Here is a 144,179-nt window from a genome sequence, read left to right on the forward strand (position 1 = left end):
CTTCTGGGTGATGAATTGGCCCTTCATGAAGACGGTCTAGGACTTACAGAAGTTATTCACAGGGCTCTCAGGTGTGAGAACCAGGCCCTGAGAAGCCAGAAGGGAGTAGTTAGAATGATCCTTGCCCTGTCTTATTTTCTTCAGAAATTTTAGAATGAGAGCCAGCAGAGGAAATGCGTGCTATAGAATCCAATTCCATTTTGGGGATCAAGCATCTACAGCTATTGCATGACGCCCTGGGTTCAGGGAGTAAAACTTTAGAACTGGACGGTTTCCTCTTGTTGCAAAAACTACTACTATCTCTGGAATTACAGAATTGAGATCTTCCTGAATATGTCCACAATGAAACACCATTCAGTCCACCTCCGCAACGTGTCCGGAATGAAACAAATAGTGAATGGAGCCAGCACAGCACACAGCATAAAAGAACAGAGAAGGAGCTATTGATTTTTTTTAATGCCATGGACTAGAGCATTAGTTGGGAAAGTTAGAGCAGGAAAAATACAAATCTCATTGCTATGAAACTGTTTAAATTCTTTTGGACCACCAGATTTTCTAAGATGCTGGGGTGGTCCTCAGACAACATTTTAGAAGATCCTTGCAGGGCAGTCTACAGTTGTACACAGATAATGCATCTGCAGGAGCAAGAAGCCAGCTATTAAAGATATAAAATCAGCAGAGGGTCTCCTGACGCAAACTCAACAGCCTCATATATGCTTCCAAACCTGTTGAGTTTTGGTCAGGAGACGCATAGTCGTGCGGACAAAGGGTTTGTACATATTATCTTCTACAGATGTGTGAAACCAGCTTTATTTTTGTATTCCTGGAGCAAGATTAATGACTCGTATTTGCTCCAGCACTTAAATGCAGAAAAAAGTAGTGGACTGCATTTTTTACACTGCCCAAGTTCAACACAAGCCCTATAATATATTTTTAAATTCAGACATTTGTGGGAATCCAGACCCTCACATAACAAGATGTTGGCTGCTGTGTTAAATGTTGCCTGTTTGTTTCACAATTATTTGTATCATCTAGTCCATAAAAAAGTTGAAAGAATTTGTATATAGCAATTTTGCTACATCCATGTTTATGCCCAGAGTCATTGTAAATTGGTGAATCTAAGGGAAAAAAGGATGTGACATGCAAAAGCATCCAGCAACTATTAGAAGTAACACAAGCACAGGGGACAGGAAGTGTTGTGCTTCAGAAGCATCCAGCAACTAGAGGGGTTAACACAGTCACAGGAGACAGGGAGCGTTTTAGCAGAGCCCCAGGGGGATTGTGGGGAACTTGTTATTGTAGTCTGGCTGAAGTCGAAGAGAAAGGTAGTGTGTTATCTGTATCTGACAGAAGGCAACTGGATAGGATTCAGATCAGGAGAGAAACTAAACACAGGTCAGATAATACTCTGCAATGTTATTTCAGGGAGTTTATCGGGCAGGAAGATAAGGACTGGAATGAATTGTGTCACAGGGATCACCTCCCTCATCAAACCCTCCCCCCCTCCATCTCCATGCAGGATAAAGAATGCTGTGTACTAGTGATTCCTTGTGAAGGAAAAGCCTGCTGTATATGCATAGAAGTGTGCTCCTAAGAGATCTAATCTATGCTGAATTACGCTACTGAAGAGACTGTGATACTGTGCCTTGTGAAGAAACTACTGTATTGTCACTGGAGCCGGTTGCTCAAGAAACTCAGACTGTAATGTAATGAAGATCGTTGCTGTAATATCCCTGAATTGCACTGGCCGTGCTTCAGATTAAATTCCACCGTTACATTCTTGAAAAAGAATCTTGTCAGATGTGATTAATCAGCAATTGAATCTATCGTGTGCCTGAGAGAAGCTGCCACCTATGGTCGCCCTGAGTAACGATTCCAAAGAATTCATGAAACCCGTCTCGCCCTATCTGAACCTGGCGGCGTGCGTGTAGAGGCAAAAGTGGAAAAGTGTCTGGAAAAACACAGCAGCACAGCACCTCAATTCAACTCTGCTACACCAGTTAAAGGGGACCAGCCCTAAAGAAAACCCACTAGCAGCAATGGATGTGGAAATACAAATGGACAGAATTAGTGAGCTGCTTCTACAGTTAATTCTTCACAGGTTGAGAACAGTAGCAGAACATATAAAGATGTCAGAAGAACAGATTTCTAAAGCACACAACCGCAGGCGACTGTTAGCTGCCATTAATGCAAAAATGGATGAGCTGGGGGAGAAAGAAGCTGAACACGTCATGTGGACGTTCCTCCAGGAGCTAACACAGTTTCTAACCAGGTTGAAATTGGAGGATGGAGGGGCGGCACCAATTACCAAAAGCGGGAATCTCCGTCCGCAGACAGAACTACAGGAATTGAAAGAACAATTCAAAGCCCTAACAGCCCTGCAGGAATTGACCAAAACCTCTGAACGGGAGACAGACTCAGACAGAACCTTTACCCTGCTCGGGTTAGATAAATCAGAAAGACAGTCCTCTCTAACACCACAAATCACCATAAGGAAAGAATTCAAGATACTGGGACAGATTGGAGAGTGTGAACAGAAAGAGAAACTGTCTTATATGAACTTGTTGCACCAGATTGATGCAGGTTTACATGAAATGCTACCAGCCAGATGAGATGTCGAGGGGGTGGTGAAAGCGATCAGCCCAGGAATGAATCTCCATAGTATGCTAGAAATGAAGAGTCAATTGACCTTGCAACAGCTGAAGATGATTTTAAAAGGACACTATAAAGAAGAGGGTACTTCAGAATTGTTCCACCGACTCATTAACCTCTCACAGAAAAATAATGAATCACCCCAAAGTTTCTTGTTCAGAGCAATTGAACTGAAGGATAGAGTGTTGTTTGCATCCAGAGATGTAGAAGCGGAGAAGTTTGATGCTGGACTAGTCCAGAAGAAGTTCTTGAGATCATTGGGAACGGGGTTAATCAGCAAAGACATCAAGTTGCAGCTGAAACAGTACCTAGAAGATCCTGGCATTCTGGACGAAGTCCTAATTGAAAAAATGAATGAGGCAGCTAGTTTGGAGTCAGAGAGCGAACAGAAGTTAAAGAAAGACTCTGCTCCTAAAATCACCAAAATGAGTCAGCTGAAGTTGGAGACCCCCGGTGGCCAGTCCCGAGATCATCATGGTGACCCTCCAGTGCCACCTCCGAGAGGGAACCTTAAATCACCAACAAAAGAGAGGACCACCAGCACTGACTGGGAGGAAGTAATAGGAGAACTGCGAGCCGAGTTGATTATGAGTTGAAAAAGTTGATTCGTTCCAGGCCAGAACCTGTATCACTCAGACCCAGGAGTGGGTTCCAAAACAGAAGATACCCGGCTTGTGAAGCGTGCCGTTCATCAAATCAGAGTACGGTTTGTGTCCACTTTCTAATGCCAATTGTCACGGTCGTTTGGGTTAAAAGACAGGAGGTTGCCAGTGCAGGGCGACTGGTAACCGCGGCACGAAGTAGTCCCCAGAAGCAAATCCAACTCTCCCCAAACCCCAGAACGGCGCATGAGGTAAAACGGCTGCGTCAGTACTATCCCCAAATGTGTTTCCGTCTACAACAGCTGTAAGAGAGACAGGGGCATCAGTTACTTAATGCCCAGTGCAGAGGTCAAACGATGTACTCCTGAGAGAAGAATTCCTCAATCAGTAAAGATTGCCTCATCAGCCTAATCGGTGAAAGGTGCTTTATACAGTGCCAGCTAGATGGACTCCTGGTAAAAGCACTGTGGGACACAGGAGCCCAAGCGAGCCTTTTAAATGAAGAATGGAGAAGGCGCTACCTGCCACATATCGGCCTTCAGTCGCTAAAAGAACTCTTAGGACCAGTGGAACTCCACAGCAAAGCTGTCAACCAGACCGAAATCCCTTTCATAGGCTGGGTGGAATTGACTTTCCAACTTTTCTCCAACATGAAGAACAGCAACAACATTGAGCTTTTGGTATCTTTTCTCATGACCAGTGATCAGAACGTGGCAGAGGATCCTATCCTGGGTTATAATGTAATAAGTGACATTAAAGTCTGGGACGCTGGTGGTGGATGCAATTGCCACATCACTTGCCATACCCAACGCAAACGGCAGAAAATGTGATTCATAGAGTAAAGGAAGCACAGAATACAATGGACCTAAAAGAAGTCAAGGTAGGCTGGCGCCCAACCATCATTCCTACAAGCCAAATGGTGGGGGTGAGGTGTGGAGTCCAGGTAGAACTGGGAAGAAAAGTCCAGAAAAGACTGTTTGTGCCAAAAGACTCCTCAGAACTTCCGGTAGGCCTAGTTCAAGGTGAGACTGTGCTTATGATTCCTACTGGTGGGTTTGCTCGAGTGACAGTACCGGTGATGAATACTACGAAACACAAAATTAGACTGCATCCAAAGACTGTTAGGTCACATTGAAACCGTTAAAACGGTATATACAGCCAGTGTGAGACCCGCCCAGGGGCCTACCGTGAATTCAGTCTCTCCACCAAGGAACAGGAGTTGCCCAGGGGAGGAAATTGCATGACCCACCTCCGGGTCCTGGGATCCCCCAGTATCCCTGGAACACTTGTGTGCTGAAGATATAGCGATATCAAAACAGATGCTGAGAGAAGAGTGTCATGCATTCTCTAAAGATCACTCTGATATAGGCTGTATCCCGTCGTTGCAATTGAATATCAATTTGAAAGACACGACCCCAGTAACCAGAAGTTACTTGTCTGTGCCGAAACAATTACACCACGAAGTGAAAGAGTATTTACAAGATCTAATCAACAGAGGTTGGGTCCAGAAATCGAAGTCGTCTTATTTCTCTCTTATTGTTTGTGTTAGGAAGAAGGACGGTACGTTGAGACTCTACTGTGATTACCGGGAACTAAATAGAAAGTCAATACCTGATCAGCTCCCGATACCAAAGATTAAAGATATGCTGGATAGCCTATCAGGAAGTACATGGTTCTTTGTCCTTGATCAGGGTAAAGCATACCATCAAGGGTTTGTATAAGAGTCCAGTAGACCACCCTTGACTGCATATATCACACCGTGGGGGTTATATGAGTGGCTAAGTATACCGTTTGGGCTCAGTTCAGCTCCAGCAGAATTTCAGAGGCGTATGGAGACCAGTTTGGAAGGATTGAGGGACGATATCTGCCAGCCGTACTTGGATGACAATGTGATACACAGCAAAACCTTCCGGGAGCATGTTGAACACGTGAGGACCGTATTACAGCGGAATCAACAACACGGAGTTAACCCATTATCTACCAATGTCCTTTTTTTTGGGACGCCTAATTTTTTGCTTCTAGCAACTAAGATTTTCTAATTAGGTCCAAAAAAACAAAAAATGAAAATTGCTAATTTGGCAAGTAATGGGTTAAGTTGACCCCAAAGAAGTGTGAACTGTTCAAAAGGCAAGTCCAATTTCTAGGGAAAATTGTGTCCAGAGAAGGATATACCATGGACCCAGCAGAAATCGCTCCGGTACTGGCCTTAAAAGACAAGCGTCCCTCTACTGTCGGGGAGTTGAAGCAGATATTAGGATTCCTCTCCTAACGTACTTACGTTCGGAACTTCTCTAGGATTACCGCCCCGCTATACCTGCTCTTGGGGGGGGCGACAGAGTCAACAACACCCACAGAGAAAAAGAACGCGGGTAGGAGCGGGCTTAAAAGAAACAACGCTGTTTCGTCCCAACAGCCCATTCTCTGGACAGCAGACCACCAGGAGGTATTGGAAGAAATAGTAGACTACCTAGTAAAACCACTCATCTTGGGATGCCCTGATTTCAACTTACCATTTGTTCTTCATTGTGATGCTTCTCAAATTGGACTGGGAGCTGCCCTGTATCAGCATCAAGATGGAAAATTGAGAGTCATCGGTTACGGTTCTAGAACGTTGACAGATGCCGAGAAGAATTACCATCTACATTCTGGAAAATTGGAGTTAATGGCATTGAAATGGGTTATTATCTCTACTACAGCAAAGAGTTTGAGGTATACACTAACAACAACACTTTTGACTTATGTCCTCATTACAGCCAAACTGAATACAACGGGTCAGAGATGGGTCGCTGAACTAGCTGACTTCAATTTCAGCATTAAGTACAGGCCAGGAAAATGCAAGGCGGAAGCTGACTGATTGTCAAGAATGCCACTAGAGCCTGAGCAGTTCATGCAATAATGCTCGGAGGAAGTCAGTCTGGAAGCAATTGAGAGCACTACCCAAGCAGTGCAAGCTTATCAAGAGGAAGAGCACACCGTTGTATTTCTCAGACCGGCAAGGAGAGGGATGTACCATCCTCAAGAGAGTGAACTAAGTCCCGAGGCTCCAGAGTTTGTACCAAGGAATAGAGGATGAAGTCTGATTCAGTTCTGATGATCGAACACCGGTTCCTGAAGAGACCGATCGACACTCAGGAGGAGCGGAATTACCAGACCAGGTGGAAATGGACGATTCAAGAGAAGTACAGGAGCTTACAGAGGCAGCTCCAAGAGCATTTGAGGAAGCACGGGAAATGAGTGCGGCGGAAGAAACTCCTGTGACTGAAGAACCCGTGGTATCTGAGGAACAACCCACCAGAAGGATGTTGACTCGAGAAGTGAGGAGGCCCGTGATGTTGACATATGAGACACTTGGTGAACTAAGTCAAGTGCCAAGGACTGTCTATTGGAAACAGGTATCTCTGTCAACGCACCAGGTAAGCCCACTGGAGTGGTATTCACCACCGAGAGGCAGTATGGCAGATGTTGCCTTGTGGAAAGACTTGTTTTCATTGTTTCTACAAAGTATTTTAAGGAAAATCAAACAAAGAACTGTTAAAGCCTAGTGAGAGAGTTGGTTGAAGACGTACGAAAAGCTCCAGCTGAAGAGATGGTGATTGTTTTAATTGTTAATTGTTTATTTCTTACAGGCATCCTCCAAGAAAAAGGTCGTAAGAATAGGTTGCTATCAATGTTTATGAACGTTATACCAATTTGACAATGCTAATTTGTATATAAAGTTATTCAACTTTTACCACCGTCTCAGAATTGGTCAGATTGAACAATTAAGACGAATGTCGAGGACGACATTCAAAAAGGAGGGAAGAGTGTGACATGCAGAAGTAGTGCTGTTGCTTCAAAAGCATCCAGCAACTATTAAAAGTAACACAAGCACAGGGGACAGGAAGTGTTGTGCTTTAGAAGCATCCAGGAACTAGAGGGGTAAACACAGTCACAGGAAACAGGGAGTGTTTTAGCAGAGCTCCAGGGGGATTGTGGGGAACTTGTTATTGTAGTCTGGCTGAAGCCGAAGAGAAAGGTAGTGTGTTATCTGCATCTGACAGAAGGCAACTGGACAGGATTCAGATCAGGAGAGAAACTAAACACAGGTCAGATAAACTCCCTGAAATAACAGTGCAGAGTATTATCAGGCAGGGAGATAAGGACTGGAAGGAACCATGTCACAGGGATCATCTCATCAAACCCTCCCCCCCCTTCATCTCCATGCAGGATAAAGAACGCGGTGTACTAGTGAGTCCTTGTGAAGGAAAAGTATGCTGTGTATGTATAGAAGTGTGCTGCTAAGAGTTCTAATCTATGTTGAATTATGCTACTGAAAAGATTAATACTGTGCCTTGTGAAGAAACTACTGTATTGTTACTGCAGCCGGTTGCTCAAGAAACTCAGACTGTACTGTAATGAAGATTGTTGCTGTAATATCCCTGAATTGCACTGGCTGTGCTTCAGATTAAATTCCTCTGTTAAATGATTGAAAAAGACTCTTGTCAGATGTGTCTGGTCAGCAATTGAATCTATTGTCTGCCTGAGAGAAGCTGCCGCTATGATTGCCCTGAGTAACGATTCTCCCAGGATTCCAAAGAATTAATGAAACCAATCTCGCCCTATCTGAACCTAGCGGCGTGCGTGTAACAAAGATGTTGCAAGATCCAAAACAATATTTGACAGCACATATGCTACTTCCAGTATTTGCGCCTGCATCTTCAGCCACTGTGGCTTCCTCCATTGTATCATAAGTAGCACCTACAGTGTTGTTAATCTTTAACCCCTTAACAACCGCCGTAACGCATTTTACGGCTGTCATTAAGCGTACTTATGCCTCAGCGCCGTTAAAATGCTTCGCTGAAGCATAAGTGTATAGTGCCTCCCGGCGGCGGCGATTCCCGTGGGTGTCAGCTGTATATCACAGCTGACACCCCACAGTATCAGCCTCAGCAAGTTTCGATGCAATCGGGGCCGGTTAACCCCTTAAATGCCGCTGTCAATCATGACAGCACTATTTAAGTGGGTACAAGGGGGTCTTGCAACCCCCTTAGTAACCATCGGACCCCCGTAATGAGAATCGCAGGTCCCGATGATTACCATGGTACCCTGAGATCATGTGATGATCCCAGGGTACGGTGGCCTGTGAGATCCAGCAACAAGCTGGATCCCACAGGCAGAGTCAGGCTAAGTCAGTGACTCACTGACAGGTCTCACGCCCTGCAGTACAGGAATACTGCAGTGTATGAGATCAGTGATCAGAATAAAAAATACACATGTCCCAAAAAAAAAAAAAAGAAAAGTGAAATAAAATATGTAAAAATGTAAAAACAAAAAACACACAAAAAAGTGCACACAAATCACTAAAATCCATTTCACAGCTCAAAACGCGTTTGTGATAAAACAAAAAAACACACATAATTGGTATCGCCGTGTCTGAAACAACCTGCTCTATAAAATTGTGATGTTATTTAGTCCGTTTGGCGAACGCTGTGAAAAAAATAAACGCCAAAAATAACACTTTAGCATACTGAGTCGTATGTAAAAAAAAAAATAAAAAAAAAAAATGTATAAATAAAAAACGCCAAAACGTCCTGCAAAAAACAAGCCATAATATGGCTCATTCGGCAGAAGGTGACGATGCAAAATCAAATAATTTTTTGTAAAATACTGTTTTAAGTCGGTAAAAATAGCAAAGCAAAAAAAAAAAATTATATATATATATATATATATATATATATATATATATATATATATATATATATATATATATATATATATATATATATATATATATATATATATATACATATATACACACACATACATATACACACGTGGTATCGCTATAATCGTACCGACCCGACGAACAAATCGGTCTTATCACTCTTACCGCACGGTGAACGGCGCAAAAAAAATAACTGAATTGCTGTTTTTTGTTCATTCTGAGTCTGAAAAATCTGAATAATAAACAATTAAAAATTACTATGGGCCCCAAAATGGCACCAAAAAAATCTGCAACGCATCCTGAAAAAAAAAAAAAAAGCCATCATACAGCTGTGTTCACCAAAAAATAAAAAAGTTCCAGCTCTCAGAATATGAGGCCGAAAATAACTTTTTATAAAAAAAAATATTTTTACTGTGTGATAGCAGCTAAACCTAAAAAAAAAACCCATATAAATCTTGTATTGCTGTAATCGCACCGACCCGAAGAATAAATCCGCACGGTGAACTGCGCGAAAATAAAAATAAGGACTATTCTGGTACAGCTTTGTTCATTCTGCTTGCAAAAAAATCGGAATACGGCTCGGCTCACGTTTATCCTGCACTCTCCGCTGAGTGCTTACATTGGAGTGTCCGTGTAAATTCACCAAAACCGCGATTCAGACAAAAAAAAATGGATGGAGCCACTCACTTACGAGGTCGATGGAGTCACTTTGAACTGGTCTGTGTTCCAGATGCGTCCCATCATTTTAGGCTTTTTTTTTAGCGCATAAGTGTGGACGACCACAGATTTGTGCACGCCTTAAAAGATGGAGACCACCGGAGCAGATGTCAAAAGGACTCCAAAGTGTCTCCATCTGTCTCTTTGTGGTAGGTGGTTCCATTGGGGGTTTCGTCTGAATCGCATTTTTGTGGGATTTACACGGAAACTCCGACATAAGTGCTCAGCGTGGACTGGCGATCCAGTCTTATTCTGGAAGCAATCGAAAATTATGCACCCCCAAATGTTACCTATAAAACCCCTGATTTATCCCACACAAAATAAGCCCCCTCTCAGGTCTGTCACTGGAACTACGCGGAATCCCACGTTACTGGTAGAACAAGGACTCTAGAAAAGAGACAGCTCCCACCATCTCAAATAAAATCCAGTGAATTCTGCGCTCCCAAATCCAAATGCCCCACTGTGCCTAAACCGCAGTAAGCGGCCACATGTTTGGCATTATAACGGGGAGAGCACTTAATTTACGGGTGTGTGTCACCAGGAGAAATGTGTGGGGGCGCTACAATATATGGGGGCACAACATATGGGCACTAAACTGGCAAATTTGCAATTCTCCAGAATAAAGCCTGGCGTGGATGTTACATTGCAGCCATAGATTAATTCATTGAGATGTGTAATTTCTACAATGGGGTCACTTTTGGGGTCTTTCTGCTGTTCTGGCACCTTTGAAGCTCCGCAAATTTTGCCAACATAAACTATTCTACCAAAATCTATGCTCCAAAAGCCAAATAGTGTTCCTTCCTTCTCAGCCCTGACTTGTGGCCTAACCGTAATTTTTGATTACATATGGAGCATCATCACATTCGGGAAAAATAGAATAACAAATTATGGGGTTCGTTTCTCCTATTATCCATTGTAAAAATTACAAATTTGGGGCTGAAACTACATTTTTGTGAAAAAAAATGAAAATTTTCAGTATGACGACCTAAGGTTATCAAATTCTGTGTAGTACCTGTGGATTCAAAATGCTCTCTATACCCCTTGATAAAATCCTTGAGGGATGTAGTTTCCAAAATGGGGAAACTTGTCAGGGTTTTCCACTGTTTAGGCACATCAGGGGCTCTCCAAACGAGACATGACACCCGCAGACCATTCCATCACAGTCTGTGTTCCAAAAGTCACTCCTTTCTTTCTAAGCACTGCCGTGCGCCCAAACAAGTTATCCCCTACATATGGGGTATGTCCGTACTCAGGAGCAATTGTAGAACAAATTTTGGGACCCACTTTCTCCTGTTACCCTTGTGAAAATAAAAAAATTGGGGCTCAAAGTACATTTTTGTGGAACAAAAATGTGATTTCTTAATTTCTCGGCTCTACGTTATAAACTTCTGTGAAGCACCTGGTGGTTCAAGGTGCTCACCACACATCTAGATAAATTCCCCGAGAGGTCTAGTTTCCAAAATGGGATCACTTGTGGGGGGTTTCCACTGTTTAGGCACATCAGGGGCTCTCCAAACGCAACATGGCGTCTGCTCTCGATTCCAGACATTTTTGCATTCAAAAAGTCAAACGGTGCTCTTTCCCTTACGAACCCTGTGCGCCCAAATAGTTTTACCCCACATATGGGGTATCAACGTACTCAGGAGAAATTTCACAACAAATTTTAATAGACTAATGCACTACCCCAAACAATACGACTAATATCTAGTCCCCATGTTTTTTAACGTGCTTTAAAAACACATCTGTTTAGCTAAGCCTATCACCACAACTCACTAACCTAACTCTCCTCTGGTCCCTCAATGTTAATCTTAATCTGCTCCTGCGTATTCATCTGTCTCCACATCGTCCATGCAAACAATAGCACAAGGTAACTGCACTTAGATACCGGCTGATGACCATGTTCTACCTATTGTGTCCCCCTATTTCCATATTGATTATAAGCTTGCGAGCAGGGCCCTCACTCTTCCTGTAATTGTTGAAATTGATACATTGTATTGCATTTATTGTCTGAACATATCCCTACTAAATTGTAAATTGTTGTGGAATATGTTGGCGCTATATAAATAAAAATTATTACTACTTTTCCAGCCTTTTGTTACGCCTGTCCCAACTATTTGAGATGTGTTGCTGCCCTCATTTTCTAAGTGATTTTTTTCAAATGAAACTATTAAAGAAGGGGGGGGTCCAGCTCATAAAATGTATTTTCTAACTATATTTACACTCTAACCACTTGTAATGAGCTTTGTTACACAATACACTACCCTCCCCCCCCCCCCCCCCTATAAGTGTTTTTTTCTTTTTACTGTATTTCCTGTGACGTTTCGTTTAAGAGGCATCTCAAACGTGACATCACAGGAGGCTGGGACTGCACGCACTCTCTGCAGTGTCTATCACCCCTCCAGGAACAGGATGTCACAGGGGGCAGCCCTGCAGTTACTCACTAGTTTCTTGCATCGCTGCCCCCTTTGAAGATGTCCTGGATCCTAGGTAATGGATGCTGTGGGAGATGTGTGCAGCCCTTGCAATCTGCTTCCATCTCCGCAGTAGCTTCTGTGAAAGACGTCACGTCATCAGGGGGCATAGACAGAAGCAGTGAGCGACACCAGCACCACCCCACAGCTTCTAGCTCCGCCCTCAAACAAATAGTCATCAGGGGCTGATGCTGGTGTCACTCACTGCTTCTAGCACCGGCCCCCGATGACGACTAAGCATTTTTATAATTAACACTTGTATAACATTCCATACCACTGCCTTTTATTTTTTTGGATGCACAATAAAAATTATATAGTGGTACTGTGTTAGATTTTTCTGGCTATGTACGGTAAATACTTATGTCCAAAAAAGACAAAAGTATGCTAAGGGCTCGCTCACACGAGCGATGAATCTCTTTCGAGAGAGTCGGGCCGATTATGGTAATGACACTTGGCTCAAACTCTGATCAGTTTGAGCCAAGAGTGTCAGTTTACTGTGATCCAATTCTCTCTCATGAGAGAATCGTATCACAGATGCGGAGAACTTAATTTCTTTATTGTCTGTGTTCATGTAAATTGGCCTGCACTCGGATGACAACAGAGTACAGTCTGATGTATTACATGCACCCATAGACTTGAATGGGTGCACGTGATCAGATTTGTGGAGCCACTCGTAGCATGCTTAAAAAAAAAAAAAAAAATCACTGATCAGCACTGCCCCATAGTATAACATTGTTCCAAGTGCTGTCCGATAAGATATTGGATAGCACTTGTCCGAGTTATACGCTCGTGTGAGCGAGCCCTTAAAGTGATACATTTACTGGCTAACCAGAAAAATTACAAATGAATGGCTGAGAGTAAACATGTCTGATGAAGGAGTCTCTGTCCTCTGAAAACTTGGAGTGCAGGAGGAGCAGTACGGCGGCAGAGGTGACAGTGCTATGAGAGCCGATAGAAGGGTTTGTAATTTAACAGGTAAACGCAACTGTGCTGCCCCTTTCCCCACAGGGATCTAAGCAGCAAGGTGTTAGTCTGTGCTCTACTTCCAGCATGAATTATACAGATCAGAGCAAGTTGTGGTTGGGTGTGTTTTTTCTCCTGTGTGTTGCTAAAGGCATACGATTGGGCAACTCATACAGGGAGATGTACACATGCCCACTAAAAACTATCTGATAACACCCACTTGGATTTCACAAAAGTTAAATCTCAAGGCGCCAAATTCTTTAAATTGCTAATATCGCCACAAAAAAAAAAAAAAAGTTTTATTCTGATCTTCAGCCACTGTAACATCCTGTGTCCAGTTCAAGATGAAAAAAATTGGTCTGATGTCCTTTTTACACAGTAATCGTTTTAATTTTTATTTCATAAATAAATAGTACATATAAGATAGATTAAAGTTACTTACGGTATATTCATACAAGAAATCTGCTTCTTTCTCCTCCTGGACTGATCTTTCAAGCTCAATTCAAGGGTAATAGATGTAAAATCTTTATTTAGTAATTTTCCCTTACCAACATAAATGACAGTCATGGTCCATAAGATACTATGGAGAGGGAACGAGTAAGGAGCTAGACATGGACATTCTACTGCACTCCGTTACGCTTGAAAGGTAAGGTCACATTTAGAAACGCCATTACCTGCAGATATAGGGGTAATCTGGAGGTAAGGAGTGTTTTAATCCTGAGTGCCTTACTAGTGCTGCAACTACAGGGAGAAAAAGTTATATTATCCCTGCAGATCACTTCCTTCACGTTGATCACACTAATCTCTTCCCGACACTGCAGCATATGAGTGCAGAGAGTGTATAGTGAGGGGTGACTGCACTGGTAGCAGCGGCTGCATGGACGATACAGGTTCATTTTCTCCCTGTAGCAGCTGCTCCTTTATACCTGGCATACATGATATAAACGCCATGTATGTGGAGATTACCTCCTATATCAACAAGTAAACAGCATTTCTGGATGACAGGTTCCCTTTAACCCTGTGCCAGGCTCAGCTCTGGCACTCCCAAGTTCAGGTGCAGTGCGTCTGAGAGGCACAGGTTAGAAAACTGCCTATAATATCTAATCATTTCAATTTCTTGGCTCTAAAAGTAATCAGTGACCTTCATAGGAATGTATTAAGAGAGTGTACACAAAATCAGATGTAAAAAAGAACACCTTTTTAATAAAAATAAAAAACAAACAGTACCCAAATTTCACAACTACCGCCAAATAGCCTTCAGTTTTCAGGACATAACTATTACTAAACAATAAAATTAGGGAAAAAAAACGTAATTGCATGGCGCTTAGATGCTACTGGAGTCACTCAGATTCAGATGTTAAAACTTCAGCAGAAGAAACAGATTGGCAGAGAGAAAAGCAAGGTTGACAGATCATATTTGCATGGGACAGGCAGACTGTGTTGTGACATTTTTGGCATTCATAATTTGACAGCCTTCTGTGACCCATTTCCACATGGCAGGTGGTGCATCTACGTCTTTTGGGAGGTGGGAGAGGTGGTGATTTTTCGTGATCATTTTTGGGGAGAAATCTTTTCAGTCGGACTTGCAGGCTAGAGGGGATTCCAGTTGTCTTCAGACTTCTTCGGCGTAGCTCTCCAATCACCAGTTCATGAGCCAATGTTTTCAGGTACACTCTTCTACGCAGTGGTTCCAGTTGATTGCTGAGATAAATCACTTGAGAATTGATACCACCCACATTCAACATCGCAAAGAAGATGACCATTGGCCAGCGCTTGATGTTTCGGCTAACGCTGTACGCAGCACACATTTGATCTGCAGTATCAACACTGCTTTTGGTTAAGTTATAAAAAGTGATCACCTCTGGTTTCCTTTGCACTCCAGACCCAGGATCAATGGCGGTGTCATCATGAAGCGAAGAGACAAGAATCACATTTTTCTTCTCGCGCGGAATGTATGAAACCAAAACCTTCCCATCATTGAAGCCAAACATACTGCTGTATTGCTTTTTCTCTTTTACATTTACAAAATCTGGCGGCAACTGTTTTTTATTTTTTCTGACAGTTCCAACATACGACAGCTTCTGCGTTTTCAAATCATCGATGAGATCAAAATCAGAAAACCAATTATCAGCTGTAATATTGCGACCAGATCCAAACAGTGGCTCAGCTATTCTCTTAACCACTTCACTTGGCTTGTTGCTGACACTGAAAGGACCTGTTGGCTGTTTTCCAGCATAAATTTCCATGTTCACTGTATAAATCATCAAGGCGTCAACAAGGGCAAAAAGTTTTATACCGTATTTGTTTGGTTTTGATGGTATATATTGCCGAAAAGCACATCTACCACGAAAACCTGCAAGCATTTTGTCAATAGTGACATTCTCCCCAGGGCAATAGCTATTCTGACAATTTACAACAAATTTTTCAAACACGTCACGAATTGCAGCAAGCTGGTCAGATTTTTTTCGTTGGCTACGGGTAGTTCGGTCGTCAAAACGAAGGCAACGGATCAGGGTCTTAAATCGTTTGAGATTCATTACAAGGCTAAATTTTTCAATGCCATCACCATCTCTCTCCCAAAGTTCCTCCAAACTTTGACGATTCATTCTGTATGCTCCTGCTAGGTACAACAAGCCAATGAAAGCCCTGATTTCAATTTCATCTGTGGGTCTGATGTCTCTCTCTCTGGAGAATTTGTCCTTGATGGCGTCAATATATTGGTTTGTGCATCTAACAATAGTGTCCAGAATGTCACCCGTGAATAAATGATTCCAACATTCAACTGCAGTTCTAGCATTCTTAGCGCTTCCTATAACTGCAGGAAGGTGAGTGAGAATGTTGTGAGATTCCCTACAATTTTTCCTGGGCGGCTTCTTGTTCCACTTGGTCTTTTTATCTTTTCCCAAATAATAGGCGTTACCTGTATCTTGTTCATCTTCATCAGTCTCCTCACCATCTTGCTCCGTTCCTGAATCGCCGTGACATTCTTCCACCTCATCTTGAGATGCAATGTCACTCTCTTCCCCTAAATCTTCAGTCAGTGTGGGGTCTCCCTCGTCATCATTTAACAGCAGATTCTTCACTTCCTCACCGTGAATGGGGTTAGAGAATGCAAAGATTTTCCGGTCCATTTCAACAGAGAATCTGTAGCAAGAGAGAGTATGTGTTAGGGCACAATGTGCCTGAGAGGCCACCCTCTTATTTCGAAGAAAACCCTACTTCTATGAAATATCCACAAACTTTGCATTATTCCTTCATAAAACTAAGGCTATGTTCACCTGTCTTTGCAGCGTTTTTTTTTGTCCAGCTTTTTTTATGCAAATTTTCAGCTGAGTTTCACAGCACCAGCAAAGTCTGAGCTTTCCGAAATATCATGTACACACCTTTTGTGCTGACTGTTTTGTCAAAGAGCTGCATTTTTGCAAAATGCAGCATGTCACTTCTTTCAGCGTTTTTCACCCATTAAAAAGCAATGGGTAGTGCACAAATGAGGGCCATCAGGTTTTGTGGCATTTTTGGTGCCAAAACCTGATGAATTTGAATCAGATTTGTTTATGCACTAAACTTTATCAGCATGCACAAGAGACAAATGCACAGTAAAAAAAATGCAGCTAAAACTAAGCAAAACCTGCTTTTTGTAAGTAGCTTAAGGCTGTGTGCCCACGATGCGTTTTTTTAAGCGTTTCCGCAGCGGCAAAAACGCTGCAGAAACGCTTAAAAAACGCATGGTAGAAGGCCTGCCATGTTTCCCAATGATAATCCACATGTGCTGTGCACATGCTGCGGAAATTTCCGCTGCGGGTTATCATTGCTGAAAAAAACGCAGCACTACCAATTATTTTGCGGAAGCGCTGCATTTTCGCCGCCATTGACTTGCATTGGAACGCATGGAATCCGCATCACTGCATCTGTAGATGCGGAATCCATGTGTTCCAATGTGAGGATGGTACCCGGGTCTGGAGGACAGGAGACTCTCCTCCGGACCCAGGTACCATAGAACCTGTGAAAAAAAAAAATAACGGAATTAGTTTTACCGGTAATGATGTTTCCAGGAGTCCACATGACAGCACCATAGGAGGAGTAATTCCATATCCTGTGTAGGGACAGGAAGAACAAGGTTAAAAGCCCTCCCACCCCCAACCTCAGTGATTTTCCAAGAACCACATTGGCTGGGTACAACAAAATTTTATTTTAGACTGCTTAGACATATGTTAAGAGTCACATACAGTAGCAATATAGGGAGGGAAATAAGGGTGCTGTCATGTGGACTCCTGGAAACATCATTACCGGTAAGACTAATACCAGTTTTCCAGTACGTCCCCATGACAGCACCATAGGAGTATACCCAAGAACTCATAGCTTAGGGTGGGATAACTGCCTGAAGTACCTTCCTACCAAATGCAGATCTCTGCTGTGAGAGAACATCTAGCTTGTAGTGTTTGCATAAAGTAGTATGTCCTGACCATGTGGCTGCGGTACATATTTGTTCAATGGTAGCCCCCGCTCTAGTTGCCCATGAGGTGGAAATTGCTCTGGTGGAATGGGCTTTGATAATTTCAGGGGGAGGCTGTCCTTCTGAAAGATAAGCTAGATTAATCATGGATGTGACCCATCTAGCTAAGGATGGTTTTGAAGCCTTCCTGCCTCTATTTTTTTTCCCCCAAACTGTATAAAAAGGTTAGAGTCTAATCTCCAGTTCCGAGTGGCTTCCAAATAGGCCAACACTGCTCTGCGGACATCGAGATGGTGGAACTCTTCCTCCCTCTGATTCCTAGGGTTTTCGCAGAATGATGGAAGAACCACTGCTTGGTTTAAGGTCATCGATGACACCACCTTCGGGGAGAAACTTAGATCCAGCTTCAGAATGATGCAATCATCCCGAATCTGCATACAAGGCTAGACGACAGATAGAGCCTGGATTTCACCCAACCGTTTAGCCGTGGTGATTGCCAACAAGAAGACTGTTTTCAGACTCAAGTTCATTAATCCCAAATCATTAACTGGGCCGAAGGCAGGTTGCAAAGAACTCTCAGGACAAGATTCAGATCCCACGGAGGGGAAGAAATTCTCTGTGTAGGCCTAAGTCTCTGGATTGCCTTGACAAACCTGATTATCCAGGGATGTGAGGACAATGATGTGTCGAAGAAAGCACCTAGTGCCACAATCTGCACCTTCATGGTACTTGGTCTAAGACCTGCATCAAATCCTGCCTGCAAGAAATAAAGGATCGCAGGGATGTCTGGCTGAGAGGTGTCTACCGTTCTGTGGAAATGACAAAAGGTCCTCCAGACTTTTTTATATATGGTCTGGGTTACAGGTTTTCTACTAGCCTGCATAGTCTGGATCACTCTGGAGGATAAGCCCTTGTTCTTCAGGATCTCCCCTTCAGAAGCCAAGCTGAGAGCTGGAGCTGTTGAAGATTCTGATGCAACAGTGGACCCTGCGTCAGAAGATCTTCCTGAAATGGTAAAATGATTGGGTCTTCCAACGCTAGATGACGTAGAAGGGAGAACCAACTTCTCCTTGGCTAGAACGGGACAATGGCTATGACTGTCGCCCGATCTTCCTGAATTTTCCGCAGCATTCTCAGAATTAGAGGTGTAGGTGGGAAGGCATATGTGAGGCCCTCTCCCCAATATTGTGAGAGTGCATCCACTGCCAGAGGATGATCTCCTGGGTCGACAGAGAAGAAAGATGTAGTCTTTGCATTTGTTCTGGATGCAAAAAGGTCTAGGTGCGGCTGACCCCATCTGCAGGTTAATTGCTGGAACACCTCTTCCTTCAGTTCCCATTCTGAAGCCTTCATCTGACGCCTGCTGAGGTAATTTGCCTCCTGATTGTCGGATCCCCGAAGGTGAACTGCTGAAATGGAGCTCACCATCTTCTCTATACCTAAGAATATCCTGTTGGCCAGGGACTGGAGAAGTGGATGTCTTGGTCCACCCTGATGTCTGATGAAAGACTGCCGTGATGTTGTCTGACAAAATTTTTACATGTTTGTCTTTTAAGACCGCCCGGCTTCTCTGTAGGGTTTCCCAGATTGCCTGCAGTTCCCGAAAATTCGATGATCACGTCTGAATCTCTGTGGACCATGTTCCTTGGAGATAAGAATCTCCCACTCGAGCTCCCCATCCTAAGAGACTTGCGTCTGTGGTCACTAAAAGACAAGGTTAAAGAATCCACTGCACTCCTATCTGTAGATTCTTCTGGTCGAGCCACCAGTGTAGAGTCCTGGGCGTCTCTGGACAAAGACATCTTTCTGTCTAGGTAATTCTGATGTCCGTCTGTTACTTCCAGGATGCATTTCTGTAGGAGGCCTGGAATGGAACTGGCTCCATCTGACGCAGGTGATACATGACATCATGATTCCCAAAATACTCATTGCCTTCCGGATTGAAGGTTTTTTCTCTCTTGCAAAAGAACGAATCCTTTGAGGAATTGAGAGCATCTTGTCTTCCGGGAGACAAGACATTCATATTTGGGAGTCTAGATGGACTCCTGGGAAGATGTGCGATGTACTTGGGACAAGATTGGATTTTTCTTTGTTCACAATCAAACCAAGGCTGGTTAATGTCCGTAGGACAAATTCCAGATGTTGCGTCAAATTTAGAGGAGATCCTGCTACCAACAGGAAGTCGTCCAAGTACGGAATGATGGTAATATCCCCGAGTCGGATATAGGCCACCACCTCTGCCATTATCTTTGTAAAGATTCTGGGAGCAGATGACAGGCCAAAGGGAAGACATCGGAACTGGTAGTGTAGAATCTGACTGCCTGATTGGTAGTGCAAACCTCAGATATTGCTGACTTGAGGAATGTATTAGCAGGTGGTAGTATGTATCCCTGAGGTCCAGGGTGCACATTACCTCATCCATGTCTATTAGAGGGATGGCTGATCTTACTGATTCCATGCGGAATTTCTTATAGCGGACCCATCGGTTTAGGGGTTTCAGGTTGATAATCGCACGCAACTCCCCTGATGGTATCTTTATTGAAAACAGAGAGGAGTAATGGCCCTGATGTTGTTCGTGTTCTGGAACTGGCACAATAACCCTCTGATGTAGCAGCTTCTCTATGTCTGCCTGAAGACGGGAAAGAGAGGTAGGGGAACCTCTCATCAGGCGGAATTTTTGAGAGGGATTTTGAGAAAATTCTATCCTGTAACCCTGCGCTATAGTTGTTAGTATCCAGGGATTTTGAGTTACCCGATGCCAACTGTTTCTGAAAAACTTTAATCGCCCCCCTACTCTGACAGTCATTGTCGTTTTTGATGGGAACTAGTACTGGGCTGGTATCTTTTATCTTTGTTCCCCTTATTAAAACTCCAGCTTGTGGACCCCCCTTTTTTCTGCGTGTTATATTTACGGGAGGGGAACGGTTTACGAAAGGGCTGCTCCTTTTTCTCCTTAGGGAAGTCCTTCTTTTTATCGGACGCTTTTTCTAGAATGTCATCAAGTACAGGGCCGAATAATCTGAGCCCTGAATATGGAATGGAGCACAGCTTGTTCTTAGTAGCTTTATCTCCAGACCATGTTTTTAACCAAACAGCTCTACGGCCTGAGTTCGAAAGCGCATTATTTCTGGCCGCAAATCTGACCGATTCCGCTGAAGCGTCGTCCAGAAAATTTGTTGCCATTTTTAATAGGGGCAATGATTGAAGGAGAGATTCCCTCGGGGTGCCATCTCGTAGGTGACTCTCTAGCTCTTCTAGCCAGACTCTCATGGATCTGGCAATAGATGTAGCAGCGACATTAGATTTAATAATTGCCACTGAAGCTTTCCAGGCTTTTTTCAAAAGTCCATCTGCCTTCCTATCCATAGGATCTTTAAGTCCTGACGAGTCTTCAAAGGGGATAGAGGTTTTCTTGACCACCTTAGCCACCGGGACGTCCATTTTAGGAATAGTGTCCCACACATTGGTGTCTTCTGGGTCAAAAGATAGTCGGGCGCGGAAGTCTCGTGGTATAGAGAGTCTCTTCTCCGCATCCTCCCATTCCTCTAGCATCATGTCATTCACAGGAAAAACCATGGATCTCTGGGTTTTAAGACCACCAAACATCTCATCCTGAATGTTTCTGCTCAGTTTCCTCTACCTGCATCGTGTTTCGGACTGCTCGTAGAAGAATATTCATACCATCTGAGTGGAACATGTATCTTTTCCGTTCCCTACCCTGAGGTGGACTAATGGTCTCACTGTCAGAGTCGCCAGATTGGTCGATTTCACCCTCAAAAGATGGTGCTATATCTTCTCTGGGTCTTTTGGGGCCCTGGACATCCTGAACCTGGGGGCTGCAGAGACGTGATAGAAGCCTGAACTTCTTTAATTATACTGCACATCTCATTTAATAAAGCCCCGTGCTCCTCCTTTAGCATGGAGGCTCTACATTCAGCACATAGACATTTTGTATAAGTCGGGAAGTCTGATGTTACAATCCAGGCACCTCTTGGATTTTACTGTGGCCTTTTTCCCTGTATTCTTTTTCTCAGAAGGAGGTGGTAATTGCCCAGAGACATCCTATAAAAAATAAGGAGGGCCTGGTAAGCGTAAGCCCCAATAGCCATATAAAAAGGGGTAATGGTACACTTACATGACTGCGGGGCGATCCAGGGAGGGTATCAGGGTGTGACATATCTGCCATTGTACTGCCAGGGGTGCCAAAGCTGTAAGAGTGCCTTTGCTGCTCCCCAGCCCCCCTTCTTATACCTTACCTGGTCGTCCTGTCATTTTCTCCTGCTCCCTGGCGTCTGGTCTAACCACGGTTTGAATTTCCCCCGCGAGCGCCACCGGAAGTCGTCATCTCCGGACTTCCGGTTTCGACGCCGGGCGGTCCTGGAGCCGGGAGAAGCCGGACCCACCCAGAGCCGGACGCCGAGAGCCCCGCGATGGGGAAGCGGAACCCGGAGGCTCCAGCCCACCGGAGGGCTGAGGGACTCCCGACAGGGAGTGTTGGCCCAGGACCTGCTTGACGGCGGGAAGGAGAGAGCCACGGCCCCTCCGATCCCCCGGGGTCCCTTGAGGTAAACTTTCTCTAGTGCTCCTGCACCAGTGCTCCTCCTGTACTCCCTGTCCTGTGTAGGGACAGGAAAAACACTGAGGTTGGGGGTGGGAGGGCTTTTAACCTCTTGTGCTTCCTGTCCCTACATAGGATATGGGATTACTCCTCCTATGGTGCTGTCATGGGGACGTACTGGAAATAAATGTTATATTTACCTTCTGATAGCCCCCGCTCTCCTTGTCTTTACTTGCCGGCAACTCGCGGTGGACTGAAGGCCCTGCTCTGACGTCATAGTCATGTGACGGCAGGTCCTTCAGTGTAGTGCACCGCGAGCTGCCGGCAAGCCAGGACGGAGCGAAGCAGGACTGCGGGGGCCATCAGAAGGTAAGTATAGATTTATTTTATACCATTCTTTAAGGTCACAGTATATAAATCCATGCCTTTTGCATGGATTTATATAGTGTGACCAAGTTGTCAAGCACTTTCCAAGTGATGCTAAAATCGCTTGGAAAGCGCTTGTCAACCCGCATGCGGAAATGCATGTGAAGAACGCTTCACATCCGCATGTCCCTGGCAGGAAAAACGCATGTACAATCCGCATGCGTTTTTTCTGCCAGGAAGATGCAGAAACGCTCAGGAAAAAATCCTGAGCATTTCTGCATCGTGGGCACATAGCCTAAAGGGTATACCCAGGACTTTAGGGATGAACAAAAAATCTGGCTAAGTACTAACAGGCTGGCAATTGCAACTTACCTGCCTGTTGTGAACGGCGCCGTTCTTCCTCGGCACAGATCGGTCACAGACGGCTCCTGCCGTGGATTCAGCAGCATCTGCGATGTGACTTCCAACGTCATTCTGATTGACTGCCGGCTCCCCCAGTTAGGCAGCGGGGAACCGGCAGTCAAACGTCAGAAGTCCCACCCAGTCGACAAAGCGAAGCGGAAAAGAAGCCTCTGCTGTGTAGACCTGAAGTCAGCAGAGGTTTCAGAATCCCGGAAGGAGTGGTCTGTGACTGCTCTATGCTGGGGAAGAACGGCACCGGGAACAATAGGCGGGTAAGTTGCAATTACCTGCCTGTTAGTGCTTAAGCATTTTTTTTATATAAAGTCCCGGATATCCCCTTTAAACGCAGCTTAAAATTTGCATTAAACAAAACTCTGCAAAAACACAACAAGTGAACATAGACTTAATGAGCTGTGCCTGTTCGTTGCGCCTGATGCAAGGTTAAAAGGAATCTGTCCCCACATTTGACCTATCTAAACTAGTAATATGGGCACACAGGTTATAGACTGCAGAAAAAAGTCCTACCTGTCTGCCTCATATCCGGTGCCTTGTTGTTGAGAAATCAACTTTATATAAATGACCTCTTCCCGGAAATGGGGAGGATGTTGTCTGGAAGATAACTCTGGACCCAGAGCTTGTTTTAAATAAAAGGAGGAGATACCAGTGTGAGACAAGTAACTAATACAGAAGAGGAGAACTGAAATTTGTCTTCTTGCAAACACATTGTTTATTTCTCTCTAAGCTCTGCTGATCTGCATCAATATCGCAGCCCTGGCTGCTTGTGAGATGGAAGCTGAGAGGAACCTGCAGCCCCAGAGCCTGGAAGAACTAATTAACATAAAAGATTAAAACTCTATTTCTTAGCAACAAGGCAGCAGCTATGAGGCATACAGGTGGGACTATTTTAACAATTCTATCACCTGTATGCCCATAGTAATAGCTTAAAGGGGCCCTGTCATCAGAAATGACACTATTACCCTGCAGAAATGCGGTTAATCTGCAGGTTAACAGCATTATTATGCTGCCCGGCGCCTGCATGCAGCTGAATGCAGTGGGGAGAAAATTAACTTTAATTTTCCCTGCCGGTGTTCGGTCACGGATACAGAGTGGCCGCTGTAACTGCGCCCCCGGCCCTGACCGACACTCCCTCTGCATTGTGGCTGGCTGTCAGTCAGGGCCGGGGGCGCAGTTACAGCCGCCGCCCTGTAGTCTGTATCCGTGACCGAACACCGAATGCTGGCAGGGAGAATAAAGTTCATTTCCTCCCCACTGCATTCAGGTGCGTGCAGGCGCCGGCCAGCATAATAATTTACAGATTAACCCCATATCTGCAGGTTAATAGCATCACTTCTGGTGACATTTTCCCTTTAAGCCCACTGACTGAATAGAGCAAAAATTCGCACGACGTGGAAACTTTTGTTCCATTATAAAGAAAAATAAGACAAAGCAGAACTCAGACGGCCGCCATTAGTGTCAAGGGTCCATTCCATACCAGTTTGCATCTATTTAGCAACAGGTCTGTTTTCTACATTGCACCTTTTACTCCTAAAATGGGCCAGAAACCGCGGATTGTGTGCGGTGTCGCTCCATATAAAGGGTCAGATAAGATGGGAGTACGATATCCAGTGGTGCTGGTGGCCTCACACCCCACAGCCTTGGAGTACCAGGTCCACTAACAAGCCATGAGGCGATGCTGTTACCTCAGCCATGTGTACCCGGAGGCTCCTGGGATACGTGACACTAAAGGCTATTTAGGGCCCGGGAGGCAGCAGCTATATTTAGGCAGTCACACTTGCAGGACTCTGTGGCACAGGGTTCCCGCCTCCATAGTCCATGTTGGGCAGGAAACACCAGCCCTCCTCCTCCATCATCCCGGGCCTCTGGTGGTGTCACCACCTCATGGACGCGCAGACACCTCACTAGTTCCCGCCATAATAATAACGCGCACCTCTCCGACCTACCCGCTCCTCAGCACACAGCCCAACACTACTGTCTCCCTGTACTGACTACGGGGTCTCCTCCCCTTCCTCTCCCCTCCCCCAGAATCTCTCCCTCCCTCCTTGGGTGACGCAGAAACTTTCTAGAAATCCTTCCCATCGCCCTTTGCGTTTCCAACATGGAGGACCTGACGGTGGAAGTGCGCGGCTCTAACGGAGCTTTCTACAAGGTAACGGGAATACATAGGCCGGTGACTGGAATGGCGCGGGCAGCGGGCGGGCACAGGCCGGGCACACCGCAGCACAGGACGGAGCCGGCGGCCGTGGGCGAGCTGGGATCTGTGGGCTCTGCGGGCGGCAGGAGGAGGCCGCGGCGGCTGCTCTGCGGTGTGGAGGGGGCATTGTGATGCGGAGGTCGGGGCTGATCTCCGGGCTGGCGGGGGGCACTATGTCCCTTGTAGATCGGGATTGGGCCTGGTGAGCGGCAGATGATGAGCGATATGTTGGGATATCGGCCGACAAGTGAGGAAGCATCATGGGTACCACTGCCTGCGCCGGAGTTGTGTGCAGGGACCTTCGCCATGTCCAACTCGTCCACTACATTTGTGCTGGATGCAGAGACCGGTGCTGGGCTGCATTTACTGGGGACAACAATCAAAGCCTGTGTAGTTTGGATGGAGTCTAATGGGATCTTACTACGTATCCGTTATCCTGCGGGATCTGACCTGCGCGGGCCCCCCCCCCCTGTCCGGTGCGGGATCTGACCTGCGTGGGCCCCCCCCCCCTCCCCTGTGTCCGGTGCGGGATCTGACCTGCGCGGGCCTCCCCTGTGTCCGGTGCGGGATCTGACCTGCGCGGGCCCCCCCCCCCTGTCCGGTGCGGGATCTGACCTACGCGGCCCCCCCCCCCCTGTCCGGTGCGGGATCTGACCTGCGCGGGCCCCCCCCCGTCCGGTGCGGGATCTGACCTGCGCGGGCCCCCCCCCTGTCCGGTGCGGGATCTGACCTGCGCGGGCCCCCCCCCCTGTCCGGTGCGGGATCTGACCTGCGCGGGCCCCCCCCCTGTCCGGTGCGGGATCTGACCTGCGCGGGCCCCCCCCCTGTCCGGTGCGGGATCTGACCTGCGCGGGCCCCCCCCCTGTCCGGTGCGGGATCTGACCTGCGCGGGCCCCCCCCCCTGTCCGGTGCGGGATCTGACCTGCGCGGGCCCCCCCCCCTGTCCGGTGCGGGATCTGACCTGCGCGGGCCCCCCCCCCTGTCCGGTGCGGGATCTGACCTGCGCGGGCCCCCCCCTGTCCGGTGCGGGATCTGACCTGCGCGCTCCCCCCCGTCCGGTGCGGGATCTGACCTGCGCGCTCCCCCCCCCCCCCTGTCTGGTGCGGGATCTGACCTGCGCGCTCCCCCCCCCCCCCCTGTCCGGTATCTGACCTGCGCTCCCCCCCCCCCCCCCCCCCTGTCCGGTGCGGGATCTGACCTGCGCTCCCCCCCCCCCCCCTGTCCGGTGCGGGATCTGACCTGCGCGCTCCCCCCGTCCCGTCCCGTCCTGTCCTGTGCGGGATCTGACCTGCGCGCTCCCCCCCCCCCCTGTCCTGTCCTGTGCGGGATCTGTCCTGCGCCCCCCCCCCCATGTCCTGTGCGGGATCTGTCCTGCGCCCCCCCCCCCCCTGTCCTGTGCGGGATCTGTCCTGCGCGCCCCCCCCCCCTACCCCCCTGTCCTGCGCGGGGCCCCCTCCTACACCCACTATGATTAACCTACACCCACTATGATTAATCCCTGCTCCTGGTAATGCTTGTAGTGGCTAGGCACTGCTGACATGGTGTTGCCAAGAGTCTGTGCATACAGTAACAGAAGAGGTCGTCGTCCGCCTCCTCATTCATTCTCATGCCGGGTAACCTGGCTTTCACTTTTCAAATCCTCACCCTTTGTGCACTTTTTGTCAGGGTTTGTTAGTTGATACAGCTTTTGCTAGGAAACCATAAGGTGTTTGTAAGCATCAACTTTTACCCATTTCCTTTCACAACACCAATTACTAATGGAGTAGCACTACTAGGAGTAACGCATCGGCTGTTCTCCAGTTACACAAGCTTCGTGATCAGTATTTGGTCAGTATTTTTACATCAGTATTAGTATGCCAAAACCAGGAATGTGTGAGAAATGCAGAAGTGATTCTATTATACTTTTCTTCTGATCATTCCACTTCTGGTTTGGGCTAACAAATACTGATGTAAAATGCTGAACGTGTGAATGTGGCTTTACTGTGAGTGACCTCACTGAGACATTGGTATACTGTATCATAGTATCAAAATGTTTTTTTTTTATCCCCTGTGGTCAGCACCAGCAGACGTTTTCACTTGAAGAGCCCTACATACTAGCCCTCCTGTACGACAGCAGATAACACCGCAAATAACACCAGCGTTCCTGTGTTTTTGACTCTTGGCAGCTGGACCTGTTTAAATCACAGTTCACACTGCGGCTGATAACCACAGTGGCCCAATACCTCCGTCTTCCCACTGTTTCCATATTCAGTCGTTTTGTCTTCCAAGGAAACGGTTGTTTACCTATAAGATTAAATGATTGTACAGGAAAGCTGTAAAAAGGCCACAGCCACACAGAACTGCTATGCTTTTCGTCACATTGTGACTGCTGCATGTGAACACGGCCTAACATAATTATTTCTTACTGATGTCTTTGAAAGTTTCTTCGATGGCTCTTAGTGTTCATTTCTACCCCAAGGAATAGTTTTTATCCGTCTACTCAGCTCCTCCTGTTCTATAACATCCTGCCTTCAGATCAGATATCATTTTCAACATGACAGGTTCCCTTCAAGAATTCTGCAGGCTTCAGTGTAGAAATCTCCCAGCATTCTTTGCTATGTAATTGTACTTTGCTTTCAGGGAAGTGTAGTTATTACACCAGGTAGTGCACTGTAATTTTATGTAGGGGAAAATGTCTTTTTTATTGTAACTTTTATAGGTGTCTGGTAATAATCCTGTGTCACTTGTTTCTAGTAACAAACAGCAAATTGGTGCAGATCTGGAATCTGTGTAAATACCAAACTTATCGCACATCGCCGTTGAACCGTGGCTTTCATATTTAAAGATCATTGTGGGGTTTTGTTTTTACTTTTTATACTCCCGATTAACCCTCAGTTTCCTTCATGACCTTTTCAGTATACACCATTGAAGCCCTTCACCCCATACATTGAAGGGGTTATCATACAAACAATATGTATCACCTTTCTACAGGTAATAATGTGTGGGCATCCGACCACTGCGACCCTCACAAATCCGGAGAACTATGCTCCTTGCCCTCCCCTGGATGGAGGTGTGGTTGCGCATACTGTCTACCACTTCCCTCACACTGGCATAAGGACCACTCTCTTTTTATGGGACCCAGCGCTAGAATCCCCAGTGATCGTACACTTGCCACCAGGACTGTGGAGTCAGTAAGCCAAACCACCGACTGAGACTCCTCAATATCCCTGACTCCATAGCCCGGCCTCACCACTGAGCGTGTACATAAAGTGCAGCACAGATTCATCTCAACTGAAAGCAGAGATCCTTAGATCAGGAATAGAACAGGCAAATAGGACATTTCAGAACTTTCCCAAATTCTTGTGAAAATGTATTCAGCACATACTCCATTGAACTACTGTACCCAATTTATTATATATTTTAGGAGTCAGTCGGTTCATTTTATACCGACTTTGACACCACCAAAATAGACACCGACTCCACAGCACTGCTTGCCACCTTTCATGTAGATAGGTGATTAAATGTTGGTTGTGATATTATCCCTTCATTTTGTGGTAAAGCATAAACTATTTGTGCTTATGGACCTTGGAGGAGTACAAAATACATGTGTCTACAGTTGTTTTTGCTGTCTGTTTACATTTTGTTTTATCACATTTGGTGAACATGAAAGAAAGGCTCCTCATACCAAATGCATAAGGTCCCATGCGCACATTGTACTCCGAGTCTCTTTCTGGCCTACAGTGTGCCAGTATGTCATATTTTACTTTGTAGGACAGTATGTTCTGCTACACTTTTCTACATGGGGAAAAAAAAGAACATTTTTTACAATAAGATTTAACAATCAAGATATGAAAGATATACCTATGGTGACATACTTTTGGAGGTATAGGTCAAGGAATATGCTCATTGTATCCCACACATGTGGAGGTAGGGGGGCCGGAGTTAGTGATATGTGAACAGGGCCTTACTTTAATATATTGCTCGGTGATAATAATCCTTTAACTCAGCACAGATATGGATCTGTACAATAATTTGTAACACGTCACTGCTTCTATGGAACAAGACAGGAGCCTAAAGTATGTTACCACAGGGAGGTGAGAGTTTCAGTACAAAGTATTTCAGCTGTTCCCGTCGCTCTCCCATCCTGAGGCACATTGTCAGCTCTTTGAAATGTGTTGGCTTTTCTATTTATAAGCCGGCTTCCCTCAGTGTGTGGTTTTACATTATTGGATGTGTTTCTGACATTTCTGTTGACTTAAATAGTATTTTATTATTTTCTGTTATTTCATTAAAAATGATTTCTGCAATGGGCAGCACCATTTATATTCCTCACTGGAGCACAGCGTTTGGTCCGCTGTCCAGGACACCCCTCTATTGGCCATTGCAGAAATCCGCTATGGACAGTGGCAGTGTCAGTGTAGTACACAAGTGAACACTGACCTCTGGATGTGTTATGCCCATATTGGAAACAAATTTGAGCCATTTGCCTGCTCTATAAATGGTGAAAAACACATTACTAACCATTCTTTATAAGGAGCACATACTTCTGGCATGTGCCTGACAGCTTTGTCTGGAGTAGGCTGGTATACTATTTGGTGCAAAAAATAAACATTTTGCTCTAACAATAGAAATCAAGGAATCGAAAAATACAAATCTATGGCATATAGTTGATCCATCTTATCTGGCCCCTGGATCTGTCCTAGTTAATTTCTTGATTGCAGCAAAGTGAGGATCCAATAGCTTGCACTAGCTAACGCAGCTTCAGGGAAGTTATAGGACCACAAGCAAACACTGCTAACAGAAGATGAGACTTCATTATCTTGGTCCATGTTGATTGAACAGTGACAGTGCGGCTCAGGTCTATTTCCGTGTATTTAGATGTGGAGAACACCCACTTGTAAATATATTCATTAAAGGGTTTTCCCATCTTGTATGTTGACTTTAAAGGGGTTGTCATGTCTAAAACTACAGGTCTACAGTCAATCTGTATTTGATATTTTTATTTTCAGTCCACAGTAAAAGACGTTTCAGTCGACAGGACCTTCATCAGTGTACAAATTACTGGGAGGAGGATAAGGTTACCAGCGGTGGATACCGCGGTTTATGCAGCACCATCCACGAATTTGAAGGCACCTAAGGAATCCCTGCACTGGGACACATCTCCCTCCTTATCCTCCTCCCAGTAATTTGTACACTGATGAAGGTCCTGTCGACCGAAACGTCTTTTACTGTGGACTGCAAATAAAAATATCAAATATACCATTTGGTGTGCTGAGGTTATCGCGATATCTCAAGGCTTTGGACCCAACTCATGCACCCAGGTCCAGTAGTGCTGCGTTTTCTTTAATTACAGTCATTCTGTAACTGCAAACTTGTGAATCCTCACAGTACGCATACGTCGCACACCGGGAACGGTGATCATATGACTGCAAGTATTCGATTATGAATATTCCCGGCCACAATCCGACTAGATGGGTGTGGAGGCCAGAAACAGACTAGTTGGATTGTGGCCAGGAGTATGCATATTGCATGCTTGCGGTCATATGACCGCAAATCCCGATGCTGGCACCGGAAAATCCTGACAGTACTCGATGTGATTCACAAGTCTGCAGTCACATAGAGTAGTTTTAGACCAGACAACCCATTTAATGTTGGTCTGTTCTCTTGGACCCCACAATTTTGAGAAACAACGAGACATGTTTGTTCACCTGCTGCTACTGTTCCGTGTAGCAAGTGGCTGGAAGCACCATTGCCCAGGAAAGAGAACAAACCAGCTAGGCCTCGTCTTTATGATCAGGAAGAACAGTGAATTAACAATAAAACTCTTAGCTAGTCAGAAGACCTTAACGATTTCCATACGGGCACCCATGGGTGCGGCAACAATGTGTAAGCCAAGCCTCATAACATTCTAAAAATGATAGAATTTTCCAATGAGTTTGAGTGGTGTCTTAGCTGATTTAGCGCCCCTCCTTTCCCATATATGTGTCCCCTTCAATCTCAGGAACACTGGGCATCATAGATGTAGTGCTCTCACTAATCATAAAGTCATCAATTTGATTAGTGATGGTACTACATATCCTAACAATATACTATTGTATGATTGGAAAACCCCTTTTACTTATTGGGTAGCAAAAACCGCAATGATGGTAGCAGATGCAGACATAAAAAATTGGGAAGCAATTAAGGTATGCTAGCAGTTTGTTTTGTTTTTTATGTTTGGTAATGTGACAGATTCTTTTTTTACCGTTTTGCCCATACATTATATGAACAACATCTTAAATGTTACTCCATGGGAAATTACATAGGTTGTTACTTGTCACTGTGTTAAAGGGGTTGTTTAGTCTTAAGTTACAAGTCTACAGTTTCTGTGTGACTGCAGACTTATGATTCCTCACATTATACGCACTGTAAGGCTATGTTCACGCATGTTGGGGTTTTTTTACGCAACAAATCTGAAGCAAAACTTCGGATAATTTACATCTTGTGGTTATTTTTGCACACCCAAAAAAATTATATTGTATGGCCAAATAGAAATTGTCATCAGATGTCAATTTAAAAGCCATAAAAATAGCCTAAAAGTGAATTCAAACTCACATCTTGTACATGTACATTTTTAATTGGAGTTTGTGGCTGAGCTTTTAAGGTATTATCCTTGACTATGATGTTTAACTACAAGTGCTTCTCACTAAATTAGAATATCATCAATAAGTTTATTTATTTCAGTTCTTCAATACAAAAAGTGAAACTCATTACATAGTCATTACAAACAGTGATCTATTTCAAGTATTCATTTATTTCTGTTAATGTTGATTATTGCTTACAGCCAATGAAAACACAAAAGTCATCTCAGTAAATTGAAATAATTAACAAAAAACACCTGCAAAGGCTTCCTACGCATTTAAAAAGGTCCCTTAGTCTGTTTCAGTAGGCTCCACAATCATGGGGAAGGCTGCTGACTTGACAGATGTCCAGAAGGCAGTCATTGACACACTCCACAAGGTCCCAGAGTTCCAATTTTCATTTGGAAATCAAGGTCCCAGAGTCTGGAGGAAGAGTGGAGAGGCCACAATCCAAGCTGCTTGAGGTCTAGTGTGAAGTTTCCACAATCAGTGATGGTTTGGGGAGCCATGTCATCTGCTGGTGTAGGTCCACTGTGTTTTATCAAGACCAAAGTCGGCGAAGCCGTCTATAAGGAAGTTTTAGAGCACTTCATGCTTCCCTCTGCCGACAAGAATTTAAAAAGGTCCCTTATTCTGTTTGAGTAGACTCCACAATCATGGGGAAGACTGCTGAAATAAACACTTGAAATAGATCACTCTGTTTGTAATGACTCTATATAATATAATGAGTTTCACTTTTTGTATTGAAGAACTGAAATAAACTTTTTGATGATATTCTAATGTAATGAGAAGCACTTGTACTTGCCTGTTCTGTCTTGTGACAATGTGTTCCAGATCAGGCAACGATTTTCTGGCTTCATTTGACTTCTCGTGAACAGAGCAGCTCTCACTTCTACTCTGCTGTCGATGGGGCTGTCACTGCTGGCGTCATGCTGAATGACCGAAAGCTCCCCTCAATTATGCAGTGGAGAGCTTGCGGTCAGCCTGCATGACATCAGCAGAGATGCCCTGTGGACGTGATGGCACATGAAGCAGAATCGCAGGTAGGAATTGTCCGTGACTGCTCGGTGCAGGGCAGTTCTTTTTTTAATGGATACATTGTTGAGTTTGGTCCAATACTTCTGTCAAGTCTGAGATTTTTGCAGGGCCCGAGGAAAATAATCGGACATGTGAACTAGCCTATAGACTATCAAAGGTACAAGTGCTACCTGTGAAAAATACAGATGGCGATCACATGAGAAAAATTGACATCTGAATGAGGCCTTTCACAGAACCATGTCCCTATTCGAATCTATTGAGGAATTCACATGTCCGTGTATTTTCTAAGGCAGTGTGTCCTGTTTTGATGGATTCATGAATCAAAAATCACAAATACAAGTCTATGGGTCTGTTAAAATCTCAAACTGCACACAGATACTATCCATGTGCTCTCTTTTTAGCATTGAAATGGCTAAAGGAAGCTTTCCATTTTTTTTTTTTTTTTTTTTAATTTGAGAAAATTGCTGATGCATCTTGGAGTATTTAAAAGCATAATTTAAAATATATTTGCTTCTTTTTTATCTAAAACAGTTTTCAACTCTTAAGCCTGATTCAGATGTTTGATTTTCATATACAAGTGCTATCGCTGGTTTTCACGGATAGCACTTTTATACCTGTGGTAGCCTATGGGACCGTTCACATGTCCGTGATTTTTTGCGGTCCACGCAAAATTATGCAGACATGTCTGATTTTGATCCAAGAGTTGGATCAAAATTGGCAATGCAAAGTCTATGGGTCTGTGAGAAAATCTGTTTGTTTTTCTCGTGCATGAGAAAAACTGACGTCTGATTGAGGCCTTATAGTTGGGTTTCTCTGACTATCTTAAGGATGTGACTGGATGTAAACAGATCTTGTAACTAAGCAGGAAGTCAGAGCATAAGTGGTATATATATGGCATAGGATAGTCTGCCCTGGATGAACAGTCACAGGTGCAGGCACACTTGACCAGATATTTAGCTACAGCTGTTAAAACAGGCGTTTTCTGGAATGTCTAGATAATTCATCCAACGAATAGTGCATCTGATATGTGTTCTGTCAAGACCCTTTATTAGACTATTGCTTCTTTCTGCATTTTACAAGCAGAATATTTTGACATGTAAGGGTCTGTAATGGCCAGATTAGCATGGCCTCCTGCGTTATTCGTTTTTTTTTTCTGCTTGTACTTATTATATATATTGAGAGCGAGAAAAATAAATGTGTATTTGTGTATAAATATATCATTTTATTAGTTTTAGAAAAGGGACTTTTCCTTCCATTGCATGACAAATTTACTATAATGTGGCTTTCAGCTAAAGTGTACTCCAATGTACATGTTCTTTTGCCACACAGAGCCGAAAAGATAAGCCTTTTAATTAATTTATTACACCTTAATCCAATAGGCTATAGCTTCAATGTCGCAAAACGTTATTCTTGATCAATTTTCCCCTTAGGCCTCATTTAGTCATCAGTGATTGTTCTCTTATTCACAAAAATAAAAACAATTTTCATCAAGTGTATCAGAAATTAGCAGAAAGGTTCTAACTCCCTTGCTCCGGCATCCAGTTTGCTCATCTGTGGCAGCCTGGCCCCAGGGCACTGTTCACTCCTGCCCCGGCAATCTTCTGGCTAGCATTCTGGGCACCTTTGCTATTTACTGGGCCTCTGTAGTGTTGAGCGAGTATGTTCTGTCCGAGTATGCTCGGGCCGAGTATTTATAGCTGCTCGGTGATGAGGTTAAATCGCTCCCGTGTGCATGATTTGCAACTGTTTGACAGCTTTATTACATGGGAGGAATGTGTAAGAAATAGACAGAGCAACTATAAATACTCGGAGCTCGGCCCGAGCATACTCGGCGAAAGGGTTAATAGAACATACTCGCTCAACACTAGGCCTCTGTGACATCTTTACGTTGCAGCACAACCCTCTAGTTGAACTCTGTGGTGGTCTAGTAAGCAGTACGGGCGCTTTGTTTGCCAGCGCAGACATGACCACTGCCCAGGTATGGCTTCCAGTGAGGCTTGAACTGGATACTGGACCAGGGTAGTTTGACTTTTCTTTTGCTCATCTTCCAGTTTTTACAATCCTTATTCAACAAAAAACTGGAGATAGGAAAAACTTTAGCTATCAAAAAAAAACAGACCGCACTCGGTAGCATCTGAGTGCTGTACGAGTTTTCATGGATCCACACACCTGAATGAGCTAGGATCGAAGATGAGATGTCTTTTTTTTGTGTGTTTTTTTTTGAGATTCAAAAACCACAGACCTGAACTGCCACGTTACACTATATTGGGTAACACTAGTGCAATTTGCAGTTTCCTATAGCCACCAATCAAAAAACGTCTTCCATTTTAACATGCTTTTCTTGTACACATAAGGTAACAAGTACAACCAGTAAATTGTGGAAAACCGGTGATACCCAATACTAGATCTGTCCTTGCTTGTGTGTTTAAAAAGAAAACAAACCTTTCACATTTGGTAGAATTGCTCAATTTGTGCTGGAGAGTATGTACCGGTAATTCTTGTTCTTGATAACCATTCTTTGGAGACTAATTATATGGCAATGTGTTTACATATGATGATTTGTGGTGTTTCTCTTTTTTTTTTTTTTTTTGTTTCCTGCTCCGGGAATGGTCTTGGGTCAGATACAAAGGGTGATTTAATGTGGCACGATTTAGCCACAATTGAGACAAATATCACTATAATTCTTTTTTTTTAATACTTTTTTTTTCTTTTTATTCAGTCAATAGTAATGTGGCAATATTACGCCTAAAAGCTCTTGCTTTATCGAGGGTCTTCTAACCCGAACTAACAGCATCATGAGGTTCGATTAATTCAACTAGTTTCAGTGACTAGATTCACGCTTCGGCCTAAAGAATAAGGCTACGTTCATGCATCATAGGTTTTTTCAGTGTTTTTTGCTGCAGATTTGTATGCAAATTTTTGGCTGCCTTTTGCAGTACCAGCAAAGTCTGAGAAACCAGAATTTTCCGTTCATACCATGTTTTTTTTTTTGTTGTTGCGTATTTTGTGCCTTGCAGCCTTTTTTGGAAAATAGAGCATGTCACTTTGTTTTTTTTCAGCGTTTTTTCACCCATAGGAAGTAATGGGTAGTCAAAAACGCTGAAAAAAACATGTGTGAACATAGCTATCAGGTTTTTCTGCATATTTAGAGAAAATAAGCAAGTACAACAGTATGTGAAACTCATTTATTTTTGTGATTTTTACCATTTTGTCTTGGTCACTGAGATGGTAGTTTTTATAAGGAGTGTTTAATTAAATTAGTGAAGTGTACAGTGAAAACATTAGCTGAGCTAGGTGTAAGATTGAACAATGCCTGGGCAACTGAATGGCAGACCCCATAGTGTGAAAGTAAATAGTGTCATACACACTGGCAGTGCATTGAGTTTGTTAAACTATTCCTGAACAATTCACCTCCCCAACCAGACCAGAATGAGATTTTTTTTTTCGCTGAACTTTATGTACATGCATAAGAGACAAAGCATGAACAAGAGGCACAATTCTGCAAAAAATAAAACGCAGCAAAACCCGTGTTTTTAACGCAGCTTCTTTCCTGACACAGATCAGGTTTTGCTGCAGATTTGTGACGCAAAAAAAAAGCATGATGTGTGAACATAACCTTAATCTTCAGGGTTTATTCTCAGGAATCCCAGGCTTTTGCATCAGTCTAAAAAGCAGCTAATTATAAAAGGTTTCACTACAATTGACCAGTCCCCTTGAAATATGTATTTGTGTCAGGGAATATGTGGCATCTTAAAACCATTGAAAAGATAAGTTTTTTGCAAAACACAATAAATGACCTCCAAAAAAGTAAGATGCAAACTTGTGCAGGCATGCACTTTTATCTTGTATAAGTGTATTTTGTGGTTCCTCTATTATGTCTCCTAAAATAAATCCTACAATGGTAGACTGTGTAGGGACTCCCACCCTCAACTTATATTTATTTGCTTAACTGGATCCCCGTGCAATAATCTTTAGGAATTTGGGAGGGCTTTCCCTATTCCTAGACTTAGGCTGCGTGCCCACTATGAGTTTTTCAAGAGTTTTTGCTGCAGAATTTCCGCAGCGAAAACGCTTAAAAAACGCTTGGTAATACGTGCCCCATGGTCCCCAATGATAATCCGCATGTGCTGTGCACATGCTGCAGAAATTTCCGCTGCGGATTATCATTGTGGAAAAATATGCAGCATGTCCATCAATTTTGCGGACACGCAGCGCAATCGCCGCCATTGACTTGCATTGGACCGCGTGACATCCGCATCACTGCATCTGCACATGCGGTTATCACACGGTTCAAAGTGCGGATGGTAGAAGAAGAGACTCTCATCCAGACCTGAGTACCATAGAAAACTGTAAAAAAAAAAAAAAATTTAAAATAAAGATTATACTTACCTTCCGATGTTCCCCGGCCTCTTTAGTGATGCGTCCAGTCTCTTGTACGGCTCACGGTCGGTGGTGTGAAGAACCTGCCATGAGTCATGTGACAGACAGGTCACGCGACCGCTGACGTCGGCGGTCACGTGACCTGTCACATGACTCAATGACGTCACGACAGGTCATTAAACACCTCCGCGACCCATACAAGAGACCAGACGGAGCGGAGATAATACCGGGGGCCATCGGAAGGTAAGTATAATCTTTATTTTTTACCATTCTTATTCTTTTTTTTAAACTATTTCTTGGTCACACTATATAAATTCATGCCGGTTGCATGGATTTATATAGTGCGACAAAGTTGTCAAGCACTTTCCAAGTGATTCTAAAATCGCTTGGAAAAGCGATTGATAACCCGCATGTGAAGAACGCTTGACAAACGCTTCTACCTGGCGGGAAAAACGCATGTAAAATCCACATGCGTTTTTCCTGCCAGGGAGAAGCGGAAAAAATATGCAGCATTTCTGCATCGTGGGCACATAGACTTATTTTTCCGTAGGCAGAGTTGTGACTTTCTAACCAGTTTTTGTTTGTTTGTTTGTTTTTTGTTGTTGTAAGAATAGTTTAACAAACACTAGCAGTTCTCACTTGCTTTTATTTTTTTTTCTTTCTTACAGCTTTCACCGGCTGGTATAAATAGTTTTGTTTTATAGTATTGATCAATACTATTACAGTGATACCCAATTAATATCTTCTCCAGTATCCAGCACCATTCTGTTTCTTTAAGTGTCTTCACCGCTCTTCTGACTATCCGGATCGCTCTGTGTGAGCCAGAAGTTTATTACAAAGCAAGCTTCGTTGTGACGCTCCATAGACTTACATTGTAAAAGCCACTTGTGGGTCACACAGAGCGCAGTGTGACCCGGAGAGTCTGAAGAGTGGTGATGTTACTCAGAAGAGGAGCAGAATGAAGCTGGACACCAGAGAGAGCAGCGGTAGGTGAGTAGAGTGGGTACGGAAAGTATTCAGACCCCTTTACATTTTTCACTCTTTGTTTCATTGCAGCCATTTGGTAAATTCTAAAAAGTTCATTTTTTTCTCATTAAAGTACATTCTGCACCCCATCTTGAGTGAAAAAAACAGAAATGTAGAAATTTTTGCAAATTTATTAAAAAAGAAAAACTGAAATACCACATGGTCATAAGTATTCAGACCCTTTGCTCAGACACTCATATTTAAGTCACATGCTGTCCATTTCCTTGTGATCCTCCTTGAGATGGTTCTACTCCTTCATTGGAGTCCAGCTGTGTTTAATTAAACTGATAGGACTTGATTTGGAAAGGCACACACCTGTCTATATAAGACCTCACAGCTCACAGTGCATGTCAGACCAAATGAGAATCATGAGCTCCAAAGGGTGGTGCTACTCAATACTGAGCAAAGGGTCTGAATACTTATGACCATGTGATATTTCAGTTTTCTCTATTTAAAATAAAATAAGAAGGGGATCTTCCTGTGAAAGCAAGCATTGAGTCGGCGTTCATAGGAGATAGTGATTTTTGCTATACATAGCAATTCTGAAGCACTAGTTGTGGACAATCCCTTTAACATACTGACACTACATTACATACACTTCATGGGAGATCTTCTTCACCCCATCACGCCGCTGCTAAGTTTAGTTTTTTTATTTTCATTTTTTTTCTCCCCTTCCAAGAGCCATAACTTTTTATTTTTCCATCCATACGACCGTATGTGGGCTTGTTTTTTTTTTGGGACGAAATGTACTTTTCAATGGCACCATTCATTTTATCATGTAATGCACTAGAAAACGGGTAAAAAAATTGAAGTGTGTTGAAACTGAAAAAAATATTCAATACCACAATTTTTTTTTTTATTCTGTCTTCACTATATGGCAATACTGACCTGGTAATATGATTCTCCAGGTTAGTAAGATTATGCCGATACCAAACGTATGTATTGCTTGCTTTCAGAGGAGGATCGTCATGACCAGCACAGGGATCTTCAACAGATTTATATTTTTAAAATATTTAGAAAAACATGTATCGTTTCCTTTACACTTCACAAATACTCGCTGCGTAGTGTTTTGGTATGTTACATGCAATCCCAATAAAATACAATTAAGTTTGTGGATGTAGCATGAAAAAATGTGGGAAGGTTCACGGGTTATGAATACTTTTTCAAGGCACTGTATATGATAAATACATGATAGCTAGGTGATTAGCACTGTAGCTTTGCAGCACGGGGGTCCTGAGTTTTAAGTCCCACCAAGGACAGCATAAGGCAGGAGTTTCCTCCTACACTTCAAAGACATACTGATATGGATTTTAGATTCTTAGCCTCCATGGTAACAGTGATAACAATGTAAAGTGCTGTGGCGTTAACAGCACTATCTGAGTAAAATATTAATATTTTTTTCCCATCACAGCTTTTATTCATACGATTTTTGGGACGCATGCAACGTTTAGATCACTTTTTATTTAATTATTTTGGCAGGTGGGATGACCATTAAAGCAATTCTGGCACTTTTTTTTTTTTTGTTATGCTAGGTTCACACGTTGCGTTTTTGCTGCAATTTTTTTTTTTTTGCGTTTTTTGTTATGCAAATTAAAAGCTTCTTTTCACAATGTCATCAAAAATAATCAGAAGTCTCATGCGCACGCTTTTTTTTTTCTTCCCTGATTTAATGGGAAAACTGCAGCATTTCAATTCTTTCAGCGTTTTTGCAACATTTCACCCATAGGAAGCAATAGGTACAGTGGGTACGGAAAGTATTCAGCCCCCTTTAAATGTTTCACTCTGTTTCATTGCAGCCATTTGGTAAATTCTAAAAAAGTTCATTTTTTTTCTCATTAAAGTACACTCTGCACCCCATCTTGACAAAAAAAACAACTGAAATTTCGAAATTTTTGCAAATTTATTAAAGAAAAGCTGAAATACCACATGGTCATAAGTATTCAGACCCTTTGCTCAGTTGAGCTAGTATAGTCATGAGTGTTCTTGGGAATGATGCAACAAGTTTTTCACACTATTCTTCCTTGCAGATCCTCTCCAGTTCCGTTAGGTTGGATGATGAAGAATAATAATAATAATAATCTTTATTTTTATATAGCTAACATATTCCGCAGCGCTTTACATACATTATCGTTGCTGTCCCCATCGGGGCTCACAATCTAGATTCCCTATCAGTATGTCTTTGGAGTGTGGGGAGAACCTGGAGGAAACCCACGCAAACACAGGGAGAACATACAAACTCCTTGCAGATGTTGTCCTTGGTGGGATTTGAACCCAGGACCCCAGCGCTGCAAGGCTGCAGTGCTAACCATTGTGCCACCGTGCCGCCCCGCGACAGTGAACATTGGTGGACAGCCATTTTCAGGTCTCTCCAGAGATTTTCAATTGGGTTTAGGTCGGGGCTCTGGCTAGGCCAGTCAAGAATGGTCACAGAGTTGTTCTGAAGCCACTCCTTTGTTATTTTAACTGTGTGCTTAGGGTCATTGTCTTGTTGGAAGGTTAACTTTTGGCCAAGTCTGAGGTCCAGAGCACTCTGGAAGAGGTTTTCATCCAGGATATCTCTGTACTTGGCCGCATTCATGTTTCCTTCAATTGCAACTGTCCCTGCAGCTGAAAAACACCCCCATAGCATGATGCTGCCACCACCATGTTTCACTGTTGGGATTGTATTGGGCAGGTGATGAGCAGTACCTGTGTTTCTCCACACATACCACTTAGAATTATCATCAAAAAGTTCTGTCTTCATCTCATCAGACCAGAGAATCTTATTTCTCGTAGTCTGGGAGTCTTTCATGTGTTTTTGAGCAAACTATGCCGGCTTTCACATGTCTTGCACTGAGGAGAGGCTTCCATCGGGCCACTCTGCCATAAATGCTCCACTGGTGGAGGGCTGCAGTGATAGCTGACTTTGTGGAACTTTCTCCCATCTCCCTACTGCATCTCTGGAGCTCAGCCACAGTGATCTTGGGGTTCTTCTTTACCTCTCTCACCAAGGCTCTTCTCCCACGATTGCTCAGTTTGGCTGGATATCCAGGTCTAGGAAGACTTCTGGTGGTCCCAAACTTCTTCCATTTAAAGATTATGGAGACCACTGTGCTCTTAGGAACCTTGAGTAATGCAGAAATTCTTTTGTAACCATGGCCAGATCTGTGCCTTGCCACAATTGTCAGAGCTCCTTTGAGATCATGATTTTCATTTGGTCTGACATGCACTGTGAGCTGTGAGGTCTTTTATAGACAGGTGTCTGCTTTTGCAAATCAAGTCCTATTAGTTCAATTAAACACAGCTGGGCTCCAATGAAGGTGTAGAACCATCTCAAGGAGGATCACAAGGAAATGGACAGCATGTGACTTAAATATGAGTGGGCAAAGGGTCTGAATACTTATGACCATGTGATATTTCAGTTTTTCTTTTTTAATAAATTTGCAAACATTTCTACATTTGTTTTTTTCAGTCAAGATGGGGTGCAGAGTGTACTTTAATGAGAAAAAAATGAACTTTTTAGTATTTACCAAATGGTTGCAATGTAAGTGCAAAAAAAAGCAGCAAAATACATTACCATCAGTTTTTGCTGCGGTTTTAGTGAAAAAAAAACAATTACAGAAGGATGTGAAAACAATTTACCGTATTTTTCGGACTATAAGACGCACCTAGGTTTTAGAGGAGGCAAATAGAAAAAAAATGTAACCAAAAAATGTAGTCATGATGCCCTGTTAAGAGGGAAGGGGTCTGCTGCTGACCCTGTTATAGGGGTAATTTCCCCCAATTCTGTTAATATCCCCCATCCTGGTGTGTGTGGCCCTCATCCCCATCCCGGTATGCATGGCACCCCAGTCCACCATCCCGGTATGCATGGCACCCCCTGATCCCAGTTATGCTGCACAGAAGAAAAAAAAGCAAAAAAAACTTTCATACTCGCCCCCTCTCTCCTCCAGCTCTGCGTCTCGGTCTGTGCTGGAATAGTCACTGCTCTGCACGCTGGGACTGCGTGCGTGGGGAGCAGTGACCATTCATTCTCTCTAATAGCGCGCACGCTGTAGCTGCAGCGTGGCTCCTGCTGTGCTCTGCTGTCAGCGTGCCCGCTATTAAAGGCCACGAATATTCACCACACCCTTGGGACTGGTGAATATTCATTTTCTTTAGTATTGGGCACAGTGTAGGCTGCAGCAGGCGGCTGCTGCCTCCTGTGCACAGCTACTCCGCCACTGTCGCTTTCCCCACATCCCCCACCACACACAGCCACAGTATTTATGTATATAAGACGCACCCCCCACTTTCCTCCAAAATTTTGGAGGAAAAAAGTGCGTCTTCTAGTCCGAAAAACACGGTATTTTTGTGATTTATTTATTTTTTTTTTTTTCTCAAGTTCAAACCAAACTGTTTTGGTATGCTCACCTGAGCATGGTAGTTAGTATTAGTACAGTTTAATTAAATTGGTGATATCTGTGAAAGAAGTTGTGATTGTGTCAGAACTTCTGCACCAGGTTAACGAAGTGATACATCCTTGGAATCAGGGTCTCTTTTACTACATTATACTGCTCTCAGATGAGGTAGCAAAAACTTGGTGCCACATGGATGTTCAGTGTGTGATCCGATTCTATTTATTTTTTTGCTCACCCATAAACTCGAATGGGCTAGTCTCAACTGAAACTGAAAAGAATAGAGCATGCCGCAGTTTTTATTTATTTTTTGGTCACATGGATAATCAGTCTTTGTGAAAAAACGGTAATCTGAACAGCCCTATTGGTCAGTGCTGTCCGATGTTTTACTCACAGTACATGTCTGTATTATACACTTGTCTGTATGAGCCCTTGCACTACAAGACCCAGACTGGCGAGAACTAGTAGGCAGGGGTACATGGCAAACCCAGAGGCCATCGTTGGGATTCTTTTGAAGTTAATTTATATATTTGTAGAAATTATATGAGGAACAGCACAACCCTAGTTTTACAAAAAGATCATCGAAAGTTACTTTTGCTTATCAGGAAAGAACGAGGTTCTTGTTGCATCAAAATGGAAAGCTAATGTTTAGCGTTATAGCGTTCTCAAAATTCAATGCACATGGCTGTATTTAGCTTCCATAGCGCTCTGATCTTAAATACCATTGTAATATGTTCTGAAGGAATGCATATAAAAAGAAAAATCCTGCAATCTCCATTAGAACTTTTTTTTTTTTTTTTACAATTAGAAAAATGTGCTTGTAGCGTAATGTTTGTGCTGAGATACAGGGCCTATATGAAAGTATGTAGATCAGCATATGGTTTCCACATTGAGCACATTGCAATACTATGCATGGTGCTTTAAGTTCAGTAGAACGGCTTGTGTCTGTGTATTGCAGAATGTCCAGAATATGGACAGATAAATGGGATTTTCCAGTCCAGGTATGTTCTGCAATCAGTCTAAGGGCGCAGTCAGACGGCCGTATAAATCAGAACGCAGTGCACAGACTGGCTGGCGTCTCACCTGAGCGTGACAGTTACATAGAAATATAAGAAGCTGTCACACTTGGGTCAGGGGAGCCAACGGTCAGTCCATGCACTGCTTTCCGATCTCGTTCCAGTTTATACAGCTAACTGCACTCAAACCGGTTCTGTTTGCCTGGTAAAATGGTCGTCGTGTGACCACTTATATCTTGTTTGCTTCCTTGTGGTCACATGCCGATTAGCTGCTCTTCCTGCATCATCCAATGGAAAAATGAGAAAAGCTTTAAAAGGTAGTCAGCACGTGACCACAAGTATGCAAAGGACATATGACTGTTCAAGTGGAGCAGGCAAAAAGGATTGTGACAGTGTGCATATTGCGCACTGTTAGAATTCGAGAAAAAAATTGAACTGGGATATAAATTGGTGTGCTTGCAGCATGTAAGTGCATGTTCACACCTGGCCACTAAACAGAAGAAAACAAAGACAGAAACAATAAGAAAATGACCTCCAATAAATAAACAACAATAGTGCATGAAAATAATTTAGGATACTTTTAGTAAACATAATTTTGATCAAAATAATGCAAAAGCTATCCCACCACATCACGGTGACCCTATTTGGGACAGTCCTAACTCTCTAATATTTAAAACCTTACCATTTGTCAAGTGACATACATATGGATAAGGGCTGAGAAAGACTCAGCCCAGCTAGTAGACAAACAGGCATGGGGAACAAGATGAATAGAATTACCAGATCAAGGAAAAAGACAGGCCATACCTTTTATATTCATGGGGTGCACACTAATTGTAAAAAAACAACTTAACATTTTTGCATTATTTTGATCAAAATTATGGTAAGTACCCTATATTTTCTTTCACTATTATTTATTTATTTATTGGAGGGTATTTGCTTATTATGTTTCTATCTTTTTGTTTGGGTGATGTGGGTAGGGTTATACACAGCTCAGCATTCAGAGAGCTGGTAGACCTGAAGCAGATAAAACACATATTTAGTGCTACTTTTTATTTTCTTTACCATTGCATTGCTCACAGCATCGTCTGGGGGATCTCCTTAGGGTGCTCTGCATAATTGCCCTGTGAGGACCACCCCTTTGATAAAGACAATAAGAATTCTCACCAGATATGGGTGCAGTTGGGAAGCCCCATATACATAAACTGTCAGCCAACTCTACTGAATTGAGTTGAATGGGCCATCTTTACTCAAATGTGTATGGGCGCATTTTGACATGGACTGGGTTTGAGTCATCCTTTCTCAGGTGTCGATTTGAAAATGGACATTATTAACTTAAGTGGCAGAAGAGTGATACGATCTGTCTGGAAAGTCTATTCTATAAACGTGAAGATTGTTCTGCAACATGTGTATGAATTTCTGGTATGTGGTACAGCCACATACAGGTGCATCTCACAAAATTAGAATATCATCAAAGTTAATTTATTTCCGTTCTTCAATACAAAAAGTGAAACTCCTATTATATAGTCATTACAAACAGAGTGATCTATTTCAAGTGTTTATTTCTGTTAACCTTGATGATTATGGCTTACAGCCAATGAAAACACAAGTCATTATCTCAGAAAATTAGAATACTTTATAACAGCTTGAAAAATGTTTTTAAAATCTGAAATGTTGGCCTACTGAAATGTATGTTCAGTAAATGCCCTCAATACTTGGTCGGGGCTCCTTTTGCATCAATTACTGCATCAATGCGGCGTGGCATGGAGGCGATCAGCCTGTGGCACTGCTGAGGTGTTATGGAAGCCCAGGTTGCTTTGATAGCAGCCTTCAGCTCGTCTGCATTGTTGGATCTGGTGTCTCTCATCTTCCTCTTGACAATACCCCACAGATTCTCTATGGGGTTAAGGTCAGGCGGGTTTGCTGGCCAATCAAGCACAGTGATGCTGTTGTTTTTAAACCAGGTATTGGTACCTTTGGCAGTGTGGACAGGTGTCAAGTCCTGCTGGAGAATGAAATTTCCATCTCCAAAAAGCTTATCGGCAGAGGGAAGCATGAAATGCTCTAAAATGTCCTGGTAGACGACTGCGCTGACTTTGGTCTTGATAAAACACAGTGGACCTACACCTGCAGATGACATGGCTCCCCAAACCATCACTGATTGTGGAAACTTCACACTAGACCTCAAGCAGCTTGGATTGTGTGCCTCTCCACTCTTCCTCCGGACTCTGGGACCTTGATTTCCAAATAAAATGCAAAATTTACTTTCATCTGAAAACCACACCTTGGACCACTGAGCAACAGTCCAGATCTTTTTCTCCTTGGCCCAGGTAAGACGCTTCTGGCGTTGTCAAGCCACTCATAACCAACAGACAAGGAATGCGACACTTGTAGCCCATGTCCTGGATATTTCTGTGTGGTGGCTCTTCAAGCATTGACTCCAGCAGCAGTCCACTCCTTGTGAATCTCCCCCAAATGGTTGAATGGCCTTTTCTTAACAATTCTTTCAAGGCTGCAGTTATCCCGGTTGCTTGTGCATCTTTTTCTACCACACTTTTTCCTTCCACTCAACTTTCCATTAATATGCTTGAATACAGCACTCTTTGAACAGCCAGCTTCTTTAGGAATGACCTTCTGTGGCTTACCTTCCTTGTGGAGTGTTTCAATGACTGCCTTCTGGACATCTGTCAAGTCAGCAGTCTTCCCCATGATTGTGGAGCCTACTGAAACCGACTAAGGGACCTTTTTAAATGCGTAGGAAGACTTTGCAGGCTTTTTTTGGTTACTTATTCTAATGTACTGAGATATTGACTTTTGCGTTTTCATTGGCTGTAAGCCATAATCATCAACGTTAACAGGGATAAACACTTGAAATAGATCACTCTGTTTGTAATGACTCTATATAATGAGTTGCATTTTTTGTATTGAAGAACTGAAATTAACTTTTTGATGATATTCTAATTTTGTGAGAAGCACCTGTACATTTCAACAAAAATATTTCTGCATGTGAATGTATGCATGATTTAATGTGATATGTTAAATATTGATCCATAAAAAAGTGAGAGTTAGACCAGAGGCTTGCATGTGTAATATCTGTGAATTCACATGGTAATTTGCACCTTAAATTAGTGTATGTTTGGGATCCAGATTTGTCTTTGAGCCCTAAAATGCTATGTAGCTTCTGCAGACAGGAGCAGAGTGTGAAGAAAGATGGGCAATGCAGGCTTTGAAAAATCAATGTTATAGATGCATATTTTATTCAGAGGCTTCCAGTAAGGTATTACAGCAACTCATTACACAAATTTCTGCAAATACGTCTATTATGTATTATGAGTGATGCTCTTATTAGAAATGTAGGCTTACTCAAGTGCAGATCCACTATCACTTACATTATTAACCCTGCTTTTACCTGACCCGGCCAAATTTTTCAAATCCTGACGTAATAACACTGGAATGCTTCTATACATCCCAGTGATTCTAAGATTTGTTTTCTTTCGTGACACGTTTTACTTTGTTAGTGGTATATTTCAGTCAATATGATTTGTGTTTATGAAAATAGCTAAAATTAGTTAATTTCAGAAAATTCTCACTTTTCAAACTTTGTTTTTAAGAACATGGCATACAAATTGAGTCATACCTTACCATCAGTTATCTGTAACTTGCCATGTGTCAATTTTACATCAGCATCATTTTTTAAACCGCTTTTTTTTTTTTTTTTTTTTTTTAGGAAGTTAGAAGGGTTTTTCATTTTGTCAATGAAATTTACAATAACTTTTTTTTTTTTTAAGGAACCACTTCACTTTGTTTTCTGTTTCTCGCATATATGCCCTCCAAGTCACTTCAAACAAGTCCCTGTTTGACCCCTTGCCTACATAGTTATGTCAGATGCCAGTTCCCTGACTTTGCCGGCTCAGGAATCGAGTCCGCATTTTTCCCTTCAGATGATGATTGTCATAGTCAGCCATCAACTACCTCTAACAGCTGCGTATGGAGCGTAGCGCCACCTGTGGTTGGTAACCTGTTATATGCAGCTGTCAATCTGAAAGCTGCATTTACAGCATCCCGGCGGGGGAAGGAGGGGAGGCTTTATTCTATGCGCCCCCTTGAAATGATCGTGGGAGTCTGCTAAAGACCCCTGTGCCTGTGATGTCGGTGCTCCTGTGAATAACAGCTTCTGGGTGGTGTTCATAGGAGACAGTATTTTTTGCTGTGTACTGCAGTACTGTATATACATCAGTATTGTGCTATATACATCAGTATTTCTGTACATAGCACAAGCAATTGGATGATCGCTGGTTCAAGAAACCTAGGGAGTTTCAACCATAGTGAAAACTAAAAAATGTGTGTATATATGTGTGTATGTATATGTGTGTGTATATGTATAATATATATATATATATATATATATGTATGTATGTATGTATGTATATATATATATATATATATATATATATATATATATATATATATATATATATATATATATATATATATATGTGTGTGTATATATAGATAGAGAGATTATACAGTGCCTACAAGTAGTATTCAACCACCTGCAGATTTAGCTGGTTTGATAAGATGCAAATAAGTTAGAGCCTTCAAACTGCAAACGAGAGTAGGTTTTATGAACAGAAGCATAAATCTTACAAACCAAAAAGTTATGTTGCTCAGTTGAATTTTATTAAATTTTAAACATAAAAGTGTGGGTCAATTATTATACAACCCCTATGTTTAATATTTTGTGGAATAACCCTTGTTTGCAATTACAGCTAATAATCGTCTTTTATAAGACGTGATCAGGCCGGCACAGGTCTGTGGAGTTATCTTGGCCCACTCCTCCATGCAAATCTTCTCCAAATTATCTAGGTTCTTTCGGTGTCTCATGTGGACTTTATTCTTGAGCTCCTTCCACAAGTTTTCAATTGGGTTAAGGTCAGGAGACTGACTAGGCCACTCCAACACCTTGACTTTTTCCCTCTTGAACCAGGCCTTGGTTTTCTTGGCTGTGTGCTTTGGGTCGTTGTCTTGTTGGAAGATGAAATTACGACTCATCTTAAGATCCTTGATGGAGGAGCGGAGGTTCTTGGCCAAAATCTCCAGGTAGGCCGTGCTATCCATCTTCCCATGGATGCGGACCAGATGGCCAGGCCCCTTGGCTTAGAAACAGCCCCACAGCATGATGCTGCCACCACCATGCTTGACTGTAGGGATGGTATTCTTGGGGTCGTATGCAGTGCCATCCAGTCTCCAAACGTCACGTGTGTGGTTGGCACCAAAGATCTCGATCTTGGTCTCATCAGACCATAGAACCTTGAACCAGTCTGTCTCAGAGTCCTCCAAGTGATCATGAGCAAACTGTAGACAAGCCTTGACATGACGCTTTGAAAGTAAAGGTACCTTACGGGCTCGTCTGGAACGGAGACCATTGCGGTGGAGTACGTTACTTATGGTATTGACTGAAACCAATGTCCCCACTGCCATGAGATCTTCCCGGAGCTCCTTCCTTGTTGTCCTTGGGTTAGCCTTGACTCTTCGGACAAGCCTGGCCTCGGCACGGGAGGACACTTTCAAAGGCTGTCCTGGCCGTGGAAGGCTAACAGTAGTTCCATAAGCCTTCCACTTATGGATGATGCTCCCAACAGTGGAGACAGGTAGGCCCAACTCCTTGGAAAGGGTTTTGTACCCGTTGCCAGCCTTGTGACCCTCCACGATCTTGTCTCTGATGGTCTTGGAATGCTCCTTTTGTGTTTCCCATGTTGACCATGTCTGAGTGCTGTTCACAAGTTTGGGGAGGGTCTTAAATAGTCAGAAAAGGCTGGCAAAAGAGATCTTTAATCCACACATGTGAAGCTCATTATTCTTGGTGCCTGAACTACTTCTTAATACTTTAGGGGGACGAAACAGAATTCTTGTGGTTTGAGGGGTTGAATAATAAATGACACTCTGAATTAACTTTTAACGTTTTTAAAAAAATAAATAAATAAACAAAAACAAAATTTGCTGCAGGGCATTGTGACATTTGTACTGTAGATCAACCTGGAAGTGGGAAATGCAAAGTTAATTCCGCATGTGTCAACCAGCTAAATCTGCAGGGGGTTGAATACTACTTGTAGGCACTATATATATATATATATATATATATATATATATATATATATATATATATATATATATATATATATATATATATATATATATATATATATATATATATATATATATATATATATATATATAAATATTAGTACAGACCAAAAGTTTGGACACACCTCATTTAAAGATTTTTCTGTATTTTCATGACTATGAAAATTGTACATTCACACTGAAGGCATCAAAACTATGAATTAACACATGTAGAATTATATACTTAACAAAAAAGTGTGAAACAACTGAAAATATGTCTTATATTCTAGGTTCTTCAAAGTAGCCACCTTTTGCTTTGATGACTGCTTTGCACACTCTTGGCATTCTCTTGATGAGCTTCAAGAGGTAGTCACCGGAAATGGTCTTCACTTCACAGGTGTGCCCTGTCAGGTTTAATAAGTGGGATTTCTTGCTTTATAAATGTGGTTGGGACCATCAGTTGTGTTGTGCAGAAGTCAGGTGGATACACAGCTGATAGTCCTACTGAATAGACTGTTAGAATGTGTATTATGGCAAGAAAAAAGCAGCTAAGTAAAGAAAAACGAGTGGCCATCATTACTTTAACAAATGAAGGTCAGTCAGTCTGAAATATTGGGCAAACTTTGAAAGTGTCTCCAAGTGCAGTTGCAAAAACCATCAAGCGCTACAAAGAAACTGGCTCACATGAGGACCGCCCCAGGAAAGGAAGACCAAGAGTCACCTCTGCTTCTGAGGATAAGTTTATCCGAGTCACCAGCTTCAGAAATTGCAGGTTAACAGCAGCTCAGATTAGAGACCAGGTCAATGCCACACAGAGTTCTAGCAGCAGACACATCTCTTCAACAACTGTTAAGAGGAGACTTTGTGCAGCAGGCCTTCATGGCAAAATAGCTGCTAGGAAACCACTGCTAAGGACAGGCAACAAGCAGAAGAGACTTGTTTGGGCTAAAGAACACAAGGAAATGGACATTAGACCAGTGGAAATCTGTGCTTTGGTCTGATGAGTCCAAATTTGAGATCTTTGGTTCCAACCACCGTGTCTTTGTGCGACGCAGAAAAGGTGAACAGATGGAGGAGGAGGTGTGATGGTGTGGGGGTGCTTTGCAGGTGACACTGTTGGGGATTTATTCAAAATTGAAGGCATACTGAATCGGCATGGCTACCGCAGTATCTTGCAGCGACATGCTACTCCATCCGGTTTGCGTTTAGTTGGACCATCATTTATTTTTCAACAGGACAATGACCCCAAACACACCTCCAAGCTTTGTAAGGGCTATTTGACCAAGAAGGAGAGTGATGGGGTGCTACGCCAGATGACCTGGCCTCCACAGTCACCAGACCTGAACCCAATTGAGATGGTTTGGGGTGAGCTGGACCGCAGAGTGAAGGCAAAAGGGCCAACAAGTGCTAAGCATCTCTGGGAACTCCTTCAAGATTGTTGGAAGACCATTTCCGGTGACTACCTCTTGAAGCTCATCAAGAGAATGCCAAGAGTGTGCAAAACAGTCATCAAAGCAAAAGGTGGCTACTTTGAAGAACCTAGAATATCAGACATATTTTCAGTTGTTTCACACTTTTTTGTTAAGTATATAATTCCACATGTGTTAATTCATAGTTTTGATGCCTTCAGTGTGAATGTACAATTTTCATAGTCATGATAATACAGAAAAATCTTTAAATGAGAAGGTGTGTCCAAACTTTTGGTCTGTACTGTGTATATGTGTATGTATATACTCGTGGTATTGTTACGTACGTACTAATTCGATCCATCAAAATATCAAATAAATTAACCTGATCAGTAAACTTTGGGATAAGAAAAAAAAAACGAAGCACTAGAATTCTTTTTTTTTTTTTTTTTTTTTTTCGTCCTGTTCAACACAAAGAAAAATGCAATAAGAGAAGTTCAAAGCAAGGTATCAATAAAAACGGCAGCCCAGGGCGCAAAAAATAATCCCTTACACAATCCCATAGATTAAAAAGTTACTGGTCTCTGAAAAGAACAACAATTTTTAGTTTTTACAAACTTTCAAATTTTTTCTCGCTAAGGGGAAAAAAAAAAAAAAAACATGTTTGGTATCTCCGCAATCGTACTGATCTGGAGAATCCTATTGCAAGTTCATTTTTACCATATAGTGAACATGGTAAATAAAAACCCTAAAAAACAATTGTAGAGCAATTTCACCACACTTGCAATTTTTTTTCCTGCTTTCCATCACATAATAATATGAATGGCGTCTTTCAAAAGTACAACTCATCTCACAAAAAAACAAGTTCTCATGGCTATGTGGACAGAAAAATATCAGTAAGGAGTTAAAAACTGCACCTCTCATGGTATTCAAAACTGCATTCAGAAAATTTGCTAACCCATCCGGTGTTTCACAGAAATTAACGCAATCTGGAAGGAAATATTGAAAAATTACTGTTATTTTTACTTACATGTTGCTTTAGCCCCAAATTTTTCAGTTTCACAAGGGTAACAGGAGAAAATCATCCCACAATTTGCTCTGCATTTTCTCCAGAGTACAGGCACACTCCATATGTGGTCAGAAACTATTTGGACACATGGCAGAAGGGTCAGAGTGAAAATTTGGCTGCAACAGACTGGGGACATCATGCTGGATTTGCACAGTTCCCGAGGTGCCGAAACTGCAAAAGAAACCCACTATTGACTCCATGTTGTAAACTATATTCCTCAAAGAATTCATCCAGGGGTGTGTTGAGCAACTTGAATCTACAGGTGCATTACAGAATTTTAGGACATTAAGCTGTGCAAATGAAAAGTGTTTTTTTTTTTTTTTTCACCAGAGGTAATAGAAGAAATTGCACAACAAATTGTGGGTTCATTTTCTCTTGAGTACACATATGCGATCAGAAGCTTTGGTCACATGGCAGGGCTCTGAAGGGAGGAGGGAGCGCGATTTGATTTTTGAAGCGTAATTTTTGCTAAAATAGATTGCGGACTTCATGACAGTAAACTTCACATGTGACCCTTGGTTTAAACTATAGCCTTTGAGGAATTTATATAGCCGTGTAGTGAGCATTTTTAAACCTAGAGGTGATTCATGGAATATTATAAGTGGGCCATGGAAAAGTAAAATGTTTTTTTTTTTTTTTACTAAAATGTTGCTTTACCCCTAAATTCTTCATTTTTACAAGGGGCAATAGGAAACAAACGCACCATCTAGTTTGTTTTTCCTGTATATGCCAGTAAACCATGCATGTTTGGAAAATACTGTACCAACACATAAAATTTAGAAAAGGAGCGCAATTTCGGATGCAGATTTTGCTAGAATAGTAAGTACTAATGAGATTGTTAATGTCACATGACACTCAAAGTCTCTGAGATTCCCAAACAGCCGATCCCTAACCTCCCAGAAGTGACCCCATTTTACAAACTACACCCCTCGATAGATCGATCTAGAGGTGTAGAGAGCATGTTGACACCTTATGTGTTTCATAAAATTTTAGACCATTTGGTTTGTCTGTTTTAGCCTCAAATGTTACATTTTCACAAGGTGGAATAGGTGAGAATGGCCCCATAATTTTAACATTACACAATTTCTCATGGGTATGGCAATACCCCATATGTTGCTGTACAGTATTGTTTGGCCACATGACAGAGCTCAGTAGGGAGAAGCATTAGGCTGTGTGCCCACAATGCGTTTTTTAAGCGTTTCCGCAGCAGCAATTCCGCTGCAGAAACGCTTGGTAGAAGGTTTTCCATGTTCCCCAATGATAATCCGCATGTGCTGTGCACATGCTGTGGAAATTTCCGCTGCGGATTTTCATTGCGGAAAAATCTGCAGCACTACCAATTATTTTGCGGAATCGCGGCGTTTTCACTGCCATTGACTTGCATTGGACCGCATGACATCCTCATCACTACACGTGCACATGCGGATATCATGCAGTTCAATGTGCGGATGGTACCCGGGTTTGGAGAAGAGGATACTCTCCTCCAGACCCGGGTACCATAGTACCTGTAAAAAAAATAAAATAAAATAAAATGGGTCACGCTAAATGACGTCATAGCTGGTCCTTTTAGACCACCGCGAGCTGCCGGCAAGCCAGGACGGATCGGATAAGGACACCGGGGGCCATCAGAAGGCAAGTATAATGTATATTTTTTTATTTTTTACCATTCTTTTACGGTCACACTATATAAATCCATGCCGTTTGCATGGATTTATATAGTGTAACCAAGTTGTCAAGCTCTTTCCAAGTGATGCAAAAATCGCTTGTAAAGTGCTTAACAACCCGCATGCGGAAATGCATGTGGAAAACGCTTCACTTCCGCTTGTCCCTGGCAGGAAAAACGCATGTAAAATCCGCATGTACAATCCACATGCGTTTTTTTCTGCCAGGGAGATGCAGAAACGCTCATGAAAAATCCGGAGCATTTCTGCATCGTGGGCACATAGCCTTATTTGACTTCTGGAGCGCAGATTTTCCTAGAATACTTTTCAGGCACCACTTGCAGAGCCCTTAAATGCCAGCGCGACAGAAATCCCTCTTGGGTGTGCCCATTTTGAAAATTTCCTCTGGGAATCCATCTATGGGTTTAGTCACCATTTTGAGTCCACTGGTGTTTTTCTAGCTTATATTTCTGGACTCACCCACTTCATAAATTAAGTTGTCTTTCACCACTACAGTAATGCCAAAAATTGCATAGTGCTAGGGCATTTGGATTTAGAATTGCAGATTTCACTGGAATATTTTGTGGAGCCATGTTTCTTTTCCTTTTTTAGCAACATGGAAACTCCCAATTTTGCAATTCACAGATGACTGACCATAATGTGGGCCTGTTTTTGGTGGGTTGAGTTGAAGTATTTATTGGTAGCATATTGGGGTATGTAACATTTTAGCTCACTTTTAAAGGTAAGTTATTATTTATTATAGCGCCATCCATTCTTCACATTTATCCTGTGCTCTATACTGAGCACTTGCGTCAAGGTTTCCCTCTAAATCTATGAACTAGATAATTCAGACGGAACACCGAACACATCCATTTGCTATAATGAGGCAGACAGTTATTCTGGACTCTCTGACCTTGCAGGTAGGACAAATGCTCTGGAAAAGCGACATGTGCCCAACCTCCTCTCCCTATCTTTTGAGCCCCACAGAGTGCTTATACTGTGTTTAATGGCCACATGTTTGGCGGTACTGTAGCAAGGAGAGCCCACAAACAATGTTTGGGCTGCACATCTTCAGAAGTACAATGCTAAACTGGGCATATTTGCAATTCTCCATAAAAAAAGCATGGAGTGGATGTTGCAGAGTGAAAACACCTGTAGGGCCAAAATAGTCTTTGCAGCTGTAGATGAAATCATTGATGGGTGTAATTTTTAAAATGGGGTATTTTGGGGGGTAGTACTGCTGTTATGGCACTTAGGGGTTCAGCAAATTTTGCCCGCAAAATCTGCACTCCAAAAGTCAGACAGCACTCCTACCTTCTAAGCCGTGCCATGTTCTGAATTCCTTGAGCAGTGAAATTTCCAAAATAGGGTCTTGTGGTGTTTCTTGCTTTTCATACAAAATCTACATGCCAAAAGCCAAGTAGGGCTCCTTTCCTTTTGAACTCTGCTGTGTGCTCAAACAGTAGTGTACAAGCACTTATGGGGTATTGCAAGGTTCGGTAAAAGCTGCATTACAAATTGAAGTGTCCATGTTCTCCAATTACACCTTGTGAAAATTACAAATTTAATGCTAAAACATGCATTTGTGGAGTCCTTGATATGCCAAAAACAATATAAAGTCCGTAGTCTGTTCCAGCAAACTTTGCCCTAAAAAAAAAAATCAAATATCGCGGTTTCCTTTCCGCTCCCTGCCATGTGCCCAAACATTAGTTTTTAATCACATGTATGGTATCGCCATGTTCAGGAGAAATTGCATAGCAGATTATGGGGTCCATTTTCTCTTATAACCCATTGTGAAAATTGGAAACTTAGGGTTAACCCCTTTACCCCCCAAAGGTGGTTTGCACGTTAATGACCAGGCCAATTTTTAAAATTCTGACCACTGTCACTTTGAGGTAATAACTCTGGAACGCTTCAACGAATCCCCCCTCATTCTGACATTTTTTCGTGACTTATTGCACTTCATGATAGTGGTAAAAATTTCTTCAATATGACTTGCGTTACTTTGTGAGAAAATCAGAAATTTGGTGACACTTTTTTTTAAAAAAAATTAATTTTCAAATTTGATTTTTTATGCCCTTAAATCAGAGAGATATGTCACACGAAATAGTTAATAAATTACATTTCCCTCATGTCTACTTTACATCAGCACAGTTTTGGAATCAATATTTTCTTTGGTTAGGAACTTAAAGGGTTAAAAGTTGACCAGCGATTTTCTAATTTTTCCAACAAAATTTACAACACCATTTTTTTAAGGAACCACATCACATTTGAAGTAACTTTGAGGGGCCTTTATGACAGAAAATACCCAAAAGTGACACCGTTCTAAAAACTGCACCCCTCAAGGTACTCAAAATTCAATACGTTTATTAACCCTTCAGGTGCTTCACAGGAATTTTTGGAATGTGGAAGAAAACGATGAACATTTAGCTTTTCACAAAAATGTTACTTTAGACCGCAATTTTTTTTATTTTCGCAGGGTTAACCGGAAAAAATGGACCACAAAATTTGTTTTGCAATTTCTCTTGAGCGCACAATACCCCATATGTGGGGGAAAACCACTGTTTGGGCGCACGGCAGGGTTCGGAAAGGAAGGAGCGCCATTTGACTTTTTGAATGTAAGATTTGCTTGAATAATTAGCGTACACCATGTCGTGTTTGGAAACCCCCAAAAGTGACACCATTTTGGAAACTAGACTCCTCAAGGAACTTCTAGATGTGTGGTAAGCACCCTAAACCTCCAGGTGCTTGACAGAAGTTTATAACGTAGAGCCATGAAAATAAAAAAATCAAACTTTTTCCACAAAAATGATCTTTTAGCCCCAAATTTTTTATTTTCACAATCTTAAGAGAAGAGAATGGACCCCAAAAACTGTTGTGCAATTTCTCCTGACTACGCGGATACCCCATATGTAGGGAAAATACAGTGTTTGGGCGCACGGCAGAGTTCAGAAGGGAAGGAGCATTGTGTGACTTTTTGAACGCAAAATTGGCTGGAATCGAGAACGGACGCCATGCCACTTTTGGAGAGCCCCTGATGTGCCAAAATAGTGAAAACCCCCACAAGTGACCTCATTTTGGAAACTAGACCCCTCAAGGATTTTATCAAGGGGTATAGTGAACATTTTGAACCCAGAGGTACAACACAGCATTTGATAACATTAGGTCATCATATTGAATAAGTTGTCATTAATCTTGAGCGAAAGTGCTCGCTACTTGAGTTTGCATCCGGTACTCGGATATGCACCATGTATCGCGGGTGCTCGAGTGACATGCGGGGATCGTTCGTTCATGTCAGGCAGTCCCCCAAGGTTTTTTTGTCTAACAGCCGCGAAACATATGGGGCAGAGACTCGAGCATCCGCGATGCTCAGTGCATACCCGAGTACCCGATGCAAACTCAAGTAGCGAGCACTTGCGCTCAACACTAGTCGCCATATCGTCATTTTTTTTCTTTACTTTTGAAAAAACCCTAGCACAACCCTAAGCCTAGAGTTTATTTTTTACGCCGTTCCTCGTGTGGTATAAGTGATTAGACGACTTTATTCTTTGGATCGATGCGATTACAGCGATATCAGATTCATATCGGGTTTTTATGTCTGGCAGCTGTCACACACTAAAAGACACTTTTTTTTACAAAGACTAGTTTTTGCAATCATTTTTCCATATTTCGGCTAACAGTCATGTAAGGGCTTGTTTTTTTGCACAAGTTGACGCTTTTCTTGGTACCATTTTCTAGCACATGATATTTTTTTTGATCACTTTCTATTCCGATTTTTGGGAGACAGAATAAACAAAAACCAACAATTCAGGAATTTTTTTTTTTTTTTATGCTGTTTCGCGTGTGGTAAAATTGATAAAGCAGCTTTATTCTTCGGGTCAGTACTTTTACAGCGGACCACATCTATATAGTTTTTTTTATGTTTTGGCGCTTTTACACAATGAATATTTTATGTAAAAAATAATTTTTTTGTATCGCTTTATTCTGAGAGCTATAACTTTTTTTATTTTTCGGCTGATGGAGCTGAATGGCGGCTTGTTTTTTGCGGGACAAGATGACTTTTTCAGCAGTACCATTTTTAATTATATTCATCTTTTTGATCGCTTTTTATTCCATTTTTTGTTTGGCGGTATGATAAAACATCGCTTTTTGCTTCGCTTTTTATTTATTTATATATTTTTTTTTTACTGTGTTCACTAAAGGGGTTAACTAGTGGGACACTTTTATAGTTCAGGTCGTTCCGGACGCGGCGATACCAAATATGTGTACTTTTATTGTTTGTGTTTTGTCATAATATGTATGGGTACAGTATATTTTTTTGATTATTTTTACTTTTTCTTTTTTTTTTTTTAATTTTCTGACACTGTTTTTCTCTTTTCCACTTTGTCCCACTATCGGACTCTCATTTTTTGCAGGCTGATCGCTTGTGTAGCATAGGGATGCAGCAGCATCCCCTATGCTATGCCGGCTGTCAGCCCTGCAGACACAAGTTAGATCGTGCACTTTCCAGGGTTAATGTGCCAGGAGCAGTGCGGGACCGCTCCTGGCATAGTACCGTGCGGGCGCGATCACATTGTGTGTAATAGTACGTACCTGGTCCATAAGGCCCAGGGCACAGGGATGTACTATTACTGACAATGTCAGTAAGGAGTTAAAACCAGGGCTGTGGATTCGGTATAAAATGGACCGACTCCTAAAATATATAATAAATTGGATTCCGTAGTTCAATGCAGTTTGTTGGGAATTTTTTTTCATAAGAATTTTGGAAAGTTATGAAATGTCCTATAAATGTCTGTCCTATTCCTGATCTAAGGGTCTAGACTTTTAGCTGAGATGAATCTGTGCTGCAGTAAATTTATCACTTAAACATGAGCCATGTTGGAGTCTGTGTCATGGAAATTGAGGAGTCGGAGGTTTGGCTTACAAACTCCACAGCCCTGGTTAAAACCAACATTTTACTGGAAGAAATGCACTTTTTGTTTTCACACCTAGTTGTTTCAAAGTTCTTTGAAGCATCTATTGGTACAATGTGCTTAACACATCCATAGATTTATTTCTTGAGGGGTCTAGTTTTGGTATTTTAGGGGCTCTGCAAATGTGACATGGTGGCCACAGCCAAATTTGCTCTCCAAAGATGAAATGCTGCTCCTTACTTTCTGAGCCCTGTTGTGTGCCCAAACATTATTTTTTGACCATATATGGGGTATCGTCATTCTAGAGAAATTGTGTAACAAGCTATGGGACCCATTTTTCTCCTTTTTACCACTTGTGACAATTGCAAACTTGGGGCTAAAACAACACTTCATTAAAACCCTTAATATTTCATGTTCAAATGCTATAATGTTCTGTGAAGCACCAAAGGATAAAAAATGGTCAATACACCTCTAGATGAATCCCTTGAGGGGTCTAGTTTCCATAATGTGGTTACTTGTTGGTATTCCAGGGGCTATGCAAATGTGACATGGTGTCCACTATCTATTCCTGCCAAATTTACACTCCGAATGCCACTTCTTCCCTTCCGAGCCCTGCCGTGTGTCCAAACAGCAGTATTTGATATTGCCACGTTTGCGAGAAATTGCGTAATATTTGGGTCCATTTTCTCCTATTACCTCTTTGGAAAATTAGAAATTTGCAGTTAAAGCAATATTTTAGTGAAACATTTTTTTTTCATTCCACTTGGCTGTAATTCCTGTCTTGCACATGAAAGGTTAACAATTGTCTTGATGGCTGTTTAGAATAATTTGAGGGATGCAGTTTTTAAAATATCACTTTTGAGGGTTTTCCAATATATAGGACCCTCAGTCATGTCCTGAATGGGTCTGTAAAACTTAGGATTTTTAAATTTGCTTGAAAAAGAGAAATTGCTGCAAAATTGTAATTCTTTTAACATCCTAACAATATAACAGGATGCATGAAAAATGATGCAGCTGTAAAGTAGATATATGGGAAATAGTATTAAATATTTTGTGTGGTATGACAATCCCTGGTTTAAGGATATACACGTTCCAAGTTTGAACATTGCTAATTTTTCTCAATTTTCATCAAATTTTAGACATTTTCACACTTAAATCAATAATTTTTTTTTTTAAACTGTACAGCTCCGACTCCACAGCACTGCCTCACTTCTGAGTGTGTGCATAAAGTACAGCACTGCCTCACTACTGAGCGTGTGCATAAAGTGCAGCACTGCCTCACTGCTGAGCGTGTGCATAAAGTACAGCACTGCCTCACTACTGAGCGTGTGCATAAAGTGCAGCACTGCCTCACTGCTGAGCGTGTGCATAAAGTGCAGCACTGCCTCACTGCTGAGCGTGTGCATAAAGTGCAGCACTGCCTCACTGCTGAGCGTGTGCATAAAGTGCAGCACTGCCTCACTGCTGAGCGTGTGCATAAAGTGCAGCACTGCCTCACTGCTGAGCGTGTGCATAAAGTGCAGCACTGCCTCACTGCTGAGCGTGTGCATAAAGTGCAGCACTGCCTCACTGCTGAGCGTGTGCATAAAGTGCAGCACTGCCTCACTGCTGAGCGTGTGCATAAAGTGCAGCACTGCCTCACTGCTGAGCGTGTGCATAAAGTGCAGCACTGCCTCACTGCTGAGCGTGTGCATAAAGTGCAGCACTGCCTCACTGCTGAGCGTGTGCATAAAGTGCAGCACTGCCTCACTGCTGAGCGTGTGCATAAAGTGCAGCACTGCCTCACTGCTGAGCGTGTGCATAAAGTGCAGCACTGCCTCACTGCTGAGCGTGTGCATAAAGTGCAGCACTGCCTCACTGCTGAGCGTGTGCATAAAGTGCAGCACTGCCTCACTGCTGAGCGTGTGCATAAAGTGCAGCACTGCCTCACTGCTGAGCGTGTGCATAAAGTGCAGCACTGCCTCACTGCTGAGCGTGTGCATAAAGTGCAGCACTGCCTCACTGCTGAGCGTGTGCATAAAGTGCAGCACTGCCTCACTGCTGAGCGTGTGCATAAAGTGCAGCACTGCCTCACTGCTGAGCGTGTGCATAAAGTGCAGCACTGCCTCACTGCTGAGCGTGTGCATAAAGTGCAGCACTGCCTCACTGCTGAGCGTGTGCATAAAGTGCAGCACTGCCTCACTGCTGAGCGTGTGCATAAAGTGCAGCACAGATTCATCTCAACTGAAAGCCGATATCCTTAGATCAGGAGCAGAACAGACATTTATAGGACATTTCATAACTTTCCCAAATTCTTATGAAAACATTTACAGCACATCCTGCATTGTACTACTGTACCCAGTTTATTGTATATTTTAGGAATCTTAGTCGGTCAACCAAAATGGACATTGACTCCACAGCCTTGCTTTTTTTCTGCTCTGAGAGTATCTGGCCGATTATGCTAATAACACTTTGACAGAATGGAGAAAATAGGATTACAGAGTGATCAAACTCTGATCAGTCTGAAAATAGCACTTTACTCAGATGTCATCCGAGTGCAGTCCAATGTTTTCCACGGACTCATTCACTTGTATGGCTGTGTGCAATATTTTGTGTGTGTGTGTGTGTGTGTAAAATATATATAAAGTTAATTTATTTCAGTTCTTCAATACAAAAAGTGAAACTCGTATATTATATAGAGTCATTATAAACAGTGATCTATTTCAAGTGTTTTTCTGTTAATGTTGATGATTATGGCTTGGAGTCCAATGAAAACACAAAAGTCAGTAAATTAGAATATTTTATAACAGCTTGAAAAAAAATGATTTTAAAATCCGAAATATATGTTCAGTAAATGCACTCAATACTTGGTCGGGGCTCCTTTTGCATCAGTTACTGCATCAATGCGGCGTGGCATGGAGGCAATCAGCCTGTGGCACTGCTGAGGTGTTATGAAAGCCCAGGTTGCTTTGATAGCAGCCTTCAGTTCGCTTGTATTGTTGGGCCTGGTGTCTCTCATCTTCCTCTTGACAATACCCCATAGATTCTCTATGGGTTTAAGGTCAGGTGAGTTTTCTGACCAATCAAGCACAGTGATACTGTTTATAAACCAGGTATTGGTACTTTTGGCAGTGTGGACAGGTGCCAAGTCCTGCTGGAGAATGAAATTTCCATCTCCAAAAACCTTATCGGCAGAGGGAAGCATGAAGTGCTCTAAAATTTCCTGGTAGACGACTGCGCTGACTTTGGTCTTGATAAAACACAGTGGACCTACACCAGCAGATGACATGGCTCCCCAAACCATCACTGATTGTGGAAACTTCACACTAGACCTCAAGCAGCTTGGATTGTGGCCTCTCCACTCTTCCTCCAGACTCTGGGACCTTGATTTCCAAATGAAAATTGGAACTCTGGGACCTTGTGGAGTGTGTCAATGACTGCCTTCTGGACATCTGTCAAGTCAGCAGCCTTCCCCATGATTGTGGAGCCTACTGAAACAGACTAAGGGACCTTTTTAAATGCGTAGGAAGCCTTTGCAGGTGTTTTTTGTTAATTATTTTAATTTACTGAGATGACTTTTGTGTTTTCATTGGCTGTAAGCCATAATCATTAACAGAAATAAACACTTGAAATAGATCACTCTGGGTAGTGACTCTATATAATGAATTTCACTTTTTGTATTGAAGAACTGAAATAAATTAACTTTCTGATGATATTCTAACTTAGTGAGATGCACCTGTATGGTGCATCTAATTTCTGTTTGGGTCACACTTTTTAGTTTCTGCAGTTTTTTTTTTTTTTTCAATAAAAATTTACTTTGGCACAACATTTCCAAAGGTTCCTGCTTGTATAAAGTGCCGAGTGGTATTCTGACAAATGTGCCAGGTGTTTACTTTTAGAAATTATATAGATATTAGGTTAAGTATCGCTTTATTATTTTTAAATTTGGGTTTAATTTTTACCCATCAAAAGTGCAAAAATTGTCTTTGCTCCCAGAAGCGTAAAATATCCAGAGAGCCTGGAAGCAAAAAGGGTAAAATTCAGCATCTAATAAAACACCAAGTAAAAGCCATGGACTCGTAAGGAAAACCAGCAGTTCGAAAGTCATTCTTTTCTACGTAGAGCCGAGTAAATTGATCGACTGAGATTGAATTAAACACCGCATATGATGATGATACATTACAAAGTAATTTTTTTTTTCTTTTCACTTTTCTGTGCATTTTGAAACCATTTTTTTCTGCTTTCAGGGATTCATCAAAGATGTCCATGAAGATTCGCTCACAGTTGTTTTTGAAAACAAGTAACTATGCCGTTTTCATACTTTACATGTGGCAATTGCCGGTTTGCGCGCTTGCTCTGTTCCAATGTGCTGTTGCCTCCTTATTCTCAGCTGGCAGCCGGAACGTCAGGTTCCATTCCATGAAGTTCGGATGCCACCCCTTCCTGACATCAAGAAGGAAATAACTGAAGGGGATGAGGTTGAAGTAAGTATCACATTTCTTGTTTGAGGTTTTCCATCAAACATTCATGTTAAGTGTATTTTACATTACCTACAGTCAGGTACATATACGCTTAGGCCACGTTGATTTGTGTCAGAATTGTTGCTGAATTTCTGTGGGAAATTTGAAGGAGAATACATGTGAATGGATTGATTGTATGAAAAGGCAGTCGCTTCAGTGATTTTCAAAGCATGTACCATTTGAAGTCCGAGACTAAAATTCTTCACTACTGACGCGGTTGTGCCATCGGATTTGCGTATGGATTAGCCTTGCTGTAGTTCAGTTGGGCTAATAGGTGGCTTTTCCAGGAGTAATCCTTGGCAATATTGAACATTGTGTTCTATATTCCTTGTTGTGTTTTTTTGTTCCCTTCAATATATATAAATTGAGGACATGTCTGCAGAACATTAAGATTCACCTGCTAAATCCGCTTTTAAATTCTGGAACATGGTCTCTCAGAATCACCAATGGCGCTGAGAATAAACAAGCTGCTTATTTTTTTGTGTGTATTTTATGTATGTTCTGCTGTGTCCTCAAATCTTGTAGATTAGACTCTCGATTTTGCATGTTACTTTGTACATGCTGCAGCCTGCTTTAAAATCCCTTAGTGTGTCAGCATGAACTGCTGGGGGCTGTAGACAGAAGAGATTATAGCAGACACCAAAATATCTTTTTTACTAACAATTAGCCCAGGCCACATTTCCAACAAGTGGTGGCTATGAACCAACCGATACTATTCTACTATACATGCTGCTATGGGAGTCGGATCTGGACTTCAATATGTCACTTGAGCGTTGGCAGCATTGTTGTTTCACAATTGCCAAAGGCGGTCACCTTTTTTGAATATTCCATTAAAGAAGTTATCCACTACTTTCACATTGATGCCCTATCCATAGGATAGGACATCAGTGTATGATCGGCCCGGGTCCCGCAGGCGGCACCCCCCGCCGATCAGCTGTTATCGGTGAGGAAAAAATCTTTACTCTCTAGATCTGATATTTTTGAAGCCACCCTGCTTGTATAGCTAAATGTGGAATGATTTATTGTTTGCTTCGCATTGTAATCCATGTCTTTCATACTTATTTGTAGGTTTACTCAAGAGCAAATGACCAAGAGCCATGTGGATGGTGGCTTGCGAAAGTTCGAATGATGAAAGGAGATGTAGGTTTCTATCCCTGCATGTGTATTGGGTTGTTTTTCCTTTTACAGTCATTCATGTTGAATAACTTATTAACCCGTTCACGCCTGGGCCTGTTTTCACCTGGGCCAATTTTTTTTTAATTCTGACCAGTGTCCCTTTATGTGGTGATAACTCTAGAACGCTTCAACCTATCCCAGTGATCCTGAGGATGTTTTTTCAGGACATATTTTACTTCATTTGAGTGGTAAATTTGGGTAGATATTTTTTGCGTTTATTTGTGAAAATATCAGAATTTTGCGCTATTTAACTCTTGGAGAACAAATTTCAGTAGAATAGTTTGTGGTCTCTATATACAGAGCCTCTAAATGCTAAAAGAGCAGAATTCCCCCTCAAGTGACCCCATTTTGAAAATTACATCCCTCTGGTAATTTATCTACAGGTGTAGTGACGATTTTGACTTCATTGGTGTTTTCCAGAAACTAGCAGTATTGGCTGTTGCTGAGTGAAAATGGTAAATTTGCCGTTGTAGTGCCCAGCTCTTGCTTCTGGTGACATGCACCCTGTAAATTATAAGTGGGCTCTCATCGCTACAGAAGTGGCAAACATGTGGACGCTAAATGTGTTTAGGCATACTGTGGGGCTATTAGTATTTGTAAGCGCAGCATTTGCTGGATTTTCTTCTTTTTTTTTTTTTTTTTTTTGTTGTGGGGGGGATGGAGAGAGCCATAGCGCCTTCCAGGGACTTTGTGCTACCAGTAACATGGAAGCCCCCTATATTTCCTTTAACAGATGATGAAACTGAGTGGGGTCTTGCTTTTGTGTGTATTGATTTGAAGCTTTTATTGGGAACATTTTACCTAACATTAAGATTACATTTATCCTCCACTCTACACTGAGGCACTTACATTGGGGTTTCCATCTAAAACTCCCAATGACGTGATTGATTCAGATCAAACCCCCAAAGGAATCCATTCACTATAATAAGGTAGCAGAGTTACCATATTTTTCGGACCATAAGACAAACTTTCCCCCCCCTAAATTTGGGAGAAGAATGGGAGAGGGGATGCGTCTTATGGTCCACACGTAGCTTATCGGAGAGTTGCGGTGGTGGTGGAGCGGGATCGCAGGAAGCAGGGACCCCCCTCTGGAACCCGGCGACAGAAGTGGTGAAATGTTGTGGGACCGGTGTCGGCGGTCAGGCAGAGCGGAGTGCATTGCTTTTCCGGCGGCCGCGGCCATCTTCCTGAAGCCATGATCTACAGGGTAATGCCCGCCCGAGACGGCCCATATGCAGACTGGGAACTCGGTGGCCATATTCCTGAAGCCGTGGGCCTAGTATGCATATGCGCCGGCTCGGGTGACCGTTGCCCTGTAGATCACAGCTTCAGGAAGATGGCCGCCGGAAAAGCAATGCACTCCGCTCTGTCTGACCGCCGACACCGGCCCAGCAGCATCTCACTGCTTCTGCCACCGCCAGGTTCCTAAGGGAGGGACCCTGCTTCCTGTGATCCTGCTCAACCACCACCGCATGCTGGGGCATCCCCTTCTTCCACCCAGGGCCTGCAGCATTGCTCCACTTCTGCCGCCCCCAGCTTCCTGTGGGACCATGCCTCCTGTCACACCCCCCCCCCCCCACTGCTCCCCAGGTAAGATACCAATTCGGACTATAAGACAGACCCCCATCTTAACATAGATGTTTTCTTCGTCCTATTTTCCACCCCAAAATTTGGCACGTCTTATAGTCCTAAAAATACGGTACTTTGCACGCCATCTGGCCTCTGTTCAGCGTTGTCCTTCTTTTCAGAGGTGCGCAAAACTGTGGCGGACCGTGCATTTATGCATGCCTAAAAAGATGGATCATAGGCCAGACAGCGTCCACAATGCCACCATCTGCCTCATTATAGGGAATCTTCCCTCGATGTTTTTGTCTGAATCACATATTTCAGAGATTTACACAGAATCCCTGGAGTAAGCGCTCAGCGTAGAGTGCAGGGTAAATGTGAGCCAAGCCATACTGTGATCTTTGGAGGCAGAATGAACAAATCAACAGCAGGTGAAAAATTTGTTTTATTTATTTTTTATGCCGTTTCTTATGCGGTATAAGTGATTAGACTGCTTTATTCTTCTGGTCGGTGCGATTACAGTGATACCAGATTTATCTGAGTTTTATGTTTGGCTGCTGTCCACAGTAAAAACACTTTTTTAATAAAATTTTTTTAAATATTTCTGCGGACAGTAATGTAATGGCTTGTTTTTTTGCGAGACCAGTTGACGTTTTTATTGGTACCATATTCGGGCACATGACATTTTTGGATTGCTTTCTATTTCAACTTTTGGGAGGCAGAATGAACGAAAACCAGCAATTCAGGAACTGGCGTGGTTGTTTTTTGTTTTTTTTTTATAATGCTTGCCATGTGGTATAAGTGATAAGACAACTTTATTCTTTGGGTCAGTATGATTACAGCGACGCCACATTTATATATTTTTTTTAATGTTTTGCTGCTTTTGCACGATAAGTACTTCATAAAAAAAAAAAAAAATAGTTTTTGCAATGCTATATTCTGAGGGAAACGTTTTTTATTTCTCTGCTGACAGAGCTGTATGCCAGCTTGTTTTTTGCAGGACAAGATGACATTTTTAGCAACACCAGCGATAGTTTTTATTTAGATTTGTCTTTTTGATCTCGTTTTATTCCACTTTTTGTTCAGCGGTATGATGAAAAAGCAAAGTTTTTGTTGCCACTTTTTTTGTTACGGTATTTACTTTCTTGCTAGTTTTTCTCAGATCACTGGCCTCATCCTCATGCATTGCAATACATATGTATTGCAATGCATGAGAACTGTCAGTGTTACACTGACAGATCGCCTGTTAGACCCTGCTGCTGTCTAACAGGCCATTGCAGTAGGCAGACCAAGAAGTCAAAATTTGACCTTCGGCTGCATTACAACCCTTGACTCCCCCGTGGTCACGTCACGGGGTGCCGGAGAAGTGAGAGAAGGAGCCCCCTTCCTTTCACAAACTTCCAAATGCCGCGGTATGTATAAGATAACACATGGACTCTGGGAGTCCTGAGCACTGCGCAAAGCCCAGCAAGCGATGTTTATTTACAGTCAGCGGTCATGAAGGGGTTAAATCTACATTAAAGTACAGCCTAGCTGTAAAGGTGCCCATATAACATTAGATGAATGTCATCCGAACCTGGAGATTTTATTGCTACTCCATAATGTGCATGGAGCACTTTGACCAATTCATATTTCAATATATCCACAAACTATTTGCAATCCTGGAAGGCAGTAATAATTTTATAGAATCTAAAATTTTGATTTCTCTTGTTTTCCAGTTCTACGTTATTGAATATGCTGCTTGCGATGCTACCTACAATGAAATTGTGACATTTGAGCGGCTTCGACCTGTCAATCAGAACAAACCTGTGACAAAGAACTCTTTCTTTAAATGCATGGTGGATGTTCCAGAAGACTTGCGAGAAGCGTAAGTTGCCTTAATGGAGTGTAAAATAAGCTTGTACTTTCTGGGGTTAGCATTTATAATACTTGTTTTAAAATCTAAAATGTAGTTTATGGTTGAAATTGGTTAGTAGCAATGAGACCCTTTACCAGAAAAGTATATGGACTTCCTTTTAATGTGATTGGATGTAAACCACCATCATTATCAACATTATTTAAATTGATGTGGATTTTTCGGATAAGCCAAAAACATGGGTAATTCTGGGGAGCAGAAATGGTTGTGCTCTGAATCTATTTGCTTTTTAATACCTTGCTTAAGGACAGCGAGACTATTGCTGTCCTATTCTGCTGTATCAGGCTTTGTTCAGATACAGCAATTTTAAAAAATGCATTGACAACTTTTTCAATTCATTTATAAAGGAAGTGTACATACAGTATGAGGAATCTTTTGATGTATTTTTTTAAGACTATTTGAAAAATGCCACCTGGACAAAAAAAAAAAAAAAATAGCTTGTTACTTCTTTGAAGTGGATCCTAATAGAATCTGCTCCAAACTGGGATTGTCAAATCAAAAGGCTGCAAAATATGCTTCAGGGAAAGAACTCTTAAACAAAAAAAAAATTCCTGATATCAGTTTGCGCTTGAAAAACTGCAGAGGGTTGTCCACTTCAAAATGCTCCATGTGAACACAGGCTTTTTAGGATTTTAAAATAATTAAATGCTAGAGTAAGGTTCTGTATAATCCATGTAAAAGAAAAAAAAACGGCACCACTGCACTTAAACACTCTCTGGCATGCAGGACTGACACCTCTCCCACATAAACCGGGTGCTTATCTTTGAAAAAACAGTCCAATGTCATGTGTAGAAGAGGAAAATAGAAAGCAGTCACCGGTATGTAAAATATCATTTATTGCATCACATTAAAAGCAGCAAGCAAGGGAGTCTATGGTACACCTGTCGGACGACGGCTGTTTCGCGCCTGTTTGTGCTACTATGGGTCACTGAAATCAGTGCCTGTGCTGCACTCCATACATGGTTATATAACCCCTCGACTCCCCCAGTATACCACCCAAAAACCCTTTGAAGTTCTCCTGCGTTGTGTCAATTCAATCACTTCAGTTTGATGCGTGCCTTTTCTATACTCTCTATCCCAGCCCCCCCGGCTGCTGCTTGCTGTCCTCCTGACTTGATTGATGTGGATGACTTCTCCTACGTCATCCACATTGCCGGGTTTAAATCTCGCGCCTGCGCAGAGAAATCGTGGCTCGCGCCTGCGTATTATGTTTTGCCCTAATGCGCACGTGCGGACTTATGTTTTTGGCGCTGCCCTCAGTAGGGCAAAGCATAGTGCGCAGACGCAATCTGCGGTTTCTCTGCACAGGCGCGAGATTTCGCCCGGCAATGTGGATGACGCAGGATTTCACCCGATGAACAAGCATTTTGCTTGTTCGTCAGGTGATCAGTAGCTAGTTTAAACGGCAAGATAATTGTGAAGTGAGTGTTCTATAATCTCAGTGTAAATGCCCTTTTAAGTGTAGGTCCACACGAGACTAAATTGTGTAAGTAGAATCTGAAGCAGATTAGAGCTCTGGGCAATGGGATGAAATTTTGCAAATCTAATCCACACTCTGCCAACTCTTTTCTAGAAATTATTGACCTGCAGTGTAGATGTTAAAATTCACAACAGTAGTATAGTGTACCTATACGATGCTGTTTGTGGGAAAATTTGCTCAGAACAAATGCTTATCCTCTGTGCTGTGACCACATTAATTGCACAATTCTTTAGCAGCTCTATTAGTTTTCAGTTTGGCTTTTGGTAAGTACCAGGATTTTTTCAGAATGTCAGCCTTGTAAAGCACTTTACGATTTTCAACGATTACCACTGTATGGTCATGAAGGGGCATTTTTATTAATACAGCTGTTGTGTTTTCTGTAGGTGTGCTAGTGAAGCTGTGCATAAAGAATTCAAGAAAGCCGTAGGAGCCTGTAGAGTGTACTTTTCCTCAGAGACTAATCAATTAATTATTCTGGTAAGCATGTACTGATGAAAGTTAGTCAGAGGCATAAAATGAGATTTTTTTATTTTTTTTTAACTTGGTACTCAAATTATTGGCTTAAAACAGCAATCAGGTTGATTTTGTTTCTAAAAATCAGATGTGCTAGAAGAAAACATTAAAATCCTGCTTGCTGTGCATAAAGTGTGAAGTTTTTGATATGAATATGAATCAATATAAGTGTATGTAGTGAAGCCATGCCCACTGGCATGTATAACCCCTACATACCATCCGTTCCCGGGTCTGAAACCGGCAAACCCCGCAGCATACAGTACACGCGCTGGGGTATTCATAAGTCTGCAGTCACACGCAGTGACTGCAGACTTACCAGTTTTGACCGGACAAACTCCTAAGACTGATGTACCTTGGGAAGTTCAGATAGCTTTGTGGGAATAATTTTGCTTTCATAGTTGGTCTGTGGAGGTCTTTGGATTAAAACAGCAATCTGGGCAACAAAACCAATTGATCTCTGTGAATGTGTATTATAGGCATCCATTGGTGATACGCCGATCTATCTTTTGGTATAAATAACTTTTCGTTTACAGCCCCTGAGAACTGCTAAAATCATCCAGTGTGACAGAGCAACTTAAAAGATAATGGTTGATGTCTCTTGTGAAAAGGTGCTGATGATCTAAAAGGCTAGTTTTGGGCAGATCTCTAATAGAGAGCCAGCTTTAGACCTTTTAAACTGTTATACTCTTTTTAACTGTCACACTAATAAAAATAAAAGAAATACCTAAAGGCTGAGGCTTACTGTATCTGTAAAGTTTTACCAAGTGGTGTACATTCAGAAACTTGTTTGTTTTCTGTAATTGGATTTTTTGTTGCTACAACCTCTGTTTCCTATTTGTAGTCTGCAAGTGAATCAACAGTGAAGCGGGTAAATATCCTGAGTGACATGCACTTACGAAGTATTCGCACAAAGCTGATGCTCATGTCAAGGAATGAAGAAGCCACCAAACATTTAGAAGTATGTTCTTAGGGTTTTTCACATAAACCATGCCTTTTCTGTATTAGTTACAATTAGTGATGTGCGAGCGTGCTCGCAACTCGAGTGAGTATCAGGTGCTCAGGTATGCATCCAGTACTGCGGGAGCTTGAGCATCATGCTCTCATGTTTTGTGTCTGTTGGACATAAACAAAAACATGCAGGGATTGCCTGCCATACACAGGCAATTCCTACATGTTTATTGGCTGTCTTAACAGCCATAAAACATGCAGAACGGGAACTCGAGCATGGCGCTAAAGCACCCGCGATAATCGATGCATGCTCACTCATCACTAGTTACAATCACTTGTATGTTCCATCCCTGGCTTGCTTTCAGTTGCTTTTTGAGATACAAAAACTTTAATTGCAAATTCAACTAGAAACCTCCCTTATCATCCAAGATTGCCTACTTATTGTCCCTAGTCCTGACCAGGAAGCTGCTATTGGTAAAATACACCAAACTTGAAACTTAAATAATCTGTGTAGAAGTTATAAAGGTACACGTGGTTACAAGGAAGAATGTAGCACTTTGAATATTTACTTTTTTATACTGTTCTGGATATGTTGGAAAAATTGACAACTATGTGCTGCTATTTCCTTCGTCATTGATGTGCCTTTACAGTTTGACACTTGGTACCTATGAAAAGGGGAATGGTTACACCCATTCACGAATATATCCTTTATCTCCCACAGTGAAAATGTCATAGACAGAATTGTTTAAAAATTAAAATTTTACTTTTATGGGGAGTTAAACTGTTTGGTTAGGCGCTCCTCACAGTTTTTTGAGTTTGTGCCTTACAGACTTGCACTGGGGACTGTCAGGTTCCTTCCACTTGTCCTTTATTTTAACAAGATATGCACCGCTGCTTGCAGTCAAATAAGGCAAATCTAGACTTGGTATTAACGGTATAGGGGCTTCAATAAAGCAATAAGACTATTCCATTTGCAAATATTTTTTTTTTCTAGTGTACAAAGCAGCTTGCGGCAGCTTTTCATGAAGAGTTTGTCGTTCGAGAAGATCTAATGGGGCTCGCAATAGGTACACATGGAAATAACATCCAGCAAGCCAGGAAAGTTCCGGGTATTACAGCTATCGAATTGGAAGAAGACAGTGGAACATTTCGAATTTATGGAGAGGTTTGTCGCATGTTTCTGTTTTGCGAATGATCTATCCAGGTATACACTGCTCAAAAAAATAAAGGGAACACTTAAACGGAATATAACTTAAAATAAATCAAACTTCTGTGAAATCAAACTGTCCACTTAGGAAGCAACACTGATTGACAATCAATTTCATATGCTGTTGTGCAAATGGAATAGACAATAGATGTAAATTATTGACAATTATCAAAACATCGTCAATAAAGGAGTGGTTCTGCAGGTGGGGACCACAGACCACATCTCGGTACCAATGCTTTCTGGCTGATGTTTTGGTCACTTTTGAATGTTGGTTGTGCTTTCACACTTGTGGTAGCATGAGACGGACTCTACAACCCACAGAAGTTGCTCAGGTAGCGCAGCTCATCCAGGATGGCACATCAATGCGAGCTGTGGCAAGAAGGTTTGCTGTGTCTGTCAGCGCCTCCAGCCTCTGAACACTATGCTATCAGGAGACGTGGAGGGGGCCGTAGGAGGGCAACAGCCCAGCAGCAGGACCGCTAGCTCCGCCTTTGTGTAAGGAGGAGCACTACCAGAGCCCTGCAAAATGACCTCCAGCAGGCCACAAATGTGCATGTGTCTGCACAAACGATTAGAAACCAACTCCATGAGGGTGGTATGAGGGCCCGACGTCCACAGATGGGGGTTGTGCTCACAGCCCAACACCGTGCAGGACGCTTGGCATTTGCCACAGAACACCAGGATTGGCAAAGTCGCCACTGGCTCCCTGTGCTCTTCACAGATGAAAGCAGGTTCACACTGAGCACATGTGACAGAGTCTGGAGACTCAGTGGAGAGCGATCTGCTGCCTGAAACATCCTTCAGCATGACCGGCTGGGCAGTGGGTCAGTAATGGTGTGGGGTGGCATTTCTTTGGAGCGCCGCACAGCCCTCCATGTGCTCACCAGAGGTAGCGTGACTGCCATTAGGTACTGAGATGAGATCCTCAGACCCCTTGTGAGACCATATGCTGGTGCAGTTGGCCCTGGGTTCCTCCTAATGCAGGACAATGCCAGACCTCATGTGGCTGGAGTGTGTCAGCAGTTCCTGCAAGAAGAAGGCATTGAAGCTATGGACTGGCCCGCCCGTTCTCCAGACCTGAATCCGATTGAGCACATCTGGTACATCATGTCTCACTCCATCCACCAACGTCACGTTGCACCATAGACTGTCCAGGAGTTGGCGGATGCTTTAGTCCAGGTCTGGGAGGAGATCCCACAGGAGACCATCCGCAACCTTATCAGGAGCATGCCCAGGCGTTGTAGGGAGGTCATACAGGCACGTGGAGGCCACACACAATACTGAGCCTCATTTTGACTTGTTTTAAGGACATTACATCAAAGTTGGATCAGCCTGTTGTGTGTTTTTCCACTTTAATTTTGGGGGTGACTCCAAATCCAGGCCTCCATTGGTTAATAAATTTGTTTTTCATTGATTTATTTTTGTGTGATTTTGTTAGCACATTCAACTTTGTACAGAACAAAGTATTCAATGAGAATGTTTCATTCATTCAGATCTAGGATGTGTTATTTGAGTGTTCCCCTTATTTTTTTGAGCAGTGTATTTTAGTAGTTGCTAATTCCATGTTCACATCACATCTTTGTCCCCATTCATGGATCTATTGGAGTATTCAGCATTATCTCCTTCGAAATTGGACTCTGATTAGCTCCTAAGAAGAGGAAAACTATAAGAGTTGGAATTGTTTGGCCTCCGTTTTGTTGGTGATTATCTGTTCAGCTGGACCCAATAGTGTGTTTTTTTTTTTTTCCTCCCCTCCCTCTGGAACTGAGATGAAAGATCCCGAAGCAATGCTAAATGAACAACATAAAATGTGTCTAGTAGATTAATTTATTAAATCTGAAATACCACTCCCTAATTACAGACAACACCTTTTAATGTGAAAGCCGCAGCAGAGATTTGCAGATAATTTCTCAAAACATCTGGCAGATGGATGATTTTGCTTGGGATCTTTTCTCTGCTTTTTTTTTTTTTTTTCTTGTGCGTCATGCCCCAAGTTCTGTAGATTTGCCGTAGCCTGATCTACATAGTGCGTGATACATCATTAAAGAAAGATTCTGGATCTTATGAAAAATACTTTCTGTTTTTATGCTAGAATTTTTACTGTTTTTCTTTATGACCTTTTAAAACTAGAATCAGACGTTTAAAATTGTGATCTGTTTTTTTAGAGTGCAGAAGCAGTCAAGAAAGCTCGAAGTTTCTTGGAATTTGTGGAAGATTTCATCCAGGTTCCCAGAAATCTTGTTGGTAAGATTTACTCACTAAACTTTTTTTTTTTTTTTAGCTCAAAATTTTGAATTGATAGCATCTAACAAATGAATACAGTTTAGATTTTTAAGACGACCTGTCACTTGCTTAAAAAAAATGGAGTTTAATAGCTTGTAAAAATCTTTGAGCTCACTTGATTCTTTTTCCGTTTGACGCTGCGTCGCTCCATTCCAGAGATATGCACATTTATTGCTTTTGGAGCACAAAATATGAAATCTCTGGTTACTGGGCCTTTCTTCAGAGTCTTCTCTAGGGGTGCACACTTTTACCACTTCCTTCCTCATGCTGCCAATCGCAGTTTGGCAGTATCTGAGATTGCTAGATTATTAGATCAGCTGCTGAGCTGTTATTGGTAGCATCTAGGCGAATGGGGTGAAAATACACGCACCATAGAAAGCTGAAGTAAAGCTCAGTTGAACCGCAACCAGAGAGTTCACATATTTCACTCAAGAAACATTAGTCGTGAATATTTCTGCAATGGACCGACGCAGCGCGAAACGTAAAAGAATCAAGTGAGCTTAAGGATTTTTACAAGGTATTAAGCTCTATTTTCTTGGGCTAGTGATCTATAAAGTTCTTGACTTATTTGTTTTCAGGGAAAGTTATTGGGAAAAATGGAAAAGTCATTCAAGAGATTGTGGATAAATCTGGAGTTGTAAGAGTGAGAATTGAAGGAGATAATGAAACAAAGTTACCCCGTGAAGATGTAAGTTGACACACTGTTGCATAATTAGTGTCACTTTATTTTTTGCTTTTTGCCCCTTTCCTTTTTTTTTTCTATGATGTGCTTGGTATTTTTTTTTTTTTATATACATGAAAGTGTCCGTCTCATTTTGTGCAGGGTATGGTTCCATTTGTTTTTGTTGGAACGAAGGAAAGCATTGGAAATGTGCAGGTTCTTCTAGAATATCATATTGCGTACCTAAAAGTAAGTTTCAATTATTTGTAAACTTTTTATAAAGCACTGTGGTAGGCTCTTGGGGTGACCAGTTACAACCTTGTCTAAATTTTTAGGAGGTAGAGCAGCTAAGGCTCGAAAGACTTCAAATCGATGAACAACTTCGTCAAATTGGTATGGGTTTCCGACCATCTTCAAACCGAGGCACAGAGAAAGAAAAGGGTTATGCAACTGATGAAAGTACTGCCTCATCTGTCCGTGGAAGCAGGTCCTACAGTGGAAGGGGCCGAGGCCGTAGAGGACCCAATTACACATCTGGTTATGGTATGTGGGTGCTAACCCGTTCAGTCTTTTTACAGTTTTGTATTTAAAAAAAAAAAAATCTGGCCAAACATTTTCCTCCATTTTAGCCATACCCATTGGTTAAGGATTGCCTGCCTGCAGCCATACAAGCATTAGTAATGAAACTCGCAACAAACCATTCCCAATAAAACTGCATCTGATGCATCTTTGGCTCATGATCTTGGTCATGTATAAGATAGATATGTATAAGTTAGTGACGGTCATCTAATGTGCTGCAGTGATGTCTAGTCATTGCAGCATTAGAAACAGCTTTTCTGTAATAATCATGTTCCATCATTTTGCAGTTTGGGTATATTGAAAGGATTAAGTGTGAGTAAGGTCAGGCCTAGTTCACAGGCGCTTATTAAAAAAAAAACAAAAAAAAACCCCTCCCCACCATCTGCAATTGTCATACATATGCCATCCATATGGCGTCCGTTTTTATACAACAGCAGTCATCAAAATTTCCAAAAACAAATAGTTTCCTATGTTAAAGAATTGCAAAGTATCAGTAAAACTCAGATGCTATGCAGTTGATCCATAAAGGATCAGATATTTTTAATATTTATTTTGCATACTTATGGATTGAATAGGTGAGTCTCCTCTAAAATATAGACGAGTAGTTCATGCTACAAATGTATTTTATTTTTTAATGTTTAGTCCGAGGGCAGAAAAAAGCTTTCGTCTGAACAGCCCTATTTGGTCTGAGTGCTGTCTGTTTTGTTTTTCCTAACGGGAGCACTCAAACCAAAAATGCGCTTGTGTGAAGTTAATCTTGGGCTGCATTTGGTCAATATGGCAAAGCCATCTCATTAGTTTGTAACAAATTATCTAAAAGTGTCCTCTGCTGTGTTCTAAGATATGCAAGTTGATGTAGCATCTAATAATGCAAAATTATTCAGTTTGGAATAATAGTTAGAAAACATTTTTTCTTTCTTATCTTACCTTCTTACCCTTTTGATTTAAAGGGAATCTGTCACCCCCTAGGAGATATCAGACCTCTACTATGGGCATACATGTTTTTCACAGGCCGCAGGAATCTATTTTGCAGGCGCCGGGAAGTGACAGTGACTCCCCAGCGCCTGCACAATAGAACCCTGCGGCGCAGTGCACATAGAGACGGGGCCGGGATGAAGCAAAGAGCGCTCTATGTGAGCGGCGCTTTGCTTATGCCTGGGAAGTCAGGGAGCACAGTGCACGTCACAGTGTAGGTGGGGATTTTGGGTAATGATAAACAGTTAGGTGGGGATTTCTTGGCGTCCCCTGAAAATCCTGTGGAAAACAGAGGTGATAAAAACCCTTTTCTCTGCAATCAAACCTCTACTATGGGCCATACAGGTACAGTTATATGAAAAAGTTTTGGCACCCCTATTAATCTTAAGCTTAATGTTTTCTTAAAATTGGTGTTTTTGCAACAGCTATTTCAGTTTGATATATGTAATAACTGTTGGACACAGTACAATAAACCTCATTTCAAGGCAGAAACATTACTAACAGAAAATGTGCAATCTGCATTCAAACAAAATTTGACAGGTGCATAAGTATGGGCACCCTTATCATTTTCTTGTTTTAAATACTCCTACCTACTTTTTACTGAGTTACTAAAGCACTTTTTTGGGTTTTGTAACCTCATTAAGCTTTGAACTTCATAGCCAGGTGTATGCAATCATGAGAAAAGCTACTTAAAGCTTGCCACTTGCAAGTTGTTCTCCTGTTTGAATCTCCTCTGAAGAGTGGCATCATGGGCTCCTCAAAACAACTGTCAAATGATCTGAAAACAAAGATTATTCAACATAGTTGTTTAGGGGAAGGATACAAAAAGCTGTCTCAGAGATTTAACCTGTCAGTTTCCACTGTGAGGAACATAGTAAGGAAATGGAAGAACACAGGGACAGTTCTTGTTAAGGCCAGAAGTGGCAGGCCAAGAAAAACATCAGAAAGGCAGAGAAGAAGAATGGTGAGATCAGTCAAGGGGAATCCTCAGACCACCTCCAGAGAGCTGCAGCATCAACTTGCTGCAGATGGTGTCACTGTGCATCGGTCAACTATACAACGCACTTTGCACAAGGAGAAGCTGTATGGAAGAGTGATGCGAAAGAAGCCGTTTCTGCAAGCACGCCACAAACCGAGTCGGCTGAGGTATGCAAAAGCACATTTGGAGAAGCCAATTTCTTTTTGGAAGAAGGTCTTGTGGACTGATGAAGCCAAGATTGAGTTGTTTGGTCATACAAAAAGGCGTTATGCATGGCGGCAAAAAAACACAGCATTCCAAGAAAAACACTTCCTACCCACAGTAAAATTTGGAGGTTCCATCATGCTTTGGGGCTGTGTGGCCAATGCCGGCACCGGGAATCTTGTTAAACTTGAGGGACGCATGGATTCCACTCAGTATCAGCAGATTCTTGACAATAATGTTCAAGAATCAGTGATAAAGTTGAAGTTACGCAGGGGATGGATCTTTCAGCAAGACAATGATCCAAAACACCGCTCCAAATCTACTCAAGCATTCATGCAGAGGAACAATTACAATGTTCTGGAATGGTCATCCCAGTCCCCAGACCTGAATATCATTGAACATCTGTGGGATCATTTGAAGAGGGCTGTCCATGCTCGGCGACCATCAAACTTAACTGAACTGGAATTGTTTTGTAAAGAGGAATGGTCAAAAATACCTTCATCCTGGATCCAGGAAATCATTAAAAGCTACAGGAAGCGACTAGAGGCTGTTATTTTTGCAAAAGGAGGATCTACTAAATATTAATGTCACTTTTCTGGTGAGGTGCCCATACTTATGCACCTGTCAAATTTTGTTTGATTGCAGATTGCACATTTTCTGTTAGTACAATAAACCTCATTTCAAGGCAGAAACATTACTGTGTCCAACAGTTATTACATATATGAAACTGAAATAGCTGTTGCAAAAACACCAATTTTAAGAAACCATTAAGCTTAAGATTAATAGGGGTGCCCAAACTTTTTCATATAACTGTATGTATAGATTTACTTTTCTATACTCTCTATGCCCATAGTAGAGGTCTGATATCTCCCAGGGGGTAACAGATTCCCTTTAATATCTGAATTAAGTGGTAATTAGCAAGCCCAAGATACACATACACCGTATAGTCTGCTGAAAAAAGTTGGTATGTAGTAAAGACAATACAGGATTTCTTCATTTCTAAAAAAAAAAAAAAAAAAAAAAAAAAGCTAAACAAAATACCCAGACATTTCTAGCAATTCACCTCTGTTAGTCCTTTCCTTTTTTATCTGTTTTGTTGTATAAACATTTAACTATACTTTTAAAAAATACTTTTCTGTGCTTCTGTTCCTTTCCATTTATGCTCCTCTGACTGGCTGCAGCAGGAGCCTTTCCCCTCTGCACTGACAGCAGTAGGACACAATAACGATTATAAGAAATCCGTCATGTCATTTTGCCCTGCTGAATGTTCCTAATGCTAGTGCAGGTCATTTAATGTGCATCCATTACATGTCTGTAAAGCTTTATAAGTAAAAAAAATAAAACAGAAAAATCCTTTTAATCTACAGTTGCGTTTCATGTAAATCCCTGGCTTCCAGAAATGTGACTTGCACTCTATATCATTCATTCGTGCTCTCCCAGCCGGTAGTCGTGCCCATCGCAGTTTGACTGATAGACTCAATTGCCCTTAACCACTTCGCGCCAGAGCCTGTTTTTGCCTTCGTGACCAGGCCAATTTTTTCAATTTTGACCACTGTAACTTTATGAAGTAATTACTCTGGAATGCTTCAACGCATTCCCCTGATTCTGAGATTGTTTTTTCGTGACATATTGTACTTCATGTTGGTGGTAAAATTTCTTCGATATCACTTGCGTTTATTTGTGAAAAAATCGGAAATTTGGTGAAAATTTGGAAAATTTTGCAATTTTCAAACTTTGAATTTTCATGCCCTTAAATCAGAGAGATATGTCACACAAAATAGTTAATAAATAACATTTCCCACTTGTCTACTTTACATCAGCACAAGTTTGGAACCAAAATTTCTTTTTGTTAGGAAGCTATAAGGGTTAAAAGTTGACCAGCGATTTCTCATTTTTCCAACAAAATTTACAAAAACATTTTTTTAGGGACCACATCTTATTTGAAGTGACTTTGAGGGACCTTTATGACAGAAAATACCCAAAAGTGACACCATTCTAAAAACTGCACCCCTCAAGGTGCTCAAAACCACATTCAAGAAGTTTATTAACCCTTCAGGTGTTTCACGGGAATTTTTGGAATGTGGAAGAAAAACAATGAACATTTAACTTTTTTTCACAAAAATGTTACTTTAGACCCAATTTTTTTATTTTCACAAGGGTAACAGGAAAAAATGGACTACACAATTTGTAGTGCAATTTCTCATGAGCGCGCTGATACCCCATATGTGAGGGAAAACCACTGTTTGGGCGCACTGTAGGGTTCGGAAGGGAAGGAGCGCCATTAGATTTTTTGAATGTAAAATTTGTTTGAATAATTAGCTGACGCCATGTTGCATTTGGGGAGCTCCTGATGTGCCTAAACAGTGGAAACCCCCCACAAGTGACACCATTTTGGAAACTAGACCCCTTAGGGAACTTATCTAGATGTGTGGTGAGCACCTTGAACCCCAAGGTGCTTCACAGAAGTTTATAATATTGAGCTGTAAAAATAAAATTTTCACATTTTTCCCACAAAAACGTTTTTCATCCCTTAGTTTTAAGTTATCATAAGGGTAATAGGATAAATTGCACCATGAAATTTGTTGTGCAATTTCTCCTGAGTACGCCGATACCCCATATGTGGAGGAAAAACACTGTTTGGGCGCACGGCAGTGTTCGGAAGAGAAAGGAGCGCTATGTTGGCTGGGATAGGTTGCAGACACCATGTCACATTGGAAGAGTCGCTGACCTGCTGAAACAGCAGAAACCCCCACAAGTGACCTCATTTTGTAAACTACACCTCTCAAGGAATTCATCTAGGGAAGTAGTGAGTATTTTTAAATTTATACCATTGGGCAGTGATTTTTGCCACAAAAAAACGTTTTACCCTCAGATTTTACATTTTCACACAGGGCAATGGGTAAAAATGGTGCCGAAATGTGTCACAGAATTTCTTCTCAACGTCGCAATACCCCATATGTGGCTGTATCGTATTTCTTAGCCATACAGCGAAATCTGGGAGGGACGGAGCGCTATTTGACAATTGGAGAACAAATTATTGTAGATTAGGCATTTGGATTTGGGAGCACAAAATTTTCTGAATTTCTTTTGGGGGTCGAGGGCCATTTCGCTTTTCCAGAGCCTTTCTGCTACCAGTAACTTGGAAGTCCCTTATATTTTCAACAGATGACGGACCTGAGTGGGGACTAGCTTTTTTTGAGGACTGAGTTGAAGCTTTTATTGGTAACATATTACATATTGTTTATCCGGCGCTCTATGCTGAGCACTTACATCGGGGTTTCCATCTAAATTTCCAAGTGATGTAAGTCAGATGAAACTCCTGCGGGATCCATTCACTGTAATGAGGCAGCAGAGTTACTCTGGACTCCGTCTGTCCACTGTTTAGCGGTGTCCTTTTTTTCAGAAGTGCATAAAATTGTGGCCAACCGCACTTTTATGCACGCCTAAAAAAACTGACACCGTTGGATCACAGGCCAGACGGCATCCACAGTGGCCTATATCTGCCTCATCACATGGAATCTTCTGCCGTCTGTTCCGTCTGAATCATGTATTTCAGAGATTTACACGGAAACTCTGGTGTAAGTGCTCAGCGCAGAGCGCAGGATAAATGTGAGCAGAGCCTTACTGCGATCTCTGGGAGACATAATAAAATCAGTAGCAGGTGAAGAATTGGTTTTATTTATTTTTTTACGCCGTTCCTCGTGCGGTATAAGTGATGAGATTACTTTATTCTTCGGGTCAGTGCGATTACAGAGATACCAGATTTATATCGGGTTTTTATGACTGATAGCTGTCACACACTAAAAGACACCTTTTTTTTTGCAAAATCTAGTTTTTGCATCGCCGTATTTTGAGAGCTATAATTTTTCCATATTTCGGCGGACAGTCATGTGACGTCTTATTTTTTGCGGGACGAGTTGACATTTTTATTGGTACCATTTTTGGGTACGTGACATTTTTTGATCGCTTTCTATTCCATTTTTTGGGAGGTAAAATTAACAAAAACCAGCAATTCTCGAATTGTTTTTTGAGTTTTTTTTTTTTATGCCATTCTGCGTGTGGTAAAAGTGATAAGGCAGCATTATTCTTTGGGTCAGTACGTTTACAATTATACTACACTTACCGTATATTTTTTTTTTTATGTTTTGGCGCTTTTACACAATAAAACCATTTTATAGAAAAAATATTTTTTTGCATCGAGTTGTTTCGGACGCGGCGATACCAAATATGTGTACTTTTTTTGTTTTTGCATAAATATACGGATTTATTGGTTTAATATTTTATTTATATTTATTTTGTGATTTATTTTTTATTTATTTATTTTTTTAACAGTTTGAAAACCTTTTTCAGACTTTTTTTTTTTACATTTTTACTTAGTCCTGTATGGGACATTAATTTTTATTTTTCTAATCACTGTTCTCATGCAATGCAATAGACATGTATTGCATTGCATGAGAGCTTTGCTGACAGTTTCACAGCCAGTGTCTCCTGCTAGACTTCAGCTGCAGGCTGAGTCTAGCAGGACACCGTACATGGCAGACTGAGGCGGTCATGTGACCTCCGGCTGCCATGACAACGGCAGGTCCTGTCAGACATCAGGGGGCCGTTGGAGAGGTAAGTGGACGACCCCCTCTCCTCTCACTGTCTTCTAAATGCCGCGATCGCTATAGATCGCGGCATATAGAAGATAACAAAGGGTTAACATCATTGGGACCTGATCCAATCAAGTCCCGATGTCCTCTGTCAGAGCTGTCGCTCTACACCGCACCCGCAGCACTTGCAGGATGCAAGCGCTGCGGTCCTGAGGGCTGCGGGACCACCGACCATTAGTAAACGTCGGCGCTGCACAGAGCCCAGGCAGCGCCGACGTTTATGTACAGTGGGCGGTCGGTAAGCGGTTAAGTCATGGCCCACCCTAGGGAAATCCCAAGCCCATGTGTTGACAGCCTGCTCTCTTCAGGCATGTGCATGGTAGCTAGGTGTACTTCTACAGCTTAATTTTTGGCGTGGGATTTCCTCAGCAAGGACTTTTACATAAGCCCATTATTTAGGCTACCGTGGGTGTGACTACAGGCTGGTGGAGTGTGAATTAACCCAATATCCAGCACCAACCACAGAGATTTACATAGAAGGTAACTAAAAATATGTTTTTTACTTGTATACAGGGGCATTTAGCTTTACAGACATATGTTATGGATGTACATTACACGAACTCTAGGGCATTGGAAATAGTTTTTTGTGGGACGAGTTGTACTTCTTAACACCATTATTAGTGTTACCATATCGTGTACTGGAAAACGGTAAAAAAAATCCAAGTGCGGTGAGATTGCAAGAAAAATGTAATTCCAGTTTTTGTTTTTTTTTTCTTTCCACATTCACTGGATGCTAACACCAACCTGCCATTATTGTTCTCCGGGTCATTACGAGTTTGTAGATACCAAACATGTATAGGTTCTTTTTTATATAAGTAGTGAAAATAAAATAAAAAATTTGCTAAAAAAAAAAAAAAAAAAAAAAAAAAAAAGGTGCCATTTTCTGAGACCCGTAGCGTCTCCATTTTTCGGGATCTGGGGCCGGGTAAGGGCTTATTTTTTTATACCATTTTGGGGTAGATCCGTTGTTTTGATCACCCGTTATTGCATTTTATTGCAATGTTGCGGCGACCAAAAAAACCTTAATCTGGCTTTTTGGAATTATTTTCTCTTTACACCGTTTACCGATTGGATTAATTATTTTTTTTATATTGATCGGGGTATTCTGAACGCGGCGGTACCAAACGTGTATGTGGGGTTTATTTTTTATTTTATTTTGAAGGGGGGTGATTTAAACTTTTTATATTTTTAAAAACATTTTTTTTTTTACTTTTTGCATGCTTCTATAGTCTCCATAGGAGACTAGAAGCAGCACTTGTCTGATCGCCTCTGCTACATAGAGGTGATGAGCAGATCATCTCTATGTAGCAGAAATGCTCCTGTGCTATGAGCGCCGACCACTAGGTGGCGCTCATAGTGAGCTTTACATGACAACCACTGGGGGTCTGCTGCAGACCCAGGGTTGTCATGCCCACCCATCGGTGACCCGCGATCACGTGACGGGGTCACCGATGGGCTGGGTAAGTGATGCGCTTCCGGCGCTCCGATGGTAAATGCCGCTGTCCGAGATTGACAATGGCATTTAACATGTTAACAGCCGCGAGTGGATCGCGATTCCACCTGCGGCTGTTGCGGGTAAATGTCAGCGGTAATAGTCAGCTGACATGTGCCCGGTTCAGTGCGGGCCCCAGGCCAGAAAGGGGTTAGAGCTTTTCTGTTCTTCAGCTATTCTTTCAGATCTCGAACTGCATAAAACATGGAACAGCTTTAGTATTGCAGACTTTTAGCTTTACTGTATATTCATTTTTTTTATGAAGGTACAAATTCAGAACTGTCCAATCCCTCTGAAACTGAATCGGAAAGAAAAGATGAATTGAGTGACTGGTCCCTAGCTGGTGAGGATGATAGAGAAAATCGCCAACAGAGAGACAGCCGCAGACGCCCTGGAGGAAGAGGCCGTAGTGGATCTGCAGGACGAGGACGCGGAGGATCTAGGGGTGGCAAATCTTCAATCAGTTCTGGTATGTTTATTTCATACCTTGTTTTATGATTCACTGGTGTTAAGCTTTACCATATGTGCATAGAAAATATATTTGGCTACATTTCAGACATATTTAGTATGTAAGCAAAGTGCTGTTTAATGGCGCACAGAATGTCTGTATGGCATGTGCTGGGTGATTATGCCACTTAAGTCATCACTGTTGTATATTTGTATTTGGCTTGAGAACTGAAAACATTAAAACATGGATGCTGTAATAACGTTTGTAGTTCTGAAGACTGACGTTGTGTTAGTGTTGGCTAACATGGCAGATCGTGTTGGAGATATTCCAGCTTATAAAAGTATTAGTGCTCATCTTCTGTTGGCAACCAGAGGGCACATAATCATGCAATTGATTGTTTAAACCCTCTCTATTCTCAAGCATGTAGGGACTGTCATCACTACTGCGGCATATCGCTAAATAAATGGTCACAATGCAACGCTCTTCATATTTGGATTTATATTCCCAGTGCTGAAGGATCCAGACAGTAACCCCTACAGCTTACTTGATAACACGGAATCAGACCAGACAGTCGATACAGATGCAAGTGAATCTCACCACAGCACTAACCGGCGAAGGCGATCACGGAGGAGGAGGACTGATGAAGATGCTTCTCTAATGGATGGAATGACCGAATCCGATAATGCATCGGTCAATGAAAATGGCTTGGGTATGTTTTTATAGGCATGATACTGAGAAATTACATTATATAGACATATAGGATTATAGACACCATCTCTTGTAAATTAAATGTTAGAAAGGATTCAGTAGTAGGGCCTTTCAGAAGTACTACTTTGGTAAGTGTTCTTATAATATATTATGAGGTTTTCACTGTGCTATTGGCTCTTCGTGTATTGTAGTCAATACCAGTGTTTTTAGAAGCCTGCACTAGGAAATGTACAGCGATATATCTGATATTTTACATCATAGGTTCCTTAAAATGCCAAGTTTTACATTTTCTTTTGAAAGTGCCATTCCAGCATTTTTTTTATGTAACCACCGGTATTGTATCCTTAACGTATTTTCCCTGCGTGTTGTCGAATACTTATCAGCTGACGACATCTGCTATTCTCAGCGCCACTACGGTCCTGTTTTGCTAGTTTTGAATAGCTGAATTCGTTGCTTGGTTGACCAGAAGTCCCTTCTCCATGTAAGTCTGAGACCTAGAAAGAGGCTCTTGTAAAACTAAAGGCTCATTCAGACATCCGTGCACATCAGTCTGAGATCAGACCACTAATGCACAGTCGCTGCGTGTCTCCCAACCTGAGCGTGATCGCATCATTATAATTCTATGAAGCTGTCACGCTCTGGTCGGGAGACTCTATGCCAGTCCGTGCATTGTGGTCTGATCTCGGACCGAGTTTCACAAACTTCTTTCCAATGAGAGCTTTTGTGACCATTTGCTCTGACTTCCAGTCAGTCAGAAGCTACGGTCACAAGATGGTGGAATGGAATCAGACGGGCGCTGGGAAGCAGAGAAGGAGGTGACTGGTAATTTTTTTTACTAAGGGCATGGAGCAGACATTAGTGATATCATTCCAGTGGTGAAATAAAGCACCACTCCGGCTATGTTGTATGTGAGGTTGTTGTGTTTTTTGTTTTTTTGGTACTGCTTATTTTGCATTTATTAGAGAATTGTTCCAGTGTGCTTAATACTTGGTCAATGACATGGGTGTGCTTCATCTCACAGAGTAGTTAAGATTTTAATGCACTTTACTGTTACAGATGATAGTGAACAAAAACCCCAGCGACGCAATCGTAGCCGCAGGCGTCGCTTCAGGGGTCAGGCAGAAGATAGACAGCCAGGTAACTGATGTGGGTTGAGTTATTGAGAACTAACCTGCATGGGATTTGCACTGCTTCTATTTCCAGGTACTCGTGCTATGTTGTATCGATGAAAAGGTTTCTAACTACTAAATCTAGACCTGTAGGATGGTTTAAGTGCCTACCATAGTACAGTGGTGGCCAAAAGTATTGGCACCCCTGCAATTCTGTCAGATATTACTCAGTTTCTTCCTGAAAATGATTGCAATCACAAATTCTTTGGCATTATTATCTTCATTTAATTTGCTTGCAAGGAAAAAACACAAACGAGAATAAAGCAAAAATCAAATCATTGATCATTTCACACACAACTCCAAAAATGGGCCAGACAAAGGTATTGGCACCCTCAGCCTAATACTTGGTTGCACAACCTTTAGCCAAAATACCTGCGAACAACCGCTTCCGGTAACCATCAATGAGTTTCTTACAATGCTCTGCTGGAATTGTAGACCATTCTTCTTTGGCAAACTGCTCCAGGTCCCTGATATTTGAAGGGTGCCTTCTCCAAACTGCCATTTTGCGATCTCTCCACAGGTGTTCTATGGGATTCAGGTCTGGACTCATTGCTGGCCACCTTAGAAGTCTCCAGTGCTTTCTCTCAAACTATTTTATAGTGCTTTTGGAAGTGTGTTTTGGGTCATTGTCCTGCTGGAAGACCCATGACCTCTGAGGGAGACCCAGCTTTCTCACACTGGGCCCTACATTATGCTGCAAAATTTGTTGGTAGTCTTCAGACTTCATAATGCCATGCACACGGTCAAGCAATCCAGTGATAGAGGCAGCAAAGCAACCCCACAACATCAGGGAACCTCCACCGTGTTTGACTGTAGGGACCGTGTTCTTTTCTTTGAATGCCTCTTTTTTTTTCCTGTACACTCTATGTTGATGCTTTTTCCCAAAAAGCTCTACTTTTGTCTCATCTGACCAGAGAACATTCTTCCAAAATGTTTTAGGCTTTCTCAGATAAGTTTTGGCAAACTCCAGCCTGGCATTTTTATGTCTCAGGGTAAGAAGTGGGGTCTTCCTGGGTATCCTACCATACAGTCCCTTTACATTCAGACGCCGACGGATAGTACGGGTTGACACAGTTGTACCCTCGGACTGCAGGGCAGCTTGTACTTGTTTGGATGTTAGTCGAGGTTCTTTATCCACCATCCGCACAATCTTGCGTTAAAATCTCTCGTCAATTTTTCTTTTCCGTCCACATCTAGGGAGGTTAGCCACAGTGCCATGGGCTTTAAACTTCTTGACGACACTGCGCACGTAAGACACAGGGACATTCAGGTCTTTGGAGAGGGACTTGTATCCTTGAGATTGCTCATGCTTCCTCACAATTTGGTTTCTCAAGTCCTCAGACAGTTCTTTGGTCTTCTTTCTTTTCTCCATGCTCAATGTGGTACACACAAGGACACAGGACAGAGGTTGAGTCAACTTTAATCCATGTTAACTGGCTGCAAGTGTGATTTAGTTATTGCCAACACCTGTTAGATGCCACAGGTAAGTTACAGGTGCTGTTAATTACACGAATTAGAGAAGCATCACATGATTTTTCAAACCGTGCCAATACTTTTGTCCACCCCATTTTTTAGGTTTGGTGTGGAATTGTATCCAATTTGGCTTTAGGATAATTCTTTTTGTGTTTTTTCATTGAAGACAAATTAAATGAAGAGGATAATACCAAAGAATTTTGTGATTGCAGTCATTTTCAGGAAGAAACTGAGTATTATCTGACAGAATTGCAGGGGTGCCAATACTTTTGGCCACCACTGTATATCACCCTGCTCTGTCATGTTTCTGATGTAATACTAATGTGCTAACAATGCACAAATAAAATGAGCCTATGCAGTGTGATTTATTGGATGTTTGTGTGTTCTGAGTGTACACAATGTACCGATCAAAGTTATCGCAGAAACGTATTCCCATTCCAACCACTTATGGCGGGGATGAGAGAACCTGTCCATATGCCAAATGAAAGGTTGTGGTGCCGTCTCCGGAGCTGCCATTCTTAGCTCAGCCTCCTTGTTATTTTCCATAATCCCAGCCACAGCTGGCTGTTCTATAATGGGCAGTGTTCTCACTGGAGCCATGAATGGTTGAGATATGAATACCCCTTTACATGATTTTCATGCTACGTGGCCAAATGCAGGATTGATCTTTACACACGGCGATTTTGTTCTGTACATTTATCTGTCATACGTTAATCCTTTCAGTGACAGTGGCAGACTATATCTCAAGGGCTGAGTCTCAGAGTCGACAGAGAAGCCTCCCTAAAGAAGCTCTCGCTAAAGGCAAAAAGGAAAAGGTGAGCTGCAGCTTGACTGAAACCTGTAAAGTCCATGGTTATTCTAAGCTACTCACATTTTCACTTGAGCCATCTCTGAAAGCAAAAACTAAATATTCATGGTATATTAAACAGTTTTCATTATATATTCACAGGTGAGTTTTATTGTATCATGTGTATCATAACTACAATATGTGTACTGCTCATTAATCTGATAATGACCATATATAAATTTATGGTAAGTAGTTGTGGCAGGTGTATGGAGTAGGCTCAGGAACTGCCCTGATGCACAGCAGAGCCGGCTGTCCGAGTGACGGGGCATGCTTACAGCCGCCGCTCAGTACTGTAAGCAATGACTCTTCTTGTACCGGCATGATTAAAGCCGGCTGCTTCTGGAAGGAATACTGTTCATTTTCTCCTAGGTACCGCACTTTATGTATGGCTGCTGGGCAACATCCGAACACTATTTGTTAACATGCAGATTAAACCTATATCTGCATGTTAATAGCCCTATCCGACGTGACCGGTTCTTTTAAGAATACGAACACTTTTTCAACATATGCAATTAAATACTCACTATTTCATTACCTAGAACCACAGTCCTAAAGGCATGTACACTTGGAATCAAATGATAAAACATGACCATTATAAATAAGGCATGCAGTTATGTACTTTAAAAGCATTATCAATCTTTAAAAAAAAAAAAAAAAAATCAAGAAGGCAACAATCATATAAAAAAATCTCCTTTGTCTGGATGCAGCTCTGCCTCACCTGGCATTAATCCGGAGCATGCTATATAAACCCTTCACACCCTGCCCTCAGGTTTACCACATGCAGGTAAGCTGGCAATGCTGGATCGGTTTGTAAAAACAATAGTGGATACAGAGGAAAATTTGCTGTCAAGCAAATGAAGGAAGGAAGAGACGCACATATATACACTTCATCCCTCTAATAAAGTTATGTTTTTTGGAAGGAGTACAAAATAAGAGCGCAAAAAAATAACATTTTGACTACAAAAGTAGTAAGCGAAAAACCCATGCACAAAAACTGCAGGGAAAAAAAAGTTGTTTTTTTTTATGTGGTTAGTTGTGTCTTTCTAGCTGAAAAATACACATCAAACTCCGAACGTAAACTTTGAACTCCCCGATTTCTATGCCCTGAGCAGAACAGTTCTAAAATGCATGTTAAACAGGCAATGACCTCCCCGCCAAAAATTATCAATCTCTACGAAAACTGAGGTAGTGGGGGATAAGGCATTGTAAAACATTATTATATATGCTAAGTACAGTACCAGCTGCTTTTTATTCTTATGCAGATTCGGTCTGCAGGTCCACTGGTGGGTGTATTTGTTAGTCTTCACTTCTTCTGCGGACTTGGTTCAAAGTGGAGAGTAGAGGTGCTATTAAGAACTTGTCTGTGGCCAATCAGGAAGCTGAGGAGGCACTGGCGTTAGGATGAGCCATAGACTGCAAGTTCACTGATATACCTACGAGTGCACTTGCAATTATAATTTGCATATCAATCACAGACTAATTTCGGCACAGTGGATGATGCTGTGAGGGTTATCTTAATATTTTATACTGCCATTTCCTGCACTAGCTCTTCTTGTGGAGTGATAGTGTTACTGACAGGTTCCCTTTAAATGCTATTATGTGATATAACTATTCTCACATCTAACTAAATCACTTATTGTACAGGTAAAGGATGTCATTGAAGAACATGGAGCTTCTGAAAAGGTCACAAATGGACCACGAGGCTCCAATGGTGGCAGTACTTCAAAGTCGTTGTCAGCAGCCCCCGAAAGGAACACTGCAAGCTGTCAAGATGGGAGCACACAAGAAGCCATACTGAATGGGGTTTCCTAAGTGGAGTGTCCTAGTTTACAGTTCCTTTACATTACATTTTACAATAGTGCTTGTACAAGCTTGCCAAAGATAGATTAAGGATCGCCAGTCTTTACACCACACTTTCAGTTCCTCCATTTGGAATAAAGAAAGGGGAGGGATCCTGATAAACATGTTAAACATAAGTTGATACCTACTGTGTTCTAAATACATCATCAGATGTGCCTTGAGATAGTATACGAAACATTAAAGAAAAAAAAAAAAAAAGAAAAAAAAAAGTGCTGGCTAAAGGAAATGTTTTGTTTTCAAATATGGCATTGAATGGGGGGGGGATCCTGCATAATATTTTGTCCTGAAAGCATTAGCTGCTTTTGTTACATTTTTAACAATATGCAACCACTTCTTCACCTGAGGAAAACTAGAAAATGCAGTCTAAAAGTATTTTGCACTGAACTGTAACTCTCCATTGGTTAGGTCTGGAAACTGGTCATTTTAATCCATGTTGTTTTCATTTTGATTTTTTTTTTTTTTTTTTAATTAAAAACAAAAAAAAGCTGTATCGAAGAAAAACTGCAGACCACTGGAACACAAATCTCATCTGCAGCTATTGGCAGTGACTGTTCTTCATTGGAGCTTTGTTTGGTTTATTTATTAAACTGTACAGTATTTAAAATCAAACATTGCAAGAAACACTAAACCGAACGTAGTCCACAAAGGCATAACCCTAACTACTGAAAAGATCAATTTCCAGAATGTTTCTCCTGTATAAAAACTGCATATGTTAGTCCTAGTATGGTATTTTTTATTTTTGTTTTGGTTGTTTGATGTGCAATATGTTTTTGTATGCAGGTAGTAAAAACAAAACAAAAAAAAAACACAAAAAATAAACTTTGATCTTCCATTTTTTTGATTATCAGCCTAGTTTCCTATGGGGAAATGCAATGATTTCTTAACCCCTTCACTGCTTGCATGTCCAGCAGCTAAGAGGTTAATGTGTGTATCAACATGACATTTAGTTCAACGTGGTAAATACAATTGGACCAGTTTTAATGCTCGATTACCCTCAAAAAGTAAGCATTGACAAACGGTGTGATTCCCTTTTGTACTGGACATATATCCTTGATTTACATCAAGTATCACAATTTAAAGCCTGATGGAGGCCACCCTCTTCAACTGGACAGAAATCCATGAAATAAACATCTTTGCAGCACATACTTTTCAAGCATATCTTGTCTTCTTCTTTTCATTTTTCTCAGTCCCCTGTCACGTATTTCTCTTACCTAAATTCTTGCTGTCAAAATCCAGGCTTTACCTATTCAGTCTATATCAGAACATGTTCTACTCTAAAAAGTGCACTGTGGGTATTTCTAATCCCAAGGTAAAAAATGTAAACTATGAATGTAGTCGTAGATGTATAAAGCAATAAAGGGAATAAAGAGTATATGCAGTGTTTCGTAATCAAAAATTATTTCATGGTTTCCCAAAGTTAGGGTGCATATTACATGAATAGGTGTATTGTTAAAATGTTTGTCCACTACGTTTACATTGATGATCTATCCTTGGAATAGTTCATCAATGTCGGATCGATCAGGGTCAGTCACCCCTGCCTATAAGCTGTTAGCAGCTGCCAGCCAGAAATACTCACTTGTGGAGCTGGCCATCTTCTAATAGTGGCCGCCGCAGGGAACTGCACATCCGCCTCCTATTGGTTTTAATAGTACCCTGCGTCAACCACTACCAGAAAATGGAGCAGCTTGGTAAGCGAGTACTTCCGGCTGCCGACACTGATGATCAGTGGAGGTGCTGGGTGTCGCACCCTGGCTAATCACACATTGATGACCTATCCGAAGGATACGTATTCAATGTAAAAGTAGTGGACACCCTCTTTAATACATTGCACAATAGAGGAAATGGTTTAGAGCTTTTATCCAGCCATAGATTGTGTAATGCGTATTCTTTGTTATATTTTTCTAACAAGTTTTTACAACACTGTGTAGAGTATCCAAACGGCAGTTGTGCTGCTGATGCAAGATTAATGAAAGTTGGAGCATACCTGGACAAACTGGTTATCCGATAATGGCAACAATTTTGTGGAATCAAACAGGTATGGTTGGGGCATACTCATACTCTTTACACGTACGCTTCAAGGATGGTCATCAAAGCTTCACAGGAAAGATCTTATGCTATGTTACTGTAGCAATTCAATAGGTATCAAAGAGATTTATTGCAATTCTGCAAAACTGCTATGAACATAAAGTGTGTTAAGCGTGAACAGCATGTCATTCTAGCTGCCAGCAATGCCTGCGCTTTTGTAGGCCCTACTGCTATTGGAACACTGATTTATTCTGACTGCCATAATGCAGTTGCATTGTCTCATCTGTATTGTGGCCCACATGACATCTTTATGAATGAGGTCTAAACCTCATGTGTCATGGCCACAAGACTGTTATTCCTACAGATCTTCTGCTGGTGTGCATAGTCATGCCTTGTGTCTTACACACTACACTGAACATTCTTTACCTCCTTCACCCAGTATAGTCTGCAACCTGTTCCATTGTTATGCTGCATCTGACAATCCTCATTCACTAGTTTCTCATGCTGGAGACTGAAATCTTTTATCCTGCTACTTGTGTTTTGCCATTTTTTTTTTTTTTTTTTTTTTTTTAAATCCATCCTCTCATTTATAGTATGCTGCACTATACTATCCTGTAAAACAAAAATACTAACAATAAAACTATTCTTAGTCTGTAGGGGAAAGAAAAGGTTAGGCTATTTTGGATTTGTTTGCTTAAGGTAAAAGTTCACAAGAAGATTTGTTGCAGTTTTTTTTTGTTTCAGCTAGTATTGGGCTATGTGCCCACGATGCAGAAATGCTCAGGTTTTTTTCCTGAGCGTTTCTGCATCTCCCTGGCAGAAAAAAACGCATGCGGATTGTACATGCGTTTTCCTGCCAGGGACATGCGGAAATGAAGCGTTCTACACTTGGATTTCCGCATGCGGGTTGACGAGCGCTTTCCAAGCAATTTTAGCATCACTTGGAAAGTGCTTGACAACTTGGTCACACTATATAAATCCATGCAAAAGGCATGGATTTATATAGTGTGACCGAGAGAATGTCAAAAAATAAAAAAATGAATATTATACTTACCCTCCGATAGCCCGTGCTGTCTTGCTTCACCGTCCCGACAGCGGTAGAGTGAAGGACCTGCCGACATCAGCGTTGCGTGACCCGTCACATGACTCTGACGTCAGTGCAGGTCATTCATTCCATCGCGAAGTGCCGGGAAGCAAGTAGGAGCACAGCGCGGGCCGCCAGAAGGTAAGTATATATTTATTTTTTTTTTTATTCTTTTTTACAGCTTTTAATGGTACCTGGGTGTGGATGAGACTCTCCTCTCCTCCACACCCGGGTACCATCCGCACATTAGAACGCGCCAATTACGCAAGTACAGATGCAGTCTTGCGGAATTGGCGCGTTCTAATGCAAGTCAATGGCGGCGAAGACGCAGCACTTCCGCAAAATAATTGGTAGTGCTGCGTTTTTTTCCGCAATGATAATCCGCAGCGGAAATTTCCGCAGCATGTGCACAGCACATACGGATTATCATTGGGGGACATGGCAGGCCTTCTACCATGCGTTTTTTAAGCGTTTCTGCAGCTTTTTTGCCGCACAGCCTTAGAGTCTTTAGTTGTTGGAAAATGAACACGCTCACCCTCCCCCCGATAAAAGGCTCTTACAGATGTCACGTTTTCTCGTTTGAGTTCTGTCTATGTTTTGCCCTGTGCAAGTGTATGGGTCCTTAAAATCTTGATGCCATCCATGTGCTTGTTTTCACAGACTATTAAGAGAAGCTTGAGAAACCTCCATTAGTTTGTTTTGTTTTTTTTTTATTTGAGAAAAACTGATGGTAACAACTGAGATGTCAAAGATTTTTCTTGTATGCAAAAAAAAATGCTCCAAATTTCATGAGAGTTGGGTCAGTATGTACCCTAAGAGGAAAAAAGTTTCAGGCAGGGATGTGCATAGAAATCATGAAGCTTCATAGCAGAAGTCCTAATTGGTGCTACGGACTTACACGTGCGCTAATCCACAAGGTCACAAAAGAGCATAGCTCACAAGTTTGCAGCCCTTGGTAAGATAACCCCATGCTGAATTTCTCCACAGTACCCTCCACACGCACAGTATGATGACACTATAGTCCCCCCGCACATAGTATGATACCCCTGCAATGATCCCATATGGTGTCACATCATACAGTATGGTGGCCCCCGCACAACCCTCTACTGTAGTAGAACCCTACATAGCCCTTCAAACAATATAATGGCCACCACACAGCCTTCCAAACAGTATAACTTCCCCCACAGCCCTCCGAACAGTATAATGGCCACCACACAGCCCTCCATACAGTATAATTTACTCCCACACAACAAGCCAAACAGTATAATTGCCCACACATAGTCCTCCAAATAATATGATGACCCCCCCCTCAAATAGTCCTCCAAATAGTATGATGGCCCACACGTAACCCTCCAAATAGTATGATAGCCCCCACAAAATACTCATTGATTTATAAAAAAAAAAAACCCTCACCTCTTCCACTTCCCCCAATGCTCTGGTCTCTGCAGCATGTGATCTGAAGCTCTTCAATGCTTGACAGTCATCTCACCCGCTGCTCTTGGAAGTCAGACGCACAGGGAAAATTATGGAGAAAGCTCCCTGTTCAATCATTGCTTTGAACTGTATCTGCATCTGTGATGCAGATACAGTTCAAAGTGTGATGGTGGGATGGGCCCCATCGCTGCCACGTGGTCTGGTGCTATTAGTGGAACGGCCCTGGTTGCAAGACCAATTCAAAAAAAATACTTTAATGTAACTTGTAAATTGATAATCTGCCTGCCTGAACATAGAGAGAAAGCCGTGTGTCCTTATTGATCAAACTGAACTGAGCATCATCTACATGGACAAAAATATTTGAACACATCTCTTAGTAAGTGCATTCAGGTCTCTCATTCAGCCCCATTGTCAAAAGTGTATAAAAAGAGCACTAAGCCTTTAAGTCTGTTTTTACAAACATTTGTGAAAAAATGGGTCATGTTAAGGAGCTGACTAAAGTTGAGTGGTACTGTAATAGGATGCCACCATTACTATAAGTCAGCTTATGAAAATTCTCTCCTAAATATTACATGCTTAACTGTAAGTGGTATTATTGCCAAGGAGAAGCATTTAGGAACCACAACTTGGCCAATTAGAGGCAGACGACATGAAGTTATACAGTGAGTGGCCAAGTATTGAGGCACAATGCATATAAGTCGCCACTGCGCTGCTGCCTCAATAAGTACAAAGTTCCAAACCTCTGGCATTAACATCTCCAGGAGCTGTGCTGGGACCTTCAAGCAAGGGTTTGCTTGACCAAGCCCTATGTCTTCAACAACCATGCCAAGCATTGTAGGGAGTGGTGTAAAGCATGCCACCAGTGGACATGTGTTCTTAGGAGTAACAAAACATGCTTCTCTCTTGTGTGGAAGAATTTTACTTTCCTGTGCACAGTTCCTTGACTTCCAATCCCACGGAGCACATTATGGAAGAACTAGAAAAGAGATTGTGAGCCATTCCCTCTCGTTCAACAACTGTGTGTAATCTCACAAATGCATTTTTGGATGAAGGGGCAAACTTTCTACAGACAGACTCCAAAATCTTGTAGAAAGCCTTCCCAAAAGAGTGCAAGCTGCTGCAGTTGCAAGGGGGGAATCCATAGTATTGAATGTGGGATTAAAATGAGATGTTCTAAAAGCTACTACAGAGTGGAATGTCTATAGTCATATAGACGTAGGACCCTATGCATCAAAGCTTTCACACCAAAATTGTGTACCCTTCTTAAATGGAAAAATTAAAGGACAACAGTACACCTCTCTGAACAGTGTCTGGGAGGCTGTGGTTGGTACTAACCAAAAAGTTGGATCGTCAACAGATTAAGAAATTGACAGACTCCATGGATAGAAGGCTTATGACTGTTGTTGAAAAGAAGGGCGGCTATATTGATCACTGATATTTTTCTTGGTTGAAATGTCATTAACAAATGAAAATAAGCAATTGAGATGGAAAAATTGATGTTTTTCATTTAGTTGTAAAATAATTCTGCACACTAATGGTTGTCTAATAGTTATGAACACAGATATTCTAAGAAAAACAAAACCTCACTTTTACTTTAAGTATTAAGTTTTATTAACCTTTTGGATTGACAGCATTGTAGTTGTTCAATATTTAATCATCAAAAATGGAAATTGCATGATAATTGTGCACATGGTATATGAGCGTGGTTGACCTGTTTTATTTAAAGAACAGGGATTTATCAGTCTTAACTTCACCAAATGTTTTTGGAAGTGTATCAAGGCACGAACAAAGAAGGTTTATGAGAAACTCAGAAGAATGTTGATGCTCATTATATACTGTATATACACACAGCAGTGTCTGAAAGTTTGGAAACCCTTCAAAGTTTTACATATTTTCACATTTATTTGACCTGAAAATGTATCAGATTTTCACACAAGTCGTAAAAGTAGATTAAGCTACAGCTAATGTGAGAGGCTTTTAGTTGCTTAAAAGCTGCATTGGGATCTTTTGTGATTTTGATTGGTATACTTCTTGCCCTTGGAGTGACTGTGTGTTTAGTGTCATTCTGCTGTAGAATTAATTTGGAGCCAATCAGATGCATGATTGTATTGCATGATGGATAAGTATCTGCATGTTTGTCTCAGCATTAAGAACACCATTTTTCTTGATCAAATTCCCAACTCTGCTTGCTGAAATGCAGCCTCAAGCTTGCAATGAACCTTCACCCATGCTTCATTGTTGCCTGCAGATACTCATTATTGTACTGCTCTCCAGCTGTTTAGCAAACAAACCGCTTCCCATTACATCCAAATATTTCAAATTTTGACTCATCAGTCCAAAGCATTTGCTGCCCTTTTTTATACACCCAGTATTCTTAGGCAAAATTGTGAGAGCCCTTGAATTCATAAGTCTGCAGTAACATAAGAGTGACTACACACATCAATTTGAACCAGACAAACCATTTAAGAACTGACTTCAGCGTAAAGAACAAGTAGTTCTGGAAGTGATTTGTATGGCCCCCACACAACCCTGATCTCAAGATCGAGTATGTGTGGTATTACTTGAAGAAACAGAAGGATTTGCCTACATTCATGGCCAAAAGTTTTAAGGCACAAAAATTTTGGTTTTCACAATTTGCCAAATCAGTGTGTTTAGATCTTAGATGTTTCTATGGTTCCTAAAATACAATTATAAGCATTTCAAATAAGTTTTTAAACTTGCATTGACAAATACATCAGGTTTATGCAAAGACTTAATTTTTACAGTGTTGACCCTTATATTTCAAGACTTCTGCAATTTGACTGTACAATGCAAGCAATTGTTACCATTCACCTTTCGTGTCTCGACTATTTCCCCATAGTTTGTAAGCTTGCGAACAGGACCCTCACTCCTCTAATTTATGTGACTATTGTTATTCTGTAATGTCTTATTCTCTGTACAATTCCCCTCTAAAATGTAAAATGCTGCGGAATATGTTGGCGCTATAAAAATTATCAATTTTATTAATTTGCCTTGGCATGCTGGATATCAGCTTCTGGGCCAAATCCTGATTGACCCAACCCATTCTTGCTTAATCAGTGCTTAAAATCTATCACAATTTTCTGTGTGTTTGTCCACCCGCTTTTGCCATGTGACATGGTGCTCCATTAAGCAGTAAAAAGTATTGCTCATCGCAAAATACTCCTGAATCTTTGCGAGAAGTTGCTCTTGGAACATTTTTAGATACCATTCTTTTTGGCAGTGTTCTTAGGCAAAATTGTGAGAGCCCTTAAATGAAAAGCAACTCCACACATGAATGGTCTCAAAATACACAGCTAGGACACATGGTAGCACTAATTTTTTCTTCCCAGGACAATCATTCTTCCCAATGTCCCAAACAATCTGAAGCAGCAAGGGGGGTTATCAGAGAAAATAACTTTGCAGGAAGTACAGGGATTAGACTCGAGGACTGAGAGTTATTTTGTCTAATGAAGCCCTATTCAAACTGTTTGGGACATCTGGAGGAATGAATGTCCCGAGAAGAAAATGTGAACGCTACCATGAGTTCCATGTCATGCCAACAGGAAAGCATCTTGAGATAATTCATATCTGTGGTTGCTTTTCATCCAAGGGAGCGGGTTCACTTAAAATAGTTTTGCCTAAGAAAACTGACATGATTAAAGAATGATATCTAAACATTCTCCAAGAGAAACTTCTAATGATCCAGTAGCAATTTGTTGATGGACAATGTTTTTCCAGCATGATGGAGCAACATGTCACAAGGCAAAAGTGGCCCGGTGTACAAAACATTGAAATGTATGGTCCATGCCCAGGAAACTCCCTAGATCTCAATGTTATTGAGAACCTGTGGTCATCCTAAAAAAGCAGGTGGACAAAGAAAAACCTACAAACTTGTGTTAACCCCTTTTGGACAGAGCCACTTTGTACGTTAATGACCAGGCCTCATTTTCTAAATCTGTCCAGTCATTTTATGAGGTAATAACTCTGGAATGCTTCAACGGATCCCAGTGATTCTGAGAATGTTTTCTCGTGACATCTTGTACTTCATGATAGTGGTAAAATTTGTTCTATATGACTTGTATTTATTTGTGAAAATATCAGAAATTTGGCAAAATTTTTGAACATTTTACAGTTTTTACATTTTAATTCCTGTGCCCTTAAACCAGAGAGTTATGTCACACAAAATAGTTAATAAATAACATTTTCCACATGTCTACTTTACATCAGCACAATTTTTGAAACATAATTTTTTTTTATTAGGAAGTTAGAAGGGTTAAAGGTTTATCAGCAATTTCTCCAACAAAATGTACAAAACCATTTTTTTTAGGGACCACATCACATTTGAAGTGACTTTGTGGGGCCTATATGACAGAAAATACCCAAAACTGACACCTTTCTAAAAACTGCATTCCATTCAAAACCACATTCAAGAAGTTTATTAACCCTTAAGGTGCTTCCCAGGAATTAATGCAATGTGGAAGAAAAAAATTAACATTTTACTTTTTTTCACAAAAATGTAACCTTAGCCCCAAAATTAAATTTTCACAAGGGTAACAGGAAAAAATGGACCTCAAAATTTGTTGTGCAATTTCTCCTAAGTACGCTGATACCCCATATATGGGGGAGAACTACTGTTTGGGCGCAGGGCTCGGGAGGGAAGGAGCATCATTTGACTTCTTCAGCACAACAATGTCTGGAATCGAGAGCGGATGCCATGTCGCGTTTGGAGATCCCTTGATGTGCCTAATCAGTGGAAACCCCCCTCACAAGTGACCCTATTTTGGAAACTAGACCCTTCAAGGAATGTATCTAAATGTGCGGTAAGCACCTTCAATCTCTAGGTGCTTCACAGAAGTTTATAATGTAGAGTCATGAAAATAAAAAAATCACATTTTTTTTCCCAAAAATGTTTTTTTTTAACCCCAATTTTTGGACCCCAAAATGTGTTGTGCAATTTCTACTGAGTACACCAATACATTACGTGGTCAAAAACTACTTTTGAGGCACAGTGGAGTTCAAATTTTGCTGCAATGGTTTGAGGGTGCCATGTCACATTGGTAGAGCACCTGAGGTGCTAGGACAGCAGAAACCCCAAAAAGTGACACCATTTTACAAACTACATCTCTCAATGAATTCATCTAGGTGCAGCAACCATGTTGACACCACATGTGCCTCACAGAAATTTATACCATTGGGCGGTGAAGAAAGAATAATTACATTTTTACCGCTAGAATGTTGTTTTAGCCCCACATTTTTACGTTTTATCAGGGCTAATAGGAAAAAATTTACTTATCATTTTGTTCTGCAATTTCTTCTGATTGTGCCAATACCCTACATGTAATCGGGAACTTCTTTTGAGGCACAGTGCAAAGCTCAGAAGGGAAGGAGCACTGTATTATATTGCAGATTTTACTGTTATGATTTGCGGGTGCCATGACCCACTGGGAGAGCCCCTGAGGGGTTAAAACAGCAGAACCCCCATAATTGCTCCCATTTTACAAACTACACCTCTCAATGAACTCATCTAAGGATGCAGTGATCATATTGACACGACGGGTGTGTCACAGAATTTTATACCATTGGGCAGTGAAGAAAAAATAATTACATTTTAACCACAAAAAATTTGTTTTAGCCAAAGATTTTATATTTCCACATGGAGAAATGGGGAAAAATGTCACCATAATTTGTCACACGATTTCTGCTGAACGTGAAAATACCACATATGTGGCTGTATAGTACTGCCAAGTTAGTGCTTGGAGATTAACACCTTAACGACCAATGACAGACATAGCACTTCATGAACGGGTTTCAATTCCCGCATCATGACGTGCTATGTCCATCATGCATGTAAACACGCAGTGACAGTGCAGTGTTGACAGCTGTCACTGACAGCTGAGTGGCATGGGAAAAGGTGCGTGGACCCATGCCATCGGTCCCTGCATTCAGGGCCCTGTGATCGCGCAGAAGGTGCTGAAATATCAGCACCTCCTACACGATCACAGCAGGAGCTCAACGTGGCTAATGGCTGAGCTCCTGCTGTGACATCCAAGGACAGTGCCAGCACCTCCCCTGGCTGTGTAACACCCCCCCAAAAAAGCTGCAATCGGTAATTAGATCGGCGCCCCCACGACGTCAATGTCATCATGTCGTCCTGAATCCCGGGTAACCAAACTACGGAAAGCCGACCATGCTTAGAGCATGGTCTAAGAAGCTTCTGTCAGTGAAGAACTGCTAGGTATAAAGTAGTGATGAGCGAATATGTTCGAAATTCGATCTCCAAACTTAAGTTCGACACGAATATGGCACATTCGGATTCGTGATCGGAAAGGCTAGTATTTTTACTTAAAATTGGTGAAAATCAGCACAGTTCGGCGAATAAGTACGGAAACGTGATTGCGGGGCAACTACAGCGGTTTTAACAGTTTTGCTAGCATAGTGCTTGTGTATGATGAGCGGGGGTGTGTGGTAGATGAGTGGGTGGGCTGGTGATAGCTCAGAACAGGTCAGATCAGTGGCGCGCTTGTAATTTTTATTTTTTTTTCCCTGTTACTTAAAGTGAGGAAAGTGCGGCTAGCCAATCACAGCGCAGGAAGCATCCACACTGTCCAGACACAAGGGCTTCTGCCATTGGCTGCTGAAATCACATGTCCTCTCTTTATAAAAAGCGGCTATGCTCCCTCAGTGGCACTTTATCCATGTCACTGCTGGAGACAGACACTGCTCAGTGTGTTCCTGTGTAACGAGAGATTAGCTAGATAGATGGGCGCTTGTTTGGAAGTCAGATAGTGTAGATAAGTCCTCTGCTGTGTACCTGTTCAATCGACCTTGCAGCACTTTTTTTTTTCTTGTGCAATTACTGACATTCAGACAGGTATACCTTCAATCTATTTTTGCACTTGCTAATGTGATAAAGCAAGCAAGCCCTTGTAGGCCACTTTTTGACTTTGTGGGGTTGAAATTCAGCTGTCTGCAGAGCTTCTCAGTGCAGAGCACAAAAAACTTTTTTTTTTTCATTTGCTAATGTGATAGTGTAAGCTGTGTTAGCCCACATTGTCATTTTTTTGGTGGGTGAAATTCAGCTGTATGCACAGTAAAACATACATTTTTTCTGCTGGCAGGCAGAGTCCACAAAAGATTTTTTTCCTGTCGCAAATGTGATTCGCTGCTAAAAGCCACCTACTATTTTAATAGCGGTCAACTTCAGCTGTTTTCAGAGTAAAACATTTGATTTTTTGTCTTGCTAGGCTGAGTCCACAAAAAAATTTTTTGTGCCGCAAACGTGATACACTCTGCTAAAAGCCACCTACTATTTTAGTGGCAGTGAACTTCAGCTGTTTTCAGAGTTAAAAAAATATATTTTATGTGTTGCTAGGCAGAATCCACAAAAGATATTTTTGTGTCGCAAACGTGATAAACTCTGCTAAAAGCCACCTACTACATTAGTGGTGTTGAAGTTCAGCTGTTTTCAGAGTAAAAGATTTTTTCTGTTGCTAGCCAGAGTCCCAAAAAAAATCTAATTTTGTTTTGCTAATAGCATGCTCCTACCACAGTATCTGAGCAACATGAGTGGGAAAAAGATAGATCGTGGTGGAAGGGGGAATAGGCTTGGTGTTCAAGGTATACATGGGGTAGGTGGTAATGTTAGTGATAGGTGTAACGGGTCCGGGAGGCGGAACCTCTGAGCTACTATACAAGGGGGCGGCCCTTGTAAGGGAGCGGGTGGCAGTCTCTGGGTGAACGGACAGGGAGTTACGGCAAGTGATCAGGGCAGTCTCTGGGTAAGGGGTAGGTACGACCTGTGATGGCAGAGCCTCCGGGTAGGCTAGCAGGCAGATGGTAGATGTGTGCTCCCAGGTGAGCAAGCGAGAGTCTCTGGAATAGCAGGTGGTCACGGCACGTGACGGCGGAACCTCCGGGCTGGCAGGCAGGTAGGTAACGGAGAAGCGCTCCCAGGTGAGCGGGCAAGAGTCTCTGGAATAGCTGGTGGTCACCGCACGTGACAACGGGACCTCCGGGCTGGCAAGCAGGCAGGTAACGGAGATGCGCTCCCAGGTGAGCGGGCAAGAGTCTCAGAGATAGCTGGTGGTCACAGCACGTGACAACGGAGCCTCCGGGCTGGCAAGCAGGCAGATAACGGAGAAGCGCTCCCAGGTGAGCGGGCAAGCTGGTCCATAGACAGACTGACCGGAGTAGTAAGGCAGACCGTCGGACCTCAGGCAAGCAGGCAGGTAGCTGATATGCGCTCCCAGGTGAGCGGGCAAGCTGGTCCTTAGACAGACTGACAGGAGTCGGAAGGCAGACCGTCGGACCTCAGACTGGCAGACAGGTAACAAGTATTCAGGCAGGAATCAGGCAGGTAACTGGCAGGAAACTGGCAACGAGACCTGAGGGCTGAAGCACAGGTGAGACACAGGTGCAAACAACATTGCTCGGGCACCTCCATTTTGGAGGAGGTGCCTTATATATGATGAAGTCCTCCGGCCATTGGCCGGGGACTCTTTAGGGCGGCGCGCGCGCGGCCCCTTTAAGAGGAGGGGAGCGCGCGCGCGCGCGCCCTAAGCACAGGGGCCGGGAAGGAGCGCGCGCTGAGAGCAGAGCAGGAGGAGGACGCCGGGACGGAGCGCGCGCTGACAGCAGAGCGGGGGGAGGATGCCGGGCACGGAGCAGAGCGGTGAGGGGAGCAGCGTCCCTGCCTAGCAGAGGGCAGGGACGCCGGCACTACAGTACCCCCCCTGTAGGCCCCCCCTTTTTTAGGCCAGACAGAAATTTAGCTAGGATGAGAGGGGCATGGATGTTCTCCCGGGGCTCCCACGTTCTCTCCTCAGGACCAAACCCCTTCCAATCTACCAGGAAAAAGGTCTTTCCTCTTACCCTTTTGGTGGCAAGAATGTTCTCTACCTCAAACTCGTCCTCAGCAGAAACCGGAGCAGGAGGCGTACCTGTAGACTTGGAAAAAGAGTTAAGCACCACAGGTTTGAGGAGAGACACATGGAAGGAGTTAGGGATCCGTAAGTTGGCCGGGAGTTTCAATTTATAGGCCACCGGGTTGATCTGACTGGTGACCTCCAGTGGGCCGATGAACCGAGGCCCTAACTTATAGGAAGGGATCTTGAGCCGGACATATTTGGACGAGAGCCAGACTTTATCCCCAGGGCGGAATTGAGGAGGGTCCAGACGTTTTTTGTCAGCGTGTCTTTTCATACGCTCGGATGACAGAAGGAGTGCGGACCGGGTACTCTCCCATATGGAGGAAAATTTGTTAACAAGAGATTCCGCAGCCGGATTGTCCGCCGAGGTGGAGACGGGAAACGGGATCCGAGGATGCTGACCGTAGACTACAAAAAACGGGGATTTGGAGGAAGACTCGCTCTCGTGATTGTTGTACGAGAATTCGGCCCATGGCAGGAGATCCACCCAGTCAGAATGGTGGGCATTAACGAAGTGCCGAAGGTAACTGGTCAGGTTCTGATTGATCCGCTCCACTTGACCATTAGACTGTGGGTGGTAAGCGGAGGAGAAGTCCAGGGTGACGTCCAGCAATTTACAAGTGGCTCTCCAGAAACGGGAAGTGAACTGTACCCCACGATCCGACACGATGTGACGGGGCAGGCCATGAAGACGGAAGATGTGGCGGATAAAGTCTTTAGCCAGCTCGGGTGCAGACGGAAGACCTGGCAGTGGAATGAAGTGAGCCATCTTGGAGAAGCGGTCAGCGACCACCCAAATGACCATACAACCGGCAGAGACGGGCAGATCAGTAATGAAGTCCATCGCTATATGCTGCCAGGGGGCAGCAGGTACTGGCAGAGGTAGGAGGCGGCCGGCCGGCAGGTGTCTCGGAACTTTGTTGCGGGCGCAGGACACACAGGCAGAAACAAAGTCTATTACATCCTTGTGCAGGTTAGGCCACCAGTAGTGCCGGGTAATAAGCTGGAGGGTCTTTTTCTGACCGGCGTGGCCAGCTAGTTTAGACGAATGACCCCAGTGTAGGATCTTCTCCCGATCAGGTACTGGTACGAACGTCTTACCAGGAGGAAGACGATTTAGACTCACGGGAGCCACCTGCATTACTCTGGCGGGATCGATGATATGTTTCGGATCCTCCTCGAGATCAGACACCAGAAAGGATCGAGACAAGGCGTCCGCCTTGACGTTTTTGTCAGCCGGGCGAAAATGAAGGACAAAATCAAAACGAGCAAAAAACAAGGACCACCGGGCTTGGCGCGGGTTAAGTCTCTGGGCATGCTGGAGGTAAGCCAAGTTCTTGTGGTCAGTGTAAATTATTACCGGATGAAGAGCCCCCTCGAGCAGGTAACGCCACTCCTCCAATGCCAGTTTGATGGCCAATAACTCTCGGTCTCCTATGGAATAGTTGCGCTCAGAGGAGGAGAAGAGTTTAGAGAAGAAGCCACAAGTTACCATCCTCCCGGAAGATGATTTTTGAGTAAGTACCGCTCCGGCTCCAGAGGAGGAGGGGTCAACTTCCAGGAAGAACTGCTTGTTGCCATCTGGGCGATGCAGCACCGGGGCGGAAGAGAAGGCCTGTTTAAGGGAAAGAAAGGCCTCCTCTGCTTCGGGTGGCCACTCTTTGGGATTAGTACCTTTACGGGTGAGCGCAGAAATTGGGGCCGTCTGGGAAGAGAAGTGTGGTATGAAGAGGCGGTAGTAGTTGGCGAAGCCCAGGAATCGCTGAATGGCCTTCAACCCCTCCGGTCGGGGCCATTTCTCGATGGCAGACAGTTTCTCAGGATCCATTTGTAGGCCGGTCTGAGAGATAATGTAGCCCAGAAACGGAAGCGAGGTCTGCTCAAAGAGGCACTTCTCAAATTTAGCGTAGAGATGGTTCTGCCTTAGCCTGAGCAGGACCTGACGAACGTCCCTCCGGTGAGTCTGGAGATCCGGAGAGAAGACCAAGATGTCGTCCAGGTACACCACTACGCAGGAGTAGAGAAGGTCCCGGAAGATGTCATTGACCAACTCTTGAAAGACGGCAGGAGCGTTACAGAGACCAAAGGGCATTACCAGGTATTCATAGTGGCCGTCCCGGGTGTTGAATGCCGTCTTCCATTCATCCCCCTGACGAATACGAACCAGGTTGTACGCCCCACGAAGGTCCAGTTTGGTGAAGATCCTAGCCCCCCTCAGACGATCAAATAATTCTGGAATGAGCGGAAGGGGGTACTTATTCTTCACCGTGATCAGGTTTAGGCCTCTATAGTCTATACAGGGACGGAGAGAGCCGTCCTTCTTTTTGACGAAAAAGAAGCCTGCTCCCGCCGGGGAGGTAGATTTCCGGATGAATCCTCTGGCCAGATTCTCCTCAATATATTCGGACATTGACCGGGTCTCAGCAGCGGATAAAGGATAGATACGCCCACGGGGAGGAGTAGTACCGGGTAGCAGATCGATGGGACAGTCGTATGGTCTATGTGGTGGTAATGTCTCTGCCTCCTTTTTATTAAAGACATCTGCATAAGACCAATAAGGAATCGGAAGTCCAGGTAGATTAGCTGGGGTAGGAGAGGGACGGACGGGATGGACGGGAACCAGGCAGGTTTTATGACAGTCTTGTCCCCAGCGAAGGACCTCTCCGGTTTGCCAGTCTAGCACGGGTGCATGTCTCTGGAGCCAGGGCAGACCTAGCAAGAGGGCGTGAGAGAGTCCAGGCAGAACATGAAAGGAGATACTTTCAGAATGCAGCATTCCCACCTGCAGGGTAATGGATTCGGTGATGAGTTGAATGGGGCGAGGTAAGAGGCCCCCATCCACGGCAGCGACAGACAAGGGTACAGCCAGAGGTTTGGTGGGGATGCGGTATTTCTCAACCAGGGACTGTGAAATAAGGTTCCCGGCTGCTCCAGAGTGAAGTTGGGCTAGTTCGAAATAACGGTTCTCCCCGTAGATGATCGAAACTGACAACAGCAGGGATGGAGAGGATTTATTCTTGTCTAGGTGGACCTCTCTGAGCGAACCTAGACACAGGCGTTTCCCGACCTCTCCGGGCAGGCACGGATCCGGTGCTCCTTACTGCCACAGTAGAAGCAGCTCCCCTCGGCACGGCGTGAGTCCTGACGGGTTTTGACCATCTTGGTCTGGTCGACCTGCATAGGCTCAGGAGAGTGTACCTGGGGAGAGATGGAGGGAATGACGGGTTTCTGGAAAGTAGGAGCTAAACGTGGAATCCTTTTCTCACGGGTGACCTCTTTGGCACGCTCCTGGAACCGTAGGTCAATCCGGGTGGCAAGGGTTATTAGATCATCGAGAGAGGTAGGAATGTCCCGACCAGCAAGTTCATCTTTAATACGACCGGACAGACCCTCCCAGAAGACGGATACCAGAGCGTCGTTATCCCAGGCCAGCTCCGAGGCAAGGGTGCGGAACCGTATGGCATATTGGCCCACGGTGAGACCCTCCTGACGGAGGCGTAGCAGAGAGGATGCGGATGAGGTCTTCCGTCCGGGTTCGTCGAAGACTTTCCGGAAAGCCGAGAGAAAAGCAGGCAAGTTGGACACCAGGGGGTCTCCTCTCTCCCATAGAGGATTTAGCCAGGCCAGGGCCTCCCCGGTGAGATGGGACATGATAAAGGCAATTTTGGCCCGGTCGGAATTAAACTGATGGGACAAAAGTTCAAAGTGCAGGGTGCACTGATTTATGAAGCCCCGAGCCTGGACGGAGTCGCCTCCGAAGCGAGGAGGTGCAGACAGCCGGGGACCGGGATAGGTTACCATGGTATTAGTGGGTAGCGGAGCTGCCGGGTTGCGAGTCATGGTACTGGCAGTGGCTGCAGGTGGTGCAGTCAGAGTGTCCAGGCGAGTATTGACATTCCGCAGGTGACCCAGGATGGACTCCTGTTGGGACCTTTGACGGGACAGTTCATGACACAGGTCCGTGAGCGAGGGAGCTTGGGTGCCACCGGGTTCCATGGCCCGAGCAAACTGTAACGGGTCCGGGAGGCGGAACCTCTGAGCTACTATACAAGGGGGCGGCCCTTGTAAGGGAGCAGGTGGCAGTCTCTGGGTGAACGGACAGGGAGTTACGGCAAGTGATCAGGGCAGTCTCTGGGTAAGGGGTAGGTACGACCTGCGATGGCAGAGCCTCCGGGTAGGCTAGCAGGCAGATGGTAGATGTGTGCTCCCAGGTGAGCAAGCGAGAGTCTCTGGAATAGCAGGTGGTCACGGCACGTGACGGCGGAACCTCCGGGCTGGCAGGCAGGTAGGTAACGGAGAAGCGCTCCCAGGTGAGCGGGCAAGAGTCTCTGGAATAGCTGGTGGTCACCGCACGTGACAACGGGACCTCCGGGCTGGCAAGCAGGCAGGTAACGGAGATGCGCTCCCAGGTGAGCGGGCAAGAGTCTCAGAGATAGCTGGTGGTCACAGCACGTGACAACGGAGCCTCCGGGCTGGCAAGCAGGCAGATAACGGAGAAGCGCTCCCAGGTGAGCGGGCAAGCTGGTCCATAGACAGACTGACCGGAGTAGTAAGGCAGACCGTCGGACCTCAGGCAAGCAGGCAGGTAGCTGATATGCGCTCCCAGGTGAGCGGGCAAGCTGGTCCTTAGACAGACTGACAGGAGTCGGAAGGCAGACCGTCGGACCTCAGACTGGCAGACAGGTAACAAGTATTCAGGCAGGAATCAGGCAGGTAACTGGCAGGTAACTGGCAGGAAACTGGCAGGAAACTGGCAACGGGACCTGAGGGCTGAAGCACAGGTGAGACACAGGTGCAAACAACATTGCTCGGGCACCTCCATTTTGGAGGAGGTGCCTTATATATGATGAAGTCCTCCGGCCATTGGCCGGGGACTCTTTAGGGCGGCGCGCGCGCGGCCCCTTTAAGAGGAGGGGAGCGCGCGCGCCCTAAGCACAGGGGCCGGGAAGGAGCGCGCGCTGAGAGCAGAGCAGGAGGAGGACGCCGGGACGGAGCGCGCGCTGACAGCAGAGCGGGGGGAGGATGCCGGGCACGGAGCAGAGCGGTGAGGGGAGCAGCGTCCCTGCCTAGCAGAGGGCAGGGACGCCGGCACTACAATAGGCCATGATGGTGTTGGTTCACTAGTGCTATCCGAAGACAACTGACAACTTCTGTTAGTGGATGGGCTACTCCCTTTGGCAGCCACACAGTGATACGCCTTGTTGATAAGGGTCAGAAAGAGCAGGTGCTCCAGTGGATGGCAAGCACTGCTTTAAGTGGCCTTTCGTCTTCTTCCTCCACCTCTACATCACACACAGTACAGTCCACAGAGGTGGCACCCCAATTACCCTTGCTTCACCCGCGTCACAACTCTCCAAGTGCCCAACTGACTAGCGAACCACAGATGGGAGGGTCTGTAGAACTGTTCAACCATTTTATACCATTGGCATCAGAAGTGTACTCCAAGCATTCACAGACTCAAGAAGAGGAGGAAAACATCTGCACCAATGCCCCAAATTTTTTTTAAGTTGGATTTGGGGCAGGACGGAGTAGGGTCCGAGCAGGTTCCTGATCCTCATCACAAGATGTTAACCACCGGGGAGGGAGGTGATCCTGATGAGACTCAGATACCTGAGCCTCATGCGACTGTACTGTGCTGTCGGCAACAAAGGAGAAGGGTCACTCTGAGGGTGAGGAATGGGATAACATATTGGATGATGATGAAGTTGAAGATCTTACTTGGTGTGAACCCAAGGTCATGTAGCCGCGTAGCTCATCTGAGGAGGTGGAGGAGGAAGATGAGGAGGTTACCTTTCACCCTACGGCGCAGACACGGAGTGATGCAAGCATGAGGAGCAGTGCACCCTTAGCCACAACTTTGGCCATCAGCGGTCACGGGTCTGCAGCTTTCAGAAGTGCCAATGGTTGCCTAGCCTGGGCCTTTTTTGAGACCGCAAAGGATCAGCCAATTCATGTAATGTACACACTTTGCAAGATAAAACTCAGTAGAGGGAAAAGGTGCAATAATTTGACTACTACATGCATGAACCTTCACATGCGCACACAACATACGTTACGCTGAGAATCTCACTGTGCTAAAATTCAGACCAGCGGACCTCAACAACCATCAACCGCCCCATCAACCGCAACCGCTGCTTCTTCCTCCTCTGTTACCGTGCCAAGTATTGTCACGCAGGTCTCCCACCGCAGAACTTCTGGTTCTCTACCCGCTTCAGTCAGGCTGAGTGAGAACCTGTCAGCTGTAATGGAAGTGGACATGCCTGTTGTGTTTGTTTCACTGAGCACACCACATGTTTCTCTATCCACTGTAACATCTGCGCCTGCACCTCATTCACAGTCCACCAGTTTGTCCGTTTCACTATACTCTGCTCTTTCAGCACTGAAGCCAGCCCTCGGTCCTGCAGTTTTGGTCGCGTAAAAGATTGTTTCATCCTACACATGAGAAAGCTAAGAGGTTGAACTCCACCATCTCCAAGCTGTTGGCAATGCAAATGCTGCCTTTCTGCCTGGTAGATACAGATGGTTTCCGAAAGCTGATGGCCGTCGCAGCCCCCCAGTACCAGTTGCCCAGTCGCCATTACTGCTCTAAGAAAGCTGTGCCTGCGCTACACCAGCATGTCGCAGACAACATCACCCATTCCTTGAGTAAATCTGTGTCTGCCGGGGTCCATTTCACCACAAACACCTGGATGAGTAAGCATGGTCACTAGGCACTGGGTGACTCTGGTGGCTGTGGGGGCAGACGGGGAAGGGGCTGCTCCACAAATCTTGGAATCCCAAAGGCTTGCAGAACAAACCTCTGTATTTCACACTTCCTTCACTGCTTCTGCCTCCTCCACCTCCTCTAGGGCCTCCACCTGCGCACTCAACCTCTGCGTTCATGATGCAACAGTTCAGAGCGAATCCACACCACCTCCGTACTGCATAGTCAGGGCTCACCGCAATCAGGCAGTCTTAAAATTAATATGCCTTGGAGATTGAAGTCATACAGCTGAACAGTTGTGGACAGCTCTCCAGGCTGAGTTTGAGCAATGGCTGTCTCTGCTGAATCTACAGCCAGGGAAAGCCGTGTGCGATAAACATGGTGGCGACCCTAGGTCGAGGCAAGCTCACACACGTGCCTTGCATGGCTCACGTCCTCAACCTGGTGGTACAGTGATTTCTCCGCCACTATCCCGGCCTGGATGAACTGCTTCGGAAAGCATGGAAGCTGTGTGCTCACTTCTGCCGTTTGCACCCCTCATGTCATCGACTTGCATCGATAAAGAGGTCTTTGTCCATGCCAGAAAACAGGTTGATATGCAGTGTGCCGACATGGTGGAATTCCACTCTGCACATGTTACAGTGACTGTGGCAGCATGTGATGTCATATAGCCTGGGTAAACGCAGTACGGACGTGGGGCAGATCACGTTTATGGAGTGGGCACAGATTGAGGACCTCTTCACCCTTCTGCACAGTTTTGAAATGGCTACGAAAATAGTTAGCGGTGACGATGCCATCATCAGCAACACTATTCTGGTCATCTACATGCTGGAGCAGACTTTGAATAGCCTGCGGCAGGAGGTGGTTATCCCAGAAGAATAGTTTTATCATGCCCGGCAGCCAGCTTTCTCTCAGAACGAGTCTTCAGCGCTGCTGGTGGTGTCTTGACGGATAAGCACAGCCGGCTGTCCCATTAAAGTGTAGACCGCTTTACTTTCATCAAGATGAGCAAGTCTTGGATCTTCAATGACTTTTGCACCCCAATCACAGACTATACAGACTAGGCGATGTTGTAGTTTTTAGTGTGCTGCAGTCTGTGATATGGCTTCTGTGCCTGCTCTTACTGCTGCTGCAGGTTTTAGGCCCTAATTTTTTTTAAATGTGAACACTCCTGATTGTGTCTCCATCTGCTGGGTTGGCTGTAGTGGAAGAGGTGTTGGTGCCCATTATACTACTTATACTCAAGTGAAATTGATACCACTTTGGTGGTTTTAGGCCTTCTTTTTTTAAATATGAACACTCCTGATTGTGTCTCTATCTGCTAGGTTGGCTGTACTGAAAAAGGTTTTGGTCTCCGTTAAACTATTTCTACTCTGGTGAAATTGATGCCACTTTGCTGGTGTCTGCCACTAATTTTTGGAAATGTGGAGAATCCTGATTGGGTCTCCATCTATTGGGTTGGCTGTAGTGGAAGAGGTGTCGTTCTTAATTCTACAGTTTCTCCTGTAATGAAAATGACGCCACTTTGCTGGTGTCTGCCACTAATTTTTGGAAATGTGGAGAATCCTGATCGGGTCTTCATCTATTGGGTTGGCTGTAGTGGAAGAGGTTTTGGTCTCCATTAAACTACTTCTACTCTGGTGAAATTGATGCCACTTTGGTGGTGTTAGGCCCTAATTTAGGGAAATGTGAACACTCCTGGTTAGGTCTCCATCTCCTGGGTTGACTGTAGTGGAAGAGGTTTGTGTCTTCTTTACAGTTGTTATACTCCAGTGAAATTAATTTTTTGGTGCAGATATTGTTCTCTGCACAGGGGTACACAGACATGATTAAGTCAAAATTGTTTTTCTTACTACCATGGTATATAAAGCAGGCTACATCTCAGCTTAAAATTCTTTGGTGCAAATATTGTTCTCCATACAGGGAAAAAAAAATGTAGGGTCTGTGCAGCTTCCTGATCCTTGTCAACAGATGTTAACCCCCGGAGGGGGACTGTACTGTGCTGTTAGTGCAAGGAGAGGAGGAGGGTGACTCTCACGGCAAGGAATGGGATAACACATCGGATGATGATGAGGTTGTAGATCCCACTTGGTGTGAACCCAGAGGCACGCAGCTGAGTAGCTCATGTGAGGAGGTGGAAGAGGAGGTTATGTTGCGTCCTACGGCGCACACACGGAGTGATGCAAATGCGACGTGCACTGCATCCTTAGCCACAACTGTGGCTGTGGCCAGCAGCGGTCGCAAGTCTGCAGCTCGCAGGGACGGCAAGGGTTGCCTAGCCTGGGCCTTTTTTGAGACCGCAAAGGATGAGCCAACTCACGTTATCTGCAAACTTTGTGATAAAAAACTCAGTAGAGGGAAAAAGTGCACTAATTTGACTAATACATGCATGAATCTTCACATGTGCAATCAATGTCACTGCGATAAAATGCGGACCTCACCAACCATGAGCCGCCCCATCAACCGCATCTGCTGCTTCTTCCTCCTCCTCTGTTACCATGACAAGTATTGTCACGCAGGTCTCCCACCGCAGAACCTCCGGTTCTTTACCCGCTCCAGTCAGGCTGAGTGAGAGCCTGTCAGCTGTATTGGAAGCGGACATGTCTGCAGTTTTTGACCGATCTCAGAAAACGAACACACCACAACTTTATCAATTCATCGTAACATCTCCACCTGCATCTCACTCACGGTCCAGCAGTTTGTCCAGTTCACCGTACTCCACCCTCTATCAGCACAGCAGCCAGCCCTCGGTCCCATTGTTGTGGTCACGTAAAAGATTCTTTCCTCCTACATATGACAAAGCTAAGAGGTTGAGCTCCACCATCTCCAATCTGTTGGCCACGGAAATGGTAGTGACAGGACCTCATTTTTTGAACTGTGAATACTACTGTATGGCTGCTTTTTTACTGAGGAGGAAACCGGAGAACCTGTGGGAAACCCCTGCAAACACGAGGAAAAAAAAAACTGCTTGCAGATGTTGTCCTTGGTGGGATTTGAACCCAGGACTCCAGCGCTGCAAGTCTAACCACTGAGTCACCGTGCCACCGTGCTGCCCTTTCTGTTCTCCCGGCTCTGATGTCTAACTTGAACCTACTGCCACTCAGTGTCTTCAGCTCCTTTGTGAGAAAATAATGTTTGGGCAGCCATTCAATCTACCAAATAAAATTCCTGAGAAGGAAATTGTTGATGGCTTTGCTTCTGGTACTATTGGGTGCACTGCTAATACCATGGCGTGCCATAATTCACTGGGAATATTCCAGGCTGGTTGGAGGCAAGCTCATTCCCACAGAAAAGTACCAGCAGCAAGCTATCATCATAAAGGAGTTAGCTCGTTGTCTAGGAGACCGACCACCGCTGCGGTCTACCTTGTGAACATTGTGTTGAAGCTTGCAAGGTGTCTTAGGTTTACCGTGACAGAGAGGAGCCAGAATACTGCAGCGTCTGATTCCTTACACTCCTGCAGTCATTAGAAGCTGTCCACCTTCATATTAATTGGTGCAGGGGTTAATCAGCTCAGTTGTGAGCTCCTGGAAGCTTCCCTTCATTTATGCTCTCAGCAGATTTGTCCTGTGCATCCCCCCATTGAGTAACTCTGCATCCCAACACATCAGACTGTCGCTTACCGTGGAAACCTTGAAAAGGAAGCTGAAGACCCACTTCTTGTGACAAGCGTACAATCCGCGGTAAGCCTCGTTCCAGCATACCGTTGCATGACTAGCTGTACCCTCACCTACTGTATCCTCTTCCCATCCATTTTAGATTGTTTGTGCGCCCTCGCAGGCAGGGTCCCCTCTCCTCTTGTAGCTAGCAGTCGGTGACCCCTTTTCACATGTAAAGCGCCATGGAATAAATGTCGCTGTAATAATAATAATAATTATAGTACTTGTACTCTGGGTCAATTTATGACACTTTCCAGGTGTCTACCCCTAATGTCTTTTGGCAGCTTTTTGGCCTGTTTGACGGTGTTGCATATGCATTTTTTCCCCCCATTGAATCCTAGGGCATTCGGTAACGTTCGACGAATATTTGACGAATAAATCGCCGAAAATTGCAGATTCGCCCAAACCCAAACCCGAATATCAAAACATTTGCTCATCTCTAGTATAAAGCATTGCAATGCTGTTGCATTGCAATGATTTATACCAACAATCAAAGTGAAAAAAGTCCCATAGAGGGACTAAGTAAAAAAGTAAAAAAAAAATTGTAAAAATATATTTTTTAAAAATTACAAAAATAAAAAAAATATATATATGTACCAATAAATACAAATTTTTATGTAAAACATTTCTGTGAGGCACATGTGGGTGTTTCTCCTGTTCTGGCATCTCAGGGGCTCTGCCAATGTGACACGGCGCCCTCAAACCATTGCAGCAAAATTTGAACTCCAATATGGCACTTCTGCCCTTCTGAGCTTAGCACTAGAGATGAGCGGTGTTCGAATCGAGCTGTTCGCCAATCTCAAATTCGAGCTGTTTTGGGCGGTGTTAGAGCCGTTTGACGAACCCGAACGATTTGAAAAAAATCCTGCTGTTCGAGGTTATGTTCGATAACTGTTCGTGCACCCAAATCGTAACTGGATTTTTTCACAGTAATGCTGATAATCAATGTTAATACACAGTTTGAGTGTACAGCGGGGCGGGGGGAGGGGCATGGGATGGATCTCTGCAGAAATAATGAAGATCTCCATTTTTTTTTCTCTTTCCCGCATTTACAGTGGGGAGGTGCAGTCTGTCAGCCTATCAGCAGCGCACACACGGAGCGAAGTGCTTTTTTTCACACAAGCAAGGGCATGTGTCATTGGCTGTGTATGTCACATGTCCTTGCCCTATAAGACCCAGCCATTTTCCCCATCGCCACCATTTTCTCACTGTTGCAGCTGAGTGTTAGACGGCACTGCAGCTGCTGTTAGCGCTATATTGTGTAACTGAATTGCAAGCGAATTTTCTCTTAAATAGACAGGTTTAGGGAGTAGGGACTAGTTTGTAATTGCAGCCCTTTTGAGGGCTAGGTTACAGCAGTTCCTAGCACTTTTAGCTGGCAGGTCTGTGCTCTTAAATCGACAGATAGGTTGGGAGTAGTGAATAGTTGTAAGTCCAGCCCTTTTGATGGCTAGGTTACATCAGTTCCTATCACTTTTTGCCAGGCAGGTCTGTTTTAGTGCTGTGCAAGTGTTTTTCACAGCATTTGGCTAAATCTAGCTAAGCAAATCCTTTTGGGCCTCTTGCAGTGTGTGTTAGTCAGTGGAGTAGCCTATCTGTGTTGCAAGCTACACCACCTGTGTATGTAATACAAATTTTTTACTGCACCTAGCCAAGTAAAACCTTTTGGGCATAGTAGCAGTGTGTGGTACTCATTGTATTAGGCCATCTATACCAAGCTCCACCAGCTTTGAAATTAATAATAATTTTTATCTGCATCTTGCCTGTAAAATAATTTTGGGCATAATAGCAGTGTGTGGTACTCATTGTATTAGGCCATCTATACCAAGCTCCACCAGCTTTGAAATTAATAATAATTTTTATCTGCATCTTGCCTGTAAAATAATTTTGGGCATAATAGCAGTGTGTGGTACTCATTGTATTAGGCCATCTATACCAAGCTCCACCAGCTTTCAAATTACTAATAATTTTTAGCTGCATCTTGCCTGGAAAATAATTTTGGGCATAGTAGCAGTGTGTGGTACTCATTGTATTAGGCCATCTATACCAAGCTCCACCAGCTTTGAAATTAATAATAATTTTTAGCTGCATCTTGCCTGTAAAATAATTTTGGGCATATTAGCAGTGAGTGGTACTCATTCTATTAGGCCATCTATACTAAGCTCCACCAGCTTTCAAATTACTAATAATTTTTAGCTGCATCTTGCCTGGAAAATAATTTTGGGCATAGTAGCTGTTACAACTCTCCTGTTAGGTTTTTTTTAGTTTGCTGGTCACATGACCAGTTTTGCCTATTTAATCCGGCTCCGCCCTCCTGGCATTGCTGGACATAATTTGTATTTACTACTGTTGAGCTAGCTTGGTGCTCTGTTGCCGTTCTCTGTTAGTTTTGCTAGGTCTTCTGACCTCTTTACTTTTTGTTGTGTGTTTGTCTTTGCTACGATTTCTGCTAGGAGGTGTCCAACTTTTCCCAGTCCCTAGTTCTTGTAGGGATTCCTCCCTCACATCTATAGGTCTTCGTACAGACTAGCCGAGGACTTTAGCGGGTCTGATCGCAGGATCAGGTTCCCCGTTACATCGTAGGGATCTAGTTTAGTTCTATTGTAGGGACAGATCTCCTGTCTTTCCTTAGTCTCTGCAGCAGATCATAACAGTAAGTCCAGCCTTAAAAAAAAAAAAAAAAAATTCTCTAAGGAAAGACCTCCAGTTTTCCATCATGGTCTCGGTGCAAGATTTGGCTCAACGCTTGCAGGGACTCTCTCTGGAGGTGGCCAAGCTCCAACAACACGTGAGTAGCTGTTCTGGAGCGCATTTTGTGGAACCAAAGGTACGTCTGCCTGATCTATTTTTTGGCGAACAACAAGATTTTTTTTCTTTTAAAAATGCTTGTCTATTATATTTTCGTTTGAGACCCGGATCCTCTGGTGATGAATCACAGCGCATAGGGTTCATAATGTCACTTTTGCGCAAAGATCCTCAGGGATGGGCCTTCTCTCTCCAACCTAGTGATCCGTGCTTTAGATCAGTGGATAGTTTTTTTTCTGTTTTGGGTTTATTGTACGATGATCCTGATCGTGTCTCATCTGCTGAGTCTGAATTAAGACGTTTGAGGCAGGGATCAGGTAATGTGGAAAAATATTGTTCTCACTTCCGTCGGTGGTCTGCCCAGGTGGGGTGGAACGATTCAGCTTTGAAAAGTTTGTTTCTTGCAGGACTAGGTGAAAGGGTTAAGGATTTACTGATTGCTTATCCCACACCTGGAAACTTGCAGGAGGCAATGCAATTAGCTATACGGGTGGACAGGAGACTGCGTGCAAGGGTTAATGAGAGCAAATCCTCTGCTATGTCAGCTTCGAGTCCTGAGAGGTTCAGTGCTGACAATGGTGAGCCGATGGAAATTGGGGCGATGACACCCCGCTCTCAGGAAAAAGACCGCCGACTTTCTGAAGGCTTGTGTTTCTATTGCGGAAATTCTGGTCATTTTATTAAGAGCTGTGTGCTTCGTATGAAGAAAGAAAAAAAAAATGGTCAGTCATGCCCGTATTGCCTGTTTAAATTCTAAGGGAGTATTCCTATCTGCCACTACTGCTGCTCAGGATGAATTAATTGAATTTCGGGTATTTGTGGATTGTGGATCTACTCTGAATGTGATTGATGGGGGATTCTTGGAAAAACTTAGATTAGAACCTAAAACTTTGTCATCCCCTATTGCTGTGGTTTCTGTCGATGGCTCTCCCTTGAAGAGTGTTACTCACAAGGTCTGTGAATTTCCCCTCACTATTAATGGTATTCATCAAGAGAATTTGGATTTGGTGGTATTGGATAATTTGCCTTCTCCAGTAATATTGGGGGTACCCTGGTTAAAATTGCACAATCCTGTACTGGATTGGTCTACCAATGAAATTAAGTCCTGGAGCCCTAAGTGTTATGACAAGTGTTGTAACGGGCGCATTGCTGCTGTGGATAGAGGGGAATTGCCTGTACCTATTCAGGATTTTTGGAGAGTTTTTTCTGAGGAGGAGTCGCAGGTTTTGCCTCCTCATAGAGACTATGATTGTACCATTGAATTTGTCCCTGGAGCGACTCTTCCTAAGAGTCGTTTATTTAATCTTACTATTCCTGAGAGAAAGGCTTTGGAGGAATACATACAGACAAGCTTGGCCGCTGGTCACATTAGGCCTTCCAAGTCTCCTGTGGCTGTTGGATTTTTTTTTGTAAAAAAAAAAGATGGCGGTTTACGTCCTTGTCTGGACTTTCGTGAGATTAATAAAATTACTGTACGCAATCCTTACCCACTGCCATTGATTCCTGATTTATTTAACCAGTTAGTGGGGGCCAAGTGGTTCTCTAAAATTGATCTCCGGGGGGCATACAATTTGTTGCGCATGAAGGAGGGTGATGAATGGAAGACTGCTTTTAACACTCCTGTGGGTCATTTTGAGAATCTGGTTATGCCTTTTGGTCTCACCAATGCTCCAGCATTTTTTCAGAATCTTATTAACGATATCCTTAGACCTTTAATCGGCAAAAATGTGGTTGTGTATTTGGATGACATTTTGATTTATTCACCTGATCTGGAGTCTTATTGGCGGAGCGTACGTGAGGTATTACAGTTATTAATGGACAATTCGCTTTTTGCTAAGCTGGAGAAATGTGAGTTCCCTGTACAGAGAATTAGTTTTTTGGGCTACATTATCTCCAGTGAAGGTTTTGAGATGGACCCGGTTAAAGTTCAAGCTGTGCAGGAATGGCCTAGGCCTATTGGTTTGAAATCGATACAGAGGTTTTTGGGTTTCGCCAATTATTACAGAAAATTCATAAAAAAAATTTCTATTATTGTCAAACCGCTGACCGATCTCACCAGGAAAGGTGCTAATGCGGTTCAGTGGACTTCTGAGGCCATTGAAGCTTTTGTGTTTTTAAAGGAGAGGTTCACCTCTGCTCCCATCCTTATGCAGCCTGATGTGACTAAGCCATTTTTGGTTGAGGTTGATGCTTCTTCGGTGGGGGTTGGTGCAGTGTTGTCTCAGGAAAACAAGGATGGAGTACATCCCTGTGCCTTTTTTTCAAAAAAATTTTCCGAGACTGAACTTAATTACGATATTGGTAATCGGGAATTGCTGGCGATTAAACTCGCATTTGAACACTGGCGTCACCTCTTGGAAGGTGCTGATTTTCCCATTCAGGTTTTCACTGATCATAAAAATCTGATCTATCTTGATGCTGCCAAGCGCTTGAATGCCCGTCAGGCTAGGTGGGCACTTTTTTTCTCGCGGTTTAATTTTTCCGTTACTTACATCCCGGGTACCAAGAATGTTAAAGCGGATGCTTTGTCTCGCAGCTTTTCTCCCATGGTCGGTGTTGAGGAGGAAGAGGAGACCATTTTACAAGAAGGTGTTGTGATTGCTGCTTTGGACTCCGTTTTGGAGGATGAGATTCTTAAAGCACAGGAGAATGCCCCATCTAACACTCCCCATGGGAGGTTGTTTGTGCCTAGGACCTTTAGGAGAGATTTGTTTGTTGAGTGTCATGAGTCTCGGTTGGCAGGTCATCCAGGAATTTCTGAGACCAAGAGACTTGTGGGTCGCAGTTTTTGGTGGCCTGGATGGCAGAAGGAAGTCATTAAGTGGGTGCGCCAATGTACTGTGTGTGCTAGATCCAAGTCTTCGCATGCTCCTGCTGCGGGGTTGCTTTGCCCTCTGGAGGTTCCTAGTGCACCTTGGACACATCTGGCTATGGACTTTATTACTGACCTTCCTCCCTCTGAAGGTTTCACGGTCATCTGGGTGGTCGTGGACCGTTTTAGCAAGATGTGTCACTTGGTTCCCTTTATCAAACTGCCTTGCGCTAAGACACTCGCTAAGGCCTTTGTCAAGGAGATTGTCAGACTACATGGTGTTCCTACTGACATTGTTTCTGATAGGGGACCTCAGTTCGTGGCTCGTTTTTGGCGTGCCTTTTGTGACAGGTTGGGAGTCCATTTGTCGTTTTCATCCGGATATCATCCTGAGTCTAATGGCCAGACAGAAAGGAAGAACCAGGATGTTGAGCAGTTCTTGCGTTGTTTTGTGGCAGACAATCAAGAGGGGTGGTCTGAGTTTCTGCCACTTGCTGAATTTGCTCTTAACCATACATCCTCTTCTGCTGGGTGTTCGCCTTTTTTTGTTGTTCTGGGAGACATCCGTCTTTTGGGTCATTCTCCAAATTGGTTTCGGCTGTGCCTGAGGAGGAGAGTTTTTCCGGTGATTTGGAGAGAGTTTGGACGGATGTGCGTGGTAATCTTCAGGAGGCTAACAAAAAATCTAAGAGGTACTTTGATAGGAAACGGCAAGAGGTTTTGTTTGCTGTTGGTGACATGGTTTGGTTGTCCTCTAAGAATCTGCGATTGAGGATTCCTTCTAAAAAACTGGGTCCCAAGTTCGTAGGGCCCTTTAAGGTGCTTCAGATAGTTAACCAATCTGCTGTTAGGCTGGAGGTTCCTACGTCCTGGAGGATTAATCCGGTGTTTCATGTTTCTCTGTTGAAAAAAGCTGATGTGTCGGATGTTGACGCCTCTGCCACTGTTCCTCCGGTGGTGGAGGACGGGGAATATGAAATTTCCCGCATCCTAAATTCTAGACGGTATAGAGGGAGTTTGCAGTATCTCGTCGCTTGGAAGGGTTTCGGACCTGAGGATAACTCATGGGTGAGGGCGGATGATGTTTCTGCTTCCAGACTTGTCCGAGCGTTTCACAGGAGGTTTCCTGGTAAGCCTGGGCCTAGGGGATCCGGAGGATCCTCTTAGAAGAGGGGGTACTGTTACAACTCTCCTGTTAGTTTTTTTTTAGTTTGCTGGTCACATGACCAGTTTTGCCTATTTAATCCGGCTCCGCCCTCCTGGCATTGCTGGACTTCATTTGTATTTACTACTGTTGAGCTAGCTTGGTGCTCTGTTGCCGTTCTCTGTTAGTTTTGCTAGGTCTTCTGACCTCTTTACTTTTTGTTGTGTGTTTGTCTTTGACTGCTACGATTTCTGCTAGGAGGTGTCCAACTTTTCCCAGTCCCTAGTTCTTGTAGGGATTCCTCCCTCACATCTATAGGTCTTTGTACAGACTAGCCGAGGACTTTAGCGGGTCTGATCGCAGGATCAGGTTCCCCGTTACATCGTAGGGATCTAGTTTAGTTCTATTGTAGGGACAGATCTCCTGTCTTTCCTTAGTCTCTGTAGCAGATCATAACAGTAGCAGTGTGTGGTACTCATTGTATTAGGCCATCTATACCAAGCTCCCCCAGCTTTGAAATTAATAATAATTTTTAGCTGCATCTTGCCTGTAAAATAATTTTGGGCATATTAGCAGTGAGTGGTACTCATTCTATTAGGCCATCTATACTAAGCTCCACCAGCTTTCAAATTACTAATAATTTTTAGCTGCATCTTGCCTGGAAAATAATTTTGGGCATAGTAGCAGTGTGTGGTACTCATTGTATTAGGCCATCTATACCAAGCTCCACCAGCTTTGAAATTAATAATAATTTTTAGCTGCATCTAGCCCGGAAAATAATTTTTCTTCCCAATAGTGGTAGCAATATAAATATGGGGCGCGCGCCTGGTTAACAAAAATATACGCTTCATAACAAAAAACGCCAGCCTAGCGCACTGTATTAATAAGATGGCATCATCGTCTCTCCCAGTGCTAGGCCTACTACACCGGCTAGCATTCCTGTGCCTAAAACACAATGTATGGGTCCGCGCTAGCCACGATGCTGAGGGGTCTAAAGCTGCTGCTAACGCTTTATCACAATTCAATTGGCAGATTTTCACAGAGCTCCTCCCCAACGCCCACCCATCGGGCAACAGTTGCCCACCCTCCCTATGGGAGCTAGTGGCGAATAGTTGATGCCATTAATCAGAGCGTTAGTTGCCCCGTCGACGTGGCAAGCATACGGTAAGGCATGGGAAGAGTGGACACGACTAGTAGCAGGCAGACGGGTTGACCAATGTGAACAAGCCAGATTACAAGTCACCATAGAATTTCTCCACCAGCTAATGATGAGGGGCATATCAGGGGCGTCAGCGCAGGGGTGTCTGACCGGAGTAGCATTTCACTTCCAACTACTGAATTGGGGAGATGTGACAAAGAGATTCATCATCAGACAATCCATAAAAGGGTGGAAAAGGGGTCAGCCAAGTCAGGAGTGTAGACGTCCCGTCCCGTGTCACTAAAACTGATTTCTCACATCATATCCCTAACACCATTAACATGACACTCAAAATTTGAAGCAACACTACTGTCTACTGCATTTGCGATCGCCTTCTTCGGGGTGCTATGCATAAGCGAATTAGTCCCTCAATCCAAAATTACCACCATTGGAGGCTTATTACACCAGGACGTAGTCATAGCCAATAATGCAATACGTCTACGCATACGCCAATCGAAAACGGTTCCAGCGGGCATGGGCACTTGGGTACTTCTACAACCCACAAACGGTACACTGAGTCGGGTAACAATAGTAAAAACATATATAACCATCAGATCACAATGTAATTTCTTCCACATTGATGGAATGCCATTATCAAGATACCAGTTCCAAGCTATATTTAATAAATGCATAACATCGGCAGGGAACGACCCCAAAGATTATGGGACACACTCATTCCGCATAGGCGCGGCCACGGAAGCAGCAAGAGCAGGACTGTCAGAAACGGAAGTTCAGAGGATAGGGAGATGGCGTTCCACGTGTTTGGCGAGATACATAAGACCGGACTTGTTATCCTAACGTGGTTTGTTTCTTTTACAGGTGACGCTAAGCCAACAGTGTGGGTGATAGGCCACTCGTATATATATTGGGCAGAAAAAAGGGCGAAAGTCCGCCCAGGCAGGAGGAAATTAGAGTTTCATAACACATATTTCAACTGGAGAGGTATTAGAGGCCTGCTATGGCCACAGGTACTAATGGAGGTAAGGTAGGGAGAGAGGCAAGAGGTCCTACCATCTTAGTTATACAGGCCGGGGGAAACGACCTAGGTCATCACATGAGCGCATAACTAATGGCAATAATGAAACTAGACACTGAGCGCTTCAGAGAATTTTTCACAAAACTAACTATAGTATGGTCAGAGATTGTGCCGATAGCGGTATGGCAAGGTGCGCGAGACATCACGGCCATCGAACGGACAAGGCGGGTAATAAATATTCGGATGGCAAAATTTAGAAGAGACAGAGGCGGTGTAGTGATACAACACCGACAACTGGAAGGAGATAAAGCATACGGCCCGACGGTGTTCACTTAATGGATATTGGACTGGACATATTCCTGTCAGGACTCCAGGACGCAATGGAACAAGCGTTAAGAGTGATGGATGGGGGTAAGAGTCCTGCATAAGAGTACGCAAGATCCTCCGTGGCCTGGAAATAGAAAGGACATGTTGGAGAGTTACACTTGTTGGCAAACTTGCCGGTGTGGAGACCCAGGGCATGCTGCAACAAGCTGAATTATTTTAGAAATAAAATGCCTTTCTAATGGAATGAGTATAAAGAGTTAATAAAGCTGTGACCGATCCTCACCCATCCAGTTGTAAGAGTTACATTATTGTATTGTCAAGGAAAGGGGGGCGGTAGGGGGTCCCCACAGAGTGTCTGGGCTTGGTTGGGGGTCCCCACAGTCTGCCTAGGCTAGATGCATTTAAAAATTCTTATTAGATACACAGGCGGTGCAGCTTGCTTCGCAGCAGGGCTACTACGCCCAAAGTATTGCCTAGGTTAGATGCAGTTAAAAATTCTACGCTGACTAGCAGACACTGAAGTTTGGAGCAGACCTCTGAGTAAACAGCTCTTCAGACTCAACCGTCTGTGTTACCCCAAGCCATAGTGTATGTAGTTTCTTAAAGTTAAAAGGGGGGGGGGGGGGAAACAAACCCACCTGGAATTGACGATGCCAACGTCACATAAAACACAGCAAGGGGACTCCAAAAAGAGTCTCCATTTTTTCCAAAAATTGTGGCACAGACACCACTTAAGTGGCATCAATTGCCCCAGAGTTGCTTAAAACGGTTGGTGAGGTGATTTTACTAAATCCTCAAGCTTTTAGTCTCCCCAGGATGACACAGGGGTAGAAAAGTCCTTGCAGATCCATGATTTGTTCATCTTTATGAACGTGAGTCTGTCTACATTGTCAGTGGACAGCCGCGTGCGCTTATCTATCAGCACACCACCAGCAGCGCTGAACACACATTCAGAGAGAACGCTGGCTGCAGGGCATGACAAGATCTCCAAGGCGTGAGTGGCGAGCTCCGGACATTTTTCCAGATTGGAATCCCAAAATGAGCAAGGGTCCAGTGACACAGTCATGGCTTCGATGTTCACTTGGAGATACTCCTGTACCATCCTCTCTAGGCATTGACTATGTGTCAGACTTCTTGTCTCCTGTGGCCTTGCAAAGGATGGTCTAAAAAAGTGGTGAAACGATTCCACAAAATTGCTGTTACCAGCAGATACTGTGTTACTCTTACGGTTTGAGTGATGAAGACTCGACAGTCCCATGGTTTGCAAGTTAGAACTGTGAGATTCACTACGTGAACCACTGGTATTTTGTGGAAAAGCACATGTAAGATTCTGCAACAGCCTCTGCTGATACTCCTGCATGCATGAATCCCTTTCTATGGCAGGAATTATTTCGGCAAATTTACTTTTGTACCGGGGATCTAAGAGTGTGGCAACCCAGTATTCGGGATTACTTCGAATTCTGACAATCCAAGGGTCATGTTGCAGGTAGTGCTGCAAGAAGGCACTCATGTGTCTTGCGCATCCAGGAGGACCAAGTCCTTGTTGTGTTGGTAGCGAGGTAAGAATCATGCTTCCTTCCTCTGCCCTCTCCCCCCAACCTCACACAACAGAAATGTGATCAAGGTCTCCCTCATCTGATGAGTCTTACATGCCCATCGCCAGTTCGTCCTCCACTTCTTCCTCGGCTCCTGCACCTTCCTCAACAGTTTGGCTGCTACCATGCGCCCTGGTTAATCCCTCTCCCCCACCCTCCCATGCCTGCCGCCTTGGTGCTGCCGACCGTCTGGACCTTGGAGATGTTATCCCTTCCGCATACAACTCCTCCTCTACTTCCACATCCTCTTGTCCCCCCACCTGACTCTGAATTCTGTTTAACGTGTGCTCCAGCATGTAAATCACCGGAATAGTCATGCTGATAATGGCATAGTCAGCACTAAACATCTTTGTCGCCATTTCAAAACTGTGCAGAAGGGTGTGTGGCGCCCCTGAGGGTTCAGTCGCCACAGAGGTACTGCATCTCACCCAGAGGTGTGGAATCTTACCCTCAGGTAAGGAAGGAGTATGGCTCGGGACCCTAACACCTGCATCCAACACATACCCGCATTGGGGGTAGGGCGAGATTGCTCCTAAGAGAGAGCACAATCCCAGGTCCCTAGCTGGTGGGAGGGTCCTATGTAGTGGGTGTGGGTGGAGAAAGCAGCTTAGGGGAGCACATGACAGGGAGAGTATAAATAGGAAGCCATCTTAGAAAGAGCAAGCCAGTCAGAGCAGGAGAAGTGACAGGAGCAGAGGCTCTGCATGAGCTCTGCTCCGGAGGCGGGCCTAGCCTGGGAGGCCCAGGACTGAAGGAGATAAGAGAGGAGTGGGAGCAGGAAGGCTCCAGGAACCGAAGGGACCCTAGGGGTACGGGCCATGCAGAAGGCCACCCGTACGCCCGCTGCTACCAGGAGGTAGAGGGGTCAGGCCAGATAAGGGGAACCGGTCCCTCAACTAGCAGAGAAACAGCAAGGCTCAACTAGAAACCGGAGGCTGCAGCATTTCATGTACTGCAGGCCAAAGTCCACACCAGTCTCACTAAGAAGGTAGCCACATAGGACCCAGGGGATGGAACACACGTCGCCCGCCAAGGCCCGAGGATACCGGATAGAAGTGTCACTGGGTGTAAGGTGCAGGGAGAAGGCCAGAGAAAGGACACACAGAAGGGGGTCCTGCTAAGTACTCCAGAGCTATCTGGGGGTGGACTGAGCCCCTCACTGAGTACGCACAGCACGACGGGGGAGATTGCTCTGGTACCTGTAATCTGGACTGCAACAACTGTGAGTAAAGATCTTGGGACTGCATCACACGGACTCTGTGTTCATTACTGACTCCCTGCACTACAACCACCATCATCCACCCACACTGCCCTGAAGCTACACTCTTCCTGTGCAAAACCACCAGCCCCTTTGTGGCGTAGTTGGACATTATAAAACCCATATATACAAATTACCCTTGGATTGACCGCCCTGGGTCACGGACCGGGTCACCGCCACAGTGACTACAACCCCCAGCATCTACCGGCCCGGCTCCGGGTACCCCACCGCCCAGGGGGCGCGTCAACTTCATAGGTCCCTGATCTGAGACCACTCCTGCACCGTGATTTGCCCCACCTCTGGATCTCGTTGGCCCAAGCTATACGTCAGAACGTATTGCACCAGGGCTTGTCGGTGCTGCCACAGTCACTGCAACATGTGCAGAGTTGAATTCCACCATGTCGGCACATCGCATTTCAGCCGGTGAACTGGCAGGCCCAACGACTTCTGTAGAGATGTAAGTCGTTGAGCTGCGGGATCTGAACAGCGGAAGTGAGCACACAGCGACCGTGCCCTCTGCAGAAGGCCATCTAGTCCGGGATAGTGGGCTAAAAATTGATGGACAACCAGGTTCAACACGTGAGCCATACAAGGCACGTGTGTGACATTGCCGCGGCGAAGGGCCGCACCCAGGTTTGCAGCATTGTCGCACACGGCCTTCCCTGGTTGCAGGTCCAGTGGAGACAACCATTCATGAAACTGGGTCTCCAGAGCTGACCACAACTCCTCAGCTGTGTGACTCACATTTCCCAGACATTTCAAAGTAAACACCGCCTGATGCTGTTGAGCCCTGCAGCCAGCATAGTAAGAAGGTGTGCAGGATTCCTTCTGCGCAGTTAGAAAGCGGGTGGCATTACCAGACAGACTTTGGGTGCAGGTGGAGGACCGAGAGGAGGTTGAGGAGGCAGAAGCAGTGGAGGAACTTCTAGATAAAGAGGATTGATGTACAACTCATGGGGACGGCAAGACTTGGACAGCAGCCCCTGGTCCTGCTGTCACCATAATTACACAGTGCCCAGTCAGCGACATGTAACGCCCCTGTCCATGCCTACTCGTCCAAGTGTCTGTGGTGAAATGCACCCTGTCACACACAGAGTTTCTCAAAGAAGCGGTGATGTTGTGTGCGACATGCTGGTGTAGCGCAGGCACACCTTTCTTTGAGAAGTAGTGCCGACTGGGCATCTGGTACTGGGGCACTGCGACAGACATAAGGTTTCGAAAATCCTCTGTGTCCACCAGGCGGAAAGGCAGCATTTCTGTAGCCAACAGCTTGCAGATGGTGAAATTCAACCTCTTAGCTTTGTCATGGCTAGGAGGAAATGGTCTTTTACTTGTCCACATCTGAGGGACCGAGGGCTGGCTGTTGTGCTTAGACGGGGTTGAGTAGGGTGTCCCCGGCAAATTGTCGGTCTGTGAGGAAGATGCAGGCGGAAAAGTTAGGTTGCCTTGATCCTAAGGTGGTGCTCTCGATGTCGGAGAGCGCTCAACACCAGCTGGTGTTTCCACTTCCAAATGAAATGATGACCTGCCAATCACACTGTCTGTTGCGGGTAAAGAGGTGGCAGGTCTGCGTCCAAAAACATGTGTGACTGCTGTCCCCCCAGTCACAGAGGATGAAGAGGCCGCGGATGCACAAGATGGGGCAGACGGTGGTTGGCCCGGCCCGCTAGGCCGCATTGTAGCACAGTGAGCTTCCCACTGCAACTTATGCTTCATATCCATGTGACGGTTCATGCATGAAGTACTCAAACTATGGATTTTTTGGCCTCTACTTAGCTTTTGGTGACAAATATTACAGATAACACGATCTGAAAAAATGCCCAGGCTATGCAAGGCTTAGAGCCCATGCGACCTGAAGAGCCACTACGACTTGTGGTCAGAGGCAGAGTTGTGGTTGAGGATGCAGTTGTTGACGTGCTTCCAGTACTCCGTCTCTGTCCAGGAAGGCGCAACCTAACCTCGTCGTCAGTAGCATCTGTGACGCCCAGCTGCACTTGGTATCACAGATCCTAGAAGAGTGCATTGATGGAATCCTCCACAAGAGGCCCCCATAAACATTCACACATCTCCACCTTCCACCTCAGACGAGCAGAGGGAGCCCGTTAGGGATATAAATAGGGAAGGTGGAGCTAGGCAGTTCAGTTCCTCTGAAGAGTTCCTGCAGTAGAGAAGCCTAAGAGAGGTCAGTCTGCAGTGGAGCTCAGTCTAGTCTAGAGAACTCAGTTAATAGTTCAGCAGTGGAGCATGAGGCTCCTGCTAGCTAGATTCAAGGAGCCCAGTTAGAGCTTAAGGTGTGCCGGTGCCATAAGATTGGTGAAGCGCGACAAGCTGCCGTTAGTGTGTATAGCCTAGTGATGGTCCGAGCAGGCCGAAGGCGAGTGGAGAGTTAGTACATAGGGGGCAGAGGAGCTTAACCAGCTCACCCCGAAGCATTTACCGGACACCGGATCCGAGCTTACCGGGATCTCTATGACCCAGTAAGGCATAACCGGTATCCCTGGAGAACTACAAGTCCCAGGATCGCTAAGGTGCTGATACGTAACAGAGCCAGGAGACGCTTAGTCCCCGCATACTGGGAGCGTGAACTCCAAGACAAGGCCCTACCACAAGGTCAGCCAGTGCAGGACAGAGATAAAGTTAGGCCTAGCTCCAGGCAGGTCAGAAACTTACTACGCAGAGGCAAGAAGCAGGAGGCCCTACACCCGCTCATTGGGGAGGATCCTGATATGTACCCTTCACCCTACAGTGCTCCGGGATGTGCCTGAATTTCCACCAGCAAAAGGTACTGAAGTGACTACCGTGTCCGTTCCCGTTCTTGCTCTGACCCAGCTGGGTCTCGCCTGTCCTGCATTCCCCCTGCATACGCTTTTCTGAGGCCTAGCTCCACCTGTGGGGAGCTATACCATCGAGCTGCCTTATCACCGGCCTCAGTGGACTGCTGCAGCGCTGGTGCTTCTCACCAGATACCACAGGTGGCGTCACGAACTCTTATAAGATTAACAATTATCCATCCTTTTAAAGAGTGACCCCAGGGTACGGGCCCGGGAGCCGACCACCGCGACATCCCCAAGGCCAGGCAAAGGCCCGGGTACCGAGTCATTCCCATCCCCTGGGCTAGTCACATCCTCCTCCACCTCCTCTGCTGACCTCATTGACTGGCTGACTGTGGGTTGACAGTAAGTGGGATCTCCAACCTCGTCATCATCACCCTGTGTGTTCTCACACCCGTCGTCCTCAGAGCCAACCTCTTCCTGCCCTGACCGAAAACTCAAGTTGTCGCTCCAATCAGGTATTTGAGTCTCATCATCGTCTTCATCATTGTCTCCACCAACAGGAGTTACAGTTTGGGAACGAGGGTCTACATTACTCTCAGAACCTTCTTCATCTGGTCCTGGATCCGACTCATAAAGATTCTGGGCATCAGTGCAGATCATTTCCTCGTCTGGATTAACAGAAGCTCTGGAGCAGACCTCCGTTTCCCAGGCTATAGTATGAGTAAACAGCTGTGCAGACTCAACCATCTGTGCTACCCCATACTCAGACGGGCAGCTGGAGACTTGGGAGCTGTGAGGAAGCAAATGCGATTGGGGTGACACCTCTGAGGACTGGAGTATTTGTGATGTTGAAGTTGAGGTGGAGGAGAGCCCACTTGAAGGAGCACTTGATATCCATTGAAGCACCTGCTGTTTTTGTGCCTCACCTGGAATTTGTAGCGATGGGCGTGTCCATAAGAAAGGGATCATATCACATTGTCCACGAAAAGAAGTAGACATCTTAGTTTGGCTGGAAGATGGTCTTTCTTCTGCAGATGTTACTCCCCCCCACCGCGGGGGGGGCTCGACCCACCAGCGGACAGGCACCAGTATTGGGAGAGGGGGGCTGGCCGTTAGGGTCCACCGCGGCTCTGGCACAAACCCGGCGACACGGAGGTCGCACGGGCAGGAACGGACTGGCCATGTCGGCTTCAAACTCCAGCGTAGTCCCTCTGCCCGCTCGCGCCCATAACATCAAAGGGATGCGCAAGCGGCTTTTCTTCCCAGGGCTGTTCCCTGCCCAGCAGGAACGTGGGGGAGCTCAGGTCGGCCTTCCACTGTACTCCCTTACCTCCCTCGCCCTCTTTCCTTCTTCCGTTCTCCATCTAACCCCTCAGCTCTGTGGTGTCCGCTCTCCCTCCAGCTCTCTCCTTCTCACAGGTGGACTACCGCGTGTATTCACACTGTGGCAAATCTTTTGGGCCCAGGTATAAGATGTTGTCGAGGTAATGGATAATATGTGCCCCCTTAGAAACGTCCATTTCAACCCATTCGAGGAAGCAACTAAACGCCTCAAATAGTGAGCAGGATCTGGAGCGACCCATGGGCAAACAGCGATCTATATAGTATGCTCCTTCCCAGAAGCAGCCCAATAGGTGGACACTATTCGGAGGCACAGGTAGTAAGTAACCGGAACACCGCATCAATGTCTGTTTTGGCCATTAGGGTGACCCTTCCCAACTTCTTGATCCGTCTGATTGCCTTGTCAAAGGATGTACAGTATATACTACTGTACTTGGTTCCGCGTCGATGTTGTCGTTTACGGACCTGCCCCTTGGATATGACAAATGGTGGATTAGTCCGAATGTATTGGGTTCCGTTTTTGGCACAACTCACAACGGGGATACCACTCTGTCTTGTAATTAAAGTGTTCTGAATGGAACCGCCATTCTACCTAAAGATATTTCTTTTTTTAATTTTCTTGTCACGACGTCTGGGTGTTGGTAGGCTGATTTTAGATTTTTACTCCAGCCTTTCTTGATTTTAGAAGGGCATGACATGCCTCTATCTGTGTCTCCCCCTCCTTTTACTCCTCCACCTCTTTTCTTTTCGCATGACTATATGTACTTGTCACTTTTCCATGTGTTAGTTGTGTCTTCTGAGCAGTTTTTCAGCTTTTGGACACCTTTGAAGTGTTTTATATGTTTTCTATGTGTTTTTGTTTGCCTGCCATTAGTTTTAACGGTGTTCGAAGGTGTTCGATGATCAGTTCGGCGAACATACGGGTGTTCGACGAACCGAACCGATGTCGAACACTACGGGGGTGGCTCAACACTACTTAGCACTGTGCCTCAAAAGCAGTTTTTGACCACATATTGAGTATTGGTGTACTCAGGAGAAATTGCACAACACATTTTGGGGTCCATTTTCTCTTGTTACCCTTGTGAAAATGAAAAATTTGGGGCTAAAAAAAGCATTTTTTTTGTGGAAAAAATGTGATTTTTTATTTTCACGGCTCTACATTATAAACTTCTGTGAAGCATCTGGGGGTTCAATGTGCTCACCACACACCTTGATGAGTTCCTTGAGGAGTCTAGTTTCCAAAATGGAGCACTTGTGGGGGGTTTCCACTGTTTAGTCACATCAGGGGCTCTTCAAACGTGACATGGCATCCACTCGAGTCCAGACATTTTTGCGTTGAAAAAGTCAAACGGTGCTACTTCCCTTCCAAGTCCTGCTATGCGCCCAAACAGTAATTTCTCCCAACATATGGGGTATCGGCATACGCAGGAGAAATTGCATAACAAATTTTGAGGTCCATTTTTACCTGTTACCCTTGTGAACATAAAAAATTTGGGTCTTAACATTTTTGTGGAAAAAAAATAAGATTTTTTATTTTCACGGCTTTATGTTATAAACTTCTGTGAAGCACCTGGAGATTCAAGGTGCTCCCACACATCTAGATGCATTCCTAGTTTCCAAAATATATAATCTCAGTTTGTAATTTTGTGACAATGAAATTCAGCTGTATGCAGAGCTCATGCAGATTAAAAAAATAGATTTTTTTCTGTTTCTAACGTGATTCAGCACGCCATATCTCAGTTTGTCATTTTGTGACTGTGAAATTCAGCTGTATGCAGAGCTTGTGCAGAATAAAATATCTATTTTTTTCAGTGACAAACGTGATACAGCATGCCCTATCTCAGTTTGTCATTTTGTGACGGTGAATGTCAGCTGTATGCATAGCTCATGCAGAGTAAAAAATCTATTTTTTTTCTGTGACAAACATGATACAGCACGCCACATCTCAGTTTGTCATTTTGTGGTGTTGAAATTCAGCTGTATGCAGAGCTCATGCTTAGTAAATAAATATTTTTTTCTGTTTCTAACATGATGCGGCACGCCATAGCTCAGTTTGTTATTTTGTGGCGGTGAAATTCAGCTGTATGCAGAGCTCGTGCCTACTGGTATGCAGGCCAGATGTCAGTTTGAAATTGTTTAGAGCATATATTCTATTGTATACAGGCCTCATTCACAGTAAAATTAATTATTTCTTCTGTTAGTAATGTCATACAGCAGGCCAGATGTCAGTTTGAAATTGTTTGGAGCATATATTCTATTGTATACAGGCCTCATCCATAGTGAAAAAAAAAAAAATTGTTTTTCTGTTAGTAATGTGATACAGCAGGCCAGATGTCAGTTTGAAATTGTTTGGAGCATATATTCTATTGTATACAGGCCTCATCCACAGTAAAAAAAAATTTGTTCTTCTGTTAGTAACGTGACACAGCAGGGGTGATCTCAGTTTGAAATTGTTTGGAGCATATATTCTATTGTATACATCCACAGTAACATAAATTATTTCTTCTGTTTGTAATGTCATACAGTAGGCCAGATGTCCATTTGAAATTGTTTGGGCCATATATTCTATTTTATACAGGTCTCATCCACAGTAAAAAAAAATAATTTCTTCTGTTACTAATGTGGTAACGTCATACAGCAGGCCAGATGTCAGTTTGAAATTGTTTGGAGCATATATTCTACTGTATAAAGGCCTCATCCACAGTAAAATTAATTATTTCTTCTGTTAGTAATGTCATACAGCAGGCCAGATGTCAGTTTGAAATTGCTTGGAGCATATATTCTATTTTATACAGACCTCATCCACAGTAAAAAAAATTAGTTCTTCTGTTAGTAATGTGATATAGCAGGGGAGATATCAGTTTGAAATTGCTTGGAGCATATATTCTATTGTATACAGGCCTCATCCACAGTGAAAAAAAATAGTTCTTCTGTTAGTAATGTGATACAGCATGCCAGATGTCAGTTTAAAATTGTTTGGAGCATATATTTTATTTTGTACAGGCCTCATCTACAGTAAAAAAAAAAAAAATAGTTCTTCCGTTAGTAACGTGATACAGCAGGGGTGATCTCAGTTTGAAATTGTTTAGAGCATATATTCTATTGTATAAAGGCCTCATCCACAGTAAAAAAATTAGTTCTTCTGTTAGTAACGTGATACAGCAGGGGAGATATCAGTTTGAAATTGTTTGGAGCATATATTCTATTGTATACAGGCCTCATCCACAGTAAAATAAATTATTTCTTCTGTTTGTAACGTCATACAGTAGGCCAGATGTCCATTTGAAATAGTTTGGAGCATATATTCTATTTTATACAGGCCTCATCCACAGTAAAAAAAAAAATTCTTCTGTTACTAATGTGATACAGTAGACCAGATGTCAGTTTGAAATTGTTTGGAGCATATATTCTATTGTATACAGGCCTCATCCACAGTAAAAAAAATTAGTTCTTCTGTTAGTAACGTCATACAGCAGGCCAGATGTCAGTTTGAAATTGTTTGGAGCATATATTCTATTTTATACAGGCCTCATCCACAGTAAAAAATAATTAGTTCTTCTATTAGTAATGTGATACAGCAGGCCAGATGTCAGTTTGAAATTTTTGGGTGCTGATATTGGTCTCCATGCAGGGGTACACATGATAAAATCGAAATTAGTTTTCTTACTGTTGTGCTACCTAAAGCAGGCTACATTTCATCTTTTAATTCTTTGGTGCTGATAATGTTCTCCATACAGGGATACACATGATAAAATGTAGCTTTGTTGTCTCACTACCGTGATACATACAGCAGACCACATTTCAGCTTGTAATTTTCTGGCGCTGAGATTCTGCTATATATAGGCCTCATCCACAGTAAAAAAAAAATCTAATTTCTTCTGTTACTAACGTGATACAGCAGGCCACATCTCCACTTCTAATTTTTTGGTGATGATATTGTTCTCCATCCAAGGGTTCACATTACTTAATCTCAATATTTGCTGCCACTACAATGTTACACAAACTAGGCCATATTTGAGCTTTTAATTCTTTCATGCTGATATTCTGCTCCATCCAGGGGTTCACATTACTAAATCTCAATATTTGCTGCTACTACAGTGCTACACAAACTAGGCCACATTTGAGCTTTTAATTCTTTGGTGCTAATATTCTTCTCCATACAGAGATTAACATGATAAAATATAAATTTGTTCTGTTACTACCATGCTACAAGAAGTAGGCCACATCTGAGGTTGTAATTCTTTTGCGCTGAGATTCTGCTGTATCCAAAGCTCGTCCACAGTCAAAAATCAAATTTTTTTATGTTACTACCGTGCTACATAAAGCAGGCCACATTTTATCTTTTAATTATTTTGTGCTAGTATTGTGCTCCAGCCTGGAGCCCACATTTCACAATATAAATTCTTTGTGCAAATAGCGTGGTCCTGAAACCATGCCACATTTAAACATTGGACAGGGCTTGGAGCAGTATTTCTTGCATAAAGTTTGATCAGTAACTGGTGGATGAATGACTTGTGCTCTGAGAGCTCTGCTAAATTCAGGCAACACAAATGAAGGATACCCAACTTGGAGACCAAACATTTCCAATAATTATGGGCAGATACCACTAAAGTGGCATCAATTTCTATTTATTTATTTATTTTACTCACTTATATAGCGCCAATAATTCCACAGCGCTTTACAGGCATAAACAGACATTATTGCCACTGTCCCCATTGGGTCTCACGATCTAAATTTCCTATGTCTTTGGAGTGTGGGAATAAAAATGAAGAAACCCTCGCAAACACGGGGAGAACATACAAACTCCTTGCAGATGTTGTCCTTGGTGGGGTTGGAACCCAGGACCCCAGCGCTGCAAGGCTGCTAATGTTTTGGCGTTGACGCCTTCCCGGGGTCGGAAGTCTATCACTGCGGTGCACACTGTGTGCCTCACTGCTGTCTTGGGGAAAACCACTCTCAAGATTATCTTCCAGCATGTTTTGATACTGCAGCATGGGCGCATCCTTTTCCAGGGGGAAAAGCAACTGGCAAATTTACTTTTGGACCATGCATCGAACAGAGTGGCAACCCAGTGGTCAGCACTATTTCTAATCCGAACAATCATGTTGCAGATAGTGCTGCAAGTAGGCGCTCATGGGTCAGTCTCTTTCATAAGGTCCAAGTCCATAGTGTGTTGGTGGCGGGATAACACTCAAGCTTGCTTCCTCCATCCTCTCCTGGCAACCACAGACAATAGAGAGGGAATCATTATCCTCTTTATCTCCAACTGTTGTGCGTCCATCAGCTCTTCCTCCTCGTCCTCCTCCATTTGTTCCTCTCATGGCAACCGCCTGTGAGACGACAGACCGGAACTTAGTGATATTATTAACCCTTCCGCATCCTCCTCTGCTTCCTCCTCTTCCCCTGGGACCACCACCTCCTCCCGCAGAGTATTCAAAGTGTGCTCCAGCATGTAGATGACTGGAATAGTGATGCTGATGATGGCATCATTAGCGCTAACTATCTTAGTAGCCATTTCGAAAATGCGCAGAAGGGTGCAGAGGTCCTTCATCTGTGTCCACTCCGCAGGTGTGATTTGCACCACATCCGTACTGCGTTTGCTCAGGCTATACAACATGAGATACTGCGTCAGGGCTCGTCGCTAATGCCACAGTCACTGCAACATGTGGAGAGTTGAATTACGCCATGTCAGCACATCGCATATCAACCAGATAACTGATAGGCTGAAAGATCTCTAGTGACGCAAGTCGATGACCCGTGGGTTACGAATGGCAGAAGTGAGCACACAAAGACCGTGGTTTCTACAGCAGCGCATCCAGGTCGGGATAGTGGCACAGTTATTGCTGTACCATCAGTTTGAGGATGCGAGCCATGCAACGCACGTGTGTGAGGTTGCCCCGGCATTGGGCCGCCACCGGGTTTGCACCGTTATCGCACATGGCCTTCCCTAGCTCCAGGTTCAGTGGAGACAGTCATTGCTCAAACTCGGCATGGATAGCTGTCCACAACTCTTGATCAGTTTGACTACAATATCCAAGGTGTAGCATCAGCGTCTCTGCCTCCTGCCAGGCAGAGACGCAGTCCCCCTTACCGCCGTGCTCCTGGTCCGGCGTCTTCCGGCCTCCCTGCTACTGCTGGTGCACGCAGCTTCCCGGGCACTGTGCTTAGGGCGCGCGCTCCCTCCCTCTTAAAGGGGCCACGTGCGCCGTCCTAAAAAGTCCCCGGCCAATGGTCGGAGGACTTTCCCTATTTAAAGCACCTCCTCCAATATGGAGGTGCCTGTGCAAGGTTTTTGCTCTGTGATTCTTACTGTTGCTTCAGCCCTCAGGTCCCTCTGCAAGTCAGTCCTGTCTGCCAGTCTGTTCTTCAGTCCAGCCCTCCAGTCTGACTAGTATCCAGCCCGACAGTCTGTCTACAGTCTACAGTCCAGTCCGCCAGTCTGTCTATGGGCTCTGCCTGCCTGCTTACCTGGAAGCACCTGCCTGTTACCTGCCGTGCCCGCCAGCCTGCTTACCTGGAAGCACCTGCCTGTTACCTGCCGTGCCCGCCAGCCTGCTTACCTGGAAGCATCTGCCTGTTACCCGTTGTGCCCGCCAGTCTGCCTACCCGGAGCACCCGTATGGTTATCAGCCGAATCAGCCTGCTTGTCTACCCAGACCACCAGTCAGCCTGCCTGCCGTGCTCATCCGCTGTACCGGTGGGACCCGTGGGAGTCACCTGCTCTCATACAAGGTGGCACCTGGTTCCCCTGCTCGGTCCCTCCCTGGATCACGGTGTCGATTGAGCTGCCGTGCGACCTTGGTCAGGCCGAGTAGGTACTTAGTCATGCTCCTCTGGTCCCTCCTTGCACCGCAGTACAAAGGTTCCACCACCCGGATCCATAACATTTTGCAAGGGCCATGGAACCCGGTGGCCCCCCAGTCTCCTTCACTCTCTGACCTGTACCAGGAGGTTTCTCGTCAGAGAGCCCAACAGGAAACTATTCTGACCTACCTGTGGTCTGTCAACTCCCGCCTGGACACGCTGCCCACCCCATCTGTGTCCGTCTCGAGCCGAGCGGCACCCGCTCCGGCGGCGCCTCAGCCTACTAGTGCCATGAGTCCTGCCTCGTTCCGGTTCATCCAGCTCGACCACCGTCTACTCTGGCTAATCTACCTGGTCTGCCGGCACCCTACTGGTCCTATGCGGACATCTTCGACAAGAAGGAAGCCGAGACACTACCACCTCATAGGCCGTATAATTGCCCAATCGACCTGGTACCCAGTGCTTCACCTCCCCGCGGGCGTATTTACCACTTGTCGCTGGCTGAGACCCGGGCCATGTCTGAATACATAGAAGAGAATCTTGCTAGGGGATTCATCCAGAAATCTACCTCCCCGGCTGGAGCAGGATTCTTCTTTGTTAAGAAGAAAGACGGCTACCTACGTCTGTTTATCGACTACAGGGGTCTTAACCAGATCACTATCAAGAATAAGTACCCCCTGCCTCTCATCTCGGAGCTGTTCGACCGCTTTAAAGGCGCGAAGATCTTCAACAGGCTCGATCTTCGTGGGGCATACAATTTGGTCCGGATCCGCCAGGGAGATGAGTGGAAGACGGCATTTAACACCTGGGACGGCCACTATCAATATCGCGTGATGCCCTTTGGTCTCTATAATGCCCCAGCCGTCTTCCAGGAGCTGGGTAATGACATCTTCCATGATCTCCTGTATTCTTGCGTGGTGGTGTACGTGGTGGTGTACCTGGACGATATCTTGGTCTTCTCTCCAGATCTGCCCACACACCGGAGGGATGTTCATCAGGTTCTGCTAAGGCTCCGGCAGAATTGCCTCTACGCAAAATTTGAGAAATGTCTCTTCGAGCAGACTTCCCTTCCATTCCTGGGATATATTATCTCCGAGACTGGTCTTCGAATGGATCCCGAGAAGGTTTCTGCCGTCTTAAAGTGGCACAGACTGGAGGGGTTGAAGGCAATTCCTGGGCTTCGCAAATTATTACCGCCTCTTCATCCCTCAATTCTCCTCCCGGACCACTCCCATCTCCGCGCTCACCCGTAAGGGAGCTAATCCCAAGGAATGGACTTCCGAAGCGGAGGAGGCCTTCGTCTCCTTAAAACAAGCCTTCTCCTCCGCCCCTGTGCTGCACCATCCGGATTGCAACAAGCAGTTCTTCCTGGAAGTTTATGCTTCCTCCCTCAGAGCCGGAGCGGTGCTCACCCAGAAATCCCCGTCCGGGAGAATGGTAACCTGCGCCTTCTTCTCCAAGCTCTTCTCCTCATCCGAGTGCAATGACTCCATAGGAGATCGTGAGCTGCTTGCCATCAAATTGGCGCTGGAGGAGTGGCGCTACCTGCTGGAAGGGGCTCTGCACTCAGTGGTCATCTACACTGACCACAAAAACCTGGCCTATTTACAAAACTCCCAAAGACTCAATCCGCGTCAGGCCCGGTGGTCTCTGTTCTTTGCCCGATTCTGCTTTACTCTACATTACCACCCTGCGGACAAGAATATTAAAGCCGACACTCTATCCCGCTCATTCTTATCTTCCGACCAAGAGGAGGAGCCTCTGCATATCATCGACCCCTCCAAAGTAATGACTGTGGCTCCGTTTGACCTGTCTCGTCTTCCACCCGGTAAGGCCTTTGTAGCGGTTCTGGATCGTAAGAAGGTTCTTCTCTGGGGCCATTCATCCATACTAGCCGGCCATGTTGGCCAGAGGAAGACCTTCCTGCTCATCGCCCGGCATTACTGTTGGCCTTGCCTACGCAAGGATGTTGCGGATTTCGTCACGGCTTGTTCCTCCTGTGCCCGTAACAAGGTTCCCAGGCATCTTCCAGCCGGCCATCTCCTTCCTCTTCCCGTATGTTCCGCTCCATGGCAACACATTGCTATGGACTTTATTACTGATCTCCCTGTTTCTGCCGGTTGTACTGTCATTTGGGTGGTCGCTGACCGCTTTTCTAAAATGGCCCACTTCATCCCCCTGCCTGGTCTCCCGTCTGCATCTGTGCTGGCTAAGGACTTCATACATCACATCTTTCGTCTCCACGGCCTTCCCCTCCACATTGTGTCTGATCGCGGGGTCCAGTTCACTTCGCGCTTCTGGAGAGCTATGTGTAAGCTGCTGGATGTCTCCTTGGATTTCTCCTCTGCTTATTATCCTCAATCCAATGGTCAAGTGGAACGTATCAACCAGGTCCTTACCAGCTTTCTCCGGCACTTCGTCAACGCTCACCATAACGATAGGGTTGAGCTCCTACCGTGGGCCGAGTTCTCCTATAACAACCATGAGAGCGAGTCTTCGTCCAAATCCCCGTTCTTTGTGGTCTACGGTCAACACCCCCGAATTCCGTTTCCCGTCTCCTCGTCAGTGGACAATCCTGCCGCGGAGTCTCTGGTCAGCGAATTTTCTACTATTTGGGAAGACACTAGATCCACACTTCTTCAGTCCTCCGAGTGGATGAAGAAACATGCTGATAAGAAACATCTGGATCTGCCTCAATTCCATCCGGGAGACAGGGTCTGGCTCTCCTCCAAACATATTTGTCTCAAAATACCAGCGAATAAGTTGGGTCCGCGGTTCATCGGTCCATTTGATGTTCTCTACCAAATCAATCCCGTGGCTTACAAGCTAAAACTCCCGGCCACCTTACGGATTCCCAACTCCTTCCACGTATGTCTCCTCAAACCAGTTGTTCTTAATTCTTTTTCTGACAGTCCAGGTACCACCCCAGCTTTGGTCTCCGCTGAGGACGTCTATGAGGTAGAGAACATTTTGGCCACCAAAAGGGTAAGAGGAAAAACCTTTTTTCTGGTGGATTGGAAGGGGTTTGGCCCGGAGGAGAGGTCTTGGGAACCCAGGGAGAACAACCAGTCTCCCCTTCTTCTTAAAGAATTTCTTGCAGGCCTAAAAAAGAGGGCGTGTAAGGGGGGGATACTGTAGCATCGGTGTCTCTGCCCGCTGTTAAGCAGAGATGCTGTCCCCCTTACTGCCGCGCTCCTGGTCCGGCGTCTTCCGGCCTCCCTGCTGCTGCTAGTGCACGCAGCTTCCCGGACACTGTGCTTAGGGCGCGCGCACCCCCTCCCTCTCAAAGGGGTCGCGCACGCCGTCCTAAAAAGTCCCCGGCCAATGACCGGAGGACTTTCCCTATTTAAAGCACCTCCTCCAATATGAAGGTGCCGGTGCAAGGTTGTTGCTCTGTGATTCTTATTGTTGCTTCAGCCCTCAGGTCCCTCTGCAAGTCAGTCCTGTCTGCCAGTCTGTTCTTCAGTCCAGCCCGCCAGTCTGACTAGTATCCAGCCCGACAGTCTGTCTACAGTCCAGTCCGCCAGTCTGCCTATGGGCTCTGCCCACCTGCTTACCTGGAAGCACCTGCCTGTTACCTGCCGTGCCCGCCAGCCTGCTTACCTGGAAGCACCTGCCAGTTACCTGCCGTGCCCGCCAGCCTGCTTACCTGGAAGCACCTGCCAGTTACCTGCCGTGCCCGCCTGCCTGCTTACCTGGAAGCACTTGCCTGTTACCTGCTGTGCCCACCAGCCTTGCTTACCTGGAAGCATCTGCCAGTTACCCATTGTGCCCGCCAGCCTGACTTCCCCAAGCACCCGTCTGGCTATCAGCCGAATCAGCCTGCTTGTCTACCCGGACCACCCGTCAGCCTGCCTGCCTTGCTCATCCGCTGTACAGGTCAGTTCTTGCCATCTGACCCAAGTCACCTGCTCTCATGCAAGGTCGGTCCCAGAGTGGCACCTGGTTCCCCTGCTCGGTCCCTCCCTGGTTCACGGAGTCGATTGAGCCGCCGTGCAACCTTGGTCAGGCAGAGTAGGTACTTAGTCATGCCCCTCTGGTCCCTCCTTGCACCGCAGCACAGAGGTTCCACCACCCGCATCCGTAACACAAGGCATATTAATTTAAACACTGCCTGATTGCGGTGAGTCCTGGCTACACAGTACAGAGGTGGGGGGGATTATGCAGTGTTGGAACATGTGTCTCATTAAGGCAGAGGTTGAGGGTGCAGGTGAGGGCCCTAGAGGAGGTGGAGGAGGCAGAAGCACTGAAGGAAGTGTTAGATACAGAGGTTTGTCCCGCAAGCTTTGGGGATTTCACGACTTGGTCTCTAGTGACATCTTGGTGTCTAGTAGTGTTGAGCCACCCCCGTAGTGTTCGGTTTCAGTTCGGTTCATCGAACACCGGCATGTTCGCTGAACGGTTCGTCGAACGGTTCGTCGAACACCGTTAAAACCAATGGCAGGCAAACAAAAACACATAGAAACACATAGAAAACACATAGAAAACACCTTCAAAGGTGTCCAAAAGCTGACAAACTGCTCAGAAGACACAACTAACACATGGAAAAGTGACAAGTACATATAGTCATGCGAAAAGAAAAGAGGTGGAGGAGTAAAAGGAGGATGAGACACAGATATAGGCATGTCATGCCCTTCTAAAATCAAGAAAGGTTGGAGTAAAAATCTAAAATCAGCCTTCCAACACCCAGACGTCGTGACAAGAAAATTAAAAAAAGAAATCTCTTTAGGTAGAATGGCGGTTCCATTCAGAACACTTTCCTTACAAGATGTAGTGGTATCCCCTTTGGGAGTCGTGCCAAAAACGGAACCCAATACATTCGGACTAATCCACCATTTGTCATATCCAAGGGGCAGGTCAGTAAATGACAACATTGACGTGGAACCAAGTACAGTAGTATATACTGTACCTCCTTTGACAAGGCAATCAGGCGGGTCAAGAAGTTGGGAAGGGGCACCCTAATGGCCAAAACAGACATTGAGGGGGCCTTCCGGTTACTTACTACTAGAGATGAGCGGTGTTCGACTCGAACTGTTCGCCAATCTCAAATTCGAGCTGTTTTGGGCGGTGTTCGAGTCATTCGACGAACTCCAACGATTTGCAAAAAATTCGGCTGTTCGAGGTAATGTTCGATAACTGTTCGTGCACCAAAAGCGTAACTGGATTTTTTCACAGTAATACTGTTAATTTGTGATGAGCGAGCATGCTCGCCCCTGCTCGGTGCTCGCCCAAGCATCTCAGTACTCGAGATGCTCGGAGCTCGCCGAGTAGTTTCGAGATGCTCGGGCGGGAGCTCGGATCCCCGTCCTGCATGTCTGGCGCTATTTAGAGCACCAATCATGGAGGGATTGTCTGCCACTCACTGTAATGCCACCCCCATGGTGGTTGTGGCATTACAGTGGTTGCCCAAATCGATGGGAACAGTGCTCACAGTGAAACATGAAAAGCCGACAATTCAGCAGCGTCATACACTGGTACTGACAATTTAGAACAGAAAGAATAGAGCATCACACATAGATTAGATAGATAGAAACATGTCAGTCACATATATAATAAGTACAGTGACAGTGTTGCTTACTGTACTTGTCATTTAGTGTTAAAATAAAGGATTTATTAAAAAAAAAATTGGCGTGGGGTTCCCCGTAATTTTAGTCTCTAGCGGAGGTTAAGCAGACGGCTGGGGCAGATGTTTGAAGCCTGGGAAGGGGGTAATACCCACGGAGCTTCCCAGGCTACTAATATCAGCCCCCAGCTAAATACCTAGCCTTTACTAGCTATTAAAATGGGGGACCCCCAAAAAAATGACATGGGGTCCCCCCTATTTTAATAGCTAGCAAAGGCTAGGCCGACAGCTGGGGGCTGATATTAATAGCCTAGGAAGAGTGCCATGAATATTGGCCCCCTCCCAGGCTAGAAACACCAGCTGTCGGCTGCCCCAGAAATGGGGCATCCATAGGATGTGTCAATTCTGGCACTTAGCCTCGCTCTTCCCACTGCCCTGTAGCGGTGGCAGTGGGGTAATAGGGTTGGGGTTGATGTCAGCTTATAATGCCAGCTGACATCAAGCCCAGGTTAGTAATGGAGAGGCGTCTATAAGACACCCCCATTACTAACCCCATAGTCAAAGTTAAAAAAAACACAAACACCCAGAATAAAGTCCTTTAATTGAAATAAAGACACATTCCTTTAATGTTCTAAATTAAACCCTACTGACCGTATCGCCCATTCCAGCTGAAGCCAACGATCTCCTGCAATAAAAGTAAAATAATAAAGCAACCTCATCCTTACCTTTCCATGGTTCCCAGGACAGCTTCAGCTCTGCTACATTGACATGACAGGCTGGAGCGCAGCAGAACGCTGCCATCCAGCTTGCCATGCCGCAGACACTGAGAAGCTCCTCAGTGAAGCTCCTCAGTGTCCGGCTGTGATGGCATCCAGATGATCCGAGTTCATGTCCAATGAACTCAGCTCACCTCATGCACGTCCCTGACAGCATGGGAGAATTTTCCTGTGCATGCGGTGCCGGCAAATGACGTCACTGCTTGAGCAGGAGAATTCTCCCACGCTGAGATGGCATTGAGATGGCAGGCTTGATCGCAGCAGAGCGCTACCATCCAGCTTGTCATCCTTCAGAGACACTGCAGAGCGCAGGCATGCTTGCGCTCTGCAGTGTCTCTGAAGCACTACCTGCAGTGTCTCTGAAGCGCTGGATCGCAGCAGAGCTCTACCATCCAGCTTGTCATCCTTCAGAGACACTGAATGTAGCAGAGCTGACGCTGTCCTGGGAACCATGGAAAGGTAAGGATGAGGTTGGTTTATTATTTTATTTTTATTGCAGGAGATCGTTGGCTTCAGCTGGAATGGGCGATACGGTAAGTAGGGTTTAATTTAGGACATTAAAGGAATGTGTCTTTATTTCAATTAAAGGACTTTATTCTGGGTGTTTGTGTTTTTTTAACTTTGACTATGGGGTTA

At 44.0% G+C, this 144,179-nt stretch overlaps 1 protein-coding gene across 2 annotated transcripts; it reads left to right on the forward strand.

The window, feature by feature from the left end:
* The first annotated feature begins 24,908 nt into the window (after positions 1–24,908).
* FXR1 (FMR1 autosomal homolog 1) lies at positions 24,909–90,802 on the forward strand. 2 transcript variants are annotated; one of them, XM_073674974.1, is made up of 17 exons: positions 24,909–25,055; positions 62,931–62,983; positions 63,074–63,167; positions 64,272–64,343; positions 67,664–67,812; positions 69,724–69,817; positions 70,695–70,811; positions 71,796–71,966; positions 74,174–74,252; positions 74,870–74,979; positions 75,115–75,201; positions 75,288–75,495; positions 84,099–84,302; positions 84,790–84,990; positions 86,046–86,126; positions 88,355–88,446; positions 90,123–90,802. In XM_073674974.1, the coding sequence occupies exons 1-17, from the start codon at positions 25,005–25,007 to the stop codon at positions 90,288–90,290; spliced, it is 2,031 nt and encodes a 676-aa protein (XP_073531075.1). In that variant the 5' UTR covers positions 24,909–25,004; the 3' UTR covers positions 90,291–90,802. The 2 variants fall into 2 exon arrangements, with proteins under 2 accessions (XP_073531075.1, XP_073531076.1); XM_073674975.1 differs by lacking the exon at positions 86,046–86,126.
* The last annotated feature ends 53,377 nt before the right edge of the window (positions 90,803–144,179 follow it).

Source organism: Phyllobates terribilis, unplaced genomic scaffold (genome assembly GCF_046119375.1).
Source record: "Phyllobates terribilis strain yellow unplaced genomic scaffold, ASM4611937v1 Scaffold_3__8_contigs__length_932513732, whole genome shotgun sequence".
Classification (NCBI taxonomy): domain Eukaryota; kingdom Metazoa; phylum Chordata; class Amphibia; order Anura; family Dendrobatidae; genus Phyllobates; species Phyllobates terribilis.

Coding starts and splice junctions, on each gene's coding strand:
- FXR1 (XM_073674974.1), top strand. CDS start 25,005: ATGGAGGACCTGACGGTGGAAGTGCGCGGCTCTAACGGAGCTTTCTAC. Junction 25,056..62,930: donor CTAACGGAGCTTTCTACAAG/GTAACGGGAATA, acceptor TTCTGCTTTCAG/GGATTCATCAAAGATGTCCA. Junction 86,127..88,354: donor GGCAGAAGATAGACAGCCAG/GTAACTGATGTG, acceptor TAATCCTTTCAG/TGACAGTGGCAGACTATATC.